The following is a 122,461-nucleotide window of genomic DNA, read 5'->3' as shown; positions in this document are numbered from 1 at the left end:
GAACCGATCATGTCATGGGCAGAAAGAAATCTCTCAGATCTGTCGGCGGTCTATGTTGTTCCAGGTATCCAGAATGTCCAAGCGGATTTTTTGTCCAGAGTAGACCTGGACAACAACGAGTGGTCCCTTCACAGGGAAGTATTCGACTGGATTCTGTCATTGGGGTTCTCCCCAGAAGTAGAACTTTTTCGCCTCCCCCTGCAACCACAAGCTGCCGAAAAATACTACACAAGGTTCAGAGATCCCCAGGCATTCGGGTTGGACGCCCTCTCGGATCAGTGGAGATTCCACAGGGCATACGCCTTCCCACCAGTTCCGATTGTGTTACAATTCCTTCGGAGACTCAGGTCGGAGCCAGTGGAGGTAGTAGCGGTGATTCCCTTTTGGCCCAACAGGCCATGGTTTCCCCTTCTGACGCTACTCAGTGTCCGAGACCCAATCCCACTGCCCTTCAGACCGGATCTGTTGTCCCAGGGATCTGTACTCCATCAATGCCCGGCTCGTCTACATCTGAGGGTTTGGATGTTGAAAGGAGGAGGTTGCAGGCTTTAGGTTGTCCGGAAGTTGCAATTTCTACGTTACTCAGTGCTAGAAGAAACTCAACAAATAGAGTCTATCAGAGAATCTGGTCAAGGTTTTCTTCACAGTTGGCTGCAAGGCCTGATCCTCAGTCCTCCATTAAGATCCAGGACGTGCTGAGCTTCCTACAATCAGGTTTAGATCTACCACTCTCTGTGAGTTCCCTCAGGGTCCAAGTTTCGGCTATCTCAGCTTTCACGGGTATCTCCTGGGCCAGTCATGCCTTAATACGGGAGCAGTGAGAATTAGGCCTCAAATAAAGCCTAGGTTTCCCAAGTGGGACCTGCCTCTAGTACTGGATTTCCTGTCAGATCGTATCCAAGACACGTCTGAGTCCATTACCACAAAGGAACTTACTCTGATGACAGTGTTTCTAGTAGCTGTAACCTCAGCAAAAAGGGTATCAGAAATTGGGGCCTTCGGGGCACAAGAGCCCTTCTTAACATTCTTTCCTGATAAAGTGGTACTTATTCCCATGTTGGATGCGAGACCTAAAGTGACCTCTGTCTTCCATGAAAACGTCGAAACTGTGTTACCGACCTTCAGACAAGGGAAAGACTCTCCGGTTCATCCACTGGATGTTGGGAATTGTATTAGGAAATATTTGGAAGCCACATCTTCTTTCAGAAAGTCGGAGTATCTTTTTGTTACCTTCTATGGCAAAAACAAAGGTTCAAGGGCCTCTACAAGATCTATCTCCTCATGGATCATTCAAACCATCCAGTGGGCTTAAAGGGCTAAGGGCTTGACCCCTCCAGCAGTAGTCACAGCTCATTCGACGCGGAGCATTTCTACCTCGTGGGCAGTTTCCAGACACGTGGCTCCTGATGTTATCTGTAGAGCAGCGGCATGGTCCTCTATTAACACATTTTTGTCCCACTACTGTGTTGAGCCAGCGGCTCTTTCTTCTATGAATTTTGGTTTGCAAGTCTTGTCTGTTGACAAAGTGAATTAAACTTTTTTCTGTTCAGCAGCACCTGCCCACCCTGTGTGTGCGAGTTATTTCCCGATACGTATGCTGCCATGGAGTCTGTCAGGAAAACGGAAAATTTATATCAAATACTTACCGTAATTTTCCTTTCCTGATGGACTCCATGGCAGCAGGAGTTCCCTCCCAGGTTTCTGTGGAGGATAGTTACAGAACACGTGTGCTGAACAGGTGCAAAGATTTATGGGAGTGATGTCCTATGGGTAGGTTTGGAGGCGGGGCCAAACCCGATACGTATGCTGCCATGGAGTCCATCAGGAAAGGAAAATTACGGTAAGTATTTGATATAAATTTTCCGTTTTAATTAAGCTAAGTAAATACTTTTTATTTAATTTTTCTATTCAATAAATTTTTATTAGATTTTCAAAATACAAAACCATAACACCAAGTAAACACTTTTTATTATTTTACTTTTGAATTGTCTGAAAATGTTGCACTACATCCACATATCTGAAAAATTAAACATAAGAACCCGGGAGTAACAAGGTTTAACCCTGTATTACACCTCCTTTAGTAGAAATTCTCCTTCTCCTATTAACCACTCCTACCACTCAGTGACAGGGCAAGGTCATCCAGCACCCATGGCAAAGATGCCAAACTGTACCCCCCCCCCTCTTCCCCTAGGGTTAGGGTAAGGGCTCCCCCATCCCTGCAATAAACCATTGCGCCAAGGGCAGCCTTCCCTCCTGCACACCCCTTGTCCCGGCCCTGCTACCGCTGTAACCTTCTGGTGTGGTGGGGGTTAATGGAGCTGAAAAAAAATGTACATCAAGACTTCCCAACCATGCCCATCCTTTCCATCCAGCTCCTCCATTCATGAAAGCCGTAACTATAGTTTCTATGAATGAAACATGATCTATAAAAAGATAACGGGTGGATGATTGAAAGGCTTGCCCCCTCCAATCATATATTTTGATTAATTCAAAGAAACTGTAGTTATGGCTTCTATGATTTGAGGATCTGGGAGGGAAAGGTGAGTATGGTCAAGCACTCTTGATAGGTGCCTGTTGCAGCTCCGTTAACTCCTTTAACCCTCATTGCTCCAGAAGATTACAGCGGCAGGGGTGGGGTTGATTTGGAGGAAGACGAATTCTACTAAAAAGGAGGAGACAGCAGCACAAGGGACACGGGGCATCAATCAGTAATGTCTTTTGTGCTGATTTTGTTTTTTTGTTTTTGTTTTTTCAGTAAACATAGGCTTTAAAAAAACTGAGGGCTTAATTTCCCTTTAAAAATAAAAGGCAGATAGACATTCTTAGTCCAATTAAAGAGTGCATGAACACTGGGAGGAACTGGTTATTTGTGATATTAGATGACAGCAACAGAAAATATAAAGAATCTCAGTGTAGCATCCATCAAATATTTGCAGAGGAGTGGAGAGTGGGGGTAGAACTTTATGACTCATCATTACTTCATTCCTCTTAGTGTCTTTCTACAACAATATTTTCTTTGTGAGCTTTAAATGAATCTCTGGATCAGCGGTTTTAAACACAATACTGCTTAGTTCCTAGATGAAAGTGAATAAAGTCAAGTATGTAACCAAAATGATTTCCTCTGATAAGTAATGTTCTAAAAACTATAAAGTAAATTACTACCTCTAGCTTGGGCCATTGCCAAGACCCGCTCTTGAAAGAGAGATTTTATTCTTGCAGCGCTTCAAAAGGTTTTTCTAGATATTAAAATCGATATCACGGCGAAGTAAAACTTCAAAAAGAACGCATCTTTTTTTCTACCGTAAACAGTTCCATTTGATAGATAGAACCTGATTTGGGAATAAGGGACAACAGCTCCACTTTTGCACCAGTTTTAGAAAAACAGCCTCGAAAACCTTGGAGCCAGGATCGAGTTGCTATAAGAAAGTTCTCCGGGTTTTGCTCAAGCTTTTATAAATTAGCCCCGGCAGCTGAAATCCATTTCTTGAGGGCAGATGCCTAGAAATAGGAGCAAGGAAATTTGGGGAAAGGTGGAGTAGTTGCCTATAGCCCTCAGCTAGTTTTTTTTATCTTTTATTGAAATTAACACAAAGAATCCAGGCAACAGCTTCACTTTCCTCTATTTCCCTATTTGTTGTTGTTTTTTTTTTTTTAACCCCTAAATTGGTGAAGTCTGTACAAAAAGAGCAAGAGGATTAGCCGAATGCAGTCCATAAAGCACCAAACTGATATGCTTGATTTAGAATTTAAAATGGAACGCGTTTTGAAATAGGATTTTTGATTTATTGCCACTTTTTTTATTACTGGAATCACCAAGCTACTCATTCACTCCCTTGTTTTCTCTCGCCTTGACTATTGTAACTCCCTTCTCATAGGCCTACCCTTCCATAGGCTATACCCTCTTCAGTCTGCTGCCAGACTCATCTACCTTACCAACTGCTCAATGTCTACTGCCTCTCTCTGCCAATCCCTTCACGTTCTTCTGATCGCCCAGCGAATTAAATTCAAAATACTAACTACAACAGACAAAGTCATTCACAACTACATCACCAATCTTGTCTCCAAATATCACCCAAACCGTCTTCTCTGCTCCTCTCAAGACCTCTTGCTCTCAAGCTCCCTTGTCTCCATCTTCCATGCTTGTCTCCAGGACTTCTCCAAAGCCTCATCCCCTGGACCTCTCTACCTCCATCTGGCTGACTATCTCCTACTCTGGCTGCCTTCAGACGAATCCTGAAAACTCATCTCTTTAGGGAAGCCTATCATGCCTCCAACTAATTTTTTATCACTTTCATCAGCTCATTCCCCACAGTTACAACCTTTTGTACCACTTGCCCCACCCTTTTAGATTGTAAGCTCTTCTGAGCTGGGCCCTCTTAACCTCTTGTATTTTATTGTATTGTAACTGTAGTGTCTCCCTTTTATATTGTAAACTGCTGCGTAAAATGTTATATAAATCCTGTATAATAATTTTTCTTGCAGTACTTCACAGAACACAGGTTGACAATTCAGTCAATCATGGAGTTAAGCAGCTACCAGGTGATTGGATTGGTGAATCTTTAAGAACAGCCTGGCTTAACCCACCTCACTCCTAGCATGCCTTAAGTTTTGTAGCAAGCAATAACAAAATTGACCACTCACCAGAGAGATGTGCTGTCTCAACTAAGAGAACAGCTTACTCTCTTTGTGCACTGCAAGTGCCAATAAATTATTCAAATGGAGTTCATTCTTGGTCCTGGATATTAACGTATCCTCCACATCACACCACAGTCGATAAAAGAAGATAACTCATAGTGTAGTAAATCATAAATCGTGAACAGAAAAAGAAGGTACACCCGTGATGGTAACAATGTTAATTTAGTGCATTGCTCCACCAAACTCACCCAAGAGAGTCTGAAAACACACAATATATGGCCCAACCACCTCAGCAGGGGTAATCGGATGAATCACACCAATGTGTCCAGTATTCACCGAATCCAAGACCCACAATAAATATATTAGGGGAGACTCAGCCACTCACACTGCTAAATGATACCAAATGATTAGGGAAAAACAGGGTATCAGTGTAGTATGGTTTAACCACTTGCCTACTGGGCACTTAAACCCCCCTCCTGCCCAGGCCAATTTTCAGCTTTCAGCGCTGTCGCACTTTGAATGACAATTGTGCAGTCATGCAACACGGTACCCAAATTAAATTTTTATCATTTTTTTTTTCAAACAAATAGAGCTTTCATTTGGTGGTAATTAGTCACTACTGGGGTTTTTATTTTTTGCTGAACAAACAGAAAAAGACCGAAAATTTTGAAAAAACAAAAAACAGTTTTTATAGTTTATTATAAAATTTTGCAAACAGGTACATTTTCTCCTTCATTGATGTGCGCTGATGAGGGGGCACTGATGGGCCCTGATAGGCACTGGTAGGCTGCACTGTTGGGCACTGATAGGCTGCACTGATGGGCACTGAGGGGCTGCACTGATGGGCACTGATAGGCGACACTGATGGGCACTGATAAGGCGGCACTGATGGGCACTGATAAGGCAGCACTGATAGGTGGCACTGATAGGTGGCATTGATGGGTGGCAATGATGAGCAGCACTGAAGGTCACTGGTAGGTGGAGCTGAAGGGCATTAATAGGCGGCACTCATGGGCACTCATTGGCACTGATGGGTGGCACTGATGGGCAATGATAGGCACTGGTAGGGAACACATCATAGGGCACTGATAGGTGGCATTGGTGAGCACTGATAAATGACACTGGTAGGTGGCACTGGTGTGCACTGGTAGGTGGCACTAGTGGGCACTGGTAGGTAGCGCTAGTGGGCACTGGTAGGTGGCATTGGTGGGCACTGCTGGGTGACACTGGTGGGCAATTGTGTGTGGGCACTGGTAGGTAGCACTGGGGGCACAAATATTCCCTCTCCTCTTTAGGACAGCAGCATGCGACCGTTGGTTTTTTCTCCTCACACTGACAGTGTGAGGAGAAAAAAACAGCTGAAAGACGGCTGCTGTTTACTTTATCCACTTAAGCCCCGGAGGATTTGGCTGCTAAACGACCAGAGGGTATTTTGCGATTCGGCACTGCGTGATTTTAACGGACAATTGCGCGGTCGTGCGACGCTGTACCTAAACGAATTTGGCGTCCTTTTTTTCCCACAAACAGAGCTTTCTTTTGGCGGTATTTGATCACCTGTGCGATTTTTTGATCACGCGCTATAAACAAAAAAAGAGCGTAAATTTTGCAAAAATAGCAATATTTTCCCTTTTTTTTATATGAAATTCCCCCAAAAAAAAAATGTAAAAATCAAAATTTTTTAATATTTTCGGCCAATTTGTTTTATGCTACCTATGTTTGGTAAAAAAAATCGCAAAAAGCGTATTTTGATTGGTTTGCGCAAAAGTTATTGCGTTTACTAACAAAGGGAAAGATTTTTGTCATTTTTGTTGTTTTTTTTTTAACGCGTAATGGCGGCGATCTGCGATTTTTTTTGCGGTACTGCGACATTGCGGCGGACAGATCGGACCCTTGACTGACATTTTTGACACTTTTGGGGTTACCAGTGACATTTCTACAGTAATCAGTGCTATATATATGCACTGTTACTGTAAAAATACACTGGTAGTGAAGGGGTTAACTTTATTTGAGAGGGAGGGGCTGTGTGTGTCCCTAGGGGCGTCATTCTAACTGTGATTGGCTGTGGATTTAACTGTATGCAGAGTGATCAATGGATCTACATAGTAGATCCATGTGATCATCTCTCATACAGAGAGGAGAATGACAGGCAGCTTGTTTACACAAGCTGCCTGACTTTCTCCCTCTCCCCCGCCGATCGCAGAGTGGCCGGCGGCGATTGGGTCCGCCGGTCACACGCGCGGGGGGGTCCGTGACCACGCGGGAGCGGGAGCGCGCCTCCGGCGGCGCGCGCTCGCTCCCTAAACCCTCACAGGCGAGCGACGTAGACCTACGTCACTTTGCCTGTGAGGGGCTGACCGCCGCCGTAGATAGCCGTGCGGCGGTCGGCAAGTGGTTATATGATCAGCTGTCATTGGCTGACAGCTGATCACGTGGTAAGGGGGCGGTACATGTCACTCACATGTAAACGCTGCTGCGGTCAATAATCGTGGCGGCGTGACATCATGTGGATGGCACCGCCCAACGTGTTTCCAGCCAATGCTTGTCTTAGAGGTCTCTGAAGACAGGCTCCTGAAGATGAGCATTGGCTGGAAACACGGAACTAACAATGATAATCTTATCTGTAAACCGTTACCACTTTATGTAGTTGTGCATTCTATAAAACCCAACTTATGTTTAAATCAGTTATGCTTTCCTTTCCCTCAAAAGCAACCCCCATCATGGAGGCTTTTTTGTACATTAGGCAATTCTGCTCATTCACATGGGCTTCCAGGCTGCCTGGATGTAAGCTATGCAGGTCTCAGTCTCCAGCACTGTGGTCTTTGCTTCCCTTTCTTCCTGGCTGTTCACAAAACCTTGGGCATGATGTGGGCTGCCACAGTGATAAGTTTGTTGTGCCTGGAGTTCAGCTTTAAAGGAAATCTTTCCATAGGAAAGCACAGTGACTTGAATTGCTGACTTTGTCACATTCTGCAAATGCTTTCTTTCTTGCATTTATGCTATAGCCTTGCACAATACTTTTAGACACTTACGTTACTTTCCAGGTCAGTGACTCAAAGAGTATTGAAGCTTAGGTCAGCGTTATTGTCAGGTAACTTGTATTTTCAAAAGGTCAGTCATGAAAGCCTCATTCATATCGCTTGGAAATGTTTACCTATTTTAAAAAATGATTTTAAAAACAGCTAGTATAATTACCTAAATAATGTCTCTAATTAAGTTTCTGTAATTTCCTGCAGGAGGACAAAAGTCAGTATCTTTTGCATTGCAGTGCTGTCATTTTTAAACAGTTGGGTAGATTTACTTAAACTGGTGCAGCTGTGCATGGTAGTCGGTCAGATTATAAAGCCTCGTACACACGCAATGATTATCGGCCGACCGATCGTCTGACTTTTGTCCAGAGTTGTGTTTTGTTGGTTGGAATGTGCCTAGACTGCACACAAATTTTCTCGGCCAACAAAAATCTACTTCAGAAGTGATGTCATGTGATGGTTGACTTTCCGTGTGTTTTTTCTTCTCTGAGCATGCCCAGTCTTGCTCATCAGATTTTTGTCTCCCGAAATCTGTACTGACTGACGGAAAATCGGCCGTTGTGTTGACGGCCAACAAAAATTTTATAGCCTGCACACCAGAGTTTTTTCGGCCGAAAAGTCGGAGTCTGTCGGAAGCATCATACTAACAAGCCGAAAATCGGCCGATCGGACGTTGGCCAAAAATTCATCACCAATTATCGGCGCGTGTGTACGGGGCTTTAGTTCAGCTTGTTCAGTTAGGCTTTGGCAATAAAACGTGGAAGCTGATTGGTTTCTATGCAGAGCTGCACCAGATTTTGCACTCTCCAGTTTTAGGAAATAACGCCACTTTGTTTTCTGGCAAAAAGAGTAATCAGAATGAGCAGAGGGATGGCCAGTTCCATGTTCTGTGACCCTACCACTACCCAGGCAGCCAGCTGGGCAAATTGGGTGACCACGCTACCCTACTTAACTGCAGGAAAGAAAAGTGAGGTGACAAACTTGGCCTTTACTGCCAAGCGTTACTAGATCACTGGAACAGCTGAACAGAATCTAAGCAGGTAGAAGAGTTCACATATATGTACCAGTGTTAATGTTAGCAGCAAATTTCAATTTAGTTTTAGTCATAGTCTTTTGACTAAAATGCCATTTTAGTTTTAGTCGTATTTTAGTCTTTTGACTAAAATGCCATTTTAGTTTTAGTCATATTTAGTCATCTGAATTCTTTTCGTTTTAGTCATATTTTAGTCAACTAAAATCTCCAGTACATTTTAGTCAACTACAAATCAAATGGGTTTAGGTAAATTGTAATTCATTATTTAAACATTTCTCTAGAATTTCCTAATTATATACTCCTGGGGTAAAAATCAAATAATATGTTATTATTTATGGTATTAGTGCCGGTTCACATTTGTGCGATGCGGATATGCAGCGTGATCCCGCATCGCATCCGCACCTCTGGCAGTTCACACTGCCATATGCGATACGCAGGGGGTGCCAATTAAAAGTTAACGACATCCCCAGTTGCGATCGCACATCGCAGTGCGATCTGCAAGTTTGCACATAAACGGATCGCACTAGTGTGCGATCCGATTCTGCTGCGAATAAAAAAAAGCCTCATGTGCGAGTTTAGTGCGGATGCGGTGCGAATTCAGCCATACAAAGTGTATGGCTGAAATTTGCACCGCACATGAGATTGCATGTAATTTAGGAGCAGTGCGCTCCGAATTACATTCGATCTCCGCAATCGCACTAATGTGAACCGGGGCTTAAGGTTTGAACATGCGCTACAGACACAGATTTAGCCATTGTGATATATAACGTCACTCTTTATAAATAAAACAAAGTTTCATAAACAAACATATTGCTTTTTGACAAACAGAAGTGCAACTTTAAAATACAAAAAAACCCAAAAAAAATGGTAAACTCTATTGGCTGTAATGCCATTGCACATATTACCTGAATATATTGCCAGCATTATATATTAAGAAAAAATATAAGAAAAGCCTTTTTCTTAATTTGTCTCTCTTTTAGCATCTTAGTAGATGCCCCTTACTTATGCTTATGCGGTAGTGCAATACATGTATAAACTTAAATGTGCTATTATTACAGGCTCTAGATGGAATTGTGTTGCCGATTTAGAAATGGCCAGCGAAGTAGTGTTAATTTTTATGTCAATTTTGGATTTAGTTTTAGTCCTAGTCTTTTGACTGAAATGCCAATTTAGTTTTAGTCGTATTTTAGTTGACTAAAATAGTGTTAATTTAGTCATGAAATTAGCACTGATAAGTACTAGGGTGTATAATGCCAGTGGTGCAATTGATGTCACAGCAAGAAAATGGTACATGGATAGCACACAGCATAAGAATGTAGATTTGATCACTGCCTGGCTTGCCATGCACATGTATGTATTTCATCTGTGTATTTGGAGGTTTGGCATGTAACATAAAATAACTCAAATGTTTTACTGATATCACTTTTTTTTTTATCATATGCTGTATTTTAAAACCCACCAAACTCATATGGTAAATGTAACAAACAGAAAATACCCCTAGGTGTTCTTGTACCATTGGTTAAAAACCAATATAGAATCTTATGAAGGTACATTTGAACAATTGTATAATAGAAAGTGAAGGAAAGGCTGCCACCTACTGGCCATTATATATACTGTTCTCTATAGAGATAAAAAGGTTGGGTTTACTAAAAGGAAACTGACTGCCACCAAGGGTGAGTAGTTTTATCTCATTTGAATTTCATGTTTACATGCTTGTGCTTCCACACCCTTGCATATGTGTGCTTGCACAGCATATCAAAGGGATTGGCTGCAACATAGTTTACCTTTGGCTGTTCAACTTACAGTGCCTTGAAAAAGTATTCATACCCCTTGGAATTTTACAAGAGGTATGTTACAACCAAAAACATAAATGTATTTTATTGAGATCAGATAGACCAAAACAAAGTGGCACATAATTGTGACTACTCCAAAATGATGTGCGCTCAAAATTCAAGCTCCCCGACAACTCTTCCTACGGGACTCACATTGGCGTCTCGGATGGCTAAGGTCTTGCTGCCCCTTAAAGCGGAGTTCCGGGCACGAAACTAACAAACCCCCGGGACAGTCAGGGCTAGTACATTCCACAATGGCTAGCCTCTGATCTGTCCCGGTTCGCATTTACCTACAAGAAGAAATACTCACTTTTAAAATTTCTTCTCCAGCGTTGCCATCTCTGTTGTGGGCAGCTGAAGCCAGCGCGATCCTCTACTGCGTCCTCTTCCGCGTCTTCTTCTCCCAGAATGTGCCTTCACGGGCCCCTCTCGTCACTTCCGGTGCGGCGCCGCATTGCTCCACAGCTTCTGGGCATTCCCAGAAGCTGTTTAGCAGGGAATGCGGCGTCGCCCCGGAAGTGACGAGCCGGGCCGGTGCCGTCGCATTGATCCCTGGGAGCGATGACGTTCAACTCCCAGGAATCATCGCAAGACAGGAAGTGACAGCGGAGCCGCGGCACAGAGGGAGGAAGTACAGAATAGGTGAGTATATTCAATCTACAATTACAAGGTGAGTGAAAAAAAAAATGCCTAACTATCCAATTCCTTTTCAGGTGAAGGAGACCCAAAGGATGTGCACAAAAAAAAAAGGTTGATTTTGTTCCCCGGAACTCCGCTTTAAGGACTTTGTGTTTTTTGTTTGCACAAAATTGTGAAGTGGAAGGAAAATGATAAATAGTTTTCAACATTTTTAAAAATAAATATCTTAAAAGTGTGGTGTGTGGTGTGCGTTTGTATTCAGACCCCCTGGGTCAATACTTTGTAGAACCACCTTTCGCTGCAATTTCAGCTGCAAGTCTTTTTGGGGATGTCTCTACCAGCGTTGCACATCTAGAGAGTGACATTTTTGCCCATTCTTCTTTGTAATATAGCCTAAGCTCTGTTGAATGGAGAGTGTCTGTAAACAGCAATTTTCAAGTCTTGCCACAGATTCTTAATTGGATTTAGGTCAGGACTGGGCCATTCTAACACATGAATATGCTTTCACCTCAACAATTCCATTGTAGCTCTGGCTGTATGTTTAGGGTGGTTGTTCTGCGGGAAGGTGAACCTCCACCGCAGTCTCAAGCCTTTTGCAGACTCTAACGGGTTTTCTTCTACGATTGCCCTGTATTTGGCTTCATCCATTTTCCCATCAACTTTGACCAGCGCCCCTGTCCCTGCTGAAGAACTGCATCCCCACAACATGATGCTGCCACCACCATGGTGTGTTCAGGGTGATGTGCAGTGTTAGTTTTCCACCATACATAGCGTTTTGGTTTTAGCCCAAAAGGTTCAATTTTGGTCTCATCTGACCAGAGCACCTTCTTCCACATGTTTGCTGTGTCCCCCACATGGCTTCTCGCAAACGACAAATGGGACTACTTATGGCTTTCTTTCAACAATGGCTTTTTTCTTGCCACTCTTCCAGAAAGACCAGATATGTGGAGTGCTTGACTAATGCCCCGTACACACGTACCGATTGTCGGCCGTAAATATTCGGCCGACAACCGATCGGCCGATTGTAGGCTTGTTAGTATGATGCTTCCGACAGCCGACAGCGCATTTTCGGCCGAACAGAATCTGTCGTGCAAGCATTAAAATTTTTGTTGGCCAACACCAGAACGGCCGATTGTTCGCCAGTCAGTACAGATTTCGGCCGACAGACAGCAGATTAGCAAGACTGGGCATGCTCAGAAAAGAAAAAAGACAAGGAAAGTTAACCATCATATGACATCACTTCTGCAGTCGGCTGTTGTTGGCCGACAAAATTCGTGTGCAGTCTTTTGCAGTTTTCAACAGACACGACAGCCCTGGACAAAAGACGGCCAATCGTTCGGCCGACGATCGGTATGTGTGTACGAGGCTTAATAGTTGTCCTGTGGATAGATTCTACCACCTGAGCTGTGGATCTCTGCAGCTCCTCCAGAGTTGCCATGGGCCTTTGCTGCTTCTCTGATTAATGCTCTCTTTGCCCGGCCTGTCAGTTTAGGTGGACAGCCATGCCTTGGTATGTTTGCAGTTGTGCTATACTCTTCCCATTTTCAGATGATGGATTGAACAGTGCTCTGTGAGATGTTCAAAGCTTGGAATACTTTTTTACAACCTACCCCTGCTTTAAACTTCTCCACAACTTTATCCCTGATTTGTTTGGTGCGTTCCTTTGCCTTCATGATGCTATTTATTCACTAAGGTTCTCTAACAAACCTCTAAGGCCACTTTCACACATACGGTCCGTTCAATTCATCAGTTCAGTCACGTCAAAATGTATCAGTTTTCCATCTGTTTTTCATCCATTTTTTCATCCGTTTTTCGTCAGTTGTCATCAGTTTTTCGTCAGTTGTTATCCATTTTTCATCCGTTTTTAGTCAGTTGTCATCCGTTTTTCATCCGTTGTCATCAGTTTTTCATCCGTTGTCATCCGTTTTTCATCCGTTGTCATCCGTTTTTCATCCGTTGTCATCAGTTTTTCATCCGTTTTTCATCCGTTGTCATCCGTTTTTCATCCGTTGCCATCTGTTTTTCATCCGTTGTCATCCGTTTTTCTTTCATTGTCATTCGTTTCCGTTTTTCGTCCAATCCGTTTTTTTGACGGATGAAAAATAGGGCATTCATCCGTTCAAAAAAACGGACATAGACGGAAGCTGATGAAAACGGATGTTAACTGATGATCATCCGTTGTTATCCGTTTTTACATAGAGATACATTGATGTCCGTTTTTCATCCGTCAATGGATGGATGAAAAATGGACAAACGGACAGCATGTGTGAAAGGGGCCTAAGGGCTTCACAAAACAGCTGTATTTATACTAAGAATAAATTACACACAGGTGGACTCTATTTACTAATTAGGAGACTTCTGAATGCAATTGGTTCCACTAAATTTTAGTTAAAGGTATCAGAGTAAGGGCTCTTTCACACGGGCAGATCCGCTGTCAGTTTTTTAGGCGGATCTGATCGGATCCTCCATGCAGCTCTATGGGGGCAGACACCTCCGCTGACACCTGCTGCCATCCGCATCCGATCCTGTTCTTGAAATCTGGACGGATGGAAACCCTATTTTTCCATCCGTTTAGTAATCGGAGCGGAGCGGATCTGATGAGAGCGGACAAGCGGTCCGCTCTCCTCCAATCCCCCATAGAGGGCAGCGGGGGCTGAGACACCTCCCTCTCCGCTCTGCAAGCGGAGACGGAGCTGTCACCCGCCCGGCTCAGCGGGGATCGCGGATCGATCCCCGCTGAGCAACACGGATCCGCCTACGGAGCGGACCGTGTGAAAGAGAACTAAAGGGGGCTGAATATAAATGCACACCACACTTTTCAGATATTTATTTGTAAAAAAGACTGAAAACCATTTATCATTTTCCTTCCACTTCACAATCATGTGCCACTTTGTGTTGGTCTATCACATAAAACCCCAATAAAATACATTTACGTTTTTGGTTGTAACATGACAAAATGTGGAAAATATCAAAGGGTATGAATACTTTTTGAAGGCACTGTAAATATTTAAAAATTAATTTTCAAATATTGACATTAATGCGTTGCAATCATTTGTAAAATATTTTAAAAAATGTATACTGTTTTCAAAAAAATATTTTGCACAGATCAATGGATACAATTACTCAGACATAAAAAAAAAAAAAACATTTTTAACCTGAACACTGGCTGCATGTTCCACTGCTTACAATGGATGGTTTAAAGTGCAACTTTTCACATGAGTATATTTTAGAGATGGTTCACACTAATCTGACTCAAAGTCGCCCTGACTTTGGGCGACTTTGAAGTCGCCCGTGCAGTGCGACTTCCTCGCGGCTTGCAAACAACTTCTCATAATAGAAGTCAATGCAAGTCGCTCCGACTTCGCCAAAAAATAGTGCAGGAACCTTTTTCTAAGTCGGAGCGACTTGAGTCGCTCTGATTAGAACAGTTCCATTGCACAGCATTGGGAGCTACTTGTCAAGCTACCAAGTTGCCTGACAAGTCGGAGTAGTGTGAACGGGCTCTTACCACTGCATCTTTAACCACTTAAGCCCCGGAGGATTTTCCTGCTCAAAGACCAGGGCCTATTTTGCGATTCGGCACTGCATGACTTTAACAGACAATTGCGCGATCGTGCGGCACTGTATCCAAATGAAATTGACGTCCTTTTTTCCCCACAAACAGAGCTTTCTTTTGGTGGTATTTGATCACCTGTGCGATTTTTACTTTTTGCGCTATAAACAAAAAAGGAGCGACAATTTTGAAAAAATAACAATATTTTTCAAACTTTTTTATATGAAATTCCCCCCAAAAAATGTAAAAATCAAAATTTTTTAACATTTTAGGCCAATTTGTTTTCTGCTACATATGTTTGGTAAATTAGCGTATTTTGATTGGTTTGTGCAAAAGTTATTTATGTCATTTTTTTTTTTTTTTGCAAAATTGCGGCGGACAGATCGGACCCCTGACATTTTTTACACTTTTGGGGTTACCAGTGACATAACTACAGTAATCAGTGTTATACATATGCACTGTTACTGTAAAAATGACACTGGCAGGGAAGGGGTTAACTTTATTAGTGATCAAGGGGTTAAGTGTGTCCCTAGGGGCGTTATTCTAACTGTAAAGGGGCATGGCTAGTGATGTAACCACAGAGACATGCGATCCTACATTGCAGGATCGTGTAGTCTCTGCAGTTAGATCCGGGAGAATGACAGGCTGCTTTGTTTACATTAGCCGCCTGCCTTTCTCCTTCTCCACTCGCGTGGGCATATCAGGGAACAAGCGGGGGTGGGAGCTTGCCCCCTAGATGCTCGTAGGCGAGCGACGTAGCCCTACGTCGCTTTGCCTGTACGGGGCTGGCTGCCGCAGTAAATAGTTGTGTGGTGGTCGGCAAGTGGTTAAAACAAACAAAACCCAACCCCCCCCCCCCAAAAAAAAAAAAACAACTACATTAAATAGCAAAATCAGGTGCATTGACTGACTGATAGTCATGCAAGCAGGGGTGGGACAGGTTCCTAGCCAAGATAACAGCTCCCCCTCCCTTCTTTTGACATTGATAAGGACTGCAATAGGCATAAAGAAGCTGTACAACTTGCATTTCTGAGCTGGCATGGCCTCTCACGTTAGACAACAACTGCCTACCAGTAAATCCTCCCTTGTGTAGTGACAGCAGTGTTCATTTTGGCATCAAATTTTTATTTAGTTTTAGTTAAAGTCTTTTAACTAAAATGTCATTTTAGTTTTAGTCATCTGCAATTGTTTTAGTTTTAGTCATATTTTAGTTGACTAAAATCTCCAGTACATTTTGGTTAAATAAAATTATTTTGAAAATCGAATGTGTTTAGTTAAATTGTAATGCATTATTTAAGCATTTCTTTAGAATTTCCAAACTCATTATTTACTCCTGGAGTAAAACAATCTAATATCATGTTATTATTTATGGTATTAGGGGTGGAACAAACTCACAGATACAGATTTAGCAACTCTAAAAGGTCTGAGACAGTGGTCTAAGGAGGCCTGTAATGCACACAGTGCTCTGGGCGGTTGTCTGGGGAGGCCTTTAATGCTCACAGTGCTCTGGATGGTGGTCTCAGGAGGTCTGTAATGCTGCACAGTGCTCTGGACGGTGGTCTAAGAAGGCCTGTAATGCTGCAGAAGTGCTCTGGATGGTGGTCTGAGGAGGCCTGAAATGCACACAGTGCTCTGGACGATGGTCTGAGGAGGCCTGTAATGCACACAGTGCTCTGTGGTCAGAGGAGGCCTGGCCTGTAATGCTGCACAGTGCTCTGGATGGTGGTCTGAGGAGACCTGTAATGCACACAGTGCTCTGATCATGGACAGGCTGAAAAGGTGGCCTGTCATTTTTTTGCACGCTATGCTTATAAGGCTTATGAGGCTTGTAATGCACACAGTGTTCTGGACGGTGGTCTGAGGAAGCCTGTAATGCTGCACATTACTGTGGGATGGTGGTCTGAGGAGGCCTCTAATGCATACAGTGATCTGGGCACTGGTCTGAGGAGGCCTGTAATGCTGCACTATGTTCTAGGATGGTGGTCTGAGAGGCTTGTTATGCTGCACAGTGCTCTGGATAGTGGTCTGAGAGGAGGCATGTAATGCACAGTGCTCTGGACGGTGGTCTGAGGAGGCTTGTTATGCTGCACAGTGCTCTGGGTGCCGGTGGTCAGCGAAGGCCTGTAATGCACTCACAGTGCTCTGGACAGATGGTGGTCTGAGGGGAGGCCTCAGGCCTGTGTAACTGTAATGTACAGACTCGCAGTGCTCTGGACAGTCATCGTCATGGGTGAGACTCTTGTCGGGAGGCCTGTAATGCACAGTGCTGCTCTGGATGGTCGTCTGAGGACTCGGAGGCTTGTAATGCTGGATGCACAGTGTTGCAACTGCTGCTAAGCCAAGCACGCTTTGGACTCGTCTCTCTTGCTGGGAGCGGAAGCAGGTGGAGCTCCATGTAAACTGGAAGTTCACGAGGGTAAACGTCCCTGCCTCAAATTTTCGTTTAGTTTTAGTTTGTTGATGGAAACAGAATAGATTTTCATCATAGTTTTCGTCAGTGGCTGAAAATGTGCTGTACTTTTCGTTTAGTTTTTGTCACTGTAAAAAGGCCACTGATGAAAGTTTTGACAAAAATGTTTTCATTGATGAAATTAAAGGCCCGTACACACGTACCGATCGTCGGCCCGAAAAGCTTCGGCCGACGACCGATCTGCCGATTGTAGGCTTGTTAGTATGATGCCTCCGACAGCCGACAGCGCACATTCGGACGAAAAGAATCTGTCATGCAAGCATTAAAATTTTTGTATGCCGACACCAGAGCGGCCGATTGTTCGCCAGTCAGTACAGAATTCGGCCGACAGACCGCAGATTTGCAAGACTGGGCATGCTCAGAAAAGAAAAAACACAGGGAAAGTTAACCATTACATGACATCACTTCTGCAGTCGGCGGACAAAATTCTTGTGCTGTCTTTGCACTTTTCAACAGACACCGACAGCCCGGGGACAAAAGACGGCCGATCGTTTGCCGGCGATCGGTACATGTGTACGGGGCTTAACACTGAGTGACAGGCATGTGCACAGATTTGACCAGTTGTGCTTTACTACAGGAGCTTGAAGGTTGTAGCTGGGTCCACCAGGCCCTTGGCTCTGGAATAGGTTGCTTTGTGGATAATAGGCCTCTGCATTTAGGAGTAACACCATGCGTATTAATAAAAGCTGGAAAGTGTTCCTTATAATTTTGTTTATATTGTTTTGCAAAGTAGTTAAATACAATAACAGTATTCTGCAGTTGTGAAAGCAGACAGCAACAAGTATGTATCTTTTGCTACACTGAAGTCCCTCCTTGCTGTGCAATGGGAGTAACTCTGAATGCATGCATCGTTAACATATACATCATGATGAGGCTTAGGCTCCGTTCACATATTAGCGTCTCGGATCGCTGGCAGAATCATGATCCAGAATTATTACAAATCACGGGATGCCCATGCAATTCCCGTGACTTGCAATGGAACCCCCAATGTGACGCAATTCTGCCGCGACTGTCGAATTGCAGTAAAATTGTGCAAACAGAATGGCGGGACGCCTGTCGCCCAAAAAAAGTACAAGAACTTCTTTTGAGCGACAGGCGTCCTGTGATTCTATTTGCGGAATTTTACACCGATTAGTCAGGCGACAATTGCGAAAAAAATCGTGCTGCATTTGGGGTGCCATTGCAAGTCACGGGAAACACACGGGCATCCGCGATTTGCAGTGATTCAGGATCACAATCCGATATGCAAATATGTGAACGGAGCCTAAAGTCTGTAGAAAGTTTGGGTAGATGGGTAACTTCTGGGTAGATGAAATTTCATACAGGCAACTGCTTTTAAAATTGAAGCCTACAGTATCTCACAAAAGTGAGTACACCCCTCACATTTTTATAAATATTTATTATATCTTTTCATGTGACAACACTGAAGAAATTACACTTTGCTACAATGTAAAGTAGTGAATGATAACAGTGTAAATTTGCTGTCCCCTCAAAATAACTCAACACGCAGCCATTATTGTCTAAACTGCTGGCAACAAAAGTGAGTACACCCCTAAGTAAAAATGTCCAAATTGGGCCCAAAGTGTCAATATTTTGTGTGGCCACCATTATTTTCCAGCACTGCCTTAACCCTCTTGGGTATGGTGTTCACCAGAGCTTCACAGGTTGCCACTGGAGCCCTCGCCTACATCCTCTGGATGTTAGAGACCTTGAGCTCCTCCACCTTCTGTCTAAGGATGCCCCACAGATGCTCAATAGGTTGTAGATCTGGAGACATTCTTGGCCAGTCCATCACCTTTACCCTCAGCTTCTTTAGCAAGGCAATGATCATCTTGGAGGTGTGTTATGTTGGAATACTGCCCTGCTGCCCAGTCTACAAATGTGAGGGGATCATGCTCTGCTTCAGTATGTCACAATACATTTTGGCATTTAATGAACTTGTTCCCTCAATGAACTGTAGCTCCCCAGTGCTGGCAGCACTCATGCAGCCCCAGACCATGACACTCCCACTACCACTACCATGCTTGACTGTAGCAAAGACACTTGTCTTTGTATTCCTCACCTGGTTGCCGCCACACATGCTTGACACCATCTGAACCAAATAAGTCTATCTTGGTCTCATCAGACCACCAGTAATCCATGTCCTTTGTCTGCTTGTCTTCAGCAAACTGTTTGCGGGCTTTCTTGTACATCATCTTTAGAAGAAGCTTCCTTCTAGGACTACAGCCATGCAGACCAATTTGATGCAGTGTGTGGCATCTGGTCTAAGCACTGACAGACTGACCCCCCCCCCCCCCACCCCTTCAACCTCTGCAGCAATACTGGCAGCACTCATACGTCTATTTCCCAAATACAACCTCTGGATATGACGCGGTGCACCTGTTCTGAGTGGAACCTCTTATAGCCTAGGCCAGTGATGGCAAACCTTGGCACCCCAGATGTTTTGGAACTACATTTCCCATGATGCTCAACTACACTGCAGAGTGCATGAGCATCATGGGAAATGTAGTTCCAAAACATCTGGGGTGCCAAGGTTCGCCATCACTGGCCTAGGCCATCGTTGCGTAGAGCAAAAAAACATTTTTTCAGATCCTCAGAGAGTTCTTTGCCATGAGGTGCCATTTTGAACTTCCAGTGACCAGTATAAAAGAGTTAGAGCGATAACACCAATTTTAACACACCTGCTCCCCATTCATACCTGAGACCTTGTAAATCTAACGAGTCACATGACACCGGGGAGGGAAAATGGCTAATTGTGTCCAATTTGGATATTTTCACTTAGGGGTGTACTCCCTTTTGTTGCCAGCGGTTTAGACATTAATGGCTGTGTGTTGAGTTATTTTGAGGGGACAGCACATTTACACTGTTATACAAGCTGTACACTCACTACTTTACATTGTAGCAAAGTGTAATTTTATCAGTGTTGTCACATGAAAAGATATAATAAAATATTTACAAAAATGTGAGGGGTGTACTCACTTTTGTGAGATACTGTATTTTTATATATATTTACTTGTGACAGGTGTACATTAAATCATATATCTACTTCTTACAAATAATTACAGATGGATGACATCCATGTAATTTTATTTGGCTTTAGAAAAAGCCAGTGTTTAGATATATATTATCTTTAATATATCAGATCGCATTGGTGTGAACCACCAATGCGATCTGATTCTGTTACAGACCCAAAAAAGGGTCCTTTGCATGTTGTGTCCGAATCCGATACAAATTTAGCCATACAATCTGTATGGCTAAATTCGCATCACACAGACATCGCATGTGATTTTCAGAGAAGTGCGCTCCGAATTACATGCAATGTCTGTCATCGCTATAGTGTGAACCGGGACTTAGGGTCCTTTTCTCTACAGCAGGAGTTCCCAAACTGTGGGTCGGGACCCACTGGTGGGTCGCGAGCTGCGCTTGAGTGGGTCGCGCTGAGCCGGAAATCACTGAGAGCGGGCCCGCTTAAATTGTCCTGTGCGAGTCCGCGCAAATTAGAGAGAGCCAGAGCAGTCAAATTGCGATGGATTCAGTATCCCACCCACGCAGTTTATGGAGGTTGGTCTGCATTTCCCACGATGAGGATACTTGCATCAGTGAGTACGTATGTGGGCTGTTATGTAGGATATGTTCATGGGGTGCAGAGCCAGCTCCTCGTTCCTGCTGGCAGCAGCGGTGGTGGCTAGACTGGCGGCGGGATTCTCTCAGCTATAGCGGGCAGAGACGGCAGCCTCGGTTGTCATAGGGGACCTCCTCATCATGGAGACTCTGGGTGAGGTGTGCTGGGCCCTGGAGAGGGCAAACAGGGGCTTCACCTTCACTGTGGACCGATGGGAGAGGAAGGAGGGTGAGTGCCATATGGCCTGCTGATCACTGTCCTGGGATGGTTGATTTCTGTCCTCTGCCTGCCTTATACTGTCTATGAGGGTGCTGATTACGTACAACTCCGCTTATATGCCACAGGTTTCTGACCCATCACTTAGAACATCTGGCAAGTGTATTCAATAATAAATTGAAAAGTAGTAAATTGATATTTTTAATTTAACATCCCCCTTCCTTTAAAATATGCATCATTATTATTATTATTTGCATTTATATAGCGCCAACCAATTCTGTAGTGCTTTGCAATATTCAATTACAAGCAAGTGGGTCCCGAAAAATAACTGTATTCAGAAGTGGGTCTCGGACCAAAAAAGTTTGGGAAGCCCTGCTCTACAGCATTCTGATAAAAGAGGCTTTTCTACTGATGCTGTGATTGCTTTCTAAAGTAAACAAACTACAATTTTAAAGCTGAACTCCAGGTATGGTTTTTATTGCAAAGTTCTATAGGTCTTGCTTAGAATAAACTAAGTGTACATATTTCATATGTTTAGGACTGCTGTGGAAGTAGGAATTTACTGTAATAGTTGCTGCTACTGCAATGATGAATACAAAAAGTGTTCTCTGATTGTGGGAGGTCACACTGGGTACGAGTGACACTAGGTACTGGTGTAAAAAAAAAAAAAACTCTAGGAGGCAGATACACCTTGTTTGGCCTTGGTCAGTCCTTGTACTGCACATCCTGTACTAGAGTTTGAACCAGAAAGGGCCTATTGGGTTTCTTAGTTTTGGGAAGGAATCCAATACTGGTGACCCTAGGTCCAGCAGATGGCAATAGTACTATCTTCAAATAGGAGCACAACTCATCCACCAAAACCTTTAAGCGGAAGTAAACTTCCAACGATTGTTTGTACCTGTAGGTAAGTTTAGAATAAGGTTTACCTATAGGTAGTGTAAAGATCTCCTAAATGTGCACAGATTAGGAGATATTTACTGTATATGCAGTTGATGAAGGAACGGTCACCCATGCCGTTTCTTCAGAGCCCTGTGCTGTGACCAGCGGCTCCCGCACATGTGCCTTCATGCAGCTACAGCCAGTCACACAGCCGCAGTCTGCGGACTTGACGGAAGACAGGTGAAGATAGATGCAGCCTCTAGCGGTGATAGGGGCTTTATTTGCAGGTAAGTTTCACATAATGTGTTAGTATGCATACTAGCACATTATGCTCCTAATTTTCAGGTCAGAACAAAAAAAAAGGCAGTGATTTACTTCCTCTATAAGGTTTTTTTTCTTAGCTTGGGAGAGATCAAGGGCTACTGTCCAGCCTCCCAGAAGTTCCTGTAAAAATTGGCCCCAGTATGTGTATACATGCAAGTTAGGGACCTTAGATTGTAAGCTCCTTGAGTGTAGGGACTGATGTAAATGTACAAAATATATGTGAAGCAGTGACGCTTTATAAGTACCTGTAATAATACAGCAAAATACACCATGTTGCACAGCTGTACAGAGGGTGTCACACTGAGTCCACTAATTTTCAGGTCAGAACAAAAAAAAAAAAGGCAGTGACTTACTTCCTCTAAGGTTTTTTTCTTAGCTTGGGAGAGATCAAGGGCTACTGTCCAGCTTCCCAGAAGTTCCTGTAAAAATTGGCCCCAGTATGTGTATACATGCAAGTTAGGGACCTTAGATTGTAAGCTCCTTGAGTGTAGGGACTGATGTAAATGTACAAAATATATGTGAAGCAGTGACGCTTTATAAGTACCTGTAATAATACAGCAGAATACACCATGTTGCACTGCTGTACAGAGGGTGTCACACTGAGTCCACTACTAGAGGTAACATTACAGGCTAGGCTAACAATCATTCAGTGGGGTCCAGGTACAGTATGCCAAGAGGTAACTGAGCCAGAAGCCAGAATCCTGTTGTCAAAAGTAGTGTTGATGCAGTCAGGGGAGAAAGGATTTCTGCATGTGAAGAACCAAATAAAGTCTTCAATCCTCTAAATCATAAGCCAGAAACTAGTAGAGAGAGGTCATTCATCACTTAAATAGGACGTAAAGTCCACTTTTTAACTTGTACCTACAGGTAAGCCTAAATAGATCTTAAACTTACGCTGTTTAGGAGATATTTACATGGAATGCAGCTGGTGACGTCACTGGCACATGCACTCTAAAGGGTCTGCATACCCATGCCATACCTTCAGAGCTCTGTTCGGCGTCTCTCTTGCACCATTTGTACAGCCAGAGACCACGAACACGAATGGAGGAGCGGGCGAAGATGGAAGCACAGTGGAGCTGTGACATCGCTACATTGGAGGGCTGCGTGTGCAGGCAAGTCTGTCATAATGTGCTAGCATGCGGTTTATATTAGTACAATATGACCTAAACCTGCAGGGGGCCAAATTATTTTAAAATTATTTTTGTGGTAGTTTATTATTGCTTTAAGGACATCAGCAAAAAACGGAGGATTGTTGTTAGGTGCTGAAGGTGTTATATGGGCTGTCCTACAATTTTGTTTGATAGTGTCGGCTCCTAAAGGTGACAACATATAACCCATGATCAAGACTTGAAAAGCTGGGGTCTTGTACTGTATGATAAATACAAGTAAGTGCGAGTAAGAATTTAACTATAAAATAGCAATAGCAGTTGAAAAGTACAATTTTTTTTAAAATATTGCTGTTTTTTTAAGAATGGCAGTCTGAAAATAACATCTTTTCTTTAATGGGCTTAACGTAAATCATAAAAATACTGTCCACAATAGTGGGAATTACTGCAGACAGGACATCTGTGCTTTAATAAATGAAAGCTTTGATGTAAACACGTTGCATTACATTACAGTCATCGAAAAGGATTTAGAATCTCTGCAGAAAGTATATAAAAGTCACATTCTTACATTTTAGGGGTACAGGTAATATGGAATTCATTTAAAACATATACAATATACAACACAATGAAAAACACAGTTCAGATAATTTAACAATGATTTCAATCTGAAAGTAGACACAGCGATTTGTACTAAGACCCAACATCCTTTTATTAATTGTTAAAAGATCTAAAAAACTGACCTGCTTCTTGCAACATTAGGGCTTGTATTGAGCAAAGCAAAGAATAATGTGCAAAGTAACAGTTTTTACCGCAACCATCCCAAAAATGTGTCTCATGATTCCGACTGCTTTAAATTGATCTGATTGGTTACATTACTACGACATCATGACTCTTCGCGGTCACTCATTAAATAGTAACCATTTTTCAGGAAAGAGGAAGCACTGCTAAAGTGGTCTCACTTAATGTCTGGCATCTGACAATATGAAAAAACAAAACACATACTGGGCAACTGGAAAGCTACATTAACTTAAAAATAACAAAAAATAAAATAAAATAAAGCAGCAAGTACAGAAAAAAAAACCCCCAAAAAAAACATTAAAATAGAAAGAAACGCTTTGGCATTTGGATGTTGGTAACTATTTACCACAATCAAAATGTTACATTTTCCCAGACCAGCTTTACAATCCTGTATTGTAATGACAGACAGAGAAGAAACATTTTCAAGAAGTTCAGTGAAACCCATATTCAATTTGTAACAATATTAACATAATATTGGATACAACTTTGTCACATATAATTGGACTATCTGCAAATATGAACATGCATCATTTGTAGGTTTCATTTAATAAACTATTTAAAGTGGAAGTTCAGCCAAAATCTAACCAAGGCTCCCAAATCTGCTCCCAACCCCATTCTAAGGCTATTCTATCTACCTTTTGAAAGAAAAGATGCCTATAGTTACCTATTCTGAAGTTGTTCCGGTCCAGCCCCATGATCAGGTCTCAGCTCTGCCTTCAGTGTAGAGGAGGAGCAGCCGACAATGGATTCCCCTATAGTAAGCCTATGGAGGACATCACCACATAAGCATTTGCAGCCATTGTCAGCGAGGTCTCCTCTTCACTGAAGCCGGTGCTGGAGAGATCTTATGACCAGACCGGACCTCCCTCAGAATAGGTAGAGACATACAGGCTTGTGTGGCAACTGTGCAACAATTAAAACTGTGTGTGACATTTTGTTCATACATTTATTAACTTTACCCTCACATTAATTTAGTATGTAGTTTGTAAGATCAGAAAGCCAGTAGCCTTTTATCTAATAGGGCAAAGAGAAATGATCTGTACAGTAATTCATAGCAAACACCCAACCATTCAATTAATTGTTTAATCAATCTTTTATTAGTTACACTAGACTGAACTAGTGAAATTTGAAAATATACTGCACTACATCGCTGTCTGAAGAGCAACAGCTACTACCAAACAGTAGAACAAATTACAAAAAAATAACAGTTACTTGTAGCAACCACTCGGGTCACTTGCTGCATGTAAAATCAGATTGTTTGGTATGGGTAACTGCACCATTAGCTCTGAATTTTTCCCCTAAGCCCCAAGTGGTCATTGTGCAAATGAAGACCCCAACACTCCTTCACTATAGGGCTGATTTAAAAGATTGGTGCAAAGAAACTGGAGCAGAAGAAAATCACTAACAGATTAACGGAGATAACAAAGTTAATATGTATTTGAATGTTCTGGACGAATGTTCCATTTTTGTTTCAGTTGTCTTTGCACCAGTCATTTTAAAATTACAACCTATTTTATTGTCTGTTTTTTACATGGAAATAAAATACATTCAACCAAAAAAGTTATGGCTTAAAGCTGAATATATCAAAAAAAAAAAAAAAAAAAAAATTATAGTATTTAAAATCACTAAAATGACGCAGAACACATTAGCTCAGCATAAATAATCAACAGAAATTATTTCCATGGTTATACCCAGCCAACGTAAAAAAGAAGATCAATTTTTCTCTTCATGGGTAGGTTTCACAGCCAGCACACACCGAAGATATACCTAGATAACTTCTTCACGTAGAAAACCAATCCTGATTTGAACTGATCTTCATATGGATGGATATTAAAATATTTACATAAAGAGGTATGGAAAATCCAGAACAGATTGTCTACTGTAATGAATCTCAAAATTCCTTCATGCTGCTGCTTCAGATCGTTGGCTGAACAAGACCTCCACTATGCTGGGATCTGCCAGTGTAGATATGTCTCCCAAATCTTTCTCATTCCGGGCAATCTGCCTGAGGACTCTCCGCATTATTTTACCTGCATACACAGAACATTAGTCATTTAGTTATGCTTCCGCTCAGTGAATGAATGCTGTAGCCATTTAAATATCAATAATTCCTTAAAGTGGAACTTTACCCATAACAACTTGCTTCTTGCTGGAGGCTGCCATTTTGCTAAAGTCCAGAGCCCACAAAGAGCAGGAAATCATAAAGTGGAACTAAACCCATTGATTTAATGGTTTTAAAAAACAGTTACATTCCTGGAATGCTGGGATTGTCAACTGTCACATTTGCTTGTGTCCTCAACCAAACTGTCAAACCATCAAATGACTGGTGTCATAACTGATCACATATGCAGCACCATGGCATTTGCATTTTAAACCGACGCAGCTTCCTTGGCTGTAAAGGATAGGAGGGTTTAATTCTGCTTTGAGGCAGTCAGCAGATTGGGCTTTACAAATTTAGCAGTGCCTAAAATGGGAGAGCAACTGAGCATGTGCAGAGCAGAGAGAGACTGTGTATTACTGGATTTAAACAGTATAGACACTTATTTTTATTGTTTTATATATCTATACCTGCAAAATATACCAGCATGAAGTGATCTTGCAGGACTTAATTTTTCTGACTAGATTGAACCTATTTAATTTATAGTATAATCAAAGATGGTTTTGTGAAGTTTGGATGAGATAAGGGACACACACAGGTCGAAATTTAGTCAGTCCATGCTGAAGCGACCGAATTTTGATTATTCTATTGCCAGTCTAAATACTGTATGCTGCTGGGGAGGTAGCTAAATAAATCTTTTACTTGGATATGCACTGATACAAATGCAGATAGCTCATTCCAAAAGTGTAAGAGACGGATATTCACTTACACACCTGCCACAACATTACCCAGAAGTCTTTTTTTTTTTTTTTTTTTTAGGGAGGAGGTCTTTTGAATGAGTTGGGTTTTTTTTTTTTTTTTTAATTCAAAAAACAGAATGCTTTAGTGGAGTAGAAGAACAAGGATAATGTACAGAACATGCAATAAAAGTAAACAAATCTATGACATTATAGTACATTTAAAAAATGTTCACATACATTGAAGTTCATCAGGGATGTCTTACTAGGCACCCACAAAAAAATCTCTCTACTGAAGAAGGGTTAGGGGTGATAAAGTGGGGGAGGATATAGCAGTGGAAGCTTGGATACACAATCAATAGTTACATCAAAACCTAGGAAACAGTAGGTCGGAAAAGCCTAAAGAAACTGGGTAACACTCCGTCTAAATGGGTTTTAACTCATAATTACAACAGACTGTTGTGATAAAATCTGAATAGACATGAAAAATGTATGTCCACTTGTATTTGCAACGTATATATAGATATGTTACAATAAAAAATGTCTTAGGTAAAGGATGGTCATACATGGCCAGATCCTGCTGGACACATAGGAACTTTAGGAGGAGATCTTAAACCTTTTTAGAGTTATCCTGGGTGAAGGCCATCGGAAATGTTCATGTGCCCCCAGAAATTTTACAGCCTGTGGAAAAACAGCATTAGGTCTCAGTACTGAAAAAGGCTGGCAGTACCTTCTTGCCTGTTACTCTTGGGAAGACATCTGCCAGTCTATGGTCAGTGTTCGCAAAATAGATATTGTGTGTGCCTAAAGTGTTACTAAACCCAGGACACTGCATTAACTATATCTGGTCTCCCACAGTACAAAGAACATGGAAATGCAATTATTTTAGTAAATATAAAACAGATAAAATGGGATTTTTTTACTTACCGTAAAATCTATTTCTCTGAGTTCATCGACAGACACAGCGCTCCATAAATCATAACTAGTGGGTTATATTGTCTCCTCCAGGAGTAGGACTAGGCAGAACAAAAAACACCTGGCTACGCCAATGGACCATCCTCAACTGGTGTATAACCCCCCCCCCCCCTCTCTGCTCTAGGTAATCAGTTTAGTAGCAAGCAGTATTAAAAGTATCAGAACTCCATAGAGGGGTGGGTGCTGTGTCAGTCGAACTCAGAGAAATGGATTTTACAGTAAATACGAAAATCTCAGTTTCTCTTTCGTTTGACAGACACAGCGATCCATAAATCATAACTAGTGGGACGTCCAAAAGCAGCGCTAAAAGGAAAATGAGGGGTGGGATAAATAACCCAAGGCTAAACATAAGAGCCCTTAACCAGGACAAAAGGAGCCTTTACCTGGGTCATAGGAACGCCGTCTGAAAAATAAAGGTTTAAAGAAAAAACACTCCTCAAGAGGGAACAGACCCTCAAAAAACAGCAGCCTGCAAAACTTTGCAGCCAAAAGAAGCATCCGCAGATGCCAAAGTATCTACCTTATAGAATTTTGTACAGATATGCCCAGACGACCAAGTGGCTGCCTTGCAAACTTGTGATATTGAAGCCTGATGATGGAAGGCCCAAGAAGCAATCAGCGCCCGAGTAGAATGGGCCGTAACAGGTAAAAGTGGAACCTGACCTTTAATGGAATAGGCCTGAGTCACCATCTGTCTGATCCATCTGGAGATGGTAGCTGAAGACGCAGCCAGCCCTTTTCTTGGTCCGTCACCACAAAGAGTGAGTCTGACCTCCAAAAGGACTCAGTAGCTGCCAGATACACCCAAGTCGCACAAACCATATCCAAGGTATGCAAAGAAAATTCCTTGGGATGAGCCAGCTTGGGATACAAGGAAGGCAACACAATATCCTCATTCAAATGGAAGTCAGAGACAACTTTAAGCAGGAATGATGGACAGGAATGAAGAACAACTTTATCCCTATGAAACCACTAAATAGGGACTGCGACAGGATAATGCCGCCAATTCCGATACCCTGCGGGCCAAGGTAATAGCCACCAAGAATGTCACTTTCTGGGATAACGTAGGCAAGGGAATCTCTCTCGAAGATTCTCAAATGGAGGTTTCTGGAGAACCGAAAGTACTAAATTTAAATCCCATGATGGCAAAAAAGACTGTACAGGTGGAGCCACATCTCAAACCCCCTGAATGAAGGTCCAAACTAAAGAGTGCGTGGCTAGGGGTCGCTGAAAGAAGATTGCCAGGGCAGACACCTGGCCCTTGATGGTACTCAAGGCCAACTTCTGATCAATGCCCTGTTGAAGAAAGGTTAAGATCAGAGAAACAGAAAAGGATCGAGGATGAGCGCCAATCGACTCTCACACTAAGAAATGTACACTTTCCATATGATGGTATATCTTGCTGGAAGATGACTTCCTAGCCTTTACAATAGTAATCCAGACAGACCTCTATCCCTCAGTACCAGGCTTTCAATAGCTAAGCCATTAAAACCAGCAACTGTAAAGCAGGATGGTAGATCAGCCCTTGGGACAACTGGTCTTCTCTAAGAGGAAACCCCCAAGTGACATTTAACAGCCACCAGGATGATTGGAAGATCCTCGCTCTTGATTCCTCTCAGAAACTGCAGAAGAAGCCTTAGCCGAGGATGATATTGGCCTTACCGTGACCCTTGGACACCTGCGGTGTCTATCAGAGGATCCCGTGACCTTGTCACGAACTTCGGTATCCTTCTGTGGAGCCGAACCCTCTAAAAAGGCCCAGCATGTAAGACTGTGCAAACAGAACTGTCTTGAAGGTGGATACCACCAGACTTAGAACCTGTATGCAAAATGGGAGAGAGAACGATCTGTGTGACAGCAGCTGATCGATCACAGCCTGTGATCCCTGAAGTTGGTGCAGAGGAAGGCCCACCCTGGTCAGAAATAGAATCAGACCTAAGTAAATCAATTCCCTGGACAGGGATAGGGGGGACCTTAGGCAGTTCAGACATCACCTGAACCTTTGCAGGAATTAAATCCGCACAAGGAGACTTAGGACCTAAAAAACCTGAAAAGGACAAACTTTGTCCCCCTTTCTGGGTATCCCCAAAAGAAACATTTGCGTATCTCCTTGATGCTCACCAAAGAAGTCCCCGGGGCCAGAAACCAGCCAAGATGTCCCCCCACCCCAATAATGGGTGAGGGGTTTTGTCTGCTGGTCCGGGGAAGCTAGCAATAGGCTTACCTGACCAAGGTTGCTTGGAACCTCCCAGGGAAGATTTAAAGATCTATTTCCAAAGGGACGCCCCCTGAAGGAAGGACACATATTTAGGGGAGACTTTACTGTGTACTCTGCACCGGGACCCCCCCTGCACTATACCCACACTGCAAACAGCAGGGCATGCACCTAGGGGTCTCTCACACTGGGACCCTTCCAGACTACCAGGGCGGGACACACGCTATTCCAGGACCCTTACAGAGTGGAGATAGCAGGGGAGACCCCAGGGGTCTCTGCTGCATTCTCTGCCCTGGGACCCCCATCTGACTCTAGGTCCAGACAGGGGGGAATGGGAGTGGGGGAAGCTCAGCTCATTGAGCGATTTCAGGGTGGGAGGAGGGAACCTGCAGGTGACCGTGTCCACCCCAAAGAAAACCACCAAAAGGGGAGAGGGGGGGACTGTACTTACCCTTCCATGGAGTGGGTAACGCTCCAGACAGAACTCCTCGCCACCGAAGTAGGGGAGCTGTAGGACCGCTGCGACTCAGACCCAAGCCTGGTCGTATGCAACCCTGCGAGACGTTTAACTCGCGGGCCAGCCTCTGTTCGTGAGGCTATGTCGTAGCCGACCTAGGGCGTAGCTGCGGTCTGCACACGCTCGCTGGCTGGGGGAGACCACTGGATCTAGATTATCCAGCCTGTCACCCAGTCCGGCAATTAATTGTAGATCTTCCAAAAGAAAACAAAAAAGATGTAAAGGAGGAGAAGATTGCTAGGACCAGAGATGCCAGCCGGGAGCCTAGGTCCTTACTCCTGACTAGACAGATTAAAAACTGATTACCTAGAACAGAGAGGGGGGTTATATACCAGCTGAGGATGGCCCATGGGCGTAGCCAGGTGTTTGTTTGTTCTGCCTAGTCCTACTGCTGGAGGAGGCAATATATAACCCACTAGTTATGATTTATGGAGCGTTATGTCCGTCGATGAACGAAAGAGAAATACCTTTTCTCATCAGCAGTGTATAGGAGCTGTCTTGTGATTTCTATCAGTTCCTGGTGAAGCTTGCAGGAGGAGTTTTCATACTGCACTGAGCTGTCCTATGAGGCTGCAGGGCACCCGACCCTCTGTCTGAACAGTGCTGATCGGCCCTGTGCTGATCACATGCACTCTCCCAAAACAAAACAAAAAAAATCCTCTCTAGCAATACACACCAAAATAAGCATGTGCAGCCTGACTCCAAATGCTCTGTACTATCCGGACATGTTCTGGAGTCAGTGGAAGAAAAGGGGGATCTATGCATACAGGATCAAACAGCGTTTTTTAACACAAGACAGAGGATTAACCCCTTAGGTTCCACAGTGAGTATAACAAGCATGCTTTACTGTCTATACAGACTGATTTTACTGTTGTGGGTATCATAACACTTTAATTTTATAATATGCTGGTAGCATTTATATAGAATTACTATATTTTTACCTGATCGTGTTTTTGGTAATCCAGGAGCATTCTGTATAAAATCTGGTGTTGCTATTGGTCCAATCCTCTCACGAACTGTAAAGGATAAGATTTAAATAAATTATTTAAAGTCCATACAACAGTTACATGGATCATCTTATTGTATTTATTACAAATATACAAAGTACAAAGTAAAAATAAAGTATTAACATGTAAATGCAGGTCTACAGTTGTGAATTATCCTGGAATTCAAATAGGATATTCAAAGAATGGTGTCAACAAAAACTAAAGTTGGGGGTTTCAATAAGGAACAGTTATAAATATTTGATCTTTGTATACACATTGATATAAAGAATATAAACCATGGGTGGGAAAATGGTTTCATACAACAGAACAGACAGCATACACCCCAAAAACAATAGATCATTGTGTTTACCTTGTTTTTTAAGTTCTTCTGCAATGACTTCTGTAAACTTCTTGCCATCTTTCAGAATGACAAAGCAGTAGAGACATTCTCCTTTCACAGTGTGTGGGCGGCTAACTACTGCTGCCTCTGCAACTGCTGGATGCTCTGCCAGTGCAGCTTCGACCTCGGCAGTGCTTAACAGGTGGCCTGCAAGGGACATTTCATGTTAACTTCTTAAAGCAGGTGTACAGTGTGTGAGCACACATTAGGTGCCGTATGCATTTATAATATATTGTACATAAAAAAAAAAAAAAAAAAAAACCCAACAACCTCCTTAGGCACTTACCACCCCATTTTTTCTCTCTTTCCTCTGTGTAAAATGCTTTAACAATACAAACTTGTAAAACTATATAAAACATCAGTACTACCACTAATTAGCCACATGCAGATGGTTTTTGCGTACGTGTTGGCTCCAGCATATCACAATGTTTCCTGCCATGAAGAGGTTTGCCTACTTGCCCTAGGTATTTTGTTACCAATGGAGATTAAACGTGAAAAAAAATAACTGAATGAAAAAAACAAACCTATGTTCTATATATGTAACAATCAGGCCTAGAACAATATGTTAAGAAGTAAAAACATTCAAAAGTATGACTGATATAAGGCTAACTATCTGAACCACAGCCGTGATGCATATGATCTGATATTCAGTGGTTTAACTTCACAGTAAAACCGCTTGGAAAAGCTGAGTACCAACAATCTGCCATATGCAAAAAAAATAATAATATTGCACTTACAAAGTAAATAGGCAGAGAACAGTCACCAGATTACAGGTGACCTTGCCTCACCAGATTGGTCACCAGCTGTACATAAAAATATTTAATAAAAAGCCATTGCACCATCATACACAGTGATCCACTAAGTGTTCATCAGCAGCCTTGTGTGTCTCTGCTGCTCAGACTGATGTCACACCACATTTCAGAGAGGCTCTTGCTTTCTCAAGGGTTGCAAAATGTCTTTATGGTTAATTTACCTTCTTATTAAAGTGGCTCATGCACATATAAATGGGTCTAGCTTATGAGTTTTTATATACGTAATGTATACCTGACACATTCAGCATATCATCTATTCGACCTGTAATCCAGATGTATCCATCCTTATCCCTTTTGCATCCTATCGAATTATAAGAAAATGTGTCAAATGTGTTTTATTGTATACAGACTGCTTTATAAATATAATAAGTGACCTGCCAGGCAGGAACTCTTTACCGTCTCCAGCCACATAGTATCCTGGAAACTTTCGGAAGTAGGTATCCTCAAAGCGCTCGTGGTTGCCATACAAAGTCCTCATTATAGATGGCCATGGCTGTTTGAAGACCTAAAGTTTCAAAAATGGAATGAGGAGTTAAAATTGAAGATGGAAAAGCTAAAAAAAAAAAAAAAAAATGCACTGACCACTACACTGTGGGGGAGATTTACTAAAACTGGTGCTCACAGAATCTGCTGCAGCTCTGCATAGTAACCAGTAAGCTTTCAGATTTTCTTGAGCTTGAAGGTTTTCTTGTCAAAGCTTAATTGAACAAGATGAAATTAGAAGCTGACTGGCTACCATGCACAGCTGTACCAGATTCTGAGTGCACCAGATTTAGGCTTGGTTCACATTGGTATGGTGCGGGAACCCAGCGAATCCACTGCGGGTTCCTGCATCGCACCTGACTCGCAGGCAGGTCACACTGCCATTTTCGAACCACTGGGAGTGTAAATACAAAGTTAATGACACCCCCAGATCAGTTTGCATATCGCAGTGCAAACTGTCAATTTGGACAGGAATCGGATCGCATGGGTGTCCTATGCGATCTGATTTTGGTGCAGACCAAAAATAAGTTCCTGCACAAGTTTTATCCGAATGCGATGTGAATTCAGCCATAAAATCTGTATGGCTGAATTTGCATCACACAGACATCCCATATGATTTGCACAGCAGTGCGGTCTGAATCACATGCAATGTCTAACATTGGTACAGTTTGAACCGGCCCTTAGTAAATTTCCCCCTTTATGTCCTTCATTTGCAGCTTTTGTAAAATTACAAGTGGATAAAGTATTTCTTTCCTTTCTCTTTGAGCATCAGAGTAGTGCCTTCCCAGTATGTCATATGTACTGGCTGCTACACACCAGAGTAGGAAAGGCTAGCAAGGCACATGGGTCTTTCCCAATCTCCAGCAATGCTTTGGTTAAGCAAATACAAAACTAATTATCTATCCTTGGGACTCAATGAAACATTCAACTATTGTTTAAAGGTGGCAAATTACTCTCCGCATATTGTTGGAAAGGGAGAAGTGCTGAAAATGCAATGGGTAATTATGATTAAAACATCTGTTGTATACTCAACAAATCAATCTGCAGACATGGAAAGATCACGTCTAATACTACACAAACTGGTGATTCATCTATAGAGCCACAATGCAGGATCTTTAAAGATAAACCAGTAATACACATGGGAAAAGGCATCTGGCTGGGGTACTGAACATAATAAGAGTATCTATAGAACATTTTAGAATTCACTGTCGATTGTCAATCCTGGCATTATGTACATACACCGTATGTATAATGTAGAATGAATTTCCAAGACATCACTTACTAGATAGCCTTCAGCTTCCCCCACCAGTTCCTCTCCATGCTCATTCAGAACAGCAGGGACCACACCGAAAAATGGAAAAGTCTGTAACATATAAAATTTTGTCAGTGTATGGATTCCTGTACATGTGAGGACTGGGTGCGGAGATGTGTGGCATGTCATTGATGGTAGTACAAATAAAAACACCATTCTAGATAGAGAACATTAGTTACACAAATAAATACCCATCATGTAGGTCGCACCATATATTCATACAGAAAAAAGATTTGAAACCAATAAAGCTGGACATAAAATGGATGGGATGTTATTTAAAAATTATCAATTCAACCTATTCTATCAATGTACTGCTGGAAGTGAACTACTTGATACACAATTTGGGTATATATATGCCAGGCCCCGAATGGTCAGATCCTTCTAATTCAGCTTAATTTGTGGTAATTTGTCCTTTACAATCTATTCAGTCTATCCAGTCAGCTAGGCCCTACACTGCATATTGGTTTATCCATGGTCAGCTTGTTGTTGGCTGCATGGCTGTTGTAATAAAATGCTCTTAAAAAGGGCTCTTTCAAACAGGCGTTCAGTCTGGATATGTTCGTCAGTTTTTGGGATGGATCCAGACTGGCCAACATTATAGGTCTATGGGCAGGTTAAAAAAAAACAGACCTGAACAGACACGGATGTTAACAGATCTGTTTACATCTGCCTACATCCATGTCCTTTTTTTTTTTTTTACCACTTTTACTTGTGTATACATGGCCTCGAGTTGTCGTGGTTATACCAGGATCATGGCTGCAGCTACAGCCATGATCCTGTTGCCGTTCTTTTCCGCCGGTGATTATCTGAGTGGATATACAGCTGTTTGATCAGTTTTACAGGTGGTGCCTCTCCTGGATTCTCCCATCCCATCTGGGAGCCTGGTACTGATGCAATCGGTCAGGTCCCATTCACTGTGAAGAGTGGAAGGAATGGAATTTCCTGTCCACCTTCTGGGACTTCAGAAACCGGAGGCGACAAGAATTTCCCTCCTTCTGGTTTCGGTTTGCTTTTTTACAAGCCGTTACCGGCTTGTACAGCATTCGATCAAACCCAGATCCCTCCGAAAAAGAAGATGTTGTGATAGCAATAAAGTTAATCCAAAAAAAAAAATTGAAGTGTCCCCCATCTCCCCGTGCAAATGTGAAACGTCAGAGTGAGCCAATAATCCGGGTCACTGGTATTATATACTGTGTTATATACTGTGCCTATTCACCTCTTACCACGTGAGTCTTTTACATTGTGTTGTTATTAAAGTGTAACAGTCTACATTCAGAGGCGCCTGTCTCTCTTCTGTTTTGCAATAATTCCAGTGCATTTCTAAACTGGTAACCCTCAAAGGCTTTTAAAATGTCAACTTTGAATAAATTATTGTACCGTAGTTTGTTGCCATTCCATCCATTCCATGGGCGTGCACAATTTTAAAATGTGACGTGTTTGCTATCTATTTACTCAGCGTAACACCTTCTTTTATATTTGATTGTATTGCTACTTACAGCTGATCCAGGTTTCAGTGGAGTGGCAGCCGGGAGAGGAGTTATCACATGACCTCCCTGAAAACAGAGCAGTACAGGAGATTTTTAATCTTTCTTCTGTGGTTAAAGAGTAACATTGACAGCATTCAGTGAACTACTAATGTTATCCAGTAAAGACAGCAACTGTGATAAAGACAGAAGGTTCACTAAATTTACAATATTTTGAGTTCTCTGCAATCCCCTGCACAATATGCAAAAACATCCCCATATAGGGTCAATAAGAATGCAAGTACTGACATTCTTACTATGTAACTTTCTCTCTCTCCATTACCAATCACATTCCGCTTCCAATGTACAATTTAAATTAGATTGGTGGCATATTTTTCAAATTAGGCTTTCTGTATATGGAAGACAGTAAAGAAGGGTGTTCCAAGGTTTCAGTCAAAAAAAGATTCAGGGGAGAGGTGCAGTACAGAAAAATATAAACTACTCAACAGCTAGGCTATATACGGTGTACAAATCTAAAGGATTAAAGTAGAACTATAGGCAAAACTTTTTTTGCCATTTTTTGATAGAGTATGGGAGGGTTATAACCAGTGGCGTCACTAGGGTTGGTGTCACCCGGTGCGGTAACTCACGGTGTCACCCCAACCCCTTTCAATAATGTTTTTTTTTACTAATGTAACTTGTAAATCATAGCTGCCATATAACACTAAATGTAATGGCAATAGCAACATTAATAACTAGGAGAATTAAAATGACCTTTAAATTACAATATCATATGAAAATAATAAAACACAGCTGTCAGGTCCCCATGCATCTCTATGGGGGAATCGGATGGGAGCGGGCCATCTGTCTGTTCTCATCCGATCCCATCCCCTGGACGGATGGAAAATAGGGTTTCCATCCATCCAGATTTAATAGATCGGATTGGATGTCAGCGGACATAGAGATGCATGGGGTGACAATTAAGATCCGCCAAAAAAACTGACAGGCGGATCTGAACGGTCGGCCTGTGTGAAAGGGTCCATAGATATAAAGACCAAAGTGCATTTCCTTAGTGCAAATTCATATACAGTACTCTATTCAAAACATATATGCAATATTCATACATAATATTTGTATTATTCAAAAAAACGTGCAATTACATTTATTCATAAAAAAGTGCCAATGTGGAAAATAGTGCAATTAAACTTAAGGTGCCCAGACAGATATAAGGAGCTTCTTTTTGATTTGTGCTGTTAAATATTCCGCAACTTCAATATGTTTTTTTATCAGATGCAGTGCTTGTCTCCCTCTCAGCAATCAGTTTATTCACCCTTAGGCCCCTTTCACACATCCGCCTGTCCATTTTATTGGCGAATCTGAACGGTCCCCCCCATGCATCCCTATGGGGCATCGGATGTCAGCGGAGACATGTCCGCTGACATCTGATCCTATCCTTCAAATCTGGATGGATGGAAACCATATTTTCCATCCGTTCAGCGGATCGGATGGGATCGGGTGAGAACGGACCGACAGTCCGTTCCCATCTGATTCTCCCATAGAGATGCATGGGGAACTGACAGCTGTGTCTCCGCACACAGCAGAGAACAGCTGTCATCCTCCTGCTCAGCAGGGGATCGGCGGATCGATCCCCCGCTGAGATAAACGGAGTCTGTCCGATGGATGGACAGTGTGAAAGGGGCCTTAGTGTCAGTGTGAATTTGCTATTCCTCCTCCTCTGTGTGCAAGGGCCACTCCCCAGACAGATTTGGGCCAGCAAGGAACCCCTGCGTTTTGAGTACACTACAGATGTCCTTAGTGCCCATCAATGCAATCTCACCACTGCCATCAAATGCAGCTTATCAGTGCCCATCAATGCAACCTCACCAGTGCCAACAAATGCAGCTTTATTAGTGCCCATCAAATGAAGCTGATCAGTGGCATCAAATGCAGCTTATCATTGCCCATCAAATGCAGTTTATTAGTGCCCATCAAATGCAGCCTCACCAGTGCCCATCAAATGCAGCTTATTAGTGCTCATCAATGTAACCTTACCAGTGCCATCAAATGCAGCCTTATTAGTGCCCATCAAATGCAGCTTATCAGTGTCCATCAAATGCAGCTCATCAGTGCCCATCACATGCAGCCTAATCAATACCCATCAAATGCAGCCTGATCAGTGCCCATCAAATGCAGTCTGTCAGTGCTCATAAATGCAACCTCACCAGTTCCAACAAATGCAGCCTTATTAGTGCCCATCAAATGTGGCTTATCATTGCCCATCAAATGCAGCCTCATCAGTGCCCATCCAATGCAACCTCATCAGTGCCTGGATCACACAGAGCAGCCATCTCTTGCTGTGTCACGGAGCTTGAATATAAATTGCCCAGCGGCGGCTGTTAACAAAGTCCCACCTCCTAGACTGGCTCCTATGATACACGTCACACTGATTCAATTTCCTAGCATTGGATCAATGTGCTGTCTATCATAGGAGCCGGTCTAGGAGGCGGGACTTTGTTAGAGCGCTGCAGAACAATTCAGATCCAAGTTCCAAAACATAGCGGGAGATCGCTGCTCTGTGTGACATACACAAGGAGAGGAGGAAGGAGGGGAGCACTCTGACAGGGGCGCCCCAGAATGACGTCATTGATGCAATTGTGATTCAGCTGTTCCCTGCATTGATGGAAAATCGTTTAAGGCTAAATCGCAATGCAGCGATTATACGATTATTTTAACACCCCTACTTGACTTCCAATGTTAGTCCCGGTTCACATATGTGTGATGACAGACATTGCATGCGATTTGGAGCGCACTGCTCTGAAAATCACATGTCTGTGTGATGCAAATTAAGCCATACCGATTGTATGGTTAAATTCGCATCGCATTTGGACACAACTCACACAGGACCCTTTTTTGGGTCCGCAGCAGAATTGGATTGCATGGATGTTTACACCTATGCGATCCAATTCATGTCTGAACTGACAGTTCGCACTGCGATATGCGAACTGATCTGGGGGTGTCGTTAACTTCGCATTGACACCCCCAGCGATTTGCATATGGCAGTGTGAACTGCCTGCGATTTAAATGCGATGCGGGAATCTGCAGTGGATTTTCAGGGTTCCAGCATCGCATATATGTGAACTGGGACTAAGAGACATTCTTCCAGCTGAAGTGAACCGATGTCAGTGTAAGGGAAAAGCACTTAGTGTACACATATCATATAGGGAATAACTCATAAAGGGCTATTCCCTATATAGAACACTGATATCTGTACACTTAGTGGCACTCACTGTACTGGGGAATGGCATCTGCTAGAAGGGCACTGAGAAAGAAGGAAGGAACACTCTCAGTTAGTCCTGCTGGGGATTAGACACACAACACATTAAACTGCTGTCATTATCACACACTGACCTGCTGCTACACACAAGGCAGGTCAGGCTGGCTAACTCCGAGGGGACACTGCTCGGCTCTGCACACTGAAGCCTCCATCTCCCTCACCCGACCCGAGGCAGTGATGTGTGGCCCCGCCCCTCAGCTGAATTCCCCAGAGGGAGGGGTGGCTAGAGCTCCTGTCCCTGCCATCGTCTCCACACGGCTGACGGCTCCATGATCGCTCTCTTATCTATCCTGTGATAGGGTGCCATCTCTTCTTCCACGCCTCCTACCAGAAGTGTATCACCTGCAAGTCAATTATCGGCAGCGCTGAGCGGTGAGTTTGAGAATTTCGGCAGTACACCGGCCCGCATAGAAGAGGAAGAGAGCGGCAGAGTGGTGTCACCCTCCACCCGGTGGACACCCTGGTGCGGTCCGCCCCCCCCCCCCCCCCCGCACCCCACTTGTGACGCCTCTGGTTATAACCTCTGTCAGATTTTTCTTTGTCATCTGTGTCCAATTGGGGAGATTTACCTTTACGTCCTGTCCCATAGCCAAACAGGAAGCGAGAAGAAATCCTTGCCCCCCTCCCAAGTCATCAGAACTAGTGTCCCCATTGGAAAATGTTCCCTCTAATACTTTTCTGGGGACAACCCGAAATTTCAGATTTTTTTTTTTTTACTTTCAATGATAATGCTAAACCGGACAAATAAAGAGAGTGAATTTCCCTAACAGGGACACAGCCAGCAAAAAAACCTGACAGGTGTACTAATCCACTCTATCCAAAACTAAAATAAATAAAAAAAAAAAATGTTTTGCCTTTAGTTATGCTTGAATCCTTCCTTCATGGTAAGTGATGCAAGAAGTGTCCTCTTTCCCCATCACCAGTCTATTGACATAAACACTATATTGTCAAAAGTATTGGGATGCCTGCCTTTACATGCAGATGAATTTTAATGGCATCACAGTCTTCGTCTGTAGGGTTCAATATTGAGTTGGCCCACCCTTTGCCGCTATAACATCTTCAACTCTTCTGGGAAGGCTGTCCACAAGGTTTAGGAGTTGGTCTATGGTAAGGTTTGACCATTCTTCCAGAAGCGCATTTGTGAGGTCAGGCACTGATATTGGACGAGAAGGCTTGGCTCACAGTCTATACTTGAATTCATCCTAAAGGTGTGGTGTTGGGTTGAGGTCAGGACTCTGTGCAGGCCAGTCAAGTTCCTCCACCCCAAACTCGCTCATCCATGTCTTTATGGACCTTGCTTTGTGCACTGGTGCAAAGTCATGTTGGAACAGGAAGGGGCCATCCCCAAACTGTTCCCAAAAAGTTGGGAGCATGAAATTGTCCAAAATGTCTCGATATGCTCATGCCTTGAAAGTTCTCTTCACTGGAACTAAAGTGCCAAGCCCAACACCTGAAAAAACAAACCCACACCATAATCCCCCCTCCACCAAATGATTTGGACCAGTGCACAAAGCATGGTTCATAAAGACATGGATGAGCAAGTTTGGGGTGGAGGAACTTGACTGGCCTGCACAGAGTCCTGACCCCAACCCGATAAAACACCTTTGGGGTGAATTAGAGCAGAGACTGCATGCCAGGCCTTCTCGTCCAACGTGACCTCACAAATGCTCTTCTGGAAGAATGGTCAAAGATTCCCATTGACACATTCCTAAACCTTGTGGACCTCCTTCCCAAAAGGAGTGAAGTTGTTAAAGCTGTAAAGGTTAGATATTGAACCCAATGGACGAAGACTGGGATGCTATTAAAGTTCATGTGCGTGTAAACGCAGGTGTCCCAATACTTTTGACAATATAGTGTGTACATACTTATTATAATATAGTGTACATGTTTACATGGTATTCTAAGGGTCCCTGAGTGTTTACCCTGTGAGCAGTGAGATGGTGTCCTTGTGTCCAATTTACGTAGAATGTCTATAGGCACCCCAAGTTAAAATATATTCAGCTTTTTGTAATTTCACAATGAAAATAGCTCATGGCGGAAATTCAAACATTCACAGCAGAAGTGTTCAGACAATGATTTTTAAAAGGGGACAAAAGCGAAAAGGCCTGCTTCTTCTGTAAACAGTTTTGCTGCATAATAAAATATACATCATGTGATTTTATAGCAGCATCTAGTTTTATGAGGGTTAAATAAAATCTAAACTTCCCATAACACAGAGGTAAGTTTAAGGCGTTGTAATTCAGGACATACATATATTACACAATGGGCATTTAAGTAATTTCCCCTATACATGGAGGAGTTAATTATAATCGTTTACTTAGCAATTTTTAAACATAAAAAACAATATACGGTACTGGCTATCACAAAGATTTTAACATAATTCGTTAAAATGGCTGGTGTAAACTATTTTTTTTAAATCAGTTCAGCTCAAGATCAAGTTTGTGCCTTTATTCTTACATATGCATTGTTTAGCAATTGCATAGTAAATGTATCTCAACGACTTCTCAAACATCCATATACATTAGGTCGAAGAACATTGGTAAGACCCAGCACTGCAGTAATATAAACATGGCAGGCACAGACAAGGGTTAATTTATTAAAATTTGAGAGTCCAAAATCTGGTGCAGCTCTGTACAGAAACCAGTCAGCTTCCAGGTTTTATTGTTAAAGCTTAAAGGAATTGTAAAGGCAGAAGATTGTTTTTATCCTAAAGAGGTTGTAAACCTAGAAAAAAAAAAAAAAAAAAACCTGTAAGACATAGGCATAGTCAGCTAGTATGCATCACATACTAGCTCATTATGAAATACTTACCTTAGAACGAAGCCCTTCCAGCGGCGCCCACTCACCAGGCTCACAGGGTTCACAGGCTCCGGCCATCTGATTGGCCAGAGCTGCAATGACCTCTGGAGCCACTGTTCCTTCAGAGCACATGCGCCAGTGATGTCACTGGCTGCATGTAAAGTAAATATCTCCTAAACAGTGCACGTTTAGGAGATATTTACAGTACCTAAGCCATATCATGGGCTTACCTATAGGTAAAAGTTAGAGGGAAGTAACTTCCTCTTTAATAAACCTTCTATTTTCAGCAGCCCCCCCTAATACTTACCTAAAGCCCATCTCTATCCAGCTATGTTGCAAGAGCATCTCAGCTGCATGGGACTCCCCTCATTGGCTAAGAGAGCAGCGTGGTGCGACTGGCTCCTGCTGTGGTCGATCAAAGGTAATCAGCCAATCAGAAAAGAGAGGGGGCAGGGCCTGGTTGCAGCTCCTGAATGGACACAGGGAGCTGTGAATTCACACAGGGAGCTTTGACTCAGCTTGGGTGCCCCCATAGCAAGGTGCTTGCTGTGGGGGCACTTAATAGGGGGGAGAGGCCAGGAGCACAGAAGAGGGACCCGAGAAGAGGAGGATCAGGGGCACTCTGTGCAAAACCAACTGCACAGAGCTGGTAAGTATAACATGTTTGTTTTTTACTTTTTAAAAACAAGACTTTACAATCACTTTAATTTAACAAACTGAAGCTGATTGGTTACTATGCACCGCTGCACCATATTCTGTGTGCTCTAGTTTTATTAAATCTCCCCCACAGTGTCAACTATTCAATGAAAAAGTTTAGAGATGCCATTTTGGTAATTTTTAAGTGTATGGTTAATTAACTTTTTAAAATGATCACATTCTGACAGCTAAATTCTGGTGCGTTGACCAACACAAAACAAAAACTTGATATTACTATTTCCAGGCATTGGTAACTGACCTTAGAAAGTCATAAAGATCTGAAACATGCCTGGAACGCTAAGTAACCTTGTGGGGAAATGTCAACTGAGATCTTTTGTAGCACTGAACTGAGCACTGTATGCCTAGCTTAGGGTACACTTAATTAGTTAGCTTAATCTATAGTACAATAAAGAAAAGACAATTTTTTTAACTTTATAGCCTCAACAATTTAGAATAAAACATCACACAGAGAACCACTTGTTAAACTCATTATTAAGATTTATTGCATACACAGAGTTCAGAAACAGCAATAAGAACAACTCCAATATATCCATTAGCTGCTGCATCAAGTGTGCAATCATCTGCAATGACTGGCATTACTATTACTGACTCCAGAGATGTATAGTAACGAAGTACAACTACTTAAGTACTGTACTTAAGTACCGAAATGCGGTATCTGTACTTTCCTAGAGTAGAATTTTTTTCTCCTACTTCTACTTTTACTTCACTACATTTTTTTGATGATTTCGATACTTCTACTCAAGTATTTTTTTTTTGTGCTGCATAGTTACTCGTTACTTTTAAAAAAATTACCACTGCCAGAACAGTAGATGGCAAGTTGCATAAAGCTCAAAAAAATGTGTATAATGTCATTTGTAAATCAGCGCATACGAAAATAAAGGCTGTGTATAATAAAAGCTGCTATACCAAATCTTTCCAATAAAAAGAAAAGATGAAACAAACAAATAAATTGTGCTACAGCGCTTAAAGTGCATCAAGAAACTACTAACAAACACAACTTGGCTGTGCGAATAAAGTGCCTGTGCAATCGATATAATATCATCGTTGCCCCCAGTGCCCTGCCCACACTCCACACAGTATCAAAAATAAAGTGACATGAATGTGCTAAAGCCTAAATGCAGTGAAAATAATTATTCCCACAATGTAACAGTAAATTCAATTCATATAAAATATGACAATAAATCACAATAAAATAAGTTATGAAATAAGTTAGGTCAGGTGCGTGCAACAAGTTGAAGTGTGTAAACCTATCTATAACGAAAAGTCCATAAATGAATTCCAGTGTGCAAATCTAAAGTGTCACTTCACTTGTCAGATGCTTCCACCTCCTTCAGTGCTCGAGTGACCGACCAACACACTTAATGGTGGTGGCACTGGTGGATACCGTCTGGGTGGCACTGTGGCACTGACTGCACTGGTTCAAAAAGCCATATATATTTAATTATTTCAATTCTCAATCTCATAGGTCCTCTCCTCATAAGATATTAATAACTTAAGATTAGGTGATGAACTTCTTGGCGGCCCTGGCAGGATGACGGGGACACCCGCCACTTCTGGAGCCGAGCCGCTGTGATTCCCCAACATGTGACAAAGTGACAGCCAGGAGATCTAGTGGCTAGTAGTGCTCAACAATACCGCTTTTATATATAAAAATGAAATAAAATATATTGACTCACAATTTAGTAGTAGGTAGCGTGTAGCAGTAGGCAGCACAACTCAATTCAATCAATCCCACAGCCTCGCTCGCGCCGCGGCCCGCGGAATCACTGTCATGATCATCAAGTTAAGACCGCACTGGAGGAGCCATGCTGCCGTCTTCCCGCTCGAGGTCTCTGCCTCTAAACGTGTTGTGTGTCACTCAGACTCCACCCCTTAGGGCCCTTACTGAGAGGAGTTGTGACACGGGCGGCGGGACTCGGAGCATTTTCTTCGTTATCTCATCTTCTTCTCTATGAGGTGAGTGAGAGGGCCTAATCCTTGCCATGGCAAATGTGCCATTTGAGAATCAAATAATCAATATAAAATATTAATATATTATATACACACGGGTCATGGGTGGCTTTTTTGAACCAAGAAGAGTGAGACTGACAGCTATGATGATTATCCGACCATCCATGGTCCATGGACCATAAGTGTTGTGTTGTGGTGGTGCCTGTGCTTCCTGCGGCCTGCCTCTGCCTGTGCGGCTGTGCCTGCCTCTGCCTGTGCTTCCTGCGGCCTGCCTCTGCCTGTGCTTCCTGCGGTCTGCCTCTGCCTGTGCTTCCTGCGGCCTGCCTCTGCCTGTGCTACCTGCGGCCTGCCTCTGCCTGTGCTACCTGCGGCCTGCCTCTGCCTGTGCTACCTGCGGCCTGCCTCTGCCTGTGCTTCCTGCGGCCTGCCTCTGCCTGTGCTGCTGTGCCTGCACTGCAGTGGCCACTGGCAGTGGCACTTGACTTGAGCAAAGCAAATGAGCACTACTAGTGTGAAGGACAGGTGGTGGAAGCATGTTCTGACAAGTTCTTATAATGAAAATAATATAGAACCAGTGCAGTGCCAGTGCTACTAAGGTGAGAGACAGAGAGAGAGGCTATCCAGTCCACCACTTTACTTGAGCAGATCACAGAAGAAAGGTGGAAGCATCTGACAGCAAGGGACAGCACTTCTTAGATTGCACACTGGAATTCAGTTATGGACTTTTCCTTATAAAGTTTAGTTTACACACTTAAACTTGCACCTAACTTATTCACAATCACAACTTATTTTATTGTGGTATTGTCATATATATTTTATATGAATTACATTTACATTGTGGGAATAATTTGCACTGCATTTAGCACAGACATGTCACTTTATTTTTGATACTGTGGGCGATGATTTTGAATACAAGAAGAATATATATATATATATATATATATATATATAATTGCAGGCACTTTATTAGCATTTTTAGCACAGCCACTTTGTTAGTAGTTTTTGATGCATTTTTCACTTTAAGCGTTGTAGGTTTGATGAAGCTGGCCTGGCACATCATCATCAATTGAGCAAATCAAATCAAACCGCGATTAAGAAGACTGCGCATGCTCCTGTTCTGCCTTTTGATCAGCTGAAAAGATGGACGAACCAAAAACACCACCTTCCACCCCTGGCCCTTCAACTTCAAGTGATCTGCCTGGCTGTGAGAGTGAGGAAGCTCAGGAAGGAGACCACCCCTGGCTTTAAAAGGGGAAGGGAGGGACTTTATCTGTTTTTTGTTTACAAAAAGTTACAGCCTAAGGAATTGTGATTGTCCTTTAGGTTAATCATTTGAATAAATCATTTGAAATAATAAAAAAACAATATGGTGTTCAAACTTTTAACTTCTTTCTTTAATAACTACATAACACAGTACTTCTACTTCTACTTTCAGTACTTGAGTAGAAATTTTTTTTCAAAACTACTGGTACTTTTTACTTTTAGTACTTAAGTAGCAAATTTTTTGAAAAAACTACTTGCAATACTTAAGTAAAAAAAATGTTGAATACTTTAGTACTTCTACTTAAGTAACTTTTTCTGCGAGCACTTCCACTTCTACTCAAGTCACTTTTTGATCGAGCACTTGTACTTTTACTCAAGTAGAAATTTTGAGTACTTTATACAAGTCTGACTGACTCTACTACTCTGCCACAGTACTTCATATCCTGCAAATACAATTAGTGATTTTTAGCAGGTACAAAAACACTGTTAAAGTAGTATAGAATGACGCTGTGTGCATGAGCCTAAAGGAACAGAAGGGACACTAAATGAAGTAAAGAAAAGTTGATCCTGTATTTTCATTGCTTACATTTTTGGAAAATCAGAGAGAAAGAAACCATTCGCTGTAAAAAAAACAAAAAAACAAAAAACAAAAACAAGCAATCACACTTCCTTCCCATGTCTTTTAAGATTAAGTAATGTCATAAGGACACCCATGGGATGGTGTTGTTGTTTCGAAGAGTTTGCACTTTTCCATGATGCAAACTCCCTGGAATGCTTCAAATCACAGAAGACTAACTTCATTAGAAGTTCCTTAAATAGGTTTACGAGTTCCTTGTGCTGGAGGGGGGGTCAGTCTATACTGAGGTGTCTGTGTGCTGGGGGAATGAAAGCGGGAGGGGGTTGGCCTGTGATGGTGGGGTCCGTCTGTAGTGAGGGGGTCCATACAGAAGGGTCTGTCTTGGAGGGGAGTCTGTACTGATTGGTTGCCTCGGAGGGGGGGGGGGGGTTAGGAATATTGGCAGAGTTCTGTACTGTAGGAGATTTGGGCGATTTGTACTGGGAAGAGGGGTCATTTTAGTTGTACTCTGAGTGGCCTGTGCATTTTGTACACCAGCCCCCTGCAATATAGACACTTGGAAGAATTTTTTAAAATTGGAGCAGCCTGGATTTGCAGCAGATGTGCATGGCAACCAATCAGCTGAAAGCTTACATTTTCAAAGTTTAACTCAGCAAGCTGAAGCTAAAAGCCGATTGGTTGCCATACACAGTTGCTCTAGAATCTGCCTGTTCCAGTTTTGAAAATTCCCCTCACTGTGTTTTAAATTCCATACTCCTGACCACTAAGAACATTAGAGTTCTTCTTTAAAGGTAGGCTGTGTGTAGGGAAGTATATTTGTTGGTACAGTTTGTCTGTTATATTTTTGCTTGTGGCACAGTCATTAAAGCATATTTTGAAGGTAAAAGGACTGTGGCATATGTGTGCTGAGTATAGGGGAAGCAGGTGTATCAGGTGCGCTAAACTGTGTGTCTAATTATATAATATAAATATAATGACAAATCAACATAAAACGGTGGACAAAAAATATAGTTCAATGAGTGAGTCCAATCAGAAGGGGACAAAGTCCTCTAAATCAAACCAAATACAAAATTGGATGAATATATGTGCTCAACACAGTGAACCAAATAACAATATCAATGGTGAATCGCAGAATAAAGTCCTTAAAGAAATTAAAGTCCTGTCAAATCCAACATGCATGTGATATGTCTCCAAGGTGCAAAACTTCAAAACATAATGGATGAGTGCAGCGAAGACCTCAACCATGAGTGAATAAGCCCCTTACCAGATACGATAATACACAGGCGTATGTACTATCCGATCCAATGATGTTATAGCCCAAAGAAAGAAAAAGGTCCACACAAACTTCTCCCAGTGCGGTCCGTGGCTTCTCTACCATCATCTCCGGTATTACACCGCTATTTCGGTATATTCCAGCTATTTACATGTAAGTGCAAGACTTTTAATAAATTCATCAGTTGAAAGGTTTTACACTATTAGCGGTTTTTATTTTCATGCCGGGGAGACTTATATAAGAGCCAGATCATCACAGATCCCTGAGACCCGAAAGCAATAGAAGAGGGATTTTCACACAGGCGGAGTTTTGTAGTTACAGATCATCCAGCATTCTGATAAGAGGCTTACCTACTCCCCTTTACAGTGGGAGAAGTTTGTGTGGACCTTTTTCTTTCTTTGGGCTATATTTATATTTATACCATCGGTTATAGAACGATTGGTGCCCCAGTGCCTGTGCAGTGTTAAAAAAAAAAATGAAGATTTCTACCTTATCTCAGAGAGTCTCCAGGTGCTCACCTGACTCCTCTGCTCTCTTTTCTCCCCAGCTAAGAGCTATAGTGGGAGGAGCTGAGAACTCCCGCTGACATCAGCTGGGAGGAGGGGAGGAGAAGTGCAGAGAGCCGAGAGGTCAAGTGAGCGCCGGGAAATGCTCTGGGAGAAGGTAGAAATATGCATTTTTTTTTTTTATAAAGCACAGGAACTGGGACACACATCATTATATAACAGATGGGATGGTATAAATATAATATAGTGGCCCAACAACCACTTTAATGGCATCCAGCAGTAATTAAATAGCACCAAATGATAGAAATTTCAAATGAGTACAGTGCTGCATAAATGCGCAATTGTCATTTAAAATGTAACAGCGCTGAAAGCTGAAAAATTAGGCTGGGCTGGAAGTGGGGTAAAAGTGCCCGGTAGGCAAGTGGTTTTGAACATAATCAACAGCCAACATAAACAGTTCTAATGATCAGGATGTAACACTTACTGTTTCTGTCTGCCAAAAGGTGTCAACAATAGGACACCTCTGATTGCCAATGACATTATAGTACCACAGCCAGGCTTCTGAATTGATGGGTTCTCCTACAGTTCCTAGAATCTTCAAAGAATTTAAATCATACCTAGATTAAAAAATATGGACCATGATGAGCAGACAATTTAAAAGACAACATTTCCTAAACATTAGGCTATCAAAACACCAGAGAGCCCTGCATCTTGGCTGATAGTAAATTTGGTCATCTTCAAAACATATACAACATTCATACTGTGCAGAGAACAGGAGCAATTGTGATAATGCATACACACTGCATTGTGGCCTGTGTCACTTTAGGTTTCTTACTACCCACTTAACACTCCAGAAATAAAGAGATTATTCTCCCACTCTACAAGACTCTGGTCCGGCCACATCTGGAGTATGCTGTCCAGTTCTGGGCACCGGTCCTCAGGAAGGATGTGCTGGAACTGGAGAGAGTCCAGAGAAGGGCAACAAAAATAATTAGGGGAATGGAGGGCATCGGCTATGAGGAAATACTACAAGCACTGAACTTATTCTCTCTGGAGAAGAGACGCTTGAGGGGGGATATGATATCAATGTACAAATACTGTACTGGTGAGGACCCTAGCATAAGGAACAAACTTTTTAGAGAAAGGGAATACAATTAGACACGTGGCCACTCACTAAAACTAGAGGAAAAACTGTTTAGCCTTAAAATACGCAAGGGGTTCTTCACTGTCAGAGCAGTAAGGATGTGGAATTCGCTTCCACAAGCAGTCGTATCAGCAGGGAGCATTGATAGTTTCAAAAAACTATTAGATGGGCACCTTAAAGACCACAACATACAGGGGTATACAATGTACTAACACACACACACATCATTGGTTGAACTGGATAGACTGATGTCTTTTTTCAACCTCACAAACTATGTAACATTTGCATAGATAAATTATCCAGCCTTTCTTTCTAGATTCGGCTTGGATATGTGCTCCCTATAGGGGCTTTGTATTAATTGAGGGTCAATTGTATTATGGATTTCTCTTCCTAGTATTTTTTCCCTAGTTTCAGTTGGCAAAATGACGACATTTGTGATGGAATATTTATCAAAAATCCTCTTATGACCAGTATAGAAGTGATTCTGATCCACCTTCATCAAAATTTCAATAATTTGGTCACTTGAAATAGGGAAATAAATGGGGCACAGATTACTGAGGTAAAGGCTACAAAACTGGCAGCATCAGGTGTAATTCAGATGTGCATTAAACTGCATGTTGCAGTTAATTAACTAGCTGCTCTGTGCTTCATTGACTTTGCTGCAATAGTAACGGTTTTCATGGCTCTTTTTGGATGACTTTTAATGTCATTTAGACACTGCAAAACACAGTTACCAGTGTACACACAAAACTAAGATTGTTTATTTTCTGATAAGAGCAGAAGATCCCAGGAGCCGCACATCAGAACAAGACCTGCTGTGTATAGACAAGTGAGTCTCAGCCTGGACCTCTGCCAGGCTTGTTACACAAGAAACCTCTCATTATGGGTAAAAGCAAAGAGCTCTCAAGACCTTTAAAAAAATATTATTGTAAAACATAATGATGGCATCAGTCACAGAAGGATTTCTTAACTTCTGAATGTTCCAGTGAGCACTGTTGGGGTCATAATCCAGGAGTGGAAAGAACATAATTTCACTATAAACTGGCCACGACCAGTTGCTCCTTGCAAGATTTCTGACAGAGGAGTGAAAAGAATCAGAAGAGTTGTTCAAGCGCCAATGACCACTTGAGGAGAGCTTCAGAAAGGTCTGGAATTAGCAGGCACAATTGTTTCAAAGAAAACAATAAGTAATGCATTCAACCGTCATGGCCTGTATGCAAGCTCACCACGCAAGACTATGTTGAAGCTCATTTAAAGTTTGCTGCACATCATTTAGACAAGCCTGTGAAATACTGTGAGAATATAGTCTGGTCAGATGAGACCAAAATTTAACTCTTTGGATGCCATAATACACACCATGTTTGCGAGGTCAAATGGCACTACACATCACCCCAAAAACACCATACCAACAGTGAATTTTGGAGGTGGGAACATCATGGTGTTGGGCTGTTTTTCAGCATACAGTATTGGCAAGCTTAAAGTGGAGTTCCACCCATTTTTGGAACTTTAGATCTATGTAATCCCCTTTAAAACGGCTTTTACCAATGGAAACTTTTTTTTTTTTTTTTTTGCTAGTAAATACCTTAATTTCTGCTTTATTCCTACTCACCTCACTTCCGGGTCCGATCGGCGATGACGTCATTCGGCGATTCGCAGTGTCTGCTGGGATGTATTCTATTCCAGAAATCTCGCAGTAGCTGAGCTGTAGTGAGCCGTGCCTGCCCCGCCTTCGCCCCGCCTCCTCTCATTAAGTTGTATTGTATGAATGTATTAAGGCCGTTCTCTGCCCCACCTCTGCCCCGCCCCGCCTCCTCTCATTGGTTGTATTGTATGAATGTATTAAGGCCGTTCTCTGCCCCGCCTCCGCCCCGCCTCCTCTCATTGGTTGTATTGTATGAATGTATTAAGGCCGTTCTCTGCCCCGCCTCCGCCCCGCCTCCTCTCTTTGAGTTGTATTGTATGAATACAACTCGATGAGAGGAGGCGGGCAGAGGAGGCGGGGCGGAGGCGGGGCAGAGAATGGCCTTAATACATTCATACAATACAAAAAATGAGAGGAGGCGGGGCGGAGGCGGGGCAGAGAACGGCCTTAATACATTCATACAATACAACTTAATGAGAGGAGGCGGGGGGAGGCGGGGCAGGCACGGCTCACTACAGCTCAGCTACTGCGAGATTTCTGGAATAGAATACATCCCAGCAGACACCGCGAATCGCCGAATGACGTCATCGCCGATCGGACCCGGAAGTGAGGAGAGGAGGAATAAAGCAGAAATTAAGGTATTTACTAGCAAAAAAAAAAAAAGTTTCCATTGGTAAAAGCCGTTTTAAAGGGGATTACATACAGCTATGTATTCCAACCTATTAAAAATGGGTGGAACTCCGCTTTAAATGGAAAATAAATAGAAAAAATGTACCAAGACAATTCTTGATAAAAAACTGCTGCCATCTACTAGGATGATGAAGATGAAACAAGGGTGGACATTTCAGCAAGACAATGATCCCAGACACAAATTCAAGGAAACTCTCAATTGGTTTTAAAGAAAGAAGAATAAATAATAATAATAATAAAGAATAAAGCTGCTAAAATGGCCCAGCCAATCACCTGACTTGAATCGAATAGAAAGTCTTTGAAAAGAACTAAAGTTTGGAGTTCATAGAAGAGGCCCACCGAACCTTCAATATTTGAAGACTGTTTGTGTGGAAGAATGGGCCGAAATCACAACTAAGCAATGTATGCCACTAGTTTCTCCATACAGGAGGCGTCTTGAAGCTATCATTACGAACAAAGGATTTTGTACGTAAGTATTAAATATATTTCAGTTAGTGTGTTCAATACATTTTCCCTCTGTCATTCAATTTTTATTACACATAACTTCATTTCTGAAGGTATTTGTTTTTGGTTATTTTGTATGTATAGATTGCATGTGTTGTTATCAACATGTGAAAATTTCATGTCAATAGCATCTTTAGAAATATATTTAGCTAGAAAAATGGTGACGTGTTCAATACTGATTTTACCCGCTGTATATATGTAACAATAATAAAATATGCATCATTTTATATTTGCATTATATGCAGTCTTTGGAGGAGTGTTTATCTCAGAAGGCCTCTGCAATTTGGGAAAAAGTATATCCAGATGAACTGTCACACACCAAAACACTTACTTCTGAATGACTTCATTTCCATACTTCATGAGCAGGCGGATAGCAGTGGGTGCCGTGTAAAACTGGGTAACTTTATACTTTTCAATGATTTCCCAGAATCTCCCCACATGTGGATAGGTAGGAATGCCTTCAAACTAAAAAATAAATAAATAAGTTGTGCTGTAAAAATATGTGATATTTCAGTGTCAATTGTCAAACTGGATTCTAACATCAGTTAGTATTTTACTGTAAACACCTGAATGAGAATTTTCGGATGGCCGTTGCCATTTACTATGCAGCTTTACTGAGAATCAGGTTACTGCCCCGGAACTCGCATGTAGTTTAAAACTCTGAGAATAATTGCTTCCAGCTTTGCTGGTGGTATCACATGCAGCATTTGTCAGTTTCAATAGCTGGTTACTAAGGAGCAGGCCGGAAGCCAGCAGCCGCATCCTTAACAACAGATGACTCAGTCATCAGCGGGTTGCCCGGGTTGAATGTAAAGAAAACATGCTGGCAATTAAAAATGATTAAAAAAAAAACCCCAGCATGGGCACCCCACCAATGCATACCAGGCCCTTCGGGTTTGGTATGGATTTTAAGGGGAACCCCACGCCAAAAGAAAAAAAAAAAAAAAAAGAAAAAATGGCTTGTCTTGCGCCCCCCCAAAATCCATACCAGACCCTTCGAGCATGCAGCCTGGTAGGTCAGGAAAAGAAGGGGACAAGCAAGCACCCCCCTCCCCTCTGAACTATACCAGGCCCACGTGCCCTCAACATAGGGGGGGTGCTTTGGGGTAGGGGGGATCTGCCCCACCACAGAGCACCTTGTCCCCATGTTGGTGGGGAAAAGGATCTCTTCTCCACAACCCTGGGCGGTAGATGTGGGAGTCTGCGGGCAGGGACTTCTCAGAAATTTGAAGCCCCCTTCAACAAGGGGACCCCAAGATCCCAGCCCCCTCCCACATGTGAATGAGTATGGGTGTACATTTGAACCCCTACTCATTCACCAAAAAAAAATAAAAAAACAGTTTTTACAATTCCTTTATTTATTTATTATTTTTTTTTTTTAATGTTCCCCAAAGTAGATTCAACATCAATCACGATGCCCACTGCGCCCGGAAAAAAAACAAAAAACCTGCGGCCCTGACGAAGGCTCCCGACTGCCTGCTCCGCTGTCTGACAGTTCCCAAATAGCTAAGGGGAGGGTGGCCCCCCTCCCCTTTGTGATGTCATCGGCGATGAGCATGCTGGGTGGCTCCTCCCCCTAGCTATTTAAAAACTGTCAGACGGCAGAGTAGGCAGATTTCAGGAGCCTTCGTCGGGGTGTGAGGTTTTTTATCTTCTTTTTTGGGTCAGGCAGTGCGGAGGGCTTCGTGATTGACATTGGATCTACTTCGGGGGACGTTTATTTTTTTATTAAGGAATTGTCAAAAACGGCGTGTGTGTTTATTTCTTTTTGACTTTTTTTGGTGAAGGAGTAGAAATACAATGTACCCCATACTCATTCGCATGGGGGGGGGGGCAGTTTATGGTATTCTCTAGGGTGTGTGTTTTCAGAAAATATATAATGTTTGGGGTTTTGTGTAATCTTAAGGCTTAAAATAATTTTTTTAAACATGTGCAAAAAAAATGCAAAAACTGTGCTGGCAGCAAAAGGGTTGAAGTGGTATTAAACCCAAAAATGTAATATATTGCAGCTTACCAGTCATTATGTGGTGGCTTCATTAGTTTTCCTTTTTCATACTTTTCCCCTCTCTGTTCACCTGGTGATCTGGCCAGTAACACACCTCCTGTAGTAGAGTGCCTCTACTCTGGATTAGGGAGAACAGGGGCACCCTTGGTCAGCAGCATGGTCAGTGTGGGGGAAGGGGAGTATTAGATGTACTCAGTGTGCAAGAGAGGCAACTGGCCTGGGCGCAATGGTTTATTGCAGGGATAAGGCGCCCTGTGCCAGTTGCTTGTGTTACAAGACTGACAGGCGTAGTGACAGCAACATCACCGTTAACCTTCAGAAAATGGGGGGGTGCAGTTTGGCATCTTTGCCCTGGGCGCTGGATGACCTTGTGTCTGCACTGGATGTACTTGCAGATTTAAATACAAATAACAAATTGAAGCCAAACTAACACTTTATAAACAGTTTACAGCAAATGGTTTTGTTCCCTTTGGGATAAACGTTTTATATAAATGAAGGCTGATCATTGTAAGCCAGTGTCAGTGGTAAATGGTTTGATATCTGATGTTACGTAACCTTTGATACGTAACTGATACATTCTGCTGAAGAGTTTGTACTTTTGAAAAAAAACAGACATACTGACCAGATCAACAGGTGAAAATAAGAGAAAGCAAGCTTTAAAAAAAAAAGAAAACCAATGCAGCCATCATATCTATAAATTGGTAATTTGCAATATAATGTTTGCTTTTGGGTTTAATACCACTTAAGACTAAGTACCTGCATCCCGTGACCTGACAGTGGAGGAAGAAACAGTTAATCGATTAGCTCATCTCCACTTTAATGCTTCCTGTCTGATCCTTGCTTACTTTTTTTTTTTTACAAAGCATACAACTGTGAAGCAATTGATACAGGAAAGCTCAAAAATTACACAGATCCTGTGTCAGTGAATGATGAAACAAAAGAAAGATGCAGTTCATAGGAAAAAAATAAATGAAATAGAATAGATTAGGTCTAACATACGTGTCTTTCTGAGGCAAAACAGCTATTAATAATTTACAGCTGTTTGCTTACATAGAGGTGGAAAGCGTCATAAAGCCATCATAATACCTTAATAGCCCCAATACAGTATAATGTATGTGTTTGCGCTCTCCTTTTGGTAATAAATGGTCTCTCTTGCAGAAGTTGGCCACAAATCTCTTAAGTACCTAGTCACCTTCCTATAAAGCTGGGAGAAGTGAAAACATCTAAGTTGTATAGTTCTCTAGTGTAGGCTTAACGGGCATCCCACTTTTGTTGAGAAAATAAAAAAACAATCCCTTTCGGGTGATCAATGTACATTGCAGGGATTTTAACAAACTTGGTTACAGGCTCCTACCTTTTGTTGCTCTGAAGAAAAATCGGTTTGTTCCGCTATGTCTTTTGAATACAAATTGGGAGTGACCAATTAATTTGAATTTAGCTACTGCACTTGGGTGTGTTCTAATGCGAAAACTGCACTTGGGTGTGTTCTAATGCGAAAACTGCACTTGGGTGTGTTCTAATGCGAAAAGCTGCAGTGTCAGTATCCCTTCAGAAGTGATTATCCCGCTTAGGGAGTATCTCACTGAAAATTTGTGTTGCAGAGTATGCCTAAAACCTGACTTGTATCTTAGTGCAGTATTCTTCACACAAGCAGGAAATTACATTTCTGGAGGTGTTCTGTATACCATCTATTTACAGAATGCCTCCCGGAGCCATATTGCATTGACTTTTTAGAAAATTACAGTAACTACAGTTTGAAAAGCAAAAAGTAGATTTTTAATTCGATTAAAGGGGAGTTCCACCCAAAAGTGGAACTTCCGCTCTTTTGTTTACTCCCCCCCTCCGATGCCACATTTGGCACCTTTCAGGGGGGAGGGGGGAACAAGTACCTGTTTTTGACAGGTACCCTTCCCCACTTTCGGGATACTACGCCGCGGCGCCATCCCTCGGAAGCTTGGCCCCCTCCTCTGCCGCCGAGCCAGTAGGAATGCGAGGCTTCACTGCCGGGGTTCCCTTACCGGCAATGGCAGCGGCAGCACCCGACAGCCGATGGAAACATCGGCTGCGGTGCCAACTCTGGACTCCAAGATAGGTAAGTGTCCTAATATTAAAAGTCAGCAGCTACAGTATGTGTAGCTGCTGACTTTTAATTTTTGGAGGGGGAGGCGGAACTCCGCTTTAAATTACAATAGCAATATATTTTTTTCATTTTTTTTTCTTTCCATTAAAGTAGAGTTACCCTATAAATATAAATGACCTACCTCTGACTGAATGCTAAAATCTGTGCAGAAATGTTACACTTTGCTAAAAGAATATCCAATATATTGATTATAAATTTGTTAAAAGCCATTTAAGTTCTACAGCAAGAACAACTTATAGAGTTTTTATACAAAACCTTCTTTGTTTTAGAAGAACTATATCCTTTGAGAAGCTTACCATGACGCTAGTAGCACCATTAGCTAGCGGACCATAGGTGATGTAAGAATGACCTGTAATCCATCCTATGTCAGCTGTGCTCCAATAGACGTCATCTTCATGGTAGTCGAACACATACTTAAAGGTCAGTGCTGTATAAAGCAGATATCCTGCAACTGTGTGCAGCACTCCCTGCAAAGAAAAGAGAAAGCGTGTGGTTTCCTGTTCCTTAAAGACATAGTTCACATTTACCAAAAGAAAATTTAATAATGCCATTATAATGCTATTATAATAATGCTATAGGTGTAGGCTATTTATTTCATGAAGCCTGACTATTAACTCCAAGGACATGGCTAAGAGACTCCTAGCACTTAAGCCAGCCACAGACGGTTCAAATCTCGGCCAGTGGGGACCGGCCAAGATTCGAACCTTGTATGGGCAGGTTTATTGTACCCAAGTTGATCCATCAATCAACTTAAATACAACCAGCCTGCCGGATTTTAAGGATGTAGTTATTGTATAGCTCCCTGAGCCCCTCCAGGAGAGCAGAATAGCTCTGCGAGTCAGTGTTGATGGGAGAAATGGAGCTATTTTCTTTCCTGGCACGGGTTGTGGCTGCAGGGAAAAAAATTGGCATCATCTATGGCTTGCCTTACTGTTCACTTTTAACATCACAGTAACAAGCTCTGAGTGATGCTCACTCCTGTGATGATGAAGGTGAACACTAACAGCAAGGCATCTTTTAGCAATGTCCTAGAGGTTTTTTTGGTCAGTCTTCAAAAAGAACATAAATGGCTTACACCTATTGCAAGGACATTATTGAACTTTGGTCAAAGTTACAAAATTCATGGAGTTCTTTGTTAACTAAAAATATATAAAAAAAGAAAAAAAACTATAATATAATATGTCATACTTGTTATATAACCAAGGTAAAAAGATGGGTTATACTTACTGATAACTCCTTTTCTAATAGTCTTCCAGGACAGCCCATGAGACCTTAGGCTCCTCCCCCAGGGACAGGAAACACATTCCAAAATTCAAATAAAAGGCGGTGCCTTAGTCCTCACCTTCAGTATTTCATGAGAACCGTAGGACACCCTGTAAAACATATACATAGATATATATATACACATATCATTTATACATAATACCAGATAAATCGGGTGGGAATCCGGCTGTCCTGGAAGACTATTAGAAAAGGAGTTATCAGTAAGTATAACCCATCTTTTCTCAAAGTCGTCTTCCAGGACAGCCCATGAGACGATAAGCAAGAAACTTACCAGTCTAGGGAGGGACCACTGCCTGGAGCACCTTTCGACCGAACGCCTGTTCCTGAGAAGATAGGAGGTCCAGGCGATAATGTCTAACAAAGGTCGAAAAGTTAGACCAGGTAGCTGCCTTACAGATTTGTTCTGGAGAGGCACCGGCCCTTTCAGCCCAAGACGTGGACAGTGCTCTAGTAGAGTGTGCAGTAATGAAAGGTGGAGTCACCTTTTTCACCATATAGGCTTCTGTGATAGCCTGTTTGATCCATCTAGCTAAGGTTGCCTTAGAAGCTTTTTCCCCTTTATGGGGGCCGGAAAATTGTAAAAACAAAGTATCATTCTTCCTGAAGGTTTTAGTCACCTCCAGGTATCTCAGAAGGGCTCTTCTGACATCCAAACAACTAAATTCTTTTTCTTTATTGTTGTTTGGGAAATTGCAAAAGGAAGGAAGGACTATGTCCTGAGTCCTATGAAAAGAAGAGACCCTCTTGGGCAAAAATCCTGGATCTGTTTTTAGCACAATCCTGTCGTCAAAAATCATAAGAAAAGGTTCTCTGATTGAGAGAGCCTGTAATTCGCTAACTCTTCTAGCCGAAGTAATAGCTACTAAAAATAAAGTTTTTAGGGTGAGCATTTTTACTGACAGGTCTACCAAGGGTTCAAACGGACTGGTAACCAAAGCCTGGAGTACCAGGGATAGATCCCAAGCTGGACACGTTTTAATCCTGGTTGGCTTTGTCCTGGCAATTGCTCTGAAAAAGGCATTCACATTAGGGTCTTCTCTAAGGGAGAACCGAAGGAAGACACTAAGGGCGGCAGCCTGTACCTTTAAGGTCCCTAGGGAGAGACCTTTGTCTATGCCTTCTTGAAAAAAATCTAAGATAGTTGGAATATCTGGGGAAAATCTCTGATTCTCCACCATCCAAAAATGAAATTTCTTCCAACTTTTTGCATATATTTTCCTAGTGACCGGTTTTCGACAGCTGGTCAATGTTTGGATGACTCTGTCTGAGAACCCCTGAGAACCTAGAATTTGTTCCTCAGATACCAGGCCGACAGGTTTAGGGTCCTGAGAAATGGATGGACCACCGGACCTTGAGTTAAGAGATCTAGTCTCCAAGGGAAGGTCATTGGAGGTAGTGCAGCCAATGCCTGAAGGCGTGCCAACCATGGCCTCTTGGGCCAGTATGGGGTTATCAGGATCATCTCTATATCTACTAGGATTATGGAAAATAATTTTTCTATTTTCCTGTTTGCCTAGGAGGCAAACAGATCCACTACCGGTAGGCCCCAAGGGGTTGTGACTTTGAAAAACACCTCTTGGTTGAGGAACCAATTGTCCTGGTTCATCTGGTGGTGGTGCAGATATGTCTGTGATACCTGGATGGTCCAGCTTCGCCTTATTGATAGGTGAAGAGAGGATATCCACCCCCAAAGGGTCCTTTTCAACTTGGTGGGAACCTTTACTTTCTGTTCTAAGGAACTTGACTATCCATCCCAATTCTGTAGGAAGAACATTTGGAGTGGACGTAGTTGGAACCCTGCCCAGGGGACCGCTGGGAAACAGGAGGTCATCAAGCACATCCTTCTTGTGACGTCCCTCAGAGAGACCCAGATTCTTTCTGGATGTAGAAGACAGAACTCCAGCCTGTGTCCTTGGCCTACTAGGTCTAGAATAAAAGGGCTGGAAGAAATCCTCTTCCATAGTGGGAGGAAGGCCCCTAAACTTCCTCCCACCCTGGGAAGGGAGTCATTGGGGCTTGTCGGGGCGTTGAGGAGGGTTAAACAGAATGTTGCCCTTCCCTTTTCCTTTATGCCCGGTCCAATGTTTTTTGAAATTTTGCTGGGTTTCAAAAGACTTCTGCTGTTTACCCCTGCCACGAGCATTCCTCTGAGCATAGGGGAATTTCTTCTTTTTATCCGCTGTACGCTCCAGGGCTTCTGTTAGGCCTGGGCCAAAAAGGTGGTCTCCTGTGAAGGGAAGACCACAAAGGCGAGATTTAGAAGTAACATCACCTGACCATGTCTTGAGCCATAGGCTTCTTCTGGCCGTATTAGCCAAAGCTGAGGTCCTTGCTGCCATTCTTACAGCTTCAGCTGAAGAATCCGCCAGGAATCCAATTCCCTGAAACAAGAGCGGAAATGATTTATTAATCTGTTCCCTCGATGTTCCAGCAGACAAGTGTGTTTGGATTTGAGATAGCCAGAGCTCCAGGTGTCTGGCTATGCAGGTGGATGCCAGGGCTGGCTTTAAGCTCATAATGGAGGCTTCCCAGACCCTACGCAAAGAGATATCAGTTCTCTTATCCATAGGGTCTTTTAGAGCTCCTGAATCCTCAAATGCCAAGTCAGTGCCTTTGGAGATTCTGGAAAGGGAGGCATCCAGCTTAGGGATTTTGTTCCAAGGCTGATCCCCACTGTTGTCAAATGGATACCTTCTTTTCAAAGTCTTTGGAAAAAAAGGCTTTTTATCAGGAGAATTCCACTCCTGTTTAATCATATCCAATAGGGAGCTATGCACAGGGAACACTCTAGCATGCTTTTTATGACAAGCGTACATCAAGTCATGCTTAGAGAGATGCACTTCTTCCTCCTCAATTTCTAGAGTTGTATAAACTGCCTTTAGTAGGTTATCTACATCCTCCAAGCTCAATTTAAAGTTGGAGCTATTATGGGAATCCTTGTCTATGGGTTCCTCCCCTGATCCTGATCCTTCTTGCTCCCCACCGGAGGAGTGGGAAGAAGAAACTTCCTCCAAACCCACTGGGATATTCAAAGATGGGGCCTGGGCCAATGGAGCCTGAGCTGGGGTGGAAGGCTGGACTGGTGCCTGCATCTTTTCAACGAGAGTTTTGAATGAACTAATGGTACTTTTTAGTTCATCTCTCACTGAGGTCAGCATTTTCTGGGTAGAGACTGCAGGGTCGTCTCTGACCAGTTTAGCTATACATGCCCGGCACACTGCTTTGTTCCAAGAGGAACTCAATTTCTCTCCGCATACAGCACACTTCTTTTTGGGGGGCTGAGGTGGGTTATTGTCCTGAGCCTTGGCCTGGAAGATAAAAGACAAGAGAATTATAATCAGGGAAACCTGTCCTCCTCCCACCTCCCGCTTATCCCCCATTTGTGATTTAGAAAAGAGGGAGCGGTGCTGCTTAACCCCTGCCCCTAACGATAGAAAAGAGAGGGGGGAAGGGGAACGGAGTTCCTAACAGGTATCTGCAAATAGGGTGTATATTTCCCCTTGCTTACCTGAGAGGTGCCGATGCCAGAGCCGACTTCCACCGCCTGTGCGGTTACTGTCGTGTCCATCGCTCTGTATGGTGATCCCAGCACTGCTGTTTCCACCTGACATCGGTCGCCCATATGTACTCACTGTTCGCGCCTTCGGAAACTGGAACGAGGGTTTCCGGCGCCCGCGGATGCCGTCACTGCGCCGGAAGTGACACTGTCGCTTCCCGTGAGGCCAGAGTGGATACGCTGAGTTCCGCCCCCTCCGTTTTTGGCGCCAACTTCAAAATTTCTTCCGAAGTTAGCGGTTCCGGGTACACAGGACTCTGCTCCAAGGAACCGGCCGACCAACGGAGTGGACTCCCCAACGTTCCACCAGACAGCATCCGTAGTCCTGCCGAGAGGCTAGAAGAACAGGAGACAGCGGTCAGCCCCTATTGCGGCACTAAGGGGGTACCGCTATGGGCTGAGGAGATGCATCTTTCCAAGTCTTTCCAAGGACAGTCCAGGAGACCGGGAGCTTCAGTTCCAGGAACATGTTACCCCCTGTCCGGAGGAAACACTAAATACTGAAGGTGAGGACTAAGGCACCGCCTTTTATTTGAATTTTGGAATGTGTTTCCTGTCCCTGGGGGAGGAGCCTAAGGTCTCATGGGCTGTCCTGGAAGACGACTTTGAGAAAAAAGGCTTCAGTTTGGTCTTTAATATCTTTCATGTCCCATCAATTTTTATACTAAGTGGTAAATGGCACATCTGTAATAAATTGCACCACCTTCTAAACAGCTACATTTTTAGTCTATAACAAAATGAACAGGGAAAGCATTCCTGGTGTTTATAGCTCAGACAGGCATAAATAAAGCAATCCTAGCCTTTTCAGATGAGGTTTGTAAAAATGAAATTGTCACACTGCGTTATCTGGAATGTTTAAGTAGGGAGTGGCTGTCTTTAATGCGTCATAAAAAAAAAAAAGAATGTGTTTACAAAATGTCCCCACATGCTACGTGGACATAACTGACGTGACATTTTCCTGCACGGCTTTTTCCTTGACTCTTCTGAAACCAATAACAAACTCAAGATACTTTTAAGACTCTGAAAGTTATACAGGTAAAGATGACAGATGTAAATGTATTAAGCTGTACGACTTCTTTTACCGGTGTTCTTTATTTTATCTCACAGTAACCTTCTTATCTACACATTCAATTCACTTTGCATATTCTGGTTGTGATAAATAACCAACTTCCACCAATGCAAACGTGCATTTTACCAGGAACAACCAATAAAGGGGGCCCTTCATCAGTGACAACCAGTATAAGGGGATCACTGATTACCAATATAGGGGAGCACTTAGCCACTTAGCACCAATGTAGGGTCCGTTCTTTCAATGAACACAAATGTAATGGGACCCTTTGACCACTGATCAACAGTGTAAAGGAGCAGTTTAGCACTGGATACCACTGTAAGAGAGCACTTCCAATGACCACCAATGTAAGGCAGCCCTTCTCCCACTGATCCACTAATAAGGGGATGCTTCTTTCACTTACCACCAATGTAAGAAAGCACCTAATACCTGAGTAACAGTGTAGGAGGGAGTCATTCTATTCCTAAACACCAATGTATTAGAACCCCCCCACTGACCACCAATGTAAAAAAAAAAAGGCAGTTTATTACTGCACACCATTGTATAGAGCATTTTTCCAAATGACCACTCCTATAAGTGGGCCTTTCTTTCACTGACTATCAATGTAAATGAGGACTTTTCCTACTGGTCACCAATGTAAAAGGAGCGCTTTTTCCACTGACCACATATATGAAAGGACTCTTCTGCCAATGCCCACCAATGTAAAAAGGAGCACTTTTCACACTAAATACCAATATACAAGGATTCTTTTCCTAAATGCAAGGATGCATATCCCATTCATCAATCTAAGGTGACACTTTACCACTGACCATCAAAGGGAATTGTTCTCCCATTGACAACTACTTTTAACTGGCCACTAATATAAAGAGGGGCAGGAAAGGCATAAAAAATATTTTTGGTATCTTAAAATCAATGCATTTTTATCTAGGAATTTAGATTTCAAGTACACTAGGAGACTAAGCAGAAAGAGAACCAACCACCGTAATTTTGCCTGAATGGACTGATGTCAGTTGAGTACATTCAATGGCCACATTATTTGCCAGACTCAGTTTAACTAAAGATATTTTAGACCCATTCACGGACACTACAGCCTATATATGATACATTCAACAGGTGTCTCTTGCATGATAATTTTAGATAAATTTGTAAGATACAATTTCTAATGTTCTAATGTAGAAAAACATTATCTGTACCTTAGGTTTTCCAGTAGAACCACTGGTATAGAGAATGAAAAGAGGATCCTCTGAATCCAGCCACTCAGGTTCACATTCTTCTTTTGCGTCTACCATCAGTTCATCCAACCACAAATCACTGTCTGGGTTCCAGGCAACCTTCATACAAAGCATAACAATACATAAATATAATATCAATAGCATAATAATCAATAGCATTTAACAATATAAACAGGGGTATACATACTTCATGTGTAGAAGTATAGGCCAGTTGGGAATTCCTTGTGGAGCTTACCAGGACGAGGGCACCCAAGCAAGGTGCTGCAAATTGTGTATGTGTAACATAGGAGTAATGATCATCAGAAAGGAGTCAAAGTCATTATTTAAAAGAGCTAGGGAATCCACAGTTTTCTTACTTGCATTTGTAAGATTAAAGCTGAATGATAATGTTAAATGTCAGCCAGAGTCTCGTTTTTGCATAGGAACACAGGCTAAAATGTAGGGCAGGGTTGCCACGGAAGGCACACAGTCACCCATATATCATGCTGCAGACAATCATTAATACATTCCCATGTATCATGAAAGGTTCCAGATGACTGTCCTGCCTCCCAGTTCCATCAGGTTGTGTCACTTTTGCACAGTTTTGGCATTTTGTTGCATAAATAGTGCACTTTGTACTTACAGATCACCGGTAAACTGCTTGGTGAGCATGGCTCTACTCTTCTAGTTGTCATTTCTAGGTGTGATAGGTGTGCTGACACACAGTAATCAAATTATTTCTTTCAGCTTCTCCACCCCCAAACTCTAAGGGGTTGATTTACTAAAATTGGAGAGTACAAAATCTGGTGCAGCTCTGCACAGAAACCAATCAGCTTCCAGGTTTTCTCCCGTCAATGCTTAATTGAACAAGCTAAAGTTAAGGTGGCCATAGACTAAGTGTTTTTCTTGCAGGAAAGAAAAAAAAAAAAACGCTCAATTCCCCCATCAACACTGACTCCCACAGAGCCATTGTGCTCTCCTGGCAGGGAGGCGGGGGAAGCCGTCTGTGCTGGGAGAACACAGTGATTATTGCTAGTGGTCACAAAAGTTGCTAGCAATAACTGCATGTAAATTCTGACAGTTGGTTGTACCCAAGTTGATAGATCAACTTGGGTACATTCAACCTGCTCATACATGGTTCGAATCTCGGCCGGTCCCTGCTGAACTAGCCAAGAATCGAACCATCAATGGCCGGCTTTAGAAGGGGATTGGCTACCATGCACAAATGCACCAGATTTTGCACTCTCTAGTTTTACTAAATGAACCCCTATGTGCCTTAAGTATCTATGACATCCAAACCTATTGGTGTGATGAAGGTGGCACAGGGCAGTTGGCCTAGGCAGGCAGGAAATATAAATCCAGCTCTGAAGACAGATGATTCTCTTTTGCTTAATTTAAATTTGTTCTAATTTGTATTCGTACCCACATTGTCTTCTCTTAGAATACAAACTATAAGGATCATGGTGTAGTCATGTTGAAAAAAAACACACACACATTCCTGTTTTTTTGTTATCACAAACAACAATGCACTTTGATACAATTTAAAGTATCTCTAGGAAAAACTTTTTTGGTTTTGCACAGAGTGAGAAAGGGTTAGATCATCTGTCAAGTTTTTAACCACACAAGTCCCTGGAGTTCTCTCTCAATAAATCCTCGAGTCCCAAAGTGTTTTTACCATTTTGGCAATGTCTGTTGTGCACATTATACCTTTTAGTGCTTGTAGTCTACCCCAACTTATTTTAGATTGGCCTTTAATTTGGTAAATTTGAATATATAAAACAACATTTTTTTATTTGCTTTTTATTGGAAATAAATTAAAAAAAATTAGGAACTGCATTTTCCTGTAATTTTTCCCAACACATTTATGTAATTTATACACCATCATATATTTGCCGCAAAATATAATCACCAAAGAACGTAATAAAAGTTACATCATATAGTTGCATAGTAAGTCCAGTTAAAAAAAAAAAAAAAAAATCCACACTCTAGTCTATCTGGTTAAACCAAAAAAAAAGGAAAAAAAACAAAAAATTATACAATCCTATATACAAAATCCATTACCCACAGTTGATACAGAAAAAGGCAAAAAACCCAGCAAAGCATGATCCAGTTTGCTCCAGCAGGAGAAAAATTCCTTCCTGATCCCCCAAGAGATATTCCCTGGATCAACTTTTACCTGTAAAATGTTAGTATCCGGTTAGATTATGTATATTTAGGAACAAATCCAGGCCTTTTTCAAAGCAATCTACTGAGCTAGCCAGAACCAGCTCTCGAGGGAATCTATTCCACATTTTAACAGCGCTCACTGCGAAGATACCTTTCTGTATTTGTAGATTAACTCCCTTTTCGTCCAGGCATAAAGAGTGCCCCCTTGTCATCTGTGATTACCTTAAAGCGGAGTTCCACTGGGTTTTGTGTTTATTAAAAGTTAGCAGCTAAAAAAAGTCCCACAGTCCAGCAATGTGGCCAGGGGGAGCCTCGGTTCTCTCTGTGGTGCCTGGAATCTGTGAAGCTTGCGGCTTCACAGCCGAGTGTGCACTGCACATGTGCGATTCCCGCTGCATGGACGGGCAATTTTCAGGGACCTGTGACGTGCCCCAGAAGATTGCAGGGAGGGAGGGAGAGAGGAGAACTTCCGCTCGAGCCGCCTAGGTGGCCTGAGCGGAAGTGGGAGCGGGTACCTGTCAAAACTAGGTACCCGCACGCCCCCCAAAAAATGTGGCATGTCAGGGCCACTTAAAGCGTAAGTTCCACTTTTGAGTGGAACTCAGCTTTAAAGTGAATAACTTTAACACCAAGTTCACTATATGGACCCCTTATGTATTTATATATGTTGATCATATCCCCCCTTAATCCCCTATTCTCAAGAGGGAATAAATTCAGTTCCTCTAATCTTTCCATATAGCTGAGCTCCTCCATGCCTCCTATCAGTTTGGTCGCTCTTCTCTGCAATTTCTCCAGTTCCCTGATTATCCTTTTTGTGAACTGGTCCCCAAAACTGAACTGCATGTTCTATATGTGGTCTTAATAATGATTTTTACAGGGGCAAAATGAAATCACTCTCTCTGGAGTCTTAACCACTTGCCGACCGCCGCACGACTATTTACTGCGGCGGTCAGCCCCTCACAGGCAAAGCGACGTAGGTCTACGTCGCTAGCCTGTGAGGCTTCTAGGTAGCGAGCGCGCCGCCAGAGGCGCGCTCCCGCACGGTCACGGACCCCCCCCCCCGCATGTGTGCCCGTCCGTGACACCGGAAGAAAGGCAGGCGGCTGATGTAAACAAAGCCGCCTGTCATTCTTCCCTGTGTAAGAATGGAGATCAGACTGTTCAGACGGTTCTACTATGTAGGACCGTTGATCTCTGTTCTTACACCAGTAGCCATGTCCAATCACAGTTAGAAGCACGCCCCTAGGACACACTTAACCCCTCCCTCTCCAATACAGTTAACCCCTTCACTGCCAGTGTCATTTTTACAGTAACAGTGCATATGTATAGCACTGATTATGCAGTAATGTCACTGGTAACCCCAAAAGTGTCAAAAATGTTAGCCAAGGGTCCGATCTGTCCACCGCAATGTCGCAGTACCGCAAAAAAAAAAAAAAAAAAAAAAAATCGCAGATCGCCGCCATTACTCGTTAAAAAAAAACAACAAAAATCTTTCCCTTTGTTAGTAAACGCGATAACTTTTGCGCAAACCAATCAAAATACGCTTTTTGCGATTTTTTTTTACCAAACTTATGTAGCATAAAACATTTTGGCCGAAAATGTTAAAATATTTTGATTTTTAAATTTTTTTGGGGAATTTCATATAAAAAAATGTGAAAAATATTGTTATTTTTGCAAAATTGACCCTCTTTAATAAAAAAATAAAATAAAAATCACATAAGTGATCAAATACAACCAAAAGAAAGCTCTGTTTGTGGGAAAAAAAAGGACGTCAATTTCGTTTAGGTACAGCGCCGCACGACCGCGCAATTGTCCGTTAAAGTCACGCAGTGCCGAATCGCAAAATAGGCCCTGGTCAGGAATGGGGTAAAATCTTCTGGGGCTTAAGTGGTTAATACAAAAAAGGATTTCGCTTGCTTTGGAAACTGCAGCTTGCAATTGCAGAACACCTAGATCCTTCACCGTTCATTCCCCCAGTTGTACTCCCCCTAGTATGTATGGTGCATGCATATTCTTAGTCCACAAGTGCATAACTTTACATTTATAAACCTTAAACCTTGTTTGTCACAAAATTGCCACATAGTTGCCCAAATAAACAGTACACTGAGGTTGGCTTGGAAGTTGGAGACATCTTGTAAGGATGTTATTCCACTGCATAGCTTGTTGTCATCTGCGAAGACTAAAATGGTACTTTTAATCCCAGACCCTATCTCATTTATAAATAGGATATAAAAGTAAGGGCCAGTGATGGCGAACCTTGGCACCCCAGATGTTTTGGAACTACATTTCTCATGATGCCAGACCATTCAGAATATAATTCATTAACCACTTCTCTGAATTTGGTCTTTTAGCCAGTTTTCTATCCATTTACAAACTGATTTTTCCAAGCCTGTAGACTTTACCTTACACATTATCCGTGTGTGGGAACTGTATTAACTACTTCCAGACCAGACACTGCAGTCTGGACCGGACACCGCATATATACTGCAGCAGGGCGGCCTGGCTGCGCAAAATCATGTATAGGTACGCAATTTTGTGCACGGGTTCACGGGGGCGCACGAGTGATTAGACACAGCGGGAGCCAATCAGCGGGTCCAGCGGCCGCGATAGCTGCTGTCTACCCGCGATCGTCCAATAGAATGACAGAACGGCCGTCTGCATTTGTAAACATGGCAGACCGCTGTTCTGTCACAGAGAAAGAGCGAGATCTTGTGTTTCAGCTAAGCTGAAACACAGATCTCTCTTTTCCTCTACTACTTCCCCCTCCACACAGTTAGAAAGCATTCCCTAGGAGCACACTTAACCCCTTGATCACCCCTAGTGTTAACCCCTTCCCTGCCAGTGTCATCTATACAGTAACAGTGCATTTTTTTTTAGCACTGATCACTGTATTGGTGTCACTGGTCTCCAAAAAGTGTAATTTCGTGTCAGATTTGTCTGCCCCAATCTTGCAGTCCCGCAAAAAAAAAAAAAAAAGAAAAAAAAAAAAATCGCTAATCGCCGCCATTACTAGTAAAAACAATAAAAAATAAAAAAGTCCATAAATGTATCCCATAGTTTGTAGATGCAATAACTTTTGCACAAACCAATCAAAATACATTAGTTAGGATTTTTGTTACCATAAATATGTAGCAGAATACATATTGGCCTAAACTGATGAAAAAATTTGATTTAAAAATTTTTTTTTATTGTGAATGTTTTATAGCAGAAAGTAAAAAATTTGGTTTTTCTTTTAAAATAGCTAGATATTTTTTGTTTATAGAGCAAAAAATAAAAACCGCAGAGGTGATCAAATACTGCCAAAAGAAAGCTCTATTTGTGGGGGGAAAAAAATACATCAATTTTATTTGGGTACAGTGTTGCATGATCACACAATTGTCAGTTAAAGCAACGCAATGCTGTTTTGCGACAAATGGCCTGGTCATTTAGGGGGTAAAACCTTCCGGAGCAGAAGTGGTTAAACGCTTTTGCAAAATCCAAGTATACTATGTCCACTGGCACTCCTTTGTCTAAGGTTTACCGCCTCATAAAATAAAATCAGATTTGTCTGACAACTTCCCTCTTCCATGAATTACTGCTGTCTGTTTCTTAAAACAGGGCTTGAAAAATTTGCTTTGAGTCTAGGAGCCAGCTAAAAAAAAAAGTTAGTTTTTTTTTAGGTTTAGCCAGTTTTTTTTTTTTTTTCCCTTTTCTGGCTGTTGGGCTTTAAAATTTCCCACCCACACATCCAGGGCCATCTTAGTAGTATCATGGGGCCCTGGGCAAAGTAATGCACTGAAGCCCCTATAAGCCTGCCATAATTTATGCACCTACTCTCAAGAATTACAACCCATTACTACTGAACGCAACCCATTAAAATAAAAGGGTCCGTGCTGCAGCATTTATGGTGACATATCACCTCCTCACTGCCTGTCAATTGTCCCTGAAAATAAATCTTTGTATGGATTGCTTTTCAGGGGAGTGGGAGTCTGTTTTAATCAGACATTCAGAGCAGCAGAGGGGGCATAAGTGCAATTGTCAAGGGGAGAGTTGGTGTTTCAACTCACCAATTTTCCAGCCTCTAATGTACATGTAACCCAATTTGTCACCTGTCCTGCACACCTTAACATACACACAAAAAGCTTGTGTGTGCGTACGCGCGCATGTGTCTGTGTGTGTGTGCGCATCAGTGGGTGGAGTATAGACAAGGTCTAATGGAGCAGGCACAGCAGAGATTTGATAGATCCTAGGGAGGCAGGGCAAAATCATTGGCTTCTTCAGCAAACTGAACTGTTCACTCTGAATAGACACATGTGTACATAATTGGACACAAAAAAAAAAACCCGTCGGTCCTAAATGAAGTCAGCAGGATAGACAATAAAATCCAGACTGATCTATAAATCAGACATTACACTTTTCTTCATATGTCAGAAGCCAAAATTAGCCATATAGTCCCAGGTAGCTATGAAGGGTTACCCAAATCTACAAGCAGGCACAAATGCCATTCATACCAGAAGCAAAAGCCTGCAGATGTTAAGCTGTAAAGAGTTATTCATTTAACCATTTAGGTAAGCAGCACTTAAATGAAGCAGAGTAGATAAGCACAATCCTCCCCTAGCATCCAATGACAGGGTTAATTGCCAGAGAGTTGCAGATAACAGTGGTGTAGGAGAAACAAAACTGTAGCACAGACAAGTTGCATGAAGTTTGCAAGGAGAGACAGATTGTAAGGATCGGTATCTTACTCTCACCCCCTCCAGGATATATGTAGCTACTGTATTTCTGCCTGTGCTCTCTGCTGAAGCCACTATCCTACCGCCTGGTGGCTCCATGTGCACCTGGGATCACAACACAGGACAAGAGGGCGGGATCAGTCTGATCGGTCTGAGGAAGGAGCACTTCTGCGCATGCTCCGAAACGCGTTACCGCCCATCCACGCCATCACGCTCGTGCGGTCCATTAGTGAGGCATGCGTTCCACAGCTGCCTCGATCTGATTCAGTCCCTCCGATTGGTCCTCCCTGCAGCGTCATCTCCTGGCTGCTGGCCAGCTTGAAGACGGGAACACTGTGGACCAGGAAGCAACCCCCAGCCACGAGGATATACACTTGCCTCCATGTAAGTTTATGGGTGTGTCATTGAAAAAAGTAAATTCTTCTACACTGAACGGCGCCTTTCTTCCTTTTTTGCCTGTCAGTGGGACTTTGCTTCGTCCCTAAAGAGCTGCCCTCGATGTAAGCGCTATACATCTGCACCTTTGAAGTCCATCTATCAGTCTGGCTGCACCTCCCCCACTGAGACTGCTTCCTTGAAGATCCATCTCCTAGCGGGAGCGCCCATCAAATTTTCTCTTTTTACTCTTTTTAAATATAGGCACCACATTGGCCCTATGCCAATTCAGTGTTACTATCCTAGTCATTATAGAGTTCCTAAAAAGTAGAAACAATGGCATAGAAATGACAGAGCTTAATTCTTTTAGGATCTGCAGGTGTATGCCATCTGGTCCAGGTGCTTTATTCACCTTTATTCTGTCTAAATATTTCTGGACCAAATACATTTTTAACATAGTGGATCATTTGGGGCTGTGTCAATACCATTCCCATCATGGACATGATCTTTCCTATGCTCCTTTGTACACACAGAGCTGAAGAAAGTATTTAATAAAATTTGCCTTCTCTTTGTCCCCAGTCACCCACTCCAGATTATTTTGGAAAGGGCCTACATGCTCAGACCTGACCTTTTTACGATTAAATACATTTGAAAAATTTTGGGGAATTTGTCCTATCTTTTGCAATCTGTCATTCCGTATTGAATTTTTGGGGTCTTGGGAATATATTTTGCAGTGTGTTCACATCTAGTCTTTTTGAAAAATTCCCATTTCTGTTCTGTGTTCATCAATACCAATATTTCATGCCAGTCTAAGTCTTAGCAAATTTTCCAAAGATGAGGGCTGCTTTCTCTCTTAAAATAGGTTTTACCTTTCCAGTATGTGCTTGTTGTTTACAGCTAACATTAAATTAACTCATGGTATGGTCACTGCTACCCAGATGTTCTTTTATATGAACATTCGTAATAAACCGCGCATGGTTTGAGATTACCAGGTCCAGCAGAGCATAATTCCTAGTCAGTGCCTCTATGAACTGTACCAATAAATTGTCTTGTAATAGGTTTATATATTTTTGCCCTTTAACTGTTCCAGTAGTGCCATTACTCTAGTCAATTTTCAGATAGTTAAAACCCCCATTATTATCACTGTCACAGCCCTTTCCATCTGTGCAAGGAGCAAAGTCTCCACCTCCTCATTAACACTGGGTGGCCTATAACAAACTCCAATGATTTCCTTTGTAGTATGCACACCCATATGCAGTTCCACTCATAATGCTTCAGCCTCATCCCACTCTCCATCAACTAGGTCCTCTTTCACACTCGCTTTGAGATCACTTCTCACATAGAGAGACAACATGACCCTTCCTTTTTACCCTGTCTCTCTGGAAGAGCATAGCCAGGAATAATAATAGCTCAGTCATGTGAAGAATGAAGCCAAGATTCAGCAATACCAATTAAATCATAGTTCTCTTTGTGCACCAAAGCTTCCAACTCACCTATTTTGCACTTTCATTGTCACATTCTGCGCACGTATTTTGCATATTTTTTATTTTAGTACAAATAGTACCATTTCCAATACTTGTTTGTAACATGGGAACCTTCTTATCACCTGCCATAGCCCTCCTCCCATTCCATCTACCGATAGGTACGGACCCCTGTCTGATTCATTATAATCTAAGTCTCCCTACCCCCTCAATCACAGTTTAAAATCACACAGGGGCAACTTTTATGTAAAGTAGAAGAATGGTAAAGCTCATGGCAAATGAATGCATTTTACTTTAGGAGAGCTGTATTCTTCCTTAAATGTTACATTGCAATGCAATGTTAGCGCAACACAAAATTAAGATTAAGTGGAGTTGCCAAGAGCGCAAATTAGCTCGCAGAAAACTTTATCACAGGTTTGTGATAGTTAAAAATATAAACAGCAATGCATTTCACTTACATGATAATTTGATGCTTACAAAACGCAAATGTTTTCCAGAGCACCTGACATCACAGCTTTGACCTGGGGATTCATTTGCGGAGGGAAAATTTGTTTAATTTTATTATACTGTGAAAACACGGTTTACATTCACTGCCACAGCGCACTACTGTAGAGCGATGAAGCATCAGAAGCCCAGGGGCTAATCGTTTAAGTTTCTGGGCTTAGTGCTGGACCCCAGCTGTCACTGACAGCTGACAGTTGCAGTGTTGGTGACAGCGAGGGCCCGAAGGGAAAAAATAGCCCTTAAAATGGTGCCGGGGACTCAAGTTGTTAATGCCATTGTGTCATTGTCACTGGGAAAGAAAATGAGGGGAAATTCAAAAATGTTATAGTGTTGGCCCCAGAACGGGAAAGGAAAATTGAAACCTTTTCCAGGGACCACTGTCCAAGAGGGGGATTCCCCTAACTTTTGGAGATTCCCTCTTACTTCTTGCTGTGTCTCTAGAACAGTGAAGGGTAACTTCACAAAATGGTACACAGGCAAAAAATAACTTGGCAGGGGTTTGAACCCATCCTTATATTATTCACAAGGCAAAGGTTTTTGCTATACATACACTTTATTGGTGGCAAAATAGCCAAAATGAGGACGATTATAGGCAATAAAAAAATGGATAGACAATTATTATATTACCTAATATTATTGGAAAAGCATAACAGTTATAGAAAAAATATATGTTACCTGAAGTTTTGATTTGTTTTGGTTGTTGAGCCTTCCACTGAGGTGTTTTACCACAATGCAGTTCTTCACAATGTGAGCTCTAGTGGAAAGAGTGAACATTGAACTTTCATCCATCATGAAGTTAGGTCCATATATATTTGGACACAGGCACAATTTTAGATTTTTTCAGGTATTTATCAAAGCATATTCCAGCTATAGTTATACAATGGATATGGGCTGAAAGTGCACACTCTCAGGTTTAATTTGAGGGTATGTACATCCAAACCAGAGGAAGGGTTTAGAAATTACAGCTCTTAAGAATAGCCATCCCCCTTTTTCAAAGGACCAAAAGTAATTAGAAAATTGAGTCAAAAGCAGATTCATGGCCAGGTGTGGACTACTCCTTCGTTATTTCATCATCAATTAAGCAGGTAAAAGGTCTGGAATTGATTCAAAGTGTGGTATTTGCATTTGGAATCTATTGCTGTGAACCTACATCATGCGTTCAAAGAAGCTGTTTATGAAAGTGAAACAGGCCATTGTAAGGCTTCAAAAACAAATCCATCAGAGAGATAGCAGCAACATTAGGAGTGGCCAAAGAAACAGTTTGGTACATTCTGAGGAAAGAAGAATGCACTTGTGAGCTCAGCAACATAAAAAGGCCTGGACGTCTCCTATTAGTAGGGGTGGGGGTCTACCGTCCTGGAGGATTCCTAGAAAAGGAGTTATCAGTTAACTCTAGCTTCCCCTAGTCATTCTCCAAGATGGTCGCATGAGACCCCAAAAAGATTCATACCTAGGGTGGGACTACTGCCTGCAGGACCTTTCGACAAAAGGCCAGATCTTGAGCGGAGACCAAATCGATCCTGTAGTGCTTCACAAAGGTGGAACCACTGGACCGGATGGTTGCTCGGCAGATTTGCTCGATGGAGGGCCCAGCTTTCGCTGCCTAGGAAGTAGCAATTGAGTGAGTGGAGTACGCTTTCAGGTTTGGCGGACCGACTTGGATTTTGAGCGGCATAAGCTGCTTTTATCTCTGTCCTAATCCATCTAACTATGGAATTTTTGGATGCTGGTTTTCCTTTGCAAACGCCCCCAAACAAATAAAAGTCAATAGAAAAAAAAGGGAGCCCTAAGAAACAATCCCATTAACCATGTGCTGATATGACGGTAAAACCTCCACCAGACACCAATGAGTGTGTCCTCTTACCAGACTTAGTAGATCCCCATTACAGAGATCTACATTCGCTCCAAATATAGTTGGCAGATGACTGGATAATAGATCCTGATGTCTGAACCACATATACTCCAGGGATATTAATAGGCAATGGCATCAATTCAGATGTAACATGGGTGTAGGCAAAATGAAACAAAAAAGAGAACTCCTCATGGTGAAGGAATAAAGGAACCTATTAAGCGCTACACACCTGGTTTACAATTTTTTGCTAGTTGCGGTTCAACAACTTTTGGTGCTGGCTGCCGATATACCATACGTTCGAATTGTTATAGATTAAGCACAGTGGATTTTTATTTTTTACTTTATAGAGAGGGCCTGAAGTTCGCTTACACGTCTAGCCAATGTGATAGCAACTAATAAGGCTACTTTGAATGTCAGCTATTTCAATGAAGTGTCCGAGAGGCTAAAAAGGGGCTCAAGTTAGAGCCCTGGGCACCAGAGAAAGGTCGCATAGGTTACCCTAATGCCATCACTCGGGCGGTTTCCCGAGATGGACTTGAAGAACCGTTTGACTAAAGTATTCTCGCTAAGCTGCGTATGCAGAAAAACTGAAAGTGCACGCCACGGCACTTTGGAGCATGCTTACCGCTAAGCCGGCTTCTGCCCATTCAAGAAGAATCAGGCACTGTGCAAGTCTCTGTTTTTGGGTGGCATATTTGCTGCATACTTTTTCCAGACCTTCCTGTATATCTTCCCCATTATTGGTTTTATGATTTGTAGGAGAGTCTCTACTACTATAGTAGAAAGACCCTTGTTCAGTAAAATGCGCCATTCAAGATCCGCACTGTCAATTTAAAAGTTTGAAGTTGTGGTTGGCATGCTCCCGACTGCAGCAGGTGGTTTGTCTTGGTTCAGTTAAGTCCAAGAGTCTTCGTCTGCCATCTTTTTTAGTGCCGTAAACCAAGATCGCTTTGGCCAAAAGGGTGCTAGTAGGATCACCCTTACCTTCTTCATACAAATCTTCCTGATCATCCTGGGAAGAATTTGTATGGGAGGTAAGGCATACCATAGGTTGAACCTCCACAGGAACCATAGGGAGTCTACTCCTAGTAAGTGTTCCTCTCTTCTTAGGGAAAGGTACTTTGTCACCTCCGGAAGGCCCCAGTTCGAGGTAAGTATCAAAAAAAATTCTGTGGTTCAGTTCCCATTCTGCTGGGTCCAACTGTCTTTGGCTCAAGAGATCCACTAGGGTATTGTATGTACCCTTAATGTGTACTGCTGTCAGCGATAGCAAGTGACCTTTCGTCCATAAGAGAAGGTTGTGTGCTGTTCTCATAAGGGCTCTCGATCTGGCGCCCCCTTGGCGGTTGATCAATGCCACTGTAGTGACATTGTCGGATAGTATCTGTACATGCTTTTCCGCTACTGACTCCTGGAAGACAGGTAGCACTTTTAGCACCGCCGTCAGTTCCGGGTTGCCCTATTCATTGTCTATGATCCCTTTGATAGACTCATGGATCGGAAATGATCTGTCCCGAACCAAGCCCGCGGGATGGGTTTCTTGAATTTCTCTCTTGTCCACCTACCTGATGTAGGGTTGTACAGGGGGGTTCTGGTTTGTTGAGATATTAGCAGGGGATCTTGTACTCCTCTGGTCCTCCTTCCCACCCAGGATACCTGTGACTGCCTCATCAGCTTGAGCACAGGGAGAGTGAAGGAGGTATCGAGTGATGCCTGCCCTGGACAAAAAAAAAAAAAAAAAGACTGTCTGAAAATAACAAACTAGGGATGTATGCTCCCCTCCAGTGTCAGTGTTTTCAGGAAACACAGGAACTGAAGGGGCAGCCTAGGGTGGCTTTTTTAAACTTGTGTGTGCTTGTGTTTCCTGCAGGAGGTGGAGTCTATCTCTCATGTGACCGTCCTGGAGGAGGACTGGGGAAAAACCCATTCACAACATCCAGACAAGTGAAGGACACTCTCCAGGAGGTGGGTGTATCATTGTCAAAGTCTACAATCAAGAGAAGACTTCACAAGAGCAAATACAGAGGGTTCACCACAGGGTGCAAACCATTCATTCAGCCTGAAAAATAGAAAAGCCAGGATTAGACTTTGCCAGAAAAACATCTAAAAAAGCCAGGCCAGTTCTGGAAAAGTATTCTTTAGAGGGATGTTGCAGGTTGCAGTTCCTAAAATGTTTACTTGATATTCATGTTCAACCCCTTGAATTAAAGCGTAAAGTCTGCACTTCAAATGTATTTGGACTGTTTCATTGTAATTTTATTCTGGTGGCATACATAGCCAAAAGTATGAAAATTGTGCCTCTGTCCAAATATATATGAACCTTACAGAATAGTCATAATTAAATGAGTCACAATAAAATACAGTATTCTTACGCAATGAAAAATAACATTTATAAATGCATTTTATACAATAATGTATGTTAGATATTGGAACATATCCTGCTAAGTATCTTATGCTTGTATTCCCAAAAAGGAGTGCTTTGTATAAACACTAACTCTATAAGCATTGCAAAGTTAACAGTCTATATAGTTACACCAACAATCACTTCCTTTTAAGTAATCAGAATATACAATTTATTAACTGCATACTTTTTTTCAGAAATGTTTTTATATACCTACACAATATATAAAAGCTCAGTAAACTTATTGCATAAAGTTATAGCATTTGCTGAAGCCGACTAAGGCGAAATGGTAATGTGGCATTTGCTACAGTGGATAGAAAAACCTTATACAACATGTCAGGGTGGTTTTACCACACTTTGCCCATGTGTGCTTAGAACTAAAAATGTGGCAAAAATGTCAGACCTTTAAAGTTGAATTTTTCCTACAGCTTACTTGTAAAATCCTTTTTCTTGGAGTATATTACGGGACACAGAGCAGCCATTATAATTACTATCTGGGTTATACGCCACCTATAGGTGAATGGACACTGGCAACCAAAAAGACAGGAGGCGCCCCTCTATATAACCCCTCCCATACAGGAAATACCTCAGTTTTGTAGCAAGCAATAAACATACCATGTGATGTACTCCCAAGAAAATGATTTTACAGGTAAGCTTTAGGAAACATTTAATTTTCTTTATTGTACATCACGGGACACAGAGAAGCCATATTAATTCATTACTATCTGGGACGTCCCAAAGCAATGTACTTGAGGGGAGGGGGGGGGGGGACACTAAATATGAAAAACCCCCATCAGACCGAAAAGATCTACATAGCTGCAGCCAAATGCAGAATCCTTCCGGGTCCTATGATCCACCTGATAAAATCTAGTGAACGAATGTACTGAAGACCAAGTAGCGTCCCTGCAAATCTGAGCCATAGGATCTTGATGGCGAACTGCCCAAGAAGCGTCTACTCTTCTGGTAGAGTGTGCCTTTACCGGAAAAGGTGGAACCTTCCCCTTCAAACCATACACTTGGATAATGACCTGGTGAATCCACTGAGTAATTGTAGACCTAGATGCTGCCTGCCCTTTCCGGGGGCCTTTCTGGAAGCTCAAACAAAAGGTCGGTCTTCCGAATCTGAGCTGACATCTTCAAATAGACCTTAAATGCACGTACTACATCGAAAGAATGTAACAACTTTTCCTCTTCTGTTTGAGGATTTGGAAAGAAGGAAGGCAGTATAATGTCCTGATTCAAATAAAAAGCAGACACCACCTTGGGCAAAAGCCCTGGGTGTGGACATAGAATTACCCTATCTTGACATAAGATCGAAAATGGCTTCTTACAAGAAAAAGCCGCTAACTCTGATACTCTTCTAGCTGAAGTTACTGCAACCAAAAAGACTAACTTTCTGGTCAAAAGAACCAGAGGAATATGCCAAATGGGCTCAAAAGGCTGTTTCTGTAGCACCGCCAGCACCAAATTGAAATCCCAAGGACACAACGCTGGCCTAAATTGCGGAAGCATACATAGCATCCCTTGTATAAAGGCTCGGACCAAGGAATGCGAAGCAATCTGTCTTTGAAAAAAGACTGACGAGGCTGAAATTTGAACTTTATTAGTGCCCAGGGCTAGCTTCATATCTACCCCTACTTGCAAGAAGGTTGGAATTCTCCCGATGATCTATTTACGGGGGTTCCACTTCCTGGCCTCACAACAAGAAATATAAGACTTCCAGACTCTGTAATAAATGCCCTTAGAGACTGGCTTCCTTGCGTTTACCACGGTAGAGACTGCAGGACCAGATATACTCCGCTTCCTCAAAATCCAGGCTTCAATAGCCAAACAGTCAAATTTAGAGACTGTAAAGCAGGGTGGAATATCGGACCATGAGAGAGCAGATCAGGATGCAGTGGGAGAACCAATGGCCTTCCCACCGCCAAGCTTAGAATTTGCGCGTACCATATACTCCTGGGCCAAGCTGGAGCCACCAGGATTACTGGTTTCCCTTCTTCCTGAATCCTGCACAGAAGTCGTATCAGCAGCTGAATCGGGGGAAAGTTATAGAACAGCGAGAACTGCTCCAAGGGAGTCACCAAGGCATCCATTCCGGCTGTGAGCGGATTCTCTGGTCCTGGACACAAATTTGTCCAACTTGTTGTTGAACCTGGATGCAAACAGATCTATGTCTGGGACCCCCCATCTTTGACAAATGAATGCAAAAATCTTGGAATGTAAGGACCATTCCCTTGGAAACATTTGCTGGCTGACAGTCCTGTATTTCTGGAATGAAAATCGTTGACAGGCATTGAATAAATTTCCCAGCCCATGATAGGATGGGACCCACCTCCTTCTGGGCTGACTGACTCTTGGTGCCCCCCTGATGGTGGATATAGGCCACAGCCATGGCATTGTCGGACTGAACATTGATGGGCAACCCCTAAGTCTGCGAGTCCAGTACCTTAATGCCCCACAAACCGCTCGGATTTACAAGATATTGATGGGGGAAGTTCCTTTCTAACCAAGACCATTTCCCTTGGACAGTGGCTTCCTCCAGAACTGCTCCCCAGCCGGAAAGACTGGCATCTGTAGTCACCACCTTCCAGACTACTGGAAGAAAGGATTTCCCGCTCTCCAAATTCCTGGCTACCATCCACCAACCTAGACTCAGGACATACCCTCGGTACTAGAGATATGCGACAATCTTTTTGCTACAATCTTTTTGCTACAGGCTGACAGAATGTTGTTCTGTAAAGGTCTGGCATGGAGTTGGGCATAAGGAACTGCTTCGAATGAGGACACCATCTTCCCTAGCAACCTCGTACAAAGACGTATAGAAGGATACTTTTTCCCCCTCTTACGATCCGAACTAGATCCTTCAGGGCTACACCTTTCTTGGCGGCAAAAATACCTTTGCCTGTACTGTGTTCACAAGGAAACCCAGATACTGTAGACTCTGAATCAGCTGCAACACTGACTTTGCCAAATTCAGAATCCAACCCAGACGTTCTAATAACTGAACTGCCCGGAACACATTCTGGCTTAGAGTAGAAGCCGACCGGTCTATAAGTAATAGATCGTCCAGGTATCCTACCACTGCTCTCCCTTGAGACCTTAGAATAGCCAATACTGGAGCTAGGGTTTTTGTGAACACTCGTGGAGCCGTGGCTAGCAAGAAGGGCAAGGCCAAGAACTGAAAATGACAATCTTCCACTGCAAAGAGCAAAAACATTTGATGGGCCTGAAAAATTGGCACGTGAAGGTATGCATCCTGGATGTCTATGGATGCTAGAAATTCTCTTCCTTGCAGAGAGGCCATGACTGACTGAATTTACTTCCTTCGGCATGTGTGAATGTTTAAGAATTGATTCAGAGATTGGAGATCCAGAATAGGTCTCACATCTCCATTTGGCTAGGGGATTTTGAAAAGGTTTGGGTAAAAACCCCTAAATTGCTCATCGTCTGGAACTTCTGTAATCATTGCTTGAGACCTCAGATGGTCCAGAGCCAGAAAGAAGAATGTTCTTTTTAGAGGATCTGCAGCTATGTTTGACCTTACAAACCGAGGATGAGGAAACACCCAAAATTCTAGTTTGTACCCCTGCTAGACTGTGGAAATAACCCAGTTGTCCAGAATCATTTCCACCCAGGCCTCCGAGAACTGTAGCAGCCTTCCTCCCCACTGGACTGAGTGCGGGCCTTCCTTCATAAGGTAGATTTAGAGCTAGGTTTGGTAGGCCTCTGGGCACAGGGTTTCTTCTGCCCTTGACCTGAAGGCTTGGCTCTAGGATCCAGATGGCTGAGGCCGTCAAAACTGCCTGTGATTAGAAGTACTGGGAACCTGAGTGTTGGACACCTTAAAAGAAGGATGCTTACTTCTCCTCTTAACTGGTAGAAGCGCACTCTCTGACCCCCCCTCCCCCCCAAAAAAAATCTTTTGGCTATCTGTCCAGATCGTCACCAAATAGGCGCTCCCCATGAAAGGGAAAGTTGGCTAGCAATGTTTTACACGGTAATTCCGCAGACCAACTTTTAGCCACAGAATTCTGCGCATATGAACTGACAGAAGAGCAAACAGTGACATTTGCTGTATGGAGTCCTTAAGAGCGTCTACTGCAAAACACAAAGCCCGAGGAAAATCTGCTAAATCTTCAGCAGACTCTCCCCTCTCCCTCAGAAGGAACACTCAAGGACACCTGTTTAATATGGTCTTTTAAAGATTGACAAACTCTTATAGCTGCCACTGCCGGTTTTATTGCAGACCCTGCAATAACAAAGGAAGCTTTTAGTAAAGATTCCAATCAGCTTGATCTTTAAAAACCTGGGCATTATCTACAGGACAGGGTACATTTCTGTTTACAGAAGAAATAGTAGCATCCACTGTAGGCATACTCCATTTTCTTTTGGGAGGAATAAATGCTGATCCCAATCAGCATATATTATCTGCTCTAAAAGCGAATGTAAGGTAAAAGCCTGAGAATATTCAGGAGTGCGTAACGAGCCTAATGAGGAAAGAGAGACTTCAGAAATCTCTAAGGGAGGTAATTTAAATCCAGCCTGGACTATTTCATTGAGAGGCTAAATTAACAATCTGTGGGATTGAGAGGCCAAGAATGGCTCCTCAGACCCTGACTCCCCAGAAGTGGAATCCTCTGCTTGGCCTTCTTCTCTTTTACAGCAGCTACTTTCACATCCTCTGCCCAATCCTGAACTAAAACAGGAAGGGGAGGCACCCAGGTGAGGGGGATCTATCACGTTACCTCCCTCCTTGTGACACTAAAGCAATCATGCCTGCAATTTTTACCTCAAGGCCGGCTAAAGCTGATGCCAAATCGTCGTTCATGGCAGAGGCTGAGACAGAAGCACTAGATGTGCCTGACAACCGTAATGGCTCATATTGCCCAGTCGCCCCTGGCCTATCAGAGGAGGCTAACAGAGGATGCACGGCTAGGATCATCTAATCCTAACGGCGTCACACTTGTGCCCCTTCCCGCTACGCCCCCCCCCCCCACTCCTTTTCCAGGACATTGCTTCAAACAAGAAAACTTGAGGTACTTACTTTAGTGTACTCAAAGCTTGTGCCAAGCTGTAACAGCTTATCACACACACAGCGCAGTTATCCTAAAGTAACAGAACCTGTCACGGACATGCATGCCCCCTCCGCCTCCACGTGCACGCTCGTGCATGTAAATAGGCTAAACTTGTGAGCACGCATGATCTCCCACCACAGGGATGGCCACCGAAAGTGCACCCTGAACCTGAGCCACAGAGGTTAAGCGAATGCGCGGGTGGGATGTACCCCACTGCCGGCCAAGCATCAGGGGGGTTGAGAGCAGAAAAAAGGCATCCAAGGTACGCAGGCCACAGCTGAATTCACATACTGCCTCTAGTTGAGACATAAAACATGACACCCAGTATCAGTGCATCATATTTAAAGTGAACTTGCCATTCCCGCCACAGGATTCGGTCTATAACTAGAATCCAATCTTCACCCATCACGGCGGGTTCTGTCACTTGTCGACCTTCAAGGCTTGGGTCCCCCTAATTTTTGGGGCCACTCCCTTGGACCTGTAGGGCAACCTGCCAGAATGCCTTTGGAGTTAGTCTTACCAAGAGTCCGGATCCCAGGGTCCAGGACCCAAGAGGGTCGCATTACAGGCAATACCTCATTTCCTTTTACCGAGGCTCAGGTACCATCCTTTTAGTCTTCCACTTTTTGATGGATCCAATTGCCAATCCTCTTGGATCCAGAGATCTTAACTGGAATTGTAGCATTTTTTTTTCTTCTACTTTAAAAATATGGAGAGCTTCTCCAACCATGACCATCACCTCTAAGACATTGGCAAAAAACTGAGGTACTTCCTATATTGGAGGGGCTATATAGAGGGGGACTTTCTGTCTTATTGGTTTCCAGTGTCCATTCAGCTATAGGTGGTGTATAACCCAGATAGTAATTAATATTGCTGCTCTGTGTCCCGTGATGTACGCCAACGAAAAAAAAAAAAAAACAGACAGCCTACATGAAAGTATGTTACACAGTCCACCCCTATTATTGCTGAAAAACAAAATATCCTAGTGTTATTTTTACCTAACCACTGCTATATCTCTGCCAATAATTAATTCTATAAAACACGATCACATCCGACAATAAAGGAAACAGACTGGAATAGATAAATCCTACTTTTCTTTGCATTTATGAACTGCCTCATCTGCGATATGTTTCAAGTTGATCAATTTTTCGCCTCTGAAAACACCATCTGAAAAACAGTGTTCAGATCTCATTAACATGAAGCAAAGTGGTCCATTATGTATTGTTCCAAAGTACACAGAGTTATTTTCATACCTGCAGTAATGAGGACAGCACAGTGGGAGTCCAGGATTCTTTCACAAAGGGAATCTGAGGAAAAGCCTGCAAACTAAAAGAGCAAGAAAATGTAGAAAATGTATTATACTGTTAGTGCATTACTAAAGTGTGTTTTTCAAAGCAAAACAACATAGCTGAACTACCATAGATCTATGAGGGTGGTCATACATGCATGCACACTTTGATTGCACCTGTGCACTGGTAATTGGTGGCAGGCCCATGAACAAGAACTTTCAGCTTAGCCAAACCGTTTTGTTCATGTCGTTGTAAAGGGGAATGGGGATGAGAGGAGCAACAATGACAAATATTGTAAGGGCGGTTAAACTTTATGGAAGAAACCATAGTGACAGGTTGACTAACCAGCGGACAAAAAAAAAAATCTTGCCCCATTTAACAATTGAGGGGAGCTAGGCCAACATTAATACCGTAAAGAATTTGCAACAAAAAGTTTGAGATCACAAAATTTTATTGAGGTCTGCTTTGAATAGCTAAAAATTACATAAAAAAAAATAAATAAATCATTTTGTGGACATACGGGTCCTCTTCCTCAAGGTGCGAGATAGGCAGGGGTCCTGCGTGTCCCTGAAATGCCCGTTTTGTTTGTTTTTGTTTGGATAATGTTATTTGTACAAAGTAGACCTCACTAAAATTTTGTGGTCTCAAAGATTTTGTTGCAGGTTCTTTGACAGTATTAATATTGGTCTAGCTCCCCTCAAAGAACCCGTAACAAAAAGATTTATGCTCCATTTGGTACCCAAAACTCTTCCATTTCAAAATACCCATTCATTGGGATATTGTGTTCACAGGGCCCACAGGGATTAGTCTCTAGTTTATACTCTCATCTATTGAATCTCAAAATCTGTGCAGTGCCCGTTCCAGCCAAGGCGTGCTGGCAAGAGAGCTGTTCAGAATTAGTAGTGGATGACTGGTACATGCATTCCACTTATCGGCCTCTCCAGCAGCTAACAAACTCATACAATTGTATATCATACACCAAACTTATCTTACTCCGGTACAGCAACATGCAATAGGATGCCTCCCTGCATGAGCTGTGGACAATTGGAAGCAATTTTAACCATTTGATGTGGTTGTGCGTGTTAATTGTAGTCTACTGGAACCAACTTACAACCTTACTGTCTAAACTCCTCTCAATGCCGGTAGCGCTTACACCGGAGGTGTGTCTTTTGGGCTTATTAGATGAGGAACAATGGTCTTGTCACCTTAGAACGCTTCTACGTGAATCCCTTTTTTTTGGCTCGTAAACAGATCGCAATTACATGGATGCAACCCTCTCCCTCCTCGGTATCACAATGGCTCTACGCAGTTAACCAAATTTTGCCCTACATTAAAGTTCTATATGAACAACAGAAATGTCCACAAAAATATAATAAAGTGTGGGATGTTTGGTGTTCCTTAGATCTCTTAGATCTCACTATTGTTAAAGCGGAGTTCCGGCCTCGGAAATTTTTTTTCGATAAAAATACCCCCGGAACTGTCAGGTCTAGTGCATTTCATAATGGATAGCCTCTGAACTGTCCCAGGTTGCACTTACATTTTAGAAGAAATTCTTACCTTGAAAATGTCCTGTCCAGCGCTGCCATCTCAGGTGTGGGCAGCTGAAGCCGGAGCGTCCTCTTCGGTGTCCTCTTCAGTCCCAGAATGCCCTGCACTGGCCCCGCTCGTCAATTCCGGGGCAGGCGCGTCATCCCTGCACAGCTTCTGTTTAGCAGGGAATGACGCGCCTGCACCGAAACGGACGAGCGGGGGCCGGTGCAGGCGCATTAATTCCTGGGAGCGATGATGTTCAGCTCCCAGGAGTCAATGCAAGCAGGAAGAGACGGCGCGGGCCGTGGCCGTGGAGGGAGGAAGTGGAAGAAAGGTTAAGTATATTTTCTTCAATTACAAGTAAACAAAACAAAAAAAAAAATAAAAAATCGGGACTATCCATTTCTTTTTCAGGTGACCTAGAGCAAGCGGATGGCTCAAAGTGGTTTTTGAGGCTGGAACTCCGCTTTAATGACTTATACATGTATGGCGAATCAAAATGATGTAAAAAGGCCCCTGCGCTATCAGATCAGAAATAGTGATAATGAAGTAACACAAAAGAATAGACAGAACAGCTGCAGCTCCTAGTTCAGTCTAACCAAAATGGCTGAATAGGAAATGAGGAGAATAGATAAATGAAGCTGCGCTAATCAAATAGATTGAATATCAGCAGGTAAGTGGAAAATCTCAACATAAATTAAATAAATACACTAATTCATATGTATAAAGTGACTTCAGTGCAAAAAACCACAACTGGCAGTGATAAACTATAGGTGTTCAATATAAAGTAACTAAAGTGCCAACTGATATATATGCCAATTTCCAAAATGGAAAAACACATACAAAAGGTGATGTGCTTAAGGTAAAGTGCAGATAAAGTGACTGCAATAAAATGCAATAATAGTGAATAATAGCAGCAATCTCAAAACAATAATCAATAATTCAATAAAAGTCAAAATCAGGTAAGTGACATGCCTCAGTAAATAGATGATGTTGAAAGTGTTGAGTGACTTTTGAAATAAATAACATAAGCAGAGAACAATAATCAAGTCCATTATACATCAGTGGATCCTACAAGAATCGCACCATAGAATATCTTAAATAAAGTGGATGTGCAATCTTGTGAGTGATATTTTCCACAGGGTGCTGGTGAACTACTCTAGTGGTGATCGGTGATATAATAAGGAAGGTATTCTGGGTGTGCTACACCCTTAACTTACTGCTGCAAGGTTACAGCAAAATGAAACCAGGGGAGGTCTCCTGACCATCCGGTAGACATCCAGAACGGGGTGCTTAATTAGAGAGGTGCCCGAGCATCCAAGGATACCATCTGTGGCTTGGAATCCTGGTGGTCAAATGGCTTTCTGGGGGGGGGGGGGGTTACAGGGCGTCTCAGGAGATCTCCTGATGGAATGCGGGGGAAAAAAAAAAAAAAGGAGAGGCTCTCCTTGTGCAGTATTTCCATACAGGGTTAGACATTTCGCCCTAGCACACAACAAAGATCCTAAATATCTGAAATTTTTGGGACTAACACCCTATCAGAAACACTGGTGAGGTAGTCACAAGGTAAGAACCCTCAGCCAATTGGAATCCAGGTGGATTTTTTCCATGATTACTTTTGCTCCCCATGGACTCAACATTGAGTTCAATCTTAACTGCTTCATTAGTGATTTTTAACCCTATCTGTCATCCTGCAGCCCCCATCTGGGCCTTATTATTACCCCTCTCTTTTATCGTCCTCCTCTATTTTATTCCTATTACAGTTCTTCTAAGATGTCCACTTCTTCATTGTTTTGTAACCTATTAGCACATTTGCACCATACTTAGTACTATTTAATCTAGGTTTACCTTATTTAGTGCATTTATGTTTTTATAGTGTAATTTATTGAGCCACATTTCCTTGATTGCCATTGTTTTTCTGGTTTTTTTTATTATATATATATTTTTTTTTTTACACACACACACACACACACATTCCTATTTTAGTTCTGTGTCCAGCAGCCAATATGTATATGGCCATTTTTATATTTATTGGGAAGCAGCCAATATCTATGAGCTATGTTTTTACTTCACTATCTATTGTCACCTTGCCCTTTGCCGGCCAGTGTTGGTACCATTAGTTTCTCTGTTTCATATATATTTTTATCATTCCACTCATATACTGGGTGCCACCCATGTCCATGATTTGCACTTTCCGCACTCTGTGCCATCCTTACATTGCTTACTGCACATTTACATCTCCCACTTAATTATCAGTCTTTGATAATATGGCCGCCTGTAGTCCGGCGTTATAATTTAAAGATACTGCTTTGTTCCCCAACAATATGGCCCCTGGACACTCCTGTGTGTGTCCGAACTACAGAATAATGGCCCCCAACGGCTCTGGTATACTCCTATTACAGCACACCGGTCTCCAACTATTTGCTCGAGCACATATAAGCACCACCGTATTTGCCTATTGTGATCTCCTGAAGAAGTCACGTGACTGAGGATACGAGACATAGGCAAACACGGGAATGCGGCTAGAGCGGACGGCTGTCCTGCCTTCCATCTGAGAGCTCCTGAGATGCCCTGTAACCCCCCCCAGAAAGCCATTTGACCACCAGGATTCCAAGCCACAGATGGTATCCTTGGATACTCGGGCACCTCTCTTATTAAGCACCCCATTCTGGATGTCTACTGGATGGTCAGGAGACCTCCCCTGGTTTCATTTTGCTGTAACCTTACAGCAGTAAGGAAAGGGTGTAGCACACCCAGAAGAATTCCTTCCCTATTATATCACCGATCACCACTACTATTATTATTATCACCCCTGGAGTAGTTTACCAGCACCCTGTGGAAAAAATCACTCACAAGATTGCACATCCATTTTATTTAAGATATTCTATGGTGCGATTCTTGTAGGATCTACTGATGTATATTGGACTTGATTATTGTTCTCTGCTTACCTTATTTATTCAAACACCCGGAGTTATTTATTTTAAAAGTCACTCAACACTTTCAACATCATCAATTTCCTGAGGCATGTCACTTACCTGATTTTGACTTTTATTGAATTACTGATTTTTGTTTTGAGATTGCTGCTATTATTCACTATTATTGCAGTCACTTTATCTGCACTTTACCTTCTATATGTGTTTTTCCATTTTGGAAATTGGCACATATATCAGTTGGCATTGAAGTCACTTTATATTGAACACTTATAGTTTATCACTGCCAGTTGTGTTTTTTTGCACTGAAGTCACTTTATACATATGAATTAGTGTATTTATTTCATTTATGTTGAGATTTTACACTTACCTGCTGATATTCAATCTATTTGATTAGCGCAGCTTCATTTATCCATTCTCCTATACATGTATGGTTTTAACATGCTTTGGCACAAACAGTTGATTGCAATCAATATAAGTACCTTTACAAATCACCTTATTGTATAACTGGTTTACGAACAGACCGAGACCGTAGTTGCTTGTCACCTTTTGCTTTTCCGTGTTTTATTGTGTTTCTCTGTTTTTCAAGATTGTATACTTCCTGGTTTGTAACCGGATTACACAGAATTTCTTACTTCCTAATTTGGTTTACTTTTGCAATAAAAAATACAAAAAAAAATAAATAATAAGTGTGAGACCACAAAATTTTACTGAGGTCTGCTTTGCATAAAAAGCATTATTCAAACTAAAAAAAAAAAAAAAAAAACACATGGGCATTTCAGGGACTAGCAGGACCCCTGTGTCTGTCACCTTCAAAAAGGACACCTGTACAGTATGTCCCCAAAATGTCTGTTATTTATGTTAGTCTTTGGTTGTTATAAGGTTATACATGCAAAGTAAGAAAAAGAGATACACCTGTGTTCCATATATGCAAAGTAAACCTCTGTAATATGTTGAGATCTCAAACTTTTGACGTACTAGCCTTTTATTTTGCTAGTTTTCCAACCAGAACAATCAAACGTTCCCCAGCACGCTGGATGGAAAGGGCTAGGGAGGATGGAGGCCTTGCACATATATTAGATCACCTAATCTGTTCAAAAACAACTGGCTTCAATGACCATCATCTCAAGTCTGTGGGTACCCTAACTAGGTTTAGACTAAATTTGTAAGTGTTTATCTCTATAGAGCTAAATAAACCTGTCCTACATATAATTCTTGCTTCTATGTACTGCATAAGTGGAGAGTAAACAGGATTTGCATTTTTCTGCAGAACTTGTAACCTGGTGGAGCAGTTGTCTGTCTGCCTGTCATCTAACAACCTATTCCAGCAGCTACTGTACTTTACATCAGTGATTTGTTGGGTGACAGAATAGATATTACCTATCACAGATGTAAGTTTTATATACATAAAGGTTTGTCTATGGATTATAAGTAACCCTTTTAGACTGTTAGGACTCTATGTCCTTGGGCTCAGTTTCAACAAACTTCCGTATTCGCATCCTCTCTTCTAACAATAATGACATTGTAAGCAATGCCCTACACAAAAAGAAAAAAAATAGAGCACAGCCATGATCAAGAAGATCAGGCATCATTACTTTGCAGAAGACAAACATACCTGTGTGGGCAGATTGGATGCTTTATTATTATTCTTTTAAAAACTGAATAAAAATAATTGTACCAGAAGACATACATACCACAATAGAATGAACTGCGCCAATCCGAGCACATGCCAACATTGAATACACCAGCTCTGGGATCATTGGCAAATAAATAGCCACTCTATCTCCTTTCTTCACACCTATGAAAGTAAATTATTTGATTAATAAGGTTTGAAAGTAAGTACAGACTTTAAAATTACAGATAACTCTAGCACAAACAAGATCACGAAGAGACTGCATGTTTGCCCTTATGTTCCTCTTTAGCAATCCTGCAGCTGCTGAGTGGTTTCTAGTGGCAAAATTGCCATCTGACATCACCATCAACTGTCACTTTTAGTTTACCAGTATTACACTGAACAAAACTATAAAAACGCAACACTTTTGTTTTTGCCCCCCATTTTTCATGAGCTGAACTCAAAGATCTAAGACTTTTTATATGTACACAAAAGACCTATTTCTCTCAAATATTAATCACATATCTGTCTAAATCTGAGTTAGTGAGCACTTCTCCTTTGCCGAGATAATCCATCCACCTCACAGGTGTGGCATATCAAGATGTTGATTAGACAGCATGATATTTGCACAGGTGTACCTTAGGCTGGCAACAATAAAAGGCCACTGTAAAATTTGCAGATTTATCACACAGCACAATGCCACAGATGTCACAAGTTTTGAGGGAGCGTGCAATTGGCATGTCCACCAGAGCTGTTGCCCATGAAATGAATGTTCATTTCTCTACCATAAGCCGTCCCAAAAGGCGTTTCAGAGAATTTGGCAGTACATCCAACTGGCCTCACAACTGCATAACCACGTGTAACCAAACCAGCCCAGGACCTCCATATCCAGCATCTTCACCTCCAAGATCGTCTGAGACCAGCCACCCGGACAGCTGCTGCAACAATCGGTTTGCATAACCAAAAGAAATTCTAAACAAACTGTCAGAAACCATCTCAGGGAAGCTTCTCTGCATGCTCATGGAAAATGGGCGCAAAAACAAGTGTTGCGTTTATAATTTTGTTCAGTATAAATAGTCAGCCCATCAAAAACTCACAACTGAAACTAGAAACAAAAAAGAAGATTATAAAATAAAACTGATGAAATATTTATTTTCCTAATATAGATCAAAGGGAGTATCAAACCGGAATATGCAGTTAAACTTTCAAAGATAAAAATAGTTTAAAAAGTGCCTCATTTCTAGTACATAGAGCTATCCTATAAAAACAGATTGTACAATACCACTTTTTTTTATCATACACTAAGCTACATTAAGAACACTGTTAAAGAGGTTGTAAATCCTCTCTTGGAAGTTGTACCTATAGGTAAGCCTTTAATAAGGCTTACCTATAGGTATTGTAAATATCTCCTAAACTTGCACCGTTTAGGAGATATTTACTTTTAATGCAGCCGATTACATGATCGGCACATGCGCTCTGAAGGAACAGCCACCCCTGCCGTGAACGGCGGACTGATGTAATCGCACCTCCAGCCAATCAGATGGCCGGAGGATGCAAACCAGGAAGCAGGATGGCCGAACATGTTGGCCGTCCTGTCGCTGTGTGGGCGGCACTGCGGGTGCTTCGTTTTAAGGTATTTCATAATGAGCTAGTATGCGATGCATACTAGCTCATTATGCCTTTGTCTTACAGGTTTTTTTTTCTCGTTTTTGTTTTGCAGGGTTGACTTCCTCTTCTGTAACACTTTCTATATTGTGTGTGCTGCTTACAGATATAGTGTGTAGGATTCTTTACAGTGAGAGGAGTACTGCTCTAATCATTAAAAGCAAACGTTTATCATATTCAGCACACTTTTCATTTAGTTAGGTCACCATGCGAACATGACAAAGGCATTTTCTAAATAATCTCACAGAAATTCTGCTTAGTAAGTCTGCCTTCTGGCAGAACCTGTTGTGTGTGCAGCTATGTCTCTTAACAATGTGTCAGCAAAACAACACATGTAACCAAGACACCAGAGTTGGTGGCTCTGTGTCTACTAAATACTGTATACACAAGGACCCTTGTCTAGGCTTTATTTGGCCTGTGGGCAGCACACCCCAAATAATATACCTGACATTGATGCAGGTATCCATCTTACAGTATGGTGGCTATACACACTTCAGTTGTATTATCCAACCAATATGTCATTCAATCAAAATAGATCAATTGATTATTACATGGTGGAAACAGATGCAATTAAATTTACCATCGCAAGGTACAAAAGGAGTTCCACTTGTCTACCCCCCCCCTTTAAGTTTTGGCACAGTACTTTTTTTTTGGGGGGGGGGGGTGCCTGGTTTTGACAGGTAGACTCTCCCACTTCCGGTCGGATCTCCATGTCGATCCGAGAGCAAGTTCACCCCACCCTCTTCCCCCACAGCCTTCTGGGACACATCACAGGTCCCAGAAGGCTGCGGGACCATTCACCAGATGCAATGCAGCTCACTCATGTGCAGTTGGAAGCCAGTTGTGAAGCCGCAAGTAATCACAGCCTGCTTCCCAAAGTAAACAAGCTGGAGACCGGAAGACCAGCAGATGAGGAGTGCGCTGGATCGTGGACAGCTAAGTGTCCTATTATTTAAAAAGTCATTTGTAGCTGCTGACTTTTAATTTTTTGTTTCTAGGGTAAACAGCCTTAACTATCATTCGAAATCCACTTCCCTGCATGTGGCATATTGATCAAATGGGTTATCAAATGGGTTATCAACTATAGATCAAAAACTCCTGTCAGAAGAGATTGATCAGAAAAGAAAAAAATTTACCAAAAGCATGTATGGCCATCATAAGTCACAATACTCTGCTTCTGGTCGATTCTGCACCAATGTCAAGTTAACACAGTAACATGTACACACATTTTATTACACGATTCTGAGATAATAGAATACAACCTTTTTAATATATTTTATAATCAACTCGGGATCAGTGCCCACCACAAGATCCTTTGGTTGCCTCAGGGTTTATTCTACAAAACGGGCTGAGGTATTTCAGCAGCCTCCAATGATAAGAAAATTAAGCAAGGAGTTTAATTTAATTTTTCCCATTAAAGATGAACACATCCTAACAATAAAATGTATGCATGTGTCTTAATTCTCTTCTTAAAAGGTCTATAAAAAACTCTTAGGGCTCTTTCAGACAGTCCTCTCCGTCGGTGGACTCCATTTATCTCAGCGGGGGATCGATCCGCCGATCCCCCGCTGAGCAGGAGAATGACAGCTGTTCTCCGCACTGTGTGCGGACACAGCTGTCAGAGCACCATACATCTCTATGGGGGAATTGGATGGGAACGGACCATCTGTCCATTCTCATCCAATCCCTTCCGCTGGACGGATGGAAAATAGGGTTTCCATCCTTCTAGATTTGACGGATCGGATCGGATGTCAGCGGACATGTCTCCGCTGACATCCGATGCCCCATAGGAATGCATGGGGGGACCGTTCATATCCGCCAAAAAAACTGACAGGCAGATCTGAACGGTCTGCTTGTGTGAAAGGGGCCATAATTTAAAAAAAAAAAAAAAAAAAAAAAAAAAGGAAGGGTCCATAAACGAAACTATCCACTAAGAGGATTGTAAACCTATATATTTTCCATCATCAGGGAATATAGAGCATGAATTGTATGATGTTTTAGTAGGAGATCTATACATTGCTGTTCACTGGTATTACACTGAGAATTGAAGCATCCCATACATTACTTACCTAGATTCCTTAAGGCATTTGACAGCTTGCAGACTTTTATCAGTAAATCACCATAGGAAATTACAGAAGAATCTGCAGGCGAATTACCTTCCCTGGAATATTAAAAGAAAATTGATTGTCAGTATTACCTTGGGAGATTATTTTCAATTAAATAAAACATGATCTCTGGTGTATTTTCCTTTTGAGAAGAAACCAAGGGGTTAAATCCTCTAATGGCCGCTTGTATTCTTGTTTCTCAGGGACTCTGTATGAGAGACCACAACACCTAAAATGTCAACTCCTTTCACCTGCCATGGTGATTTACAAGGTCCCACTCCCCTGCTGGAGTTTTTCTTTTTCTACAATGCAGCAGGAAGACTGAAATTCACCATGTTGCAGCTTCACAGTTTACAGTTTTACTTGGGTGTACCAAGACACAATGTAATACCTCCCTGCTAGCTGGCCATTGCTGGCACTAGTTTCTATGATTAATCTTTCCAAACATGAACTGGTGTCATACATGAATGGTGATAGATGATTACACATGTATATGCCGGTTAAAGGGCCTTGCTCAGTTTATATAAATAATAAAGTAGGCAGTGAGCATTAAAATCATTCAACTAAAATAAAAGATTCTTAAAAAGTATTTATCATTTAAACAGCCTACTTATTGTAAAGGGCTACAAAACTGGGGGGATTCGACAGAAAGCGTCCATCGTTTCCCCAGGACCCTTTCAGAGTGATGGCCAGGGGGGGGGTGTAAGTTAAAGAGGAACTGCAGTCTGCTTACATAATTTGTAATAAAAACATCTTTGCCATTTAGAAGCTTCCCTCCAAGCACTTTACAATTTTTTTAGATAGATAGACACACACACACACACACACACACACACGCACACACACCACTGCTTGCCTGCACATTTCTTGCATTCTTGATGCCAAGTATGATGGTGAATCTTCCTGGAAGAAGATTTTCTAGCTTTTAAAAGCGTAGGAATCACAAAATCAGACAACCCTCTATCCACCACCTGGCTTTCAACAGCCAGGCCGTCAAAGCCAACAACTGTAAAGCAAGATGGAAGATCGGTCCTTGAGACAGCAGATCTTCCCTGAGAGTTAGTCTCCAAGGAACATTGGCGACCAGCCATACCAGATCAGCGTACCAAGATCGGTGAGGCCATTCTGCATCCTTTAGAATGACAGGAATCCCTTCTGCCTTGATCCTGCACAGGAGTCGCAGCAGAAGCTTGAGAGGAGGAAAGGTGTATATCATACGATAATGACTCCAGGGAGCCACTAGGGTGTCTGTGGCGTCGGCAAGAGGGTCCTGAGACCGCGCCACAAACCTCTGAACTTTCCTGTTGAGGCGAGAGGCCAACAGGTCCAACTCGGGAGTCCCCCAACGGAGACACAACTGACTGAACACCTCCAGATGAAGTGACCATTCTCCTTGGTCCAATGCCTGTCGACTGAGATAGTCCGCCTGCGAATTTTACACCCCTGGAATGTGTACAGCAGAGATGGCTGAAACAAACCATTCTGCCCACCTTAGAATGCCGGCTACTTCCCAAGCCGCCAGAACACTTCTCATGCCCCCTTGGTGATTGACATAGGCCACAGCTGTGCCATTGTCCGATTGAATATGTACCGGACACCCCTGGAGACGAACTGTCCAAAGATCCAGGCAAAGCCTGATCGCTCGGATCTCCAGTACATTGATCGGTGCCCTGGACTCCTCCAGTGTCCAGACCCCTTGAGCACAATCCATGCCAAGGACGCCTCCCCACCCAGATAGGCTGGCATCTGTTGTGACAACCGTCCAGTACAGGGGGAAGAAAAGATTTTCCCAGAAGAAGTTCCGGAAAGGGAAGCCACCAAACCAGGGACCCCCTTGTTCTCCGGCTCAACATGATCAGATTGTCCCGAGACTGGGGATCCTTGTTCCACTTCACCAGAATCTCCTTTTGCAGAGAACTGTGCAAACAGAACCGCCTCAAAAAAGATAGACACCATCAGGCCCAGCACCCGCATGCAAGTCCGAAGAGATGACCGTCTGCTGAACCGCAGAAGCCAAATCGCCTCCTGCAACGTCTGAAGTTTTGCCAGAGGGAGAAACACTCTGGCCGAGGCCGAATCCAGAGTCAGTCACAAATATTCCAGGCTTGTGGATGGAATCAGAGCAGACTTCTGAAGATTCAGAATCCAACCGAATTCCCTCAGCATTTGCAGAGTGATTTCCAAGTTGGCCAACAGAGCAGTCGAAGACTCTGCTCGCAAAAGCAGATCGTCTATGTACCCCAGTATCGCGATCCCCCGCTGATGCAGTAATGCTAGAACCGGGGCGAGCACTTTTGTGAAGACCTGAGGAGCGGAGGCGAGACCAAAAGGCAACACCACAAATTGATAATGTTCCTCGACCATAGCAAATCAGAGGAAACATTGATGGGCGATATGAATGGGGCTGTGAAGGTAAGCCTCCTTGATGTCGATGGAAGCGAGAAAGCCCCCCTGATGTAGGGATGCTACCACCGTGCGAATAAACTCCATTCAAAACTTCTGTACCAGCACAAAGAAGTTCAGCGCCTTGAGGTCCAGAATAAGACACACCTTGCCCTCCTTCCTGGGAACCGTAAACAGGTTTGAATATAAACATTGAAAGCGTTCCAACATCGGAATTGGGACAATCACTCCTTGAGACACTGCCCCATAGAGATCCTGTAAGTGATCTGGGGATAAGTGTAGGTTGGAAGGAAAGAACCTTGCCGGCAGGTATGATTGAAACTCGATCTTGTAGCCAGATCGAACGACTTAGTGGACCCACTTGTCCTGAATTAGGAAGGTTCACGGGTCCGGAAAATAGCGAAGACATCCCCCCACCCCTGATATAGGTGAGGAAGCCCCTTCGTGCGGAGGAGATTTTGTCCGCAGGCCTGGCAGATCCGCTCTTGGTTTGCCCGACCAAGACTTCTTGGAACCCCCATTGGAGGCCCTGAATGGTTTAGATCCCTTGCCCTGAGAAACGAAAAGGCTGCTTGTGAGCAGAAAAAGAGGGTCCCGTCGCAGATGGGACTCCTTACCCTTGGATGCCTGAGGAAGAAGAGTACTCTTTCCCCCTGTGAGGCCTTTGATTATGTCACCCAAGGAAGCTCCAAACAGGCAATCTACCACAAATGGAAGAAGATCGGACAAGGCCTTTTTAGAAGCCTGGTCCGCGGACCAGCACTTCAGCCAGATAATGCGCCGCAGGACCACCGGAGAGACAGACAGTCTAGAATACAAGGGAGCAGCATCCAAAGAGGGGTCACAGACGAACTGTAGCCCTTGGACCAATTGATCCGCCAGCTCCACAATTTCAGAAGGGAGCCGTTTCTCCTTGTGGTCCCGGTGTAAAACCTTTGCCCATTCAGTCATGGCTTGTGACACCAGGGTGATAATAGACATCGGCCTAAGTGCCGACCCAGCCACTGTGAACATATATAAGGGTACCGCATTGCAAAACGCTTAGGGATTGCAAAGGTGCATGTTGGGGACCCCCCACTGTTTTGAGACAATACGTCAAAGAAGGCGGGAAAGTGGAACACCCTTGCCGCTTTGGAGGACCTGTGGGTGAACCGTGCCTCTAATGCTGCATTAGTCGCATCTTCCATATGTAAGGTTTCCTGCATCAATTATGTTCCTTTTCATGTGCGGCTAGAGGAACAGAGAAATTATCCTCACTATCTGAGCATGCGGGGTGCGTGTACGCAGACCCTGAAGGTAACTGGCATCCGCGGCGGCCGATTCAGACCCTGGATCTGAAGAGACAGAGGAAGCAGGTGAAGGCGGGGGACACTTTTTGGTAGCCCGTTTGCCCTGGATCAAATCCACTTTGGACACCAAGGACTCCAGGACCACCATCAGTGCAGCCAATTGTGGGGCCCCGGAGGGCCCGGCAGCCTCTGAGAGTGGATCGGGTGGTGAAACATGTTTCAGTGACTCCATGAATGGAGAGGGGAATCTGCACCACAAGTGTAAAAACACACTGTAAGGGACACCCACAGCGCTGTCCACACCACAAGGCCCAGCACAGGACTACCGCTGTATAGCAGCAAGAGGAAGAGGAAACTCCACGCACTCATCACCACCGGTCAGCTCACAGTAAGCTTCTGCACACTGCTTGGCAATCAGTAAAAGGTATCTCTGGCTATAATATATAATATGCCCCAAAAACATGGCAGCTGCTATTTTCAATGGGAAACTATAGGAAAATGGCTGCCGAGGCTACACAAACATGGCCGCCGATCTGTAGCAAACCAGGCTACAAGAAAATGGCCGTGCTACGTGGCTCCGGGGGGGTCCCAAGGCCGGGAACAAAATGGTCCCAACAGGGTGGGGAGCCCAGACAGGCGCCCCCACCAGGCCCATCCCCCTTAAGGAGCGATCGTTTTGGGCGCCGGCGGCGCGCTCCCCCCCACCCCTATCGCCAGTGCCGCACCCCAATTCACCTAAGAAAGGTATGGGGGGGGGGAGAGGGGCGTGGGGGAGCAGATGGGGGACACGGGCAGCAATAGACCACCGAGCTTGGAGGGAGGGGAAAATGTGATTGGGATGGAGGGGTACCCGTGGGTCAGACCATCCCAGGGAGAGGCCCATGTCCGCTCCAAAACCCGCCAGGGGTAGAGGGGGGGGGGACAGCTACTTATCACACCAGGAACAGGGTGGGCACCACTCTGGACAGAACGCCGCTCCATCGTAATGTGGGTGCTGTCGGCCAGGAGGAAACGTTGTGACTCAGGCCGAAGTAATTTTGTATGCGCCCTCGGAAGACATTTAATTCACAAGCCAGCCCCCGTCCAGTGGGGCTATGTCACAGCCGATCTAGCGCGGAGCTGTGGTCTGCACGCGCCCGCTGGCCGGACCGGAGGGGGGGGGGGAGGAACCTTAAGGATCTAGATTATCCAGTTCGTTGCCCACTCCAGCAGTTGATAGTAGATTCTCAAAGGAACAAAAATAAAAGAAAGAAAAGATTAAAATTTAAAAAGAAAAAAAAAAAAATAGGACCAGAGATCCTAGCAAGTAACTAGGTCCTTACTCCTAGGGAGAAAAAAAAAATGAATACCTATAGCAGGAAGTGGGAGTATAGCCCCAGGGACTGCCCCATAGGCGTGCTCAAGCTTTTGTCTGCCTAGTGTCCTACTCCTGTAGGGGGCAGCATAACCCTATGGTCATGAAGATGAAGAGCTGTGTCCGTCAATGAACGAAAAAGAGAAAAGAATTTTACTAACCAAAGTTAAAGAGCCGCTTTAAAGGGTTTGTTAACCTAAAAAAAAAAAATAATGGATCCTGTTCCCTTACAGCATGTTATGTTATACAGCACAGCGCTTGTGCTGGGTCATTTGGCCCCCTGTAACACCAGAAATACCTAGCCGATTCTGCCTGGCTTTACCCTCCCCTCTGTAAACAGACCATGGTATATCATGGCTGCTGAGCCTTGACACCGTGGTCAGTTTATGTGCCTCCGTCATCTGCAGCCCTGCTCTCTCTCCTCGGTGCTCCTGTGTCCTCCTCCTCCCTCCCTCCCTGCCTGTCAGCTTGTACCAGTGCCCCCCCCCCCTCCTGCTGGTATCATAACTTATTGTTGTTACTACAATCCTCTCTGTTATAATAAATGCTGTGCCGCACTGTAAGTGTTTTCTAAAAAATCCGCAGATAAATACCTTATTTTATAGAGCCGATCAGCCTTCTCTCTCCTCTTGGCTGACATCAGCAGGGGATTCACAGCCCCGCCCGCTTTGCTGTCAGACCTGGAGAAGCGGAGCAAGTCGGCTGGTCATGTGACCGCCGATCAGCGATTTAAAAGAAGGTATTTTTTAGAAAACACATACAGTGGGGCACAGCATTTATTATAACAGAGGAGATTGTAGTAACAACAATAAGTGGGTTAACGAAACCTGTTGCTTTGCCCTCAATGCCCTCCTCAAGACCTGAAAAAGGAGTATGCAGCAAATGAAAGTCAGGGAGAACACAGGTCACCTTATCTGCACACTTGCTCCAGATCACTAACTCAAGAAATCAGTGGCGGCTGGTGCTCAAAATTTTGGGGGGGGGGGGGGTGCAAACAGAAAAATGTAATAGGCATTGCTTTGCGGCAAAAAACGCTGAAAAAAAATTGCGTGACTTTGAGGTCACAAAAGTGTGAAAGGGGCCTTCGGTAATCAAGATATAGTGTGCCCCCTTCAGTGCAGAGAGACCAGCGTGCCCCCTTTCAATGCAGAGTGACCAGCGTGCCCCCTTCAATGCAGAGAGACTTAAGCCCTGTACACACGCACAGATTGTCGGCCGACCGTTTGGCCGTCTTTTGTCTGGTGCTGTCGTGTAGGTTGAAAAGTGCTAAAGACCGCACACGAATTTTGTCGGCCAACAACAACCGACTGCAGAAGTGATGTCATGTGATGGTTAACTTTCCGTGTGTTTTTTCTTCTCTGAGCATGCCCAGTCTTGCTCATCTGCTTTTTGTCGGCCGAAATCTGTACTGACTGAAGAACAATCGGCCGTTATATGTTGGCCTACAAAAATTTTATAGCCTGCACACCAGATTTTGTTCGGCCGAAAAGTCGCAGTCGGTTGTCGGAAGCATCATACTAACAAGCCGACAATCGGCCGATCGGACGTTGGCCGAATATTTACGGCTGACAATCGGTACGTGTGTACGGGCCTTTACCTGCAGCGGCGGCTTCTCCTCAGTTCCCCGCGGCTCCTCGAGTCCTCCCGCCTCCTCCTCGGCCAATGGCATGCGTTCGCCTTTCGGCCAATCAGGAGGAGGATCCGTGTGACAATATCGAATTTTCATTCGCTATTGTCACACAATGGGTGGGCTCGGGGCGCACTGCTCTGCGCCCCGGGTCCACCCTTTTCTGAAGCCTATTAGAGCCTCTGGCTCTAATCAGGTGATTAAAAAAAAAAACCCTGTTGAACTCCATGCGTCCGGCGCCCCGCATGTAGATTAGGGGGCCGGACGCATGGATAGAGGGGGCGGCGCCCCTGCGCCCCCAACGCACCAGCTGCCACTGCAAGAAATGCTGCTGGCATCAAACAATAAATGGATAAAAAAGGTTATTACTTAAGAGAATGCACAAAAGGAGCAGATTTGTTTTATTTTTATTTCTGACAGGTTCCTTATATATTCGACTGACTCAGCACTTTACATATATATTGTACATTCACATCAGTCCTTGCCCTTAGCCTATAATAATATAATTATAGGCTTACCTGTAGGTATAAAATTATAAAAAATGCCTTTACTACCACTTTAACCCACCAGCATGTCTTTGGAGTGTGGGAGGAAACCCATGCAGGCACAGGGAGAGCATGCAAACTCCAAGCAGGTAGGACCATGGTTGGGATTCGCACCAATGAGCCACAATCCTTCTACACAGAAGTGCATTTTTTATCTAACAGTCTGTAAATACAATGGTCACAGAAAAGATGGACTGGAATAGATGAGTGTTCTACTGGAAATGTCACATAAGGGATACACTGAACCAGATAAGAGTTACAAAACGCTGATTATCTGTGCTAGACTAGCGAACATTTTTAGAGCTATAAAACAAGTCAATAAACTGCAGAGTGTGCTTGACTACCTAAGAAGTGAAACTATTATCAGGTATTTCAGCAGTTAAAGGGACGCACATCCTTTAGTTCTGTGTACACAAGCTGTGGCCAGAACCCTGCCTTAGTGACGTGGAACTATCAAGATGTTGCCATAACAAAAGTAAATTCACCTGTCAAAAAAAAAAAAAAAAAAAAAACCACCCTTCAAAAATGCACAGCTTTTACATCCATGAATAGTATAACCTAAAAAAAAAAAAAGTTGTGATTTGTACTTGAACAAAGGAGCAAAATGAGAGGAGATTGTAGCAACTCCAACTGCGAGAAAGTACTGCATTTTGCAAATCATTTTCCACTGAATGGCCTTAAAGCCCCTGAATTCGCAAGTCCTGTCATGTACATTTGGTAGGCTGAAGGTAACATGGTTTCTTTGTTTTTTGCGGAGCTGTAGCTTTTTCTGCATAAAGTCCCAAGAAGGTTAAAGCTGGCCAACTAGACGGTTTGTTTTCCTTGCCGGTTTAGCATGGACCGGCCAAGATTTAAACCATCTATGGGCTGGTTGATTGTACCCAAGTTGATCAAACAACTTGGGTACAACCAGCATGTCAGATTTTTCATGCGATTATTGCAAGCAATAAGCACTGTGTTCTCCCAGGCTGGAACAGCTCCCCATAACTCCCCCAGGAGAGCACAATAGCTCCATGGGCGGGATTACCCTATTAACATTGATCGCACATCAAAAAGAAAATAATAATTTCACTGTCTGTGGCAGGCCTAACGACTTAAAATGCACTTTTTATTACAGTTCATGTCATTATACACTCTTCATGACAAACAACCGAAGTCTTCTTACAACCTTGATTAAATTAGTTTTTCATTTAGCCCTGGTTCACACTTATGCACAAGATTCGCTGTTTCCCCGCATCGCACTTAATAGCAATCGCTCCATGCAATCTGCTGCGGGTGTCAATGTTAGACTAACAACAACCAGAAACAGATTGGAAAAACACAGCGTGATTGTGACAGTGAACACCCATGAAATGCAATTCAGGTGCCGAAAAAAAAAAAAAAAAGGATCCTGCACTATTTTGGTGTGGATGTGATTTGAGCCATACGAAATGTATGGCTCAAGTCGCACCGCACAGACAATGCATGTGATGTGCACATGAATGCGGTGTGAATCACATGCGGTGTTCTGCATGCACCAGTGTGAATCCAGGCTTAAGACCTCATGCACAGGACATTTTTACAGCTGCTGTTAGGGGCATCTGAGGTTTGTTTTTACTAAGTGTCCATGCACACACACTTTCAGAGGCATAAGCGTTTAGGGGCAGTGGAAAACAACGGCAGCCTGTGCATCCAGGAGCAGAGGCTGTTGAGCAATAAAAACGCTAACGCCAAAAAAACACCCATAAAACGCTGTCTATGCGTTCCAGACTTCAGGCTGTAATTGACTGCAAAGGATTTGTAACCAAGTATTAAAAAGTGAAAGTTTGATTTATGATTGTTAATCTGTCCCATTACTTTTGGTCCCTTAAAAAGTGGGAGGCACATATACAAACTGTTTTAATTCCTACACCGTTCACCTGATGTGGATGTAAATACCCTCAAATTAAAGCTGAAAGTCTGAAGTTAAAGCGGTAGTATCCCGCTTTTTTTCACTGTTAACTACAGGTAAGCCTATAATAAGGCTTATCTGTAGGTACAATTAATAGCTCCTAAATCGGCACGGTTTAGGAGATATTTGCAGTGCATGCAGCCGCTCACGCGAGCGGCGCATACGCTCTGAAGGTCCGGCGGACCTTCAGCTTCCCTTGCCGGGAGCTTGCCAGAAAATCACTCCCGCGCGCATGCGCGGGAGTGACGTAATCGCGGCTCCGGCCAATCACAGCGCCGGATCCGCCGAACCTGGAAGAGACGCCGTGGGATCATGTCAGCGCCCGCAGCGGTGTCCGGGGGTCCGTGTCGAGGCTGAGTTCGAAGGTAAGTAATACTTAATGAGCTAGTATGCGATGCATGCTAGCTCATTACGCCTTTGTCTTGCAGGGGTTTTTTTTTTTCTGGGTTTACAACCGCTTTAAAGCACATCTTGTTTCTTTCATTTTAAATCCATTGTGGTGGTGTATAGAGCCAAAAAGATTAGAATTGTGGCAATGTCACAATATTTATGGAACTGATCGTATATGCATCTTCATTCTACTGGATAGTTAGTATAGGTGTTAGAGGGGGGGGGGGGGGGGGGGGGCAGGTTTAAGCTTAGTTAGTTCTAGCCCTGACGTCTAATTTAAGGTTTGCAAGTGCCCTTTCAAACTGAGACGCTTTTCAAAGATCTTTGGTGCTAAAAAAAAGCACCTGAAAAGCTCATGAAAACCGATTAAACCCAATAAAATCAATGAATGCTTTCACACTGGGGCAGTGCACTGGCGGAGCAGTGAAAAAAATCCTGCAAGCAGCTTCTTTAGAGCATGTTTGGAGCACTAAAACAGCACCTGAAAAACGCCCCTCTCCATTAAAATGAATAAGAAGCGCTTTGAAAGCACCTCAAAATGGTTCTTGAAGCAGTTTTTGAATCACGTGTCCTAAAAAAAGCGCACCGCTAATGCCTGAAAAGAGCCGCAAGTGCGCTCAGTGTTTTATGGGCAGTTTTCAAGCACCTCAGTGTGAAAGAGCTCTAAATGAAAGCTAGAAGTTGATTGGGTGCCAGGCACAGCTGCTCTAAATTTGGTCCGCTCCAGTTTTAGTAAATTCCCCATATGTTTATGGACATCATTGCTCAACTAGGATCAGAGCATTGCATGATGTGAGCTCAGGAGTTTGAGGTGTAGCCGATTGACCTCCAATCTGATGGTGCCTACTTCTGGATCCAGTGCCACTTGGCAAAGCCAGCAGCATGACCCCAGTGATCCTTTTAGCTATACAAATTTAAAACCATACTTTAGCAGTTCAATTTATGAAAGTTTCCACCCAAGATTCTTACATCTTTTAATTGGATTCTGTTGAAAAACTGTCAATCCTGGGTGGATGTTGCGTAAAAATAATTTATAAATAGGTCTTCTATAAAAAGATATTCTGTTATGTCATGTAAAAGCTTATGCAAGGCTGCAATCATCAGCAATTATAATAGTAATCTAATATTTTAGGATCATGTCAAACCGGTTGTTTCAACATTAAAATAGCTGTCAAGTGAGCAACCATAGGCCCTCCCATTTTATTATCATCACAGTTACATGTAATAAAAAATGTAAACATGTAACCATTCAAAACTGAACTCTAGACAAACAGGTCCTTATACAGATGAAATGTAATGCATGTACTGTATTTGTATAAATGTGGAACGAGAATATCTGGGGGATGATTCAGGCAGTTCAAAACAAGCAGTATTTTAAAATTCAATTTGTAATAATGAATACATAACTTGACTTAACTTTTTTTGTAAAATGTATTGAATAAACATAATATATTTTTAAAATCCTTTATTCATCCATTGGTTTCATCTATACTGGATTTCTAAATTAACCTCATATGGTTGTTTTTATGTGAAACAGATGTGCCTCAAGGCTGATTCTTGCTAGTCCCCTGCTAAGACCCCGAGGACAACACATCTGTGGCAATTCCTGGTAAAGCAGCTTCTTGAGTAGCGGCTACTATCATACAGCACATCACAGCTAAGAATTCAAATTGGCACTATAGAGAGATCTAAATGCTCTAAAATGAAGAATCAAATCTTGTTGTAATTCAAACTTCACCCAACTAGTATATGCACAATTTAGAGCAGTTGTGGCCCAAGTCTGTGGCAATATAATAAAGGATAAATCCACCCTAAAACTAAAATCCCTGCATCTATAGATCTCCACGATCTAACACTAACCTATCTAGCCCTGTAAAGAAGAAATCACTATACTTCCCTTTTTTTAAGCTGATCCAACCCGATCCCACGCTGAGCTGTCAGCCGCAGCTTCGCTATGGAGGTAGTTGCAGAAGACACAGCCGACAACGGAAGCCCCATAGTAACTCTATGGGTGAAGTCACATCCCATTCATTTCACAACCGTTGACGGCCGTGTCCTCTGCAGAACTTCTGCCGCTGGGGATCAGCTTCAAAAAAAGGCAAGTATACTGATTTCTTCTTTACAGGGCTAGATAGGCTAGTGTTAGAACATGGAGATCTATAGATGAAGGGATTTTAGTTTTAGGGTGGACGTATCCTTTAATCAGAGATCTGCAGAGATCAGAAGAAATGGCATTTCATCTGTCAGACTGCCTGTGATGATAGTACCAGTTTGCCCTGCGTTCCTCCTGACCCATACAAGCTGGCCTTATCAAACAACTGCAATAGTCATCTGTTTACTGCATCAGCCTCTTGACACATAAGACAGCACACATTTTTATTAGTAGTGATGTAGTAGTTTCAATGTAAACATGCAAAGCAAATGTAGCAAAGATTAGCTACTATATAATCTGAATGTAGCCAGTAAATGTCAGGTAAAATACTACAACAGCAACAAAAATCAAATTGCATGTTATTAGTCTATTATACTAGAACTATAGGCAAAAACTTTTTTTTCCCCCTCATTTTGGATAGAGTAAGAGAGAATTATAATCCCTGTGAGATTTGTTTTCACCATATATGTCCCATTGCCAATAGTTCCCTTCAGTTCCCGTCCCACAGTCAAAAACAGGAAGTGAGAGGAAATCCCTGAAAATCAAGGAAATTATTTGGGGACCCCCCAGGTCAACAGAACTAGCACCCCCATTGGAAGATTTCACTTCTATTACTTTTCGGGGGACAACCCAACATTTTGGATTTTCTTTTACTTTCAATGATAATGGGTAAACAGGACAAATAGAGAAGGGGAATCATCTCCTTAAAGGGGGCACAGACAGCATTAAAAACCCAACTGGGTTCTAATCCCTATCCACTCTATTCAAAATTAAGTTTTGCCTTTAGTTATACTTTAGCAGAAACCCTTCAGAGACAGTGCTGGCCAATGCCTTGCTGCTTTGCTCTCTCTCTATTACCATAATAATCACTGCACAAGTCATCCAGATCTATATCAACATGTCCTTTAAGTCATCCAACCTCTATTTCTGCTTACCCCAAGGAGCTAAGAATATCAATGGGCGGAGGTGATACATTTGTTGTGTGTCTTTGTAATGGGGACAGAATGTCGTCTTTATTAAAAGACAAGTAGTAATGTTGGCTGACCTAAAAATCTAATCATGTCTGAGGCTAGGAATGTCATCTACATGGTTTCTAGGGCAGTGGCTAATTAACACTAAAGTTAAAGCTCTAGAATTACCTTATTTTTTTTTTTTTTTAATTTGCCTGATGCTTGTCAATGGGCGTTGAAAGGGTTGAAGAATGTACACCAACTGTATGATCAGGGACAATTTAAATCTTTTGTAGCAATGCGACAACAATTTGGGATTCCCCAAGCGTGGCAATTTCGATATCTTCAATTGAAAAACATGCAGCCACGGTTCAGATAGGGCTTAGAGGGGGTACACTTTCAGAACTCTACTCTAGAAAAAGCACTGCTACAACCTGAACATCTCCTCCTATTACAGGATATTAGTACAGTGTAGGACCGCCCAGTTGCAGACGCCCGGTGAACATCAGACATTCCAGAGCTCACGGAAGAGAACTGGGAAGATACTTTGTCTCCACTATCTCTGCTAGAGACAGAATAATCCAGCTACACATTTTTCACAGGGTTTATTACACCCCATTACGGCTTTTCCAGATGCATAAAAAAGGGACAGCCCCATATGTCACAAGTGCCAGAAATGTTTGGGGAATCTGCTTCATATGCTATGGGAGTGTGACAAAATACGTCCGTTTTGGTCTAATGTCACTCACTTTATAGCCACAAAGTTTGACTTTCCTAATCCAAAGTGCTGTATACTTGGGGTTTTGAAGGAAGTAGATCTAAGCTCGTACCAAAAACAATTTTTGTGCTTTTTATTGTTTTATGCCAGGAAAACTGTAGTACTATACAATGGATCAATCCTATAGTGGTTCCCCTTAATCAATGGAAGTCCCTGATTACCCAGGTATTACCAGTTTATAAACTTACTTATGAAGCTAGAGGTTGCCTTCATAAATTTGATAAGATCTGGGGCCCCTGGACAGAACTGGTCGATGCTTGCATGTTACCTGAGGTTTAAGACGTACTCTTGTGTTAATGAGAAGAAGAATTACCCATTTTTAGTTATGGAATATTGGTTCATATTCTCTGTATGTTATCAATGTGGTGTACCTATCGCATTCAGGTATCTACTCTGCAGATCTCATATGTGGGGGGTTTTGTTTTACCAAGTTTTTTTTTTATGTAATCTGACATGATTGGCTTTTTTCTTTTAGAACGTTGAACAATTATTCAATCACAGTTGAATAATTTACTCTGTATCCTACCTGTTAATGATCCTGTTATAATTATCTTTTTAAAATGACAAAAAAAAAAAAAAAAAAAAAAAAGCTCTAGCGCAACTAATCCTAAAACGTCCTAAAGTCTCTGTGTTTGGCTCTCAAAAATAAAAGTAAGAACCCAATGGCATCCAAAGGTGCATACCTCAGTTTCTAGTAGCTTAACTACTTTACCTCTAGCCACTGTGCTGCTACTGTGGCACAGTGGCTCGTTATCGTCTAGCGACGTAGACCTACGTCGCTAGACTCCTCCCCTGTAGGCGGCGCTCGCGCGCCGCCGGAGGCACGCTCTCGCTGTTTTCATTCACAGCGGGAGTCGGGCCAGGGGAGGAGCGGTGGCGATCGCGGCTGCTCTGCCCCGATCGTCGGGGAATCCAGTTTGGAGATCCGCCCGCCTGTGTAAACAGAGCGGGCGGATCTCCTAAGTGACAGGGAGTGACAGATCGGAGTGTTCAGCATAGCTGGACATCCGATCTGTCCCTGTCTCACACAGCCACCTCCCCCCCCCACACGTTAGTAAGCACCAGGCATACATTAACCCCTCCCTCTCCAATAAAATTAACCCCTTCCCTGCCAGTGTCATTTTTACAGTAACAGTGCATATTTATAGCACTGATTACTGCAGTAATGTCACTGGTACCCCCAAAAGTGTCAAAAATGTCAGTCAAGGGTCCGATCTGTCCGCCGCAATGTCGCAGTCCCGCAAAAAAAAAAAAAAAAAAACAAATCGCAGATCGCCGCCATTACTCGTTAAAAAAAAAAAAAACACACCAAAAATTTTTCCCTTAGTTAGTAAACGCAATAACTTTTGCGCAAACCAATCAAAATACGCTTATTGCAATTTTTTTTACCAAACATGGGTAGCAGAAAACAAATTGGCCAAAAATTTAAAAAAAAAATTGTTTTTTACATCTTTTTTGGGGGGAATTTCATATAAAAAAAATGTTAAAAATATTGGTATTTTTTCAAAATAAACACTCTTTTTTTGTTTATAGCGCAAAAATTAAAAATCGCACAGGTGATCAAACACCACCAAAAGAAAGCTCTATTTGTGGGAAAAAAAGGACGTAAATTTTGTTTGGGTACGGCGTCGCATGACCGCGCAATTGTCAGTTAAAGTCGCACAGCGCCGAATCGCAAAAAGTGGCCCAGACGTAAGACAGCAAAATGCTCTAGTGGTAAAGTGGTTAAATAACATCAAAAGAAGCAACAATCTAATCTGTCATTTCCAAAGTGGCTGTATTCCATCAGGCGTTAATCTGAAAACAATGGCTCTCAGCCTATTCTTCAGACAGGAGGAATAGACCAGACCAAAGTAGAAGCAGCATGACATCTGAGCAATGCTAGCAGATGCAAATCACATACTTGTTTTTCATTTTGGATGGAGTAAGGCAGTGTCATAACCTCGGTCAGTTTTTTGTGCCATCTGTGTCCCCTAGGGGAGATTTTCCTTCTTTTTCTGTCCAATAGTCAAAATAGGAAATGAGAAGCAATCCCTCTAAAGTTAGGAAATCCCTGGTTGTCACCAGGGTCCACATTGAAAGATTTCCCCTCTATTCATGTTGTGGGGACACCCAAAATTTGGGATTTTCTTTCACGATCACTCTTGGTGATAACAGTCAATAGGACAAACTGACAGGGTGAATCCCTCTATGGCCCCTTTCACAAGGGCGGACTGATCAGGTCAACCTGTCAGTTTTTTAGGCAGACCGGATCAGATCATCCATTGCCCTCTGGGGGGCAGCAAGTGTCGACATGTGTCAGTTGACACTGCCGACATCTGATCTAATCCACTAAAACCGACGGATGGGGGTCTTTTCTGCATCCATCTAGCAGATTGGATGGCTGTCGGTTGTAAAGGGACAGGCGGTCCATTTACATCCAGACACCCATAGAGCAAAGTGGGCTGTGTCTGTGCCCACTCTGCATAGGCGGAGCAGACACAGAAATGCCATTCACCTGCTCAACGGGGATCAGTGGACAGATACAGTTCCCCATCAGCACTCCTGGCTCCTCCTGCCTTCGAGTAAACCAAGCCACTTGCTAGGGGAGTACTCATCCAGGCTCGCTGAAAAGACAAACTGTTTGCCGCTATTGACACACAGTGTGGCTCCGCCCCACTCTCCATTTCTTTGTCACTAGATTTGACTGATGGCAGCAGGAGCCAAAGGCTTTCGCTGCTCTCACTGAGTCATGTGAGGAGGGAGAGAGAAAGCAGAGCTGTTGCTCTAAGGCATAACACTGGATTGAGATCAGGTTTAGGTATTCAAGAGAGAGGGGGGGGGGGTAGGGTGACCACTTTTCCAAACTGCCATTCAGGGACACCCCCCCCCTCCCCCCGACAACACCCCCGCCAAAAAAAAAAAGATGACTATTAGGTACACCAAATATAGTGAAAGGACAGACTGTACCCTAATATGGCCAGCGTGTGCCCTTTTTACACCCAAAATTGTCAAAAACAAGTATAAATTATTATCAGCCAAGTGTTTCCATAATGATTATTGACCTGTCAATTGCAGCTGCACTCTGAACATCTTGCTCTCAGAGCTCCAGCCTCTGCTCTCATTCCTGATATTACGAGAAAAGTGGATCTTATGAATAACATACACAACCAAATACGGCAAGAATTAGGACATTTCTGGCCTGTGTAAACATCAATTAACTTTAACCTTTCCTTAAAAAGGTGTTCTTTAACTTTGCTCCGCTTGTCAATCAAGGCAAGACAGTGACATCACTCCTCACTGCAGGACACAGGCCTGAAAACTTTTTTCCATCCGAAACATAAGTCCTGTGTGCAGTGCTTAGGCATGTGCCCCTTTCACAGACTCCAGTGACATCACTCCCCTATTAACACTGTGCTCTGAATGTATTTATTTTTTTACATCAAGACCAATACCATTTAACTTACATTTTTTGTCCACCTCTTCTTAAATGCTGATAACCCGGCCCGCCGGCCGGCCGTTGGAGACAGTTACAGGAGCAGGCAGGCTGAGTTGAGCTGAGGCGGCGCCGCACATGAGATGATCCCGGGCCGGCTCCGGCTGACGTCACCGTCCACCTCTGCTCACTGCTCTCCTATTGGCTCGAATTGCAGGCAGCCCGCCCTCTAATGGCACACACAGCCCAGCCCAGCCATGACGAGTCATCCTCCCTCATCCAGCCGCGGACTGACTCAGACATGATACACAGACAGTCCAGACTGACCGGGTTCGGCTGACATTCCGGGACATTGCATTGTCCCGTAATGAGGGTGACCGGGACCCGGGACAGACACCCCAAAAACGGGACTGTCCTGGGCGATCCGGGACACGTGGTCACCCTAGGGGGGGGTCGATTGGGGGCTGATCCTAAAAGGTTTTTTACCCTAATGCAGAGAATGCATTAGGGGAAAAACCTTTAGCCTTTATAACCACTTTAGGGGCAAGAAGACCTAGCCCAGTCTGTGATGCTGGGAATGCAAGCACTGTAGGTCATTAATAAAGCCTTAAACATGTGGTCTGGTTCTGGCTCTTCACACAGTGGGACATTGAATAATGAAGCCAAAGGACAATGGCCATGGGCTTCAATTGAACAGACAAGGAGTCACTGCTCAAGGTGGTGTGATTGCCTGATGACTCACACAGGTGCATGCCCCGGCTCGCCTCCGTGAAAACTTGATAAAAGAAAAGGAATTGGCAGCACTCCAGGTTGAGTCAAAATCCAGGTTTATTGACTGGACATCCAAATATGACAATCGTGACAAGGTAGACGCGTTTCACAAACTGACTGTGTGCTTAATCATTACCATTAGTAATGATTAAGCACACAGTCAGTGTGTGAAACACGTCTACCTTGTCACGATTGTCATATTTGGATGTCCAGTCAATAAACCTGGATTTTGACTCAACCTGGAGTGCTGCCAATTCCTTTTCTTTTATCATGGGCTTCAATAACTCAAGCATACAAACAGGTGGGACAGACTTTTTCCCACTATCTGCTTTTGTGTTCGGACCTAATGTGTTAAACTAAATGCTGAAGTTGCTTTTTAACTGTATAAAATATATTTTTTACATGGAATATACACTGAGAATGATTTCACAGTAATGACACAGCTCCACTTTAGAGGATACCTTGCATCCACTGAAAAAAGCTCCAATCAGAAGATACCCTGCATCCACTGAGAAAATCCTGCGTTTATAATGCAGCTGCTTGGCATGGGACCTGGAAGAAAGTGTAAATCACTTGAGTAGTTGTCTACTCCAGTGATTTCCAGCTTCTAGAGGGATCCCACAGGTATGGTATATATGCATAGTTACATTGGTGCAAGCATGTAAAAATCTCCATAGCTCAGTTTATTTTTTAAAGGGCCGGTTCACACTAATGCGATGCCAGACATCGCAAGGGTTTCGCACAGCATCGCTGTGCAGATCACATGCGATGTCTGTGCGATGCAAAATCGTCATTGCATTCGGACCAAACTCGTTAAGGACCCTTTTTTTGTCCGTACCAGAATCGGATCGCATTGGCTGTTCACACCAATGCGATCTTATTCCTGTCTGATTTCACAGTTCAATTTGGGGTGTCATTAACTTTATATTGACACCCACAGCGGTTCGATGAGCACAGTGTGAACTGCCTGCGATTCTGATGCAATGCGGAATCCGGAGCTAATTCAATGTGAATTTGCACCGCATCCAGTGTGAACTGGGCCTTAAGAATTTCCTTTCAAAATTTCTGTGTGACCTACAGTATTTTGTTCATGCTTTATTTACAATTCCTTTTTTATTGTAATCCAATTTTAGCATACGAACGCACATCCACACCCACACGATTGTAAAAATATAAGACTGAGATGAAAATCAAGCAATCACTGAGATGTGTGTTCAGAACTTGCAATTTCATGTTGAATGTCTTGAAATTGCAAGTTCTGAACACACATCTCAGTGATTGCTTGATTTTTCTCATGCATGTTAAAACAGATAGGATGACACTATCTGCAATAGAGAAAAAAAGTAAACTTTCACAGGCTGTCACACAAATGTCTTGGGACTAGTGAGGAAGCAGTTAACAGTGGATCCAGTTAAAGTTTCAGGGAAGAAGTTGGCCTAGATAACAATAAAAGTGGTTACACTTGAAAGGTAGGCTCAAAGGTTGCAAATTATTTATTTTTTCTATAACTTGTCATTCCAGAATGTACAACTATTGATTGGAGGTCTGAATAGAAAGACGCACAGGAGAGGCTATATCCCATTCAAACCCAAGGGACAACATTGAGTGATGAAGTCTGCAAGCTAATCCATCTTTTGAATTTTAACGGTTTCACCTAACAAATTTACTATTTATATAAATGTAAATACTCATAAATGTCAATATTAAAATACAACTCTGATCATTTTTAGTTTTGCATAACAGTTTGTCATAACATTTGTCCTATATGTTTTCAGTGAGGAGATTTACCTTCACTTCCTGTCTGATTACCAAAAAAGGAAGTTAGAGGATGTCTCTACAGTAGGGACATAGAAAACCAATTTTAGTAGAACAAATGGCAGCTTAAACCTTTTTCATTACATGTCCTTCTTGGGGAGTTTTCTGTAACTTGTAGTCCCAGTGACCATTCAGGAAGAGCAGGAAAATCTACACAATGGGGACTCAGGGATAAATAAATTAAGGTGAAAGAGGCTTTAACGCTTGATACAAAACTAAAAGATAATGTAATGTAATGCCATATTAATCATCATAAGACATCAATCATTGATGTATTCATAGCTGTGAAGTTATTATCAATTTGTGCTAATTTTCTTTCCCTGACCGTAACCAATCTTCAGAAAACACCAGACTTTTCAGATAATCTATAGATTGGTTGATCAATTTGGGAGATTATCACACCTCCTCCTTCTGCAACCAATGTTTCATGGAAGCATTATAGAAGACCTACCTAGACCTAGATCTACCATCAGCTATGCAGTGCAAGGACCTGGCTGATTGGATACTTATTGGTTTAAGTTTGGCCCTGTACAATCAGATTATACAGAGTATGGCTACTTTAGGATACCTCTTCCAAACACTGTGAATGGATTTAGGCGTCCACTGCCAGGTTCAAGTGTGACCAAAAATATGGTGAAACCTGAAAACACAGATTTTAAACAGCAAGGATTTTGAAAAGCAGCGATTTAATCTCACCACAGGTGGATCAAAATAAATCTGGTTCAGCAGGAACCAGACAAATTTTGATTAGTGTGCGGCCGTTCATGCTCAATGGAAGTTGATCATTAGATCGGTGACTTCTGCTGGACAAGTTGGAAAACAACAGAAGGAGCCCCTATCAGAACACAAAAAGTCTCAGTGGGATGGGGGGATTCCTCCATTTACCTTAATGTGGATAAAAGGGATTGAGTTGTTTTTTTTGCTGACTGACCAAAAAAAAAAAAAAAACCTGCTTATCTATGGCCATCTTTAAAGCCTATCTCTAGCTTTTTATAACTTTAGAGCTGATCTAGACCCACCAATCCCCCATTATTTTTCTCTTACCCACACTTAAGTACACTAGTAGAAAATCTGTTGAAAATTCCCGTCCGAGGTAAAATCGTACGATTTTCGGCTAGTGTGTACACAACTTTCAGCAGCCGATACCGACATTTTCAATGAAAAAAAACGAAGGGACAAACACCAAAATTTTTATCGTCAGTCCCCAGACGACCAATTTTCGTTTAATGTGTATGCAGTATGTCCGCGAAAAATCGGATACGAAAGACCGCGCATGATCTGAAGTTGCTGACGACCCGGAAGTCTAGGAACAAATGTCCCAAAAAAAAAAAAAAAACGGACGAGAAATTTCGTGAACATTATGCACTGTCAACTAAAAACGGTTATGACCGCTGAGCATGAGAGAGAAAAATCGGAGGATATTTCGTCCGATTTTCATCAAGTGTACGAGCCTTTGCCAGGAGACTGAGCTGCACATAACAGACACTCGCCTCTCCACCGTACACGCCTAGGACTTAAAACCTCTTTTTTTAGAAAAAAAAAAAAAGGCCGCTATGCGGAGGAGGGGTGGGCAGGAGGCACTTTCGTTTTCTGGCTGAAGGTCTGCTTTAACCACTTGACCTCTGGAAGATTAACCCCCTTCATGACTAGGACATTTTTTGCGATATGGCACTTAAGTGTTACTTTAACTAACAATTACGCTGTCATCCAACACTGTACCCAAATTAAATTTATATCTTTTTCCCCCACAAATGTAGCTTTTTTTGGGTGGTATTTGATCACCACTGGGTTTTTTTTTTTTGTTTTTTTTTTTGCGCTATAGTAAAAGAGAAAAAAAAAAAAAAAAAAAAACAACAATTTTGAAGAAAAAAAAAATATATATTTTTTTTACTTTCTGCTATAAAACATATCCAATAAAAGTCAAAAAATAAAATCAAAATGTCTTCATAAATGTAGGTCGATATGCATTCTGCTACATATTTTTGGTAAAAAAAAAATCCCAATATGCGCATATTGATTAGTTTGCGCAAAAGTTATAGCATCTACAAACTATGGGATATATACTGGTATTTTTATACTAGTAATGGTGGTGATCAGCGACTTAGAGCGGGACTGCGATATTGCCGAGACAGTCTGATACTTTGTGGGAACCAGTGACAATAATACAGTAATCAATACTAAAAATATGTATTGTCACTGTATTATTGACACTGACTGGGAAGGGGATTAAACATCTAGTGCGATCAAGGGGTTGAATGTGTACCTAACCAGTGTTTGTGTTTTCTAGGTGTGCTGTTTTTTTCTAAAGGGATGTGAAGGATTTTATTCCCTGCTTTGCAGGAACAGAAAATCCATCACATCCCTGCTGACAGAAAAGAGCTGAGCCTTGTTTACATAGGCAGAGCTCGGTTCTGTGTCTCTTCTCGCCGACCAGTGGCTGCCGGTGAATATCCATTGGCTGGCACCTGCTGATTCGCTTGTGCTGTTTCAAATCCCAGCACAGTCACGGCGTGTGCGCCCCCTACCTGGAAGTGCCGGGTCACGTACCTACTATGTGGTCTGACACAGGAGAGCCACTCTACCGCCGTATAGCTAAGTTTTGCGGTTAAAATCGTTTATTTGGACCAACTTTGCACCCACTGTGAGTGCTGTAGAAACTTTATGTAGCATCAGCTACATACAGTATACAGCAACGTGTTCAGGCAGCAGTATGGAGACTTTTTGCCCGGCCCCCAGAGGAAAAAATAAATAAAATCGAACCGGGCTAAGTGCATTTTCTGAATGAATACAAGACTTCCTCTGATGAGCAGAAGTGGAAAGGTCAGTGGTGTATTTAGGTTTTGTGCTGCCCTAGGTCAGACTAAACTTGTGCAGCCCCTAATTGAAATATGACCCACCTCTTCCGGTAAAGGCCACACCCCTTCCTGTTTATGACATGCCCTGTCATCTGTAAACCACAGACCACAACCAGTCTATCAGTGCCCATCAGTGCCCATCCGTGCAGCCTCATTACTGCCCATCAGTGCAGCTTATCAGTGCCACCTCATCAGTGGCCATCAGTGAAGCCTACTAGTGCCCATCAGTACCAGCAGGTAGCAGTGTGACTGCCTTATGGGGGTGCCAGACTGATTTGCCCCATAGGACTGGCACTATACTAAAAGTGTAGTGCAAGCCGGTGGGGACCCTTTTCGTGCGGGAGCCTGGAGGAGGCTGTTTTTTTCCCATGTGGGGTGCAGCTTTTTTGCTGCCCCCCTGCAAAGTGCTGCCCTAGGCCTGGGCCTTGTTGGCCTAGGCCAAGATACAGCACTGGGAAAGGTGCACGAATTACGACAATACCAATTAACTTTAGAAAGAAATCTTGATTGAAATAGCCTACCTGTACCCTTTTTCAGATTCAAAATACTTTAATAATCCCAAAGGGAAATTATTATTATTTTCTTGGCTCCTAAGGAATACTGTGCTCTTTAGTCAATCAATACAACCATATTATACAGATTGTAAACAATGTAAATACAAAAATGTGTTTAGGTAGTGTCATTGTGAATTTCTTATGTTACGTGGAGGCTTGTGTACACACAGTCACAGTTCCATATCTTAACTAGGCTGGCCATTTAGCCACAGTGTTTACCATGTATAATATATTACCAGAAGTATGCTGTCTTGGCCCCAAGGTTTTTCTCCAAGACATTTCTGTCCAGCACATTGTAGCACACATTGGTTTTTGCCCCTTTCATGAACTCCACAAATATTCTGCCTTTGGTGATGTCAAAATTATAATCCAGCACTTTGCCACTGGGAGGGGTTTTCCAATAAAATTCGGAGGCAGCCTCCATCCAAAATTCTGCAGAGGAAAAAGGTTTGAGGAAGTGATAAACAATAATAAATAAAACCAAAAAACAATCTAATAGAATTAAAAATATCAGTTATTTCTGACAGTGTGAAACATTTATTAGGTTATTAGGAAAAACGACCTTATTCAAACAACAGTTATTATTGGTAAAGTCACCCTGTCACTACATTAACCCCTTGCTGACACCTCCCACTGGACCTTTAAAAGGTGTTCTGAATGATGAGAGGCGGCGTTCCTGACTATGAACCGCTGTGATTGGTTGTCACAAATATACATGAATCCCTGCCAGCAGCTCCCAATCGTTAATAGTGAGCAGGAGCTGTCTGTGACAGCTCAGTCAGTATGCAGGGAGGGCATAGTAAGTGTGGTGGAGAAGATGGAGGTCCAATGCATAAGTTGATTTCTTTTTCAGCTTTAAAGTGATATTAAAAGGCAGATTTTCTCTTTTAATAACAAACATGTCATACTTACCTGCTCTGTGAACTGGTTTTACGCAGGAGCAGCACCAATCCTCCTTACCTCGAGTCCCTCGCCGGTGCTCCTGGCCCCTCTTTCCTGCTGAGTTCCCCCTGTAGAATTCAGCTTGTTATGGGGGCTCCCAGGCCACTGCTCTGGTCCATTCACACATGGAGTGTGGCTCAGCCCTGCCCCTGCTCTTTTCTCATTGCCTCACTGTATGTGATGGACAGTAGCAGGAGCCAATGGTTTGTCTCAGCCAATATAGAGGAAGAGACCCAGGAGAGCTGCTGCTCTTGTGAACAATGCTTAGGTAAGTATTGGGGGGGGGGGGGCTGCTGCACACAGGTTTTTTGCCTTCATGCATAGAAACACTTTAAGGCCAAGTTTAGAAAAGCTTTTCAAAGGCATTTCACAGGTGGTAAGGAGCCAATATAATGTCACCTGTTTAGTTTTTTTTTCCTTTTTTAATTCATTGAAGTGTATTTTTTTCCCCCAAAAATTGCTTTTGAAAGACAGCTGTGCAGATACAGTGTGACAAAAAATATTCCAACAACCGCCATTTTATTCTCTAGGGTATCTGCTTTATATATATATATATATATATATATAATGTTTGGGGGTTCTAAGTAATTTTCTAGCAAAAAATACTGATTTTAACTTGCAGGCAACAAGTGTCAGAAAAGGCCTGGTCTTTTTTTTTTTTCCAAGGCCTGGTCCTTAAGTGGTTAAACTACCCTCATTTACAGACTAAAGTTCATCCCTTTGATCTAAAATAACCAAATGATACAATGTTTCTTTTTATCTCAGCGCTGAGCAATGTTGAGGTAAACTTTGACGGCTGCCTTTTTTTTGACAGCTCTGAGTAGAGAACGGCTCTGAACCTGTTACATGAATCATGGAAACTCCGGATTAAGATCGTGAGGGTGGTTGAATCGAGATTGCGAGTTTTTTTTACCACTGTTGTCAATCAAAGCCAGTGACAAGGGAGTGGGGGCCAAGTCCCACTGTCTGTGTCAATGGACGCAGCAGAGGGGCTCAGGAGCGATGCCCATGAGAAGCAGCTTCCTATTGGGGCACTAGCCTGAGAGGAGGAGCCAGGAGCACCAGCAGGGGACCTTAGAAAAGGAGGTTCGGGTCCACTCTGTGCAAGCAAGTAAGTACAGACATGTTTGTTATAAAATATATATAATAATACATTTCCTTTACAACCACTTTAAACCCAAGAAAACGAAAATGCATTAATTGCCTTTATTTTTCTTTCCTTTATTTTCACCTGCCAATACTGACAGTAACACACCTCCTGTCTTAGGGCCCTTTCACACGGCTGTTCCGCATGTCCGTATATCATCCTATTTTTTTGTGGATGATATACGGACATAATGTATGTCAATGGCATTGCGGATGTCAGCGGATGACCATCCGCTGACATCCGATTTTCATCCTTTCAGTTCTGTTCCGTTTTTTGGAATGGAACAGAACCCTATTTTTGTTCCGTGTAAAAAACGGAACGGATGCAAAATCGGATGTCAGCGGTGTCATCCGCTGACATCCGCAATGCCCATAGACATACATTATGTCCGTATATCATCCGCAAAAGGATGGGATGATATGCGGACATACGGAGCGGATGACACAAATGTCATCTGCTCCGTGAAAAAAAAAAGTGCCGGATTGCAATGCGGTCCGCTCCGTGTGAAAGAGCCCTTAGGGTGTCTACACTCTGGATGGAGGAGCAACGGAGACACCCTTGCACAGATTTAGATGGACTTGACTAACAAATTGCAGCTGAACTCCAGCTAACACTTTATAAGCAGTTACAGCAACAGTTTTTTTTTTCCTTGTGGGATAAAGGATTTACAAAACTGAATAAAAGCTGATCATTGTAAGCACCTCATGTCAGTGTCAAATGGTTTGTCTCAAACTTCTGACACTTTTGCTAGATATCTTGATCTTTTAAACAAAGTTGAGAATCCACTTACTGGTCAGATCACCAGGTAAAAATAAAGGAATAAAAGCCTAAAAACTAGTAAAGATGGATTCTGATTAGGCTTTCTATAGATTACAACACTGAATGAGAACTCTTTATTCAATGATATGATAATGAGTAAACTGTACAATCCTGAACCTTACAAACATTCATACAGCCAATCCACTAGAAGTCTTTTACTTGTTACTCTTGGTTTACTTGAGTTCTAAATGTGAAAAAATAGAATGTTTTGTAGTTTTTAGCCTGAGCCCATGCATGTATGTATACTGTACTACTGCTTAGTGAGGCCCCATTCACACTTGTAAGATGCAGGGCATAAAAAAAAAAAAAAGAAAGAAGTATCGTTTGCCAGTAATGCACCTAATCCGCATGTAAAATGCACCGCAGATTTAACCCATGCCTAAACATGAATTCGAAATTTGGCCGGCTCAGCAGGGACCGGCCAAATTTCGATCCATCTATGGCAGGTCTCGCTAGAAAGAAGTCCATATAATGACCGCCTTCTATTGAGCAGGAGTGTTGGAAATGTTTTATTCAATCAGTCCATACAGCCAATCGGCTGCACCTCTGAACAGTGTATTCTGGCAGCAGAGGAGTCCTGGCTGTCAGAACACAATAACGCAGTTGGCTGATGAAAGAAATAAAAAGTAAATAAACAATCCATGTATGACCAAGGCAGATGATGTATGTAACCTATATTAACTGTATACAATGTATTACAAAACACATTTGATGTCATATTTTAGACCAGACATTCTCAACCAGACTCCTCTAGGGCTTCCTCCCAACTGCGGCTGGGTGACCTCCCATCTGACCTCATTCTTCCATCCCACTTCAAAGAGTCATTGTCACAAAACCAATGACTCGTGACCCACCACTAATTAGCAGGGGTTACCAAAGATCAGAAAAGTTAAGGAGTTCCTGGTGAAAATTATTTTAGGGGCTCCTCTGGGGGTAATAAAATATTTTAGGGGTTCTTATGGGGGTAATATTTTAGGGGTTCCTCTGGGAGAAAAAAAAATATTTTAGGGGTTCCTCTGGGGTAAAAAGACTGGGAAGGGCTGACAGTTCTGAGGCTGTGTAGAAAGACCTTAAGGGTGGTGGATGGATGACACCAATGATGTGGTATGGGTACATTCTGATCTCCATTGTAGTGCCCCCCCCCCATTAATTAACAGGGGTTCTCTGAGATCAGAACATTTTAGGGGTTCCTCTTGGCAAAAGCCATTTAAGGGGTTCCCGTGGGGTGAATATTAGGTCAGTGTACCTCTGGGGTGAAAGTTAATGTAGGGGTTCCTCTGAGGTGGACCTTATTTCAGGGGGGGGTTCCTCTGGGTGGACCTTGTTTTGGGGTTTCCTCTGGGGTGGACCTAATTTCAGGGGGGTTCCTCTGGGGTTAATATTCAGGGGGTTCCTTTGGGGTGGAAATCATTTCAGGTGATCCTGTGGGGAGAATATTTAGGGGGTTCCTCAGGGGTGGAAATCATTTCAGGGGATCCTGTGGGGAGAATATTCAGGGGGTTCCTTTGGGGTGGAAATCATTTCAGAGGATCCTGTGGGGAGAATATTCAGGGGGTTCCTTTGGGGTGGAAATAATTTCAGGGGATCCTGTGGGGAGAATATTCAGGGGGTTCCTTTGGGGTGGAAATCATTTCAGGGGATCCTGTGGGGAGAATATTCAGGGGGTTCCTCTGGGTGGAAATAATTTCAGGGGATCCTGTGGGGAGAATATTCAGGGGGTTCCTCTGGGTGGAAATCATTTCAGGGGATCCTGTGGGGAGAATATTCAGGGGGTTCCTCTGGGTGGAAATCATTTCAGGGGATCCTGTGGGGAGAATATTCAGGGGGTTCCTCTGGGTGGAAATCATTTCAGGGGATCCTGTGGGGAGAATATTCAGGGGGTTCCTCAGGGGTGGAAATCATTTCAGGGGATCCTGTGGGGAAAATATTCAGGGGGTTCCTCAGGGGTGGAAATCATTTCAGGGGATCCTGTGGGGAGAATATTCAGGGGGTTCCTCAGGGATGGAAATCTTTTCAGGGGATCCGGTGGGGAGAATATTCAGGGGGTTCCTCTGGATGGAAATAATTTCAGGGGATCCGGTGGGAAGAATATTCAGGGGGTTCCTCAGGGGTGGAAATCATTTCAGGGGATCCTGTGGGGAGAATATTCAGGGGGTTCCTCTGGATGGAAATCATTTCAGGGGATCCTGTGGGGAGAATATTCAGGGGGTTCCTCAGGGGTGGAAATCATTTCAGGGGATCCTGTGGGGAGAATATTCTGGGGGTTCCTTTGGGGTGGAAATCATTTCAAGGGATCCTGTGGGGTGAAAAGGAATTTAGTGGTTCCTGTGGGGGTGTGATGAGCCTGTCCTGGGCAGTCTAGAATTACCTTGGGGTTGGTGGACAGACTTATCGTACAAAGTCTGGTATGTGTTGAAGTCTGGGATGTGTGCATGGAGTTGCAGGGAGTCTGCAGGCGGATAGGTGACCAGTTCCTCCTCCTCTACATGGGTCACTCCTGATGCTGCCTTCACCTGGCTTGGCATGTTTGCTGCAAGAACCCACACAGAGCAGTAAATCGTCCCCAGTCAGAATGGTGGAGATCCCTGAGAGCGGTGCCCCCTCCTCTCGTAGGAGATGTCAGGGACTGGAGCTCCAGAGGATTTAGCACTGGTTAATCCCTCCTCGCCTCCTCCTTCTCCTCAGTCACAGCTCTTCCTTCTGCCGCTGCACAAACCTATTTGCGAATCTCGCCCGGGTCTGTATACTCATATCTCGCCATCCAATCACAGAACTCCGTGCTCACACTCCTCCACTTTGATTGGCTGCGGCGCGCTCGGCTCATCTCTTGCCATTGTGTTTCGGAGGAGATGTGGTGTGGAGTCAGCGGGCGGAGGATTGTAGGGGAGGGGAGGGCAGAGATATGACTCTGGGCACATAGGAATTGCCTTGACACCGGTACTTGGAAATTGTCCTCTAAATTCTTGTGTGGCCATTCTGGAATTGCTGTAATAAGCACCTTGGTGACCTTTTACAGCAGTGTGCGGTAGGTGAAATGTGAGAGAGCCATTGAAGCCCACAGCCAGCATTCATTGGAGGAAGTTTCTGATGTATAGACTGTTACCTCCTATATAGAAAACACTTAGAAAAAAAAAAGCGATTAAAGAGGTATTACACACTTTTTTTAATGGGCCCCAGGTAGTTGATGCCACATTGTGCACCACCAATTAGCACATTACGACAGACTTACATGT

At 42.9% G+C, this 122,461-nt stretch overlaps 1 protein-coding gene across 2 annotated transcripts; it reads right to left on the bottom strand.

The window, feature by feature from the left end:
• Positions 1-25,801: 25,801 nt before the first annotated feature.
• On the bottom strand, positions 25,802-121,977 carry LOC309556946 (acetyl-coenzyme A synthetase, cytoplasmic-like). Of its 2 annotated transcripts, none has more exons than XM_082259522.1 (18): positions 121,597-121,977; positions 116,557-116,752; positions 93,457-93,548; positions 89,805-89,908; positions 83,615-83,687; positions 83,453-83,528; positions 73,709-73,787; positions 63,778-63,915; positions 56,972-57,142; positions 52,862-52,995; positions 49,035-49,167; positions 36,165-36,221; positions 34,639-34,719; positions 33,270-33,378; positions 33,106-33,174; positions 32,032-32,208; positions 31,617-31,691; positions 25,802-26,163 (listed from the first exon to the last, which is right to left on the bottom strand). In XM_082259522.1, exons 1-18 carry the CDS (start codon positions 121,751-121,753, stop codon positions 26,036-26,038), a joined length of 2,049 nt encoding a protein of 682 aa, XP_082115648.1. In that variant the 5' UTR covers positions 121,754-121,977; the 3' UTR covers positions 25,802-26,035. The 2 variants fall into 2 exon arrangements, with proteins under 2 accessions (XP_082115648.1, XP_082115649.1); XM_082259523.1 differs by lacking the exon at positions 121,597-121,977 and adding an exon at positions 120,298-120,315.
• Positions 121,978-122,461: the final 484 nt, after the last annotated feature.

The sequence above is a fragment of the Pelophylax lessonae genome, assembly GCF_965119305.1.
Source record: "Pelophylax lessonae genome assembly, chromosome: 5".
Lineage (NCBI taxonomy): Eukaryota > Metazoa > Chordata > Amphibia > Anura > Ranidae > Pelophylax > Pelophylax lessonae.
This window is presented reverse-complemented; position numbering and strand designations above follow the sequence as displayed.

Coding starts and splice junctions, on each gene's coding strand:
- LOC309556946 (XM_082259522.1), bottom strand. CDS start 121,753: ATGCCAAGCCAGGTGAAGGCAGCATCAGGAGTGACCCATGTAGAGGAG. Junction 34,720..36,164: donor CACTGAAACCTGGATCAGCT/GTAAGTAGCAAT, acceptor TATATGTTACAG/ACTTTTCCATTTTTCGGTGT. Junction 33,175..33,269: donor ATACTATGTGGCTGGAGACG/GTAAAGAGTTCC, acceptor ATAATTCGATAG/GATGCAAAAGGGATAAGGAT.